Below are 123,209 nucleotides of genomic sequence, written 5' to 3' on the forward strand. Positions count from 1 at the left end.
AAAAAAGAAGAGTGAAACTAAAAAAAAGATGAGAATCAAGAGAGAAAAATACAGAGCTTGTTCATGAGAGAAAAAGAGGTGAAGAGAGTGCTACTAGCTAGGAAACCTATATATTTACTAATGTCTCATGATTATTATTTGTCTTCTATTGCTAGTTCTTTTCCTCTAGGTGTGGAAGAATTACTAAAGAAGTTTGGGGACGTCTTCCCTAAAGACCCCCCTCATGGGTTGCCTCCTTTGAGAGGGATAGAACACCAAATTGATCTCATGCCAAAAGTTTCCATACCAAATAGCTCATCATATAGAAGTAATCTAGAAGGAAGAAAAGAAAGCCAAAGACAAGTGGAGAGCTTGATGGAAAAAGGATGGGTTAGAAAAAGTTTGAGTCCATGTGATATGCTCATTGTTATGGTAAATCGAACTTTATCTCAACTTCTAAGGTGCTTGTTAGGCAAGAATTTGAAAGCTTGGGAGCAATGCCTACCCTATGCTAAATTTTCTTATAATAAGGTAGTAAACTCTACTACTTATTCTCCTTTTGAGGTAGTTTACGATTCTAGTCCATTGTCACCACTTAATTTGTTACATTTGCCTAACACTTCTACTATAATGAATAGGGATGGGCTTTGTAAAGCCAATTTTGTTAAGAGTTTGTATGAGAAGAGGAAAGCACAAATTAAGAAAAACATTGAACAATATGCTAGATATTCCAATAAGGGGAGAAAGAAAATGATTATCAAACCGGGTGGTTGGGTTTGGATTAATTAGAGGAAGAATAGGTTTACTTCCAAAAGGAAATCTAGACTTCAAGAAAAAAGGAGATGGTTTTTTTCACGTTTTAAAGCACATCAACTATAATGCATATAAAATTGCTTTACCACTAGACTATGGTGTGAGCAACACTTTTAATGTTACTGACTTGACTCTTTGTGATGTAGGTACCTTAGACATCAATTCGAGGGTGAATTCTTCCCAAGAAGGAGGGTATGACAAAGAACTATTCAATGATGAAGAGTTTGACTTAGGTGGACTCAACATGGATGGACTAATCACTTGAGATTCAAGAAGAGCTTAACAAGAGACTAAATTCTCTCATGGAGGAAAGTAAAGAAGAAGTGAAGTTCATTGATTTTAGCCAATTTTTAGAATAAGATTTATTTTTGTTTTTAATTATATTTTTGGACTTGTAATGGACTGTTACATTTTTTATTGTTCTTTTTAAGTCTTTTAATTATTAGATTAGTTATTGGGCCTTGGACCCTAATTTAGGGTTACTAGTAGGAGTTATAAATAGACTCCTTAAACATTTTGTTACCGTTTTGATGAAATTTTCAGATTAGAAACAATTAAGAAAATGTTTCTCTTGGTTCTTGTGTGAAACCTTAGATTCTTATAAAAAAATTTATTCTTTATGGCGAATCATCCTCAACTTATCAATCTCCCAAGATTGTGACGTTGTTCTTTACATCTCCTTTTTTAATTCCACTTTTTTCCTTTTTATTTTCTGCAATTTCAGAGAGTCTCAAATAGTTTCCTCAGTTTGTTGATGCTAAAAATTGGATCCACAAATCAGGGTTTCATCAGGTATAACACATGTTGAAAATGGTCATCCACTTGTCAATGGATGTTGTTGGACCAAACCTAACATACAAAGAGCCTAATAAGTTAACTAGTCTATCTTGTATACCAAACAACTCAATATACAAAGAAGGGAGAAGTGAGAGAAAGGATTGGGGTATAAGAAAATCATAGAAGGGTAAAATGGGCTTTTGATATGGCTTGGTAGTGCTAATAGAAATTCTGGTAGTGGCAATAGCAAGCCCTTGGAATATTTAAGCCTAGAGTTCATTTAGTTGGGACAAAAATTTAAAGGTCAGCGAATCATGACTCTTGCAAAATACACCTCCTTAAGTCCCCCTTTCTTCTCATTAAAATTGTTATTACCCATTATACCCTTTTATCCTATTTCTACATCCCCACAGTTGTTATTTTTTAAACCTATTTTACACCCTAGCTTTATATTATATTTAAACCCTATCTTTATTATTCTTTAAACATTCTTAACGTAATACCCCATTTCCCATCAAACATATTTATAATATTGTGGGCATTTTCTTCCACAAGGTATGTTCATGGTTGAATCAAATGTATTCAGAAAGCCAGTAACCACAATTGAATCAAATGTATTCACAAACTTAGGTGGCATGAATATTAAAAAACATAGATTTAATATACTAATATAGTAAGTACGTACCCACTGAAACCAAAATTCGGCCTAACCAAATTAGCCACACAAGAAAGCCAATCACATAAATATAAACACCTCCCTTCTCTAGCCATACCAAATTCAAATACAAGCCTTTGACCAGATTACCCGAGAATTGCATCATTGGTTGACTTGCTTTGTATTTTGTCCTTTTATCCAAACATTTTGAGGTAAAATGACTGGTTAGTTTTAGAAACTAATTCCCTAAATAGGTCTGTTTTGTAACTATTTTTTAAGGGGGTCTTTTTTTTACGTGTGCATGGTGGACCCATATCGCCATTGATGGTGGCGAAATACTCGTAGGACGACATGTCATGCAGGTATCGCCAAAGAAACTGGCGAAACATACCCATATATTTTGCTTTGCCTTAGTTTCTGAAAACTTTCTCTCAATATCCATATTTTTACGGTAGGTGTGTCAGCCTTTTATTTTACACGTTCATGCTTTTTTCTTTTTGTTTAAAATTTCTCATACCCCAAGTTTTTGAAACTCTTTCAATAATATATTTTTATTTCAATTAATTATTTTTAATTAAGTTTTAATGTGTAGTATTTTTTGCAGTTAAATTTGTTTATTTTTTATAGTTAAATTTGTTTGAAGCCAAACTGGTTTATTTTAATTACGTATAATAGGGACTTTAAATTTGTTTATTTAAAGTTAAATTTTTTTATTTTAATTAATTATAATAGGGACTTTAAAAGATACTTTTTTGTTGAATTTTTCTGCCTTTAAAATTAGCTCCTGAAAGTAAGCGTTGAAATTCTTTAAGTTTTTGGCACTATTTGTATTTGAAGTAATTTTTTTTTGTTAGAATGAATTTTTTTTTTGTTACAAATTTAAAGACAGAAAAATTCATAAAAAAGTAGCTTTTAAAGTCCCTATTATAATTAATTAAAATAAAAAAATTTAACTTTAAATAAACAAATTTAAAGTCCCTATTATACGTAATTAAAATAAACCAGTTTGACTCCAAACAAATTTAACTATAAAAAATAAACAAATTTAACTAAAAAAAATACTACACATTAAAACTTAATTAAAAATAATTAATTGAAATAAAAATATATTATTGACAGAGTTTCAAAAACTTGGGGTATGAGAAATTTTAAACAAAAAGAAAAAAGCAAGAATGTGCAAAATAAAAGGCTGACACACCTACCGTAAAATATGGGTATTGAGAGAAAGTTTTCAGAAACTAAGGCAAAGCAAAAAACATGGGTATGTTTCGCTATCAATGGCGATATGGGTCCATGTAGACGTAGAAAAAAGATCCCCTTCAGAAAAAGTTACAAAACACACCTATTTAAAGAATTAGTTTCTAAAACTAACCCCTTTGGATCATTTTGCCACATTTTGATCCTCCAAGGTCGTATGTGATGTATTAATTATCTCCAATTTATACAGAAAGTACTTAATAACCAGTTAGCCAATCACAATTTTTGTGAATCATTGTATCGATCACAGTGGATATATAGAGATATCTTAAACCTAGATCTTCCCATTTGATCAACCGCTTTGAGGAGGCATCTTAAACCGACACAAGGAGCAAGAATTTCCTATTTGCAACCACTCACCGATGCACTTTTCATAAAACATGTGCAAACAAGGCATGCGACACCAACAAGAAAATCCTCTAGACAAATCGCACACCTTTTACACCCTCAACGTGTTGTGACTTTGTCGCGGCCCGCACCAACCCATGATCTTCATCCTCCTCTTCTTCTCGATTAAACTTCCATTTACTAGCAGCTTTTTCATTCATCCAAAATCGAAACCCCCAAAACCGAAAACGCGACTTCCACGCCGATTAGGTGATCGGTTTCAAAGAAGCAGAGGCAGAGGGTGCCGAGAGGAAGAAGAATGGTTGCTCGCGTCGTGCCGTCACCGAGTAAAAACCCACATCGCAACAAATAAAAACCAGATCTGACTAAAACTTGGATCTAACAAAATAACTCGTGACAGTGGTGGTTCGGTTCGACAGATTCCGGTGAGAGTTATGGCTTTTGTGGTAGTGCATCGAAGGAAAAGAGAGCAGAAGGGAGTTAGAAATAGGGTCAAAATGGTATAATGGATAATAACAATTTTAATACAAAGAAAGGGAAGCTTCCTTAACAAACTGGGAGGTGTGTTTAGCAAGAGCCTTACATTTAACTTTTAACTTTGTTTGGAGATTGGAACAAGGTTCCTAACCAACTCATAGGGTCATGTTTCATTCAACTTCTACTAATTTATATTTTAGATGGAATTTAATTTTGATTACTGTCATTCCGGATTTTATTGAGAAGAGACACCAATACTCTTCAAATTTGCAAGACTTATTTACACATATTTTTTTTACTGGACATATATTCATTTTTTTTTCTGATATTGGACATATATTCATTGCAACCAAGATATAATTTATTTATAAAAAAAAATTAGAATCAAACAGTAATAAAAATATGTTTAGTTCGATATGCCTTGGCTTGGATCTAAATGCACTAGAAAGAGATTCAAGATTACTACTTTTCTTTTTTAAAAAAACTAACAAAATCAAAGTCTCAAAACTTTTTATGAGAAATCATCCCAATGCTATTTCTTTTTATCAAAGACAAGTACTAAGATTTTTATAACAATTCATGCATGCCTCAACGAACAGAGTAAAATTCCCTTGGTTATTCCCATGCTACTACCACTAATAAAGAGTGTGCGTTCATTGTTTTTTTCTTTAGAAAAACAAAGGAAAAAAAAAATTAAGGTCAATACTCAATACACGCCACATGGTATCATCTTCAATTTAAGGTTACAAGTGAAGACAAACCCCTTCTCTGTGGTCACTTTATCTCATTTCTCAACCATACAACTCACAACATTCATCGCCCCGCTTAATTTTTGTCACGAACTTCTACTACTCACAATATTTTCTATTGAAAAAAAAAAAAAAAACCATGGATCTCATTCTTCAATAAGCTCTCACATTTTGTGACCAAAATAATACTTAGGAAAAAAAGAAAAAACAATGTCATCCACTGCTAGCTTGGGTTATGGGGGTCCAACCTGCTTCAACAATGTTGTTCATCAGACAATGAGGAACAGTTTCATAGCCACAAAACAGCATAACAGTGTGATGAGAGTGGTGAAGGGTTGGAGAGGAAGACATGGTAATAATTGCAACACATCCAAAAGGGTGGTAGGAGTTGTGCAGTGTAGAGGGCTAGGGGACTTCATAGGTGGAGACTTGATAAAGTTTGATCTTGGACGTTGGCTTTCAGATGTTGAAGAGCACAAAGCACTTGCAATATACCCTCCTCATGAAGGAGGCTATGAGGGTCGCTACTTGTCACGCCTCAAACGTCAGGGATACTATTTTCTTGATCTTACAGCTCGTGGCCTTGGTGATCCTGAAACCACCCTCACTAAGATTCACCCTGTTTGCCCTGTGAGTTTTTTTTTTCTTTTGCTTAGAAGACTCTTATAGTGCTTGTAGTGTTGTTCTTTGATCAGAATCGGAGTTTTATATTTGTAGTTTGTAATAAAGGATTCCGTTAAATGTCAATGCGGATTACTGAGGTGAAACTTCAATTTTGATTAGAGAATAGTACTAGAAGCACCTGTTGAACTGCATCTAAGTTTTGTCTTTTAACATTTTTTTGGTTGTTCTTGATGGATGTCACTAAAACTCTGTCATGAATGTCAGCCTCATTGTGAGTGTTTTTGTTTTTTTTTTTTTTTTTTTTGCTTAGAAGACTATTTAGTTGCTTAATTTTTGGACAAAACTTACATGCGGTTCTATAGGTACTTTTAGTGTTGTTTTCCGATCAGAATTGGAATTTTATATAGGTAGTTTGCATTAAAGAATTCCATTGAATGTCAATGCGGATTATTGAGGTGAAACTCCAATTCTGATTAAACCACCATCTAAGTTTTGTCTTTTAACATTTTTTGGTTGTTCTTGATGGATGTTATGTCACTCAAGTTAGTTTACACTAAGATTTTGTCATGAATTTCAGCCTCATGTTGGGAAGCAGCCAATAGCAAGGTGGTATTTCCCACCAGAAGTTGATTACAGATTAGAAGCATTGCCACCAAATGCCAAAGGACTGGTGGTGTGGATAATTGAAGCCAAGGTGTGAGGATTATAACATTATTTATTTAATTGTATTTCAATGAGAATTTATAATTAGAAAACACTTACAGGATAAAAGTTGATTTCTAATTGGTTGAGGGTATAAAATTCTTCTGTTAAAGTACCAATATATCCTTAAATAGAGGGGCAGAAAATTGCTATGTTTTCCCATAACTAATGTACTGGTTTAAATATTGTTTTGGCATACACAGGTTCTCTCTAAGGCAGAACTGCAGTTCCTAGCTTTGCTGCCAACACTTAGGCCTAATGTGAGGGTCATTGCTGAATGTGGAAACTGGTAGGAAGCCTACTTTTTTTTAACCTTTTATGTTATTGTTGTTAGTATTTTGTTATAGATATTATAGTTTTTTTTTTTTTTTGCTGCTTGTTTCTAGAAATTGTCAGTGCTTTCTTCTGTGAAACTTGTGCATTGTCTTCATGTTTATATACCTCTCAAATTGTGTCTAACCAAATAATGTGGAACTTTCTTCTCTAATACTGTTGTTTGATATCATTCTCATGTCAATGATCAGGAGAAAGTTTATGTGGAAACCACTAAAAGAAATTGCGGGACTAACAACCAGTGAGGAAGCTTGATGGTGCTACATAGCTACTTATCATCTCTTGTTTCCAATCATCAACAATCAAGTACAAATATTCATTTTATTTTCTCCAATTTAAAGGCTTCAAATAGCTGCAGACAACTGAGACAATAAAGGAAGACAAAGAGATATAGGAAAAATCAAGTTCCTTGTAAATAATTAGATCTGCCACAGTCATCAGTGACACATTGTCAAGGTTTAATTCTGTCGAAGGACAAACATTTCCTACCAAACATGATATTCCAGAAATTCGATTTCAACAAAATTTTGCAATAGGCCAATGAAGTTACAGAATAATGGTGTGGTTTTCCAGCAATTTTTATCCGTATAAAACCATATGCCATAAACAGATGAATCAATTAGTGGAAATCCTTCCATGTCTGCCTTGTACAACCTGTGATGATTATTATTAGTAGCAGAATTTTACTATATATTTTTATGAAAATGGACTACAAAATTTATGTTACAACTTGAACATTGTTACAGTAACTTCAACCGCGATGCACGTGATGATCAGAACTGAGTATAAATTCCGAAACATCAGGTGTTCATATAATGGAGATTATAAAGAATTTAATTGTTGGATATTACAATGATTTCAAATCATGTAATAATTTCTCATCGTGCAATTACATGTAATTGATGCACAGCATAGCGGATGCAGGCGTTCAACCAGGTGATAAAAAGTAAAAAATAATGTTTCTTTTAATGCATAAGGATAATTTGGGCCCGCATAGCTGGTTTGACACTTGTTTTAATCAATATTTAGGATTTGATTTTCAGCTTTAGCATGAAAGCGTCATTAAATGTATGATTTTACTCTCAAATGGGTCAAGGCAATGAGAGGAAGATTAGTTTGAATGTAAAATAAAAAATCTCAAATATCTCCTAGTTGTATAAAAAAAAATTATCAAATTTTTAGTAGATTTGTTAAATAATAAGTAAGACTCACAAAAGTATTTGTGAGTAACTACTCCAATTAGACAGATATTGTTCTTGTCATTAATATTTCTTTTGTTCTTCTAATTGTTTGCTAGTATAATTAATTAATTAAGGATATTTTAGTTTTAAAATAATTAATGCAAATGACATTTTAAATTGATCTTATAAAAAGAAATAAACATCACTTCTAATTTAGATATTATAAATAGGAACAAAAATAATAATATTATCTTAATTTAGCACATAATAACTTTGTTCCAAGTTATTATCTATTTTTACAAACGCACATTATGAATTGTATAATTAGACTATGAGTAGTGTTTAAATACAATCACTACTTAAATTGTTTATTTTTATGAGTGTTTTTTTAAATAAATTTAATTTATGATATTACCATTAATTAAAATTAATTAATATAACTACTTTTTTATTAGTGTTGTTGAGTCAAGTACAGAGTTAGTATTCTAAAAGAGTTGAATGTACTTTTCCTTCTACTTGTTAATTTAGTTCTAGTCTCATGCAATTTTATAACAAAAGGAATTAATTGGAGGTAGAAATTTTCCATTACATTTAATGCCTATAAATAGGAAGACACTTTGCTCATCTGATCATCCATCCCACTACAAAAGTAGCATCCCATTGTGAGAGAGAGTGAAATACTTAGAAGTTCTTTTCTATTATAAAAGAGATGTGTAATTATTCTCTCCTTATATTTAAAGAGATTGTAATTTCTCTTTCAATTAGTAAAAATATTTATCAAATCTTGTCTGTGATTTTTTTTTATATTCGTTGAGTGTTTTCCAAGTTAAAATATTACGTCTCAATTCTTATTTTTTCCATCTCTTGTTTTCGCTGCAATATATTATTTTGTTACTATGTTACCCAACATTAACTTCTTCAAATTGATAATTATTAGTTTATGCTTAGTTTGTATGGAAGTTAGTTAGACAGTAAGAATTTTTGCATGCCATTATGCCAAGCATGCCAATCCCTCTCCCCTCATTTTTTTTCTTTCTTTCTTTTGTTTATTTTAGCTGAGCTGGTTCCAATCCAACAACTTCCACGGACTACTACTATTATTATATACTATAATATAATTAATGTTCCCTAAGATTGGAGAATGCTATATACATTTCTTTTTCAAACCCAACTCAGTAGAGAGGTTGCATGTGATTTGAGTCTAAAGAGAAGGTAGAGTTCTTTTGGCCATGCAGCTCCAATTTGATTCCCTGTTTTTTTTTTTTTAATGTCCATTGTGTTTCTTGGCTTTAATTGTTGGATTGTTGTGTCGTTTGTACACTTCCTTGGTGAAGAAGCCAAATAGGCTTCGCTCTAAGCTAATGAAGCAAGGTATCAGTGGTCCACCTCCAACTATACTGCTAGGAAATATTGTGGACGTAAAAGAAATATTGGTCTACCAATTCAAATTCTCCTTCTTTTGAAACCCCTGCCTCTCACTCTCACAACTGTTCTTCTGTTCTCCTTCCATTGTTTGATAAATGGAGGGAACAGTATGGTATGTTTCAATCTCATTATATAAAGTTATTAACTGCTGCATCACATATGATTACACAATTTGAGTATCATGACCAGAAACAACCACAAGCATTCTGTCAAAATATCAAGAGACCAAAATATATTTTATAGTATGATAAGAGCTTTTGCTTTTGGAAAAACATCTGTCTTCTACAGCCTTTCTTACTTAAATAGACAGCAAAATATATGCTTTTCAAGGAGGAGAGAGATTATCAGAGATTTCCTAACAGATATAAACCTATTAAAACAGGTAATAAATTAAATTAATATACATTAACATCCCTCCTCAAATTGATGCTAGTAAGTCAACCAACAACAATTTGTCAACAAGGAACTAATGGTGTTGTCTAGTCATAGCTTTGGTAAAGATATCAGCCACTTGAAGATCTGTGGAGATGTAAGGAAGTGAGATAACTTCCTTGATATAATGACAATCAACCTCAATATGCTTGGTTCATTCGTGAAACATGGGATTTGCAGCAATCTGAATAACACTTGCATTATTAGCATAAAGAGGGGTAGAGTTAGGCTGTGAAAATCCAAGCTCCTCCAAAATACTACGTAACCACACAATTTCAGAACAAGCAGAAGACATTGAACGATATTCAGCCTCAGTAGAAGATTTAGAAACACGATCCTGCTTCTTACATTTCCAAGAAATGAGGGTACAACTGAGAAACATACACCAACCTGTAGTAGACCGACGGGTATCCGGACACCTTACTCAATCAACATCGGTATATGCCATAAGCTGTAAAGGTGAGCCTCGAGGAAAGAATAACCCACGTGTAGGGGACCCTATAAGATAGCGGATAATGTGACAAACAACAACAAAATGAAGATGTCTAGGAGAAGACATAAACTGGTTGACTTAGTGAACAACATACGATATGTCAGGTTGAGTTGTCGTTAGGTAGATAAGACTTCCTACCAAACACTGATAGAGAGTTGGATCAGCCAAAAGATCCCCTTCATCTTTCTTGTATTTGACGTTTACTTCCATAGGAGTATCAATTGAAGTAGTGCCTTCCAAACTAGCCAAAGTTATCAAATCTTGAATATACTTATGTTGGTTTTAAAATATGCCATTGGATCGATGATGTACCTCCAATCCTAAAAAATATGTGAGTTGGCCAAGATCTTTCATGCGGAATGTTGCATGTAGCACAACTTGAAGCTTAGCAATCAACCCATTATCAGTTCCCGTAATGATTAGATCATCCACATAAACCAAGATGAGAACTATACCCGAGGGAGACTTGTGGAAGAAGAGAGAATAATCATATTGACTTTGTGTGAAGGAGAAATTAAGAAGAGTAGTACGAAACTTCTCAAACCAAGCCCGAGGAGCCTGTTTAAGCTCATACAGAGAACGTCGTAGTTTACAAATGTGACACCCTCTACCCTCACAAATAACGAATAAAAGGAAATAAAATCATACGGAATTTTTTTTAAACACATTGACTTTAAATTAATTTCAAAAGATAAAGGGTTCACACTCACTTAATGAAAACATTGTAGAAATTGTTCGAATAAAAACAAAGTTATTCCGGCTCAAAACAAAGTCGTCCATGCTGAATAAAAAAAACTCAAACAGAAAACATAACACAATTATATCGTTTACGGAAATTATAACATGCGAAGTAAAATTCTATGCCCCAATGTCACACTTATCAGAGCATGTCTCTATCAAAGACTAAGTCTCTCCGCCGTATTCGATTAGCCGTTTATGAATTAATATTTCCAAATATTACATGTGTTACTGCACCTTAAAAAAAAGATTACATGTTGTAACCGTTTATCAATTTAATATGAAGAAAAATATTAAGGTATTAAGTATATTCTCTGCACCTTAAATTAAATGTATACGTGTTGTAATTCGTTATTAATTTAATATGCAGAAAAAAAAATTATCATTTTAATATGCAGAAAAACATTAACATGTGCTTCACTTTAACGTATCAATTTTTTTAAAATTGTTGCAGTTTTGTTATACTATTAAAACATTCGAAAAAAAGCAATTATGTCCTTAGTAATAATGCTTACATGGCACAAAATAGTCTAATTTAAATCAAATATATTATTTTCAATTAAAAAGAACCTCTACAACAATTTATTTGAGATGTAGCAAAAATAATTATTATTGTGAAATAATTTTACACAGTATTTAATTTATTATTATACATATATAACTGAAAAGAAATAAAATAATAATTTCACTACAGTATTCAATTTATTTTATATATATATATATATATATATATATATATATATATATATATATAGTATTTTCAACAAAGTCATACCGTACCCATGGTTCATATAATTTGATTACAAACAAAAGGGAACACAATTATTTGAATCAAATTTTTCATTCCAATGATAACAATTTAATGACACATTCCAAAAAAAAAAAAAAATCACAAGCGCAAAACAACGGAAATCATACGCGTTAATATACAACAAGAAATCAAGTAATAACAATTGAATATTTAAAAAAAAATGATATACACCAAGAAAATATCATATCAATATACACTAACAAGATCATAGAATTTCATAATAATATATACTACACTCAATTTAGCATAAGAATTATTCAATTTGAAAGGATCATGAATTAACATTTTATAAAAACAACCCAAAATATCCCAAAATTAATCCTCTAGAGATCCTTATACATGTTCCTTCCAATCCCCAAGCGTGAGTAATTCATCCCTTACCTCGATGTAGTCGCTCAAACATTTTCCGTTAGCAATTGTGGTGTTTCTGGTGCTCTATAGAGCTCCTCCTCCGGTTGCTCTGTTAGGATTCTTGTGCGTCAAAAAAAGAAAAAGGAACAGAAGTGTTTTGTAAAAACTACTCTAGGTTAACATTTGGCTTATATAATGGGAAATTATGACCTATTTACTTTTATTTATTTATTTATTTATTAATTTTATTTATTAAAAAAAGTTTCGCCCCCGAAACTTACCGATATCGAATAAGGTAGGATATGCATCACACATCTGACCCTCTAGTTCCCAAGTGGCATCCTCGCCCGAAGCACTTCCCCTACTACTTTGACCAAGGAAATCTCTTTCCCCCTTAGCTGCTTGACCATACGATCGTCGATCCTTAGTGGTTGTGTTTCATATGTCAAGTTCTCTTTCACTTGGGCATTGTCCAACTAGATCACATGCGACGGATCATGGACATATTTTCTGAGCTGAGAGGTATGGAAGACACTGTGGAGATTTGAGACTGATGATGGCAAACCCACCTGATACGCAACTGGGCCGACACACTTTAGGATTTCAAAGGGACCAATTAATCTAGGTGTGAGCTTACGGGACTTCAACGCCTTGCCAACCCCAGTCCACGGAGTGACTCTCAGAAATACATGATCACCTACAACAAATTCAAGATCCTTTCTTCTCTTATCATAGTAGCTCTTCTGCCTACTTTGGGCTACTCTCATCCTTTCTTGGATCAACTTGACCTTTATAGTGGTATGCTGAACCACCTCAGGTCCTAAGGAAATGCTCTCACCGGGGTCTATTGTTCGCTTCCGGCAAGTGCACCGGATCGCACAAGTAGTATAAAACGGTAAGAATCGAGTATCGAACTCTCGGGGAACTTGTGTTACTTAGTAAGCTATTTTAGTGAATAGGTGTCTGGTGTGAAAATCTAAGTGTGAATATGAACAGGTATGTAAACTATCTACACAAAAAGGAAAATCACGCGAGAGAAATGATGTGTAAAAATAATTAGAAAACACGTTGGTCTTCCTAATAGGTGCCTAATGCTAAAAGGATATTCTCTATCTAACAATGCTCGTGTGTTCCTATGGTGTCACCTGAGATGCTAAACCCCGATTCCTCATGATAGTTTAGCCTAATCCTGATCAAGCATCGTCCTCAGATTCCTCTTGTTGGACTAAACTCAACCAGGACCGCATTAAGACAAACATACTACTACTAAATTATCGCACCCCGATTCCTCATGATAGTACGACAACTTAGCCCTGTCCTATCAAGGTCATCAGAATCAGACCAATTTCCACTGTTGAAAAACAACACTTTTCAAAGCTTGCCTAATTAACCTGAAATTGAGAGAAAATGATTATTAAACACACAAAATGGAAGTACTAAGTATTTATTACCTATTCTTAACAGAAAATACTTATAACACTACAAAATAACCATAAATTGGAAGAGTTTGATACAATTTACACAAGTTTTATACACAAAAGTTAGTCGTATTCACCGACTAACAACTCCCCCAAATTTACAGTTTTGCTTGTCCTCAAGCAAAAAGAGAACATCTCACTTGTCCTCAAGTGATAATAACATGCAGTGATCATGTACAAAGGTGTATGTAGCAAAAATTATTGATTGCATGATAAGAGAATGAAGTAAAATGCCCTTATCATTTGTCTTTCACAAGGTATGCAGTTATCCAAAGAGAAGAATAAAATGTAACCTGAACAATTAGATGGAGTTAGGCATAAGACAGATATCAAGGAAAGTAGCTTAAACCACAGTCTCACGGCTATTGTTTCACTCAAGCACAAGTGTTTAAGCTATTCACTAATAACAAGAGATCCAATCTTTGCACTTCATTTCATGCCATAAAGTCAAAAATGTATAAACAGAATAAGAAGGACTTTCCTAGGCTTGTAGTGAGGCTTGGCTACAAAAATTCATTGGTTTTTTCTAGGATTCAAAGGCTTAGATTCTAAGAGAGCACAAATCCTAGACTTATCCCAATGGTCTTTTTGATATAATTGGATTGCTCACTAGCTTTTCACTTTCATTTGCTTTTGACCTTGTTACATCAGCACACTTTTCCTTCTCTTTTTTTTAACACACAACTTATGTGTTGTGTGTGCCGATGCTTTATCTTTTTCTTTGCATCCCAATTAGTTCCACTCCCCCAAATTTGGGGTAAATTTTCCTTGAACCATATGCTCTCCTAGAATCTAAACAAGGTATCTTGAGATAATTATTTAAGTTCAGGGTTCAAATTTTTGACAATATCATTCAGCTCAAAAAGGGTGCAAAGGATATAATTATCATTCAAGGTAAGCTTTTTGGTCAAAAGGCTTGTGTATGTGCAATCATGGCCTTCATCATGTCCTCATTTATACATTTCATTCTAAAATTCAGAGATTCATGCAAAGATTATTACTCACAGCTAGTCGTTCACTCACAATTTAAGTTCACACTCTCATTGGTTTTGGTTCAAGCTTTTCTTTCACAATCAATCTGTCTACTGACAAACAATTCTAAATGCAAGTTCACATTCTTGTTCTTTCTTTGTCTAACATACACACTTGTTCAAACTCATGAAAAAGGACACAAATTCCATCAAAATCATGCATTCAATTCAAAATAAAAGCATACAACCATTTTCATAAGTCAATAAAAGTGCTTCACTGCTATATCATTAAAAACCAAGTTAAACTTTTCAAAATGCTTCAGAATAAGAAAACCAACTATCCATAAATAAAACTAGCAGTGTATATAAATATAAAAGAAATATTGTACTGAAACTATAATCATAATAATAATAAACCAAAAAGAAAAAAGTGTCCTCAGGAATCAACAATGTCAACAATGTCTAAACTGGGGAATCAGTGAGAGCAACAGCTTCTCTAGATGACGAGTCAAAAAGATCGGCAATTCCTCCAACTGGGGAAGTAGGAGGGTCAGCTGTTTCTCCAGTTGATGAATCAGGAGGGGCAGCCACTTCATCTGATGATGCATCAGAGATGACAATAAGAGGTGGAGATGGGGGTACTACTTTACGCTCAGGAGAAGACGATGGATTCACCACTGGAGATTGTGGGTCAGCTGGCTCTGGATCAACCTGCACAGGTGTGGGCTTAGGTGGAGTAGCCTCGTTGGGTCTCACCAATGGAAGTTGAGCTTCAGGCCAGGCTACTTGCTCAAGAAAATGCTCCATAGGTATGATGGGCCTGTTATGAGCCAACTCTTGCAGGTTGTGCATGATAATAAACTACCCTCGGAATAAGCTTTGTAGCATAGGGACTAAAGTTTATGAGCTTTGGACATCCTGTCCTACGGTTACTGACGGAGGAGCTGAAGTGGATGATGAACGGATGTCCTCCATTCTAGCTCTTTTTCTCGATGTCATCTGTAACTAAAAAGAACTCAAAATTATCTTAGACCAAAATTGCTCAAGTTTAGCAACAGAAATAAAGGCTGGAATTAACAATAGGCGCTTAGCGGGATACAGCTCGCTCAGCGCGCCCTAAAAAACATAACATATCGGCTTAGTTGGAGCCAAGCTCGCTTAGCCCCATAGTTGTCGTGACGAAATGCGTTTAGCTCAGGTAGACTCAGCTTAGCGCGAGGCTTTTAACACAAAATTTTCTAAGATATCTTGGCTTAGCGATTCAACCTCGCTTAGCAACAAGTATCTCAACAGGAGGATGAGTGTTCATCCTCACAAGATGAACTAGCTTAGCGTGGTATGCGCACTTAGCGAGTTCGTTTGGAAACGCATATCTTCAATGAATATTGATGAACTCGCTTAGCACAGCATGCTCACTTAGCGAGTTCATCGCATTTTCCAGAAAAAATACAGAAAATGCATTTTGTTTCCTTGTCTTTTTAAGCATTTAAAAGGCGTTATCAAACATGCAAGACAGTTGAAAATATCTACACAACACAATCATATAAAAAGTCCTACTTTTTACCTAATCTAAAATTATGAAAACTCTAAAAATTGAAAACTAAAATCTATGGTTTTCTACCCTAAGGTTCAACAACAAAAAAGAATGAAGGGAGTAAGGAACAGAAGAAGGCAAAAATGAAGGAAAATGAGGGCGACAGAGAAGATGCAGGCAGTTCAGCAGTTTCCAACAAATGTGAGTGTAATTGCCATTACACTCACATAAGTCATTTTGCTTTCTCGAAGTGATGTTTGGTTTTTCGAAGATGCTCGCTTAGCGGCACCGTGCGCTTAGCCCAACTTTGAAATTCAATTTTTTTTAACACACAAACTTGGCTTAGCGCGCGGATAAGTCCGCTTAACGAGGTCTGTAGATCAGAAAGCTGTAACTCTCGCTAAGCCTGGCTCTAGGCCAGCTTAGCTAAAATGATGCATCTTGAGTACAGAGAAGTATGCGCTTAGCTGATAAGGACTCGCTTAGCGCTCACAATGCCGCAAGGAATTCAGCTTAGCTGCCATGATTGGCGCTTAGCTTCATGAACCTCAATTCTGGCCGTAAGGATTTGAGCTTGGCGAAAATAGGTCGCACTTAGCCAAGGATAAGCTGTCGCTTAGCGGTAGGCTTTCTCTTAGCCAAATCTAGATCGAATTGGATTTGGCTCAACTCAGCCTTGGCTAGCTTAGCAGAATGAATCAGCTTAAGATGCAAGGGTTGAGCACTAAGCACTTGAGACTCGCAGCTTAGCGCATGAACAGTTATGAGCTTAGCGAGGGGCCTGTGCTTAGCAAAAAGATTGTTTTTCAAAAAATGTTTTCTGAGTTATATTTCAGTCCCTTCCTCAACAAATTGAAACCCTTATATCTAACATTCAAGGATAAGCTGATATACTCCAATGTACAGATTAAAAAGCAAGTTCCACATGATATATGCATGAAAAACAAAGATAGCAAAAATTAAAACTGGGTTGCCTCCCAGGAAGTGCTTCTTTAACGTCATTAGCTTGACGCCTAGCTTAATGTCTTCAAGGTGGCATGAAAGTCACATAGAACACATCTTCCTTGCAGTTTCGCCTTTTAGCTAGAAATTCCATGAACTTCATGTAGTCTGGAAGTACATTCCAAATCATTTCAGGAAAGGTATTAGTGATTAAAGAAAGAATGGCACTTAAGGTTTCCTCATGCTCTCCTTGCCTTTTTTTCTTGTCAATCCGTTGATGAGGAAGGTTATTGATTTGGAGAATACTTTCTTGAATGTTTTCTACTGATGAGTACTTCTCCCATTGTTTTTGTGCTTGTTCCTCATCTTTTTCCCTTGACTCATGCTCTTTTACAGGGCTTTCCTCTTGAGCTTCAACCTCTATAAAGTATTTTTCTCGTCTGGACATAAATTGAGTCATTTCTTTTGCCAGCTCACCAACCTGGATTTCTACCCTTTGGAGTGGTTGTTGAGTTGATTTAGTTGTTTCCTTGAATTGCATCAACAATTTATCCAGATTGGAACCTCTTTCTGCTTCATTTTGATAGTAAGGTTGTAACTCTGGTCCCCCTTGAAAGTTTTCTATTGAGTAGCTCTTGCCAAAATGAATTTCATGATTTTTCATTGAATCTTGATTGGCTTTTGAGCTAGCATGATATGCCATGAATTCTTCAAACACACTTTCAAGATTAGGAATTCTTTCTTCTTCATATTGATTGTAAGGACTTAACTCCTATTCCCACCCTTGATCGTGTGTTGTCAAGATATTCATTTCACCCCTTAAAAAACTCCAAATCTCATGGAACTAAATCATCTGCGGAAGATTTACTATGCATACAAAGCACTAACAAGAGTAGCAAAGACAAGAGGAAAAGAAACATAAACAAAAACAAGTATTCTCAAGTAATAAAAGGATATAGAATAGATACCTAAAAATGATATAACTTTCCAAATAAAATGAAGTTCTTCGGCAACGGCGCCAAAAACTTGTTCGCTTCCGGCAAGTGCATCGAATCGCACAAGTAGTATAAAATGGTAAGAACCGAGTATCGAACTCTCGGGAAACTTGTGTTACTTGGTAAGCTATTTTAGTGAATAGGTGTCTGGTGTGAAAATCTAAGTGTGAATATGAACAGGTATGTAAACTATCTACGCAAAAAGCAAAATCACGCGAGAGAAATGATGTGTAAAAATAATTAGAAAACATGTTGGTCTTCCTAATAGGTGCCTAATGCTAAAAGGATATTCTCTATCTAACAATGCTCATGTGTTCCTATGGTGTCTCTTGAGATGCTAAACCCCGATTCCTCATGATAGTTTAGCCTAATCCTGATCAAGCATCGTCCTCAGATTCCTCTTGTTGGACTAAACTCAACCAGGACCGCATTAAGACATGCATACTACTACTAAATTATCGCACCCTGATTCCTCGTGATAGTACGACAACTTAGCCCTGTCCTATCAAGGTCATCAGAATCAGACCAATTTCCACTGTTGAATGACCCTAACAAAGCATGCATCTACATGATCAAGGTAAAGGCATACTAGAATGAAAAGCTGATAACACAGAGAACACACAAAACATCATTAAATAGATAAAAAGATATTTACATCAAGTACCTACAGGGAAGATCCAACAGAGGATTTTAACTTTCCATAACCAGGAAGCCTCCTTTACAACAAAGAGAAGAACAAGATGAAAGATTGCAAAAATACAAGTGGTGAGGATGTCTCCTTCACCTCTAGGATCTCACAACCACTCACAAACTCATCTCAAGCTCTCAGAACATCTTTCTCTTCAAGCTCTGGTCTCTACAGATCTTCAAGGACACAAAATGGAAGTACTAAGTGTTTATTACCTATACTTAACAGAAAATACTTACAACACTACAAAATAACCATAAATTGGAAGAGTTTGATATAATTTACACAAGTTTTATACACAAAAGTTAGTCGTATTCACCGATTAACATCTACCCAACATAGAGGTGTCCTAGATCTCCTACCATACAATGCCTCGTAAGGCGCCATACTTATACTGGAGTGAAAACTATTGTTGTATGTAAATTCTATCAAGGGCAAGAAACTATCCCAACTACCCATCTGCTCTAACACACAAGCTCTCAAGAGGTCCTTTAAGGATTGGATGGTGCGCTCGGTTTGACCGTCAGTCTGTGGGTGGTAAACAGAACTTAACCTAAGCTTTGTCCCCAAGGCTTTATGAAGACTCTCCCAAAATCTAGAGGTAAATCTGGGATTTCTATCAAAGACTATGCTAGAAGGAACACCGTGTAGTCTAACTATCCCACTGACATACAAGCTAATCAACCTTTCTAAGGAATATATGATGTTAATTGGGATGAAGTGAGTAGATTTGGTACACCTGTCTACAATAACCCAAATGGAATCTAAACCTTTGGGGGTCCTAGGTAACCCCACCACGAAATCCATGGAGATGTTATCCCATTTCCACTCAGGTATCTCTAAAGGTTGCAACTTCCCTGAAGGCTTCTGGTGTTCTATCTTAGCTTTCTGGCACACTAGGCACGCAAGGACGAACTCATTAACTTCTTTCTTCATACCCGGCCACCAAAACATCTGCCTAAGGTCCTGGTACATCTTAGTCGCTCCCGGGTGGATACTTAGACTACTTCTATGGTCCTCTTCCAAGATCGTTCTCCTAAGCTTGGGTAAACTAGGAACACAAACCCTATCCTGAAATCTCAAGTCTCCATCAGGCCCCACTCTAAAACTACTCTCTCTGCCTATGACTATGGACTCTAACTGGGCTGACAATTATGGGTCAGACTTCTGACCCTGACGGATCTCGCTCAAGAGTTCATTGGTGACTCTCTACATACCCAACTTAATGCTACTAGAGGTGATCTCACATGCCAAACTCATGTCTCTAAACTATTCTAAGAGATCTAACTCTCTAACCATCAAAGTAGACATTTGAAGGGATTTCCTACTCAAGGCATCAGCTACTACATTGGCTTTACCTATGTGATAGCTAAGCTCAAAATCGTAATCCTTAAGGAACTCTAACCATCTCCTCTGCCTCATGTTAAGCTCTTTTTTATCAAACAAATATCTAAGGCTCTTATGGTCACTGAACACCTCAAATTTAGATCCATAAAGGTAATGCCTCCAAAGCTTAAGAGCGAAAACTACGGTTGCTAACTTAAGATCGTGTATGGAATAATTCCTTTCATGTATCTTGAGCTGTTGAGAAGCATAGGCCACTACTTGTCCCCACTGCATAAGCACTCCACCCAAACCCATCTTAGATGCATCACAGTACACCACAAAGGGTTCACTCGGGTCAGGTAACACTAAAACTGGTGCAGTGGTCAACCTTTCCTTAAGGGTACGAAAACTACTCTCACACTGGGCATCCCACACAAAAGCTTGACCCTTACGAGTAAGCTTAGTCAAAGGTAAGGCTAGCTTAGAAAAACCCTCTATGAATCTACGGTAGTATCCTGCTAAACCAAGGAAACTCCTAATCTCAAACACTGACTTAGGACTCTCCCAACTCATCACCGCCTCTACCTTGGAAGGATCTATTGCTATCCCTCCCCTGGATATAACGTGCCCTAAGAATCTCACCTCCTCTAGCCAAAAATCACACTTAGACAACTTAGCATACAGTCTATTGTCTTTGAGGGTTTGCAACACAACTCTCAGATGCTCCTAATGTTCCTCTTTAGTCTTATAATACACCAAGATATCATCTATGAAGACCACTACAAAACTATCTAGGTAGGGGTGAAAGATCATATTCATATAATCCATGAACACACCAGGGGCGTTGGTCACACCAAAAGGCATAACCATGTACTCATAATGGTCGTAATGGGTCCTAAAGGAAGTCTTCGAAACATCTTCTGACTTCACTCTAATCTGGTGGTAACCTGACCTAAGATCTATCTTACTGAATACACAAGCCCCTACTAATTGATCCATTAGTTCATCTATCCTAGGCAAAGGGTACCTATTCTTAATCGTTACCTTATTCAACTAACAATAATCTACACATAGCCTCGTAGTCCCATCCTTCTTCTTAACTAACAACACCGGTGCTCCCCAAGGTGACACACTAGGCCTCACAAACTGTTTCTCTAAGAGTTCCTCTAACTATTTCTTAAGCTCACTCAACTCTACAGGGGACATCCTATAAGGTGCTATGGATATGGGTCCAGTACCGGGCACTAGGTCTATAGAGAACTCGACCTCTCTCTCAGGTGATAATCCTGAAACCTCCTCAAACACCTCTAAAAACTCTCTCACCAATGGTATATCATTCACAAGGGTTTTGGTCTCAACACTCATGCTAGCTAAGATCATGTATACATGTGCATCCTCCCTTAAAGATGCCTCAACTTGGTTAGCAGACGAAAACATATCACCTTCACTCACACTAGACTCAGGAAAGACAACAGATTTCTCAAAACAATTTAATAAGATATGATTGGAAGATAACCAGTCCATACCAAGAATAACATCAATCTGACTCAAAGGTAAAACAACTAAGTCAATAAAAAATTGACTATTAGAAATTAAGACAGGACATTGCAAGCACACATCAAAAGTTAAAACAGATCCACTAGCAGGTGTACTCACAATCAAATCAAATTTCAAGGAAGACACAAGTAAGGCAAGTTTTTTTGTAGAAGCAAGTTTCATGATAATGAACCAAGCAATTTTGATGATGCCAAAAGCCCAAGTGATTGATTCAAGACTTCAAGATTAAGCATCAAAAATCTAATCCAAGATTCAAGATTCAAGAGAAGAAATCACGAAGCAACAAGTCAAGACTTCATATAGGATAAGTATTAAAAGATTTTTTCAAAAACCAAATAGCATAGTTTTGTTTTACAAAAGAATTTTCTCAAATTTTCTAAGTTACCAGAGTGATTACTCTCTGGTAATCGATTACTAGTTATCAGTAATCGATTACCAGTGACCAGTTTGGTTTTCAAAATGTTTTCAAATGATTTGTAACGTTCCAAAATGTTTTTTAAATAGTGTAATCGATTACACTATATTAGAAATCAATTACAAGTAAATCTGAACATTGGAATTCAAATCCAATTGTGAAGAGTCACAACTTTTCATAAAATGCATTGTGTAATCGATTACACCATTATGGTAATCGATTACCAGTGAACAGTTTTGAAGAAAAAGTTAAGAGTTATAACTCTTAACATGGTTTTCTCAAAAGTCATTACTCTTCATTTGACCAGACATGAAGAGTCTATGAAAGCATGACTTTGGCACACATTCAATATATATATATATGATATTATTTTTCACAATCTTTCTCTAACCATTTCCCATTGCTTTTTCTTTGCCAAAAAGCTTTCTAAACTTTGTTTCAAAACTTTGTTTTTCTGCAAGTGGAAAGTTTGCAGAAAACAAAAGTGTGCTATCTTTTCTTCCTTCTCCCTCTTGCCAAAAGATTCAAAGGACTAACCGCCTGAGAATTCTTTTGATTCTCCCTTCCCCTTCTTGACAAAAGATTCAAAGGACTAACTGCCTGAGAATTCTTTCGATTCTTCCCTTTCCCTTTAAACAAAAGATTTCAAAGACTAACCGCCTGAGATATCTTTTGTTTTCCCTTACAAAGATTCAAGGGACTAACCGCCTAAGAATTCTTTGTCTTAACACATTGGAGCGTACATCCTTTGTGGTACAAGTAGAGTGTACATCTACTTGGGTTGTGATACTGAGAACAAAAGAGGGTACATCTCTTGTGGATCAGTTCAAGTGGAGTGTACATCCACTTGGTTGTTCAAAGAGAACAATGGAGGGTACATCCCTTGTGGATCTTTGCTTGTAAAGGATTTTACAAGGTTATTGGAAATCTCAAGAACCGGTGGTTGCTTGGGGACTGGATGTAGGCACGGGTTGTTGCCGAACCAATATAAATCTTGTGTTTGTCTTCTTCTTCCCTACACTCTTTAATTTCTGTTGTGTACTTTTCATTTTCGTTTTACTTTTTGTCTAAGTTATTGTTTCTGTTCTTTACTTTTTCATAACTTAGTAGTAAAGCCTAAATGAATCTAGTAATATTAAGAAGGATAAATTTTTAGTTAGTCAAAACACGTTCATAATTAATTCAACCCCCCTTCTTAATTATTCCGAGGCCACTTGATCCAACATTTTCAACACAGACACGAGAAATAAATGAATGTGTCGCACCTGAATCATACAATACAACCAAGGGAACTTGACTTATGAAACACATACCTTGGATGGATCATCAGATTGTGCGGCATCAGCACCACTAAGAGCAAACACTCTCCCTGTAGTCCTTGGTCATCCGCTCTGGTTATTCAGACTTCCACTCATCTTCTTCCTCCTCAGATGTGGGCAACTGGTATTGAGGTGGCCCTTACCTCGACATTTGAAACAAGTCACGTCACTATCTGGGCACTCACGAGCAAAATGCCCATTTTACCACACTTAGCACACTAGGTGTAGCAGGAGAACCACCACCACCTCTACCAGCAGGCTGAGACACTCTGTTAACTGGCTGAGAACTCCCACTAGCTAGGTGATGTCCTCCACTGGTCCTTTGTCCTCCAGAATGGTTTCCATATTTCCTGGGAGGGGTAGAATATGGCTTAGCACGACTGTGAGTCATAGGCTTCTTCTCTTTCCCATGACTAGCATTGGCATTCCTGTAAAATGCAACCTTCTCCCGCTGATCTTCGTCAAAGATCCTACACATGTTGGTCAACTATGCAAAGTTGTGAATACTGTGATAATTCACCATCATCTTTACCTCTGGTCAGAGGCCATTGACAAATTTCACACACTTGGACCTCTCCCCAGCTTCCCCCTGATAATGAGGAAAATACCTTCCAAGGTTCTCAAACTTCATTGCATACTCTGCCACTGTCATACTCCCTTGTTTTAGCTCAAGGAACTCCATCTCTTTCCTATTCTTCACATCTTCTGGAAAATACTTCTCTAGAAAAGTCTGTCTGAAGGTCCCCCATGGGACAACAACACCACCTGCTCCTTCTAAACGTGGCCGAGTGTTCTCCCACCAATGCTCTACCTCGTCTGCTAGCATGTGAGTAGCAAACAACACCTTATAATGGTCCTGACACTCCGTCACCCAGAAGATCTTCTCAATCTCCCTCAACCAAGCCTCAGCATCATCAGGATCATAACCTCCTTTGAAGGTAGGTGGGTTGTTCCTCTGAAAGTGATCTAAACCATGGTACATAGTTGCTCCTCCACTGCCTCCCTGATTGGCCATAACTTGCGCCAAGTTGTTCAAGGCCTCGTTAAGGAGTCGTTCTTGCTCATTTCTCCTAGCCATTACTTCCTATGTCACGCAAGAAATAAAAATATTGAAAAGAGAAAAAAAATACCAACACAATAGAGTACACCTCTAATCAAACAAAACAACACAACACATCAGAGTACACAAGGAAACACAGAAAGCTCATAACACACATGGCCGAAAGGTCTGACCTGCTCTGATACCACTAAATGTGACACCCTCTACCCTCACAAATAACGAATAAAAGGAAATAAAATCATGTGGAATTTTTTTAAACACATTGACTTTGAATTAATTTCAAAAGATAAAGGGTTCACACTCACTTAATGAAAACATTGTAGAAATTGTTCGAATAAAAACAAAGTTATCCCAGCTCAAAACAAGGTCATCCACACTGAATAAAGAAAACTAAAACAGAAAACATAACACAATTATATCGTTTACGGAAATTATAACATGCAAAGTAAAATCCTATGCCCCAATGTCACACTTATCAGAGCATGTCTCTATCACAGACTAAGTCTCTCCGGATCTATCATGGAACTCATCATATGATGGCTCACCTGAAACAAAATGGCAATCAGCCCAAACACAAACACACACCGGGAGTGAGTTATCACATTCGTATATAATAAAACAGTAGAGGATGTAAAACATATAATACTTAAAGCTGAATTTATATAAATAACATCACTTCACAAAATCACACATGTTATTCACACCCATTCGAGTTCACACACTCCAGAAAATAATAGCAAACCACAATTGTTAACTCAATGAAAGTCAAACACAAGCGTTATGCGACAAGTACACTAGACTCAAGCCTACATGCAATGTGGTACCATTTTTCAATGAAAAACCTCATCGGGCACCTAGGAGTACACGACAGGACATGCCTCACAGTGGGTAAGTCAAGTCACTTTCACTAAGTGAAATCATAGAAAGACCAGTCAAGGTCACGCTATTTTGCGAGAATGCTCCAACCATGTGGGATCGGCACAGGCTTAAAGGAGCACTCAAACTAGATGACCCCCAAGGCCTACACTCTGAAGAGTCTGTTAGGGTCTCTCCCTCCTGATTCAGGTCCAACCCAAAAAAAACATTTGAACACACAGACTCTACCTATGAATTATGCAATGCACACAACTACTTAATTGTTTCCAAAATCTTAATTATATTATTATTCTTTTTAAAAAAAATTGAACTCATCGGGCATTAAATCATCGCCCTTAAAGGGTCTTACAGTTGTGTGATTACATAATTCATGGCTCACAACTCAAAACATACAACATCTCAACAATCATGTGATTCACAATCCATTACGTACCAAATGATTATCACTTACACATAATCCCAATCACAATCTCATAATAAAATAATTTATCGCATCCCATGCATCCTACACACATTATTCAATAGTAACATTTACTTGACACAACAAAAATATAAATTAAATTGAAATATATTAATTCAACAAAATAAAATAAAAAAAACTTCTACAACAATTAATTTATAAAGTAACAAAAATAATCACTATGAAATAATAATTTCTATAACAACCTTATTTTATTTATTCTTCTTCTTCTTCTTCTTATTATTATTATTATTACACATCACAATGAAGATGCATACTTGAAATACTCTAAGACAAAATAATCACATTACCAACCCATTTTGTATACTTCCAAATGTTTCTTAATGCTCCAATATATATATTAAACTGCTATAGGAAATCACAACAACAAAAACAATGCCACGAGGAAACACGTACAGGGCATTTTCACCAACAAGCTTGATATCTACTTTATATATATATATATATATATATATATATGTGTGTGTGTGTGTGTGTGTGTGTGTGTGTGTGTGTGTGTGTGTGTGTGTGTGTGTGTGTGTGTGTGTGTGTGTGTGTGTGTGTGTGTGTGTGTGTGTGTGTGTGTGTGTGTGTGTAATTCAAATCAGAAACCACCATATTCGGTTAGCCGTTTATGAATTAATATTTCCAAATATTACATGTGTAACTACTCCTTTAAAAAAGATTACATGTTGTAACCATTTATCAATTTAATATGAAGAAAAACATTAAGGTATTAAGTATATTCTCTGCACCTTAAATTAAATGTATACCTGCTGTAATCCGTTATTAATTTAATATGCAGAAAAAAAATTAACATTTCAATATGCAGAAAAACATTAACATGTGCTTCACTTTAACGTATCAATTTTATTTTTATTTTTTTTAATTGCTGCAGTTTGTTATACTATTAAAACATTTGAAAGAAAGCAATTATGTCCTTAGTAATAATGCTTACATGGCACAAAATAGTGTAATTTAAATCAAATATATTATTTTCAATTAAAAAGAACCTCTACAACAATTAATTTGAGATGTAGCAAAAATAATTATTAGTATGGAATAATTTTACATAGTATTTAATTTATTATATATATATATAGTATTTTCAACAAAGTCATACAGTACCCGTGGTTCATAAAATTTGATTACAAACAAAAGGGAACACAATTATTTGGATCAAATTTTTCATTCCAATGATAACAATTCATTGACACATTCCAAAAAAAATAAATCACAAGCGTAAAACAACGGAAATCATACGCGTTAATATACAACAAGAAATCAAGTAATAACAATTGAAAATTTTAAAAAAAAATCTGATATACACCAAGAAAATATCATATCAATATACACAACAGGATCATAGAATTTCATAATAATAGATATTACACTCAATTTAGCGTAAGAATTATTCAATTTGAAAGGATCATGAATTAACATTTTATAAAAACAACCCAAAATACCCCAAAATTGATACTCTAGAGATCCCTATACATGTTCATTCTAATCCCCAAGCGTGAGTATCTCATCCCTTATCTCGATGTAGTCGTTCAAATGTTCTCCGTTAGCAATTGTGGCGTTTCTGGTGCTCTCTAGAGCTCCTCCTCCGATTGCTCTGTTAGGGTTCTTGTGTGTCAGAAAAAGAAAAAGGAACAAAAGTATTTTGTAAAAGCTGCTCTAGGTTAACATTTGGCTTATATAGTGGGAAATTATGACCTATTTACTTATACTTATTTATTTATTTATTAATTTATTAATTTTATTTATTTATTAAAAGTTATGGTTGTTACAATAAACATCATTGGGAGAGGAAGTAGTCATTCCAGATGGAAGCTTCATGTAGATTTCTTCTTTGAGATCACCGTGAAGAAAGACATTCTTCACATCCATTTGATGTAGCGGCCAAGATTTAGAAGCAACAATGGCGAGGATGGTCCGAACGGTAGTCATCTTGGCAACAGGAGCAAATGTCTCCTCATAATCAACCCTACATTCATGTTTATTACCAAGGGCTACTAATCGAGCTTTGTAGTGGTCCAAAGAGCCATTGAAAAGAAACTTGATAGAGAAAACCCATTTACTTCCAATAGGTTTGACCGTGGGAGGGCAAGGAACAATATCCCAAGTGTGATTCTCTTGAAGTGCTTGTAGTTCTTCTTGCATTGTTTGTTTCCAACATTCATGTTCCATAGCCTGTGTGTAACAAGAAGGAATGCAAATAGAAGACAAGGTAGCTGATAGAGATACAGGTGTATAAAAACCATACCAATCAGGGGGTTTAGACGGTCGAGTGGACCGACGAAGAGGTATGGCAGGAGTGACAGGATCTAGTGCCGAGGCAGAATCATGAAGGGAACTTGGATCAGCCGGGCGACATCTTTCATACACAAAACCAGGCTTCAACCGTTCCACAATTGTGGAAGAATCTGAAAAGTGTGGCATAGGAGATAAAGAGGAAGATGGTGGGTCAATAAACGATGGAAAGAAATATTGATTTTCAAAGAAAACCACATTCCTGGAGATTCTAATATGACAAGACTGTGGATCATAACAAACATACCCTTTTTGAGTAATAGCATATCCTAGAAAAGCACACTTAATAGAAATTTGTTACGTTCATGAGCAGGAAGATGCACAAAACAAACACAACCAAAAGTACGAAGATCAGAGTATGAAGGAGAATGCCCAAACAACTTAAAAAAAAGGAGAAACATTTTGTAATGTAGGAGAAGGTAACCGATTTATTAAATGAACAGCAGTAGAAAGTGCTTCACACAAAAAATGAGGAGGAACAAATTATTCAAGCAAAAGTGTTCTTACTATGTCAAGAAGGTGACAATTTTTTCTTTCAGCAACACCATTTTGTTGCAGTGTGGATAGACAAGAACGCTGAGATATGATCCCTTGATTTTGAAGAAAACTTTGAAATTCATGAGACATATATTCTCCTCCAGAATCAAATCTTAAAATTTTTATGTGAGCAAAGAATTGAGTCTCAATAAGTCTGACAAAATGTTGAAAAACAGAGAAAACTTATGCCTTAGATCGAAGAAAGTATACCCAAGTAAATCGACTATAGTCATATATGAAACTAACAAAATACTTATAACATGCATGAGAAACAACAGGTGAAATACCCCAAACATCACTATGAATAATGTCAAGACATTGGGTTGCACGACATGCATTATTTGGAAATGGTAAAACTTTACTTTTGCCAAGTTTACATGTAGTACAATCAAAAGGAACAAAAAAAATTTTTATTACCCAATGAACCAGATTTTAACAAGGTACTAAGTACATAAGAATTTGGATGCCCTAAATGATTATGCCACATTTTATTTATTTGTCTATCATCAATACAGACTAGAGAAAGTAAAGGAAAAGTGGGACAAATTGTGGAAGAAGATAAGTGTAGCGGAAAAAGTCGCCCCGCTTTAGGTCCCTTCAGGATTATCTTCCCGGACACTTGATCTTGCACAATACAACCATAACAAGAAAATTGGACATTATAATCATGATCAACCAATTGGCCAATAGAAATAAGATTTGTGGAAAGATTGGGAGACACAAGAACATTAGTCAAGGAATGGGAAATATCACCAATAGCATTGATAGGCAAAGAGTTTCCATCAGCTGTGTGAATTTTCTGATTTCCAATCAAATTTGGCACATTGGAAAGAGACACAAAATAATTGGTCATATGGTTAGAAGCTCCAGAATCAAGGTACCAAGGTTTAGAAGAAAAATTAGGATTAACTGTGAGCCCAAATGCAGAAAATGCAAAAAGAATCATCTGTTGTACCATTTCAGGAGTAAGTGTGTTTGCAGGTGGTGTAGGAATAGAAGTTGAAACAGACAATGTAGTAGAGCTGGAGGCACCAACAGAGGCATGATAAGCAGTTCCTTGCTTCCTTTCAGGTCGAATCGGGCAAGTTGTGATGATATGCCCTCGCTGCTTGTAGTAGTTACATAATTTTTGTGGGCAATCCTTTGCAATATGACCAAATCCTTTACAGTTGTAGCATTGGACAAAATGCATATCTCTGCTCTTATTCCTTCTTTGTGCTGCATATGCCACATTAACCGGAGCACTAGTATTAGTTTTGTGTTCCATAGCTACTTAAGTTGCTATACGTTGTTCCTCTTGAAGGATTTCACTCAAGCATGCATCCAAAGCTGGTACTAGATCACGGTTCATCAAATTAGAATGAGTGACTTCAAAGTCATATCACAACTTTATCAAGAATTGGTCTCTCTTGCTGGTTTCGTGCACTTTTTAGACAGCAGAGAAGGCTTCATCAAAGATTCCAGCAAAAATAATGTTTGAATATTCAGTCTAAAGATTTTGAAAACCAGAAAAATATTCCTCAATTGAGAGACTCCCTTGTGTAAAATTAGTCGTCTCATATTCCAATTGAAATCTCCTAGTTGTGTTCTCTTGATTATAAACCTTTTTTAAATAATCCCACATTTCCTTAGCAGTTTTATAAGGCCTCAGATTAAAGATAAAGTAAGCCTCAACTGAGCTAAGTTTCCAGGTCATGATTTGAGCATCTTTGATTTCCCATTAGTAGGTGCTGGTTTTTTTTTCCATCAATATGACCCCATAAATCTTTCCCTTTGACAAATAATTTGAATTGAAACTCCCGAGCAGAATAATTTTTTCCATTGAACCGAACAAGAAAGGAATCGGACTTTTCATAAGACATGATGGAGTAATAAGGTTCAATAGTTGAAGTAATGACAAAACACAACAACAAAATCAGAAACCTATGAAAATGCACAAACAGAAGGCATAAGACTTTGAAACAAAACTTGATTGCAAACCACTTTGCTTGCTCCCTATCTCCCAGGAAGATAAATCACAAAGACACCCACAAGATCACAAGACAAGAATAACATTTTCTATGGACCAGAACACAAGAGTTGACCACGGTTCAGAGTTATGACTCTGATACCATGTCAAAGTATCAAGAGACTAGAAAATATATTACAGTATGATAAGAGCTTTTGTTTTTGGAAAAACATCTTTGCCTTCTATGACCTTTCTTTCTTAAATAAACAGCAAAATATATGTTTTTCAAGGAGATGATAGATTACAAGAGTTATACTAGGAAGGGAGGGATTATAGGAGATTTCCTATTATCGAAGATATACACGGAAGGGAGAGATTATCGGAGATTTCCTAACAGCTATAAACCTATTAAAACAGGTAATAAATTACATTAATATACATTAACACATTCACCTTCTGTAGTGTCAGAATTAGATTTTCAAATTGATGAGGTACTAAGTTAGATATGGATGCATTATTTAACTACTCTCCAATTAAAGGGGTAATTGCATAAATTTTAAGGAGTATATGATATCTAATGCTACCCCTGCTCTTATATAGCTACATATACACACACCTACTAATATCATAGGGATGTTGTTATTGATAATTTGTACCTGTTATATGTAGAAAAGTGCTAACAATACACTTTTTCTACTCTTTATTATTAATTAAGATTTATTAAAAAACTACGAAATTATGAAAAAGATTCATTAAATAAGATGGGAGACCAAAATAAGATTTTGTGAATTTTAATAAATTTCAACCAATAAAAAAATGTGTTCAAAAGAGTGTATGTACATGTTTGTTTTAATGTTTGAGGGGTCTTAAATAGCCATTCGGTCAAAAGTAACAAATTGTTACTTATCATAAAATGACACTTTGGAATCCATGTCAACTAATCGTAATGCAAATACAAACATGCATTGCGTTGCTTATAGTTTTCTTGGATGTATATATTTAGTTCACAAGCACGTAATATATGACCAGAGAACTTTGTATTAGTGTATTTACTTCCCTGCCTGCAAAATTATGTTCATCGAGCCTATAAAGTAGCATGTGTTTCTTTAATTTCCCAAATTATAGTCTTGAACTGTTTGATTTCTTACCTTCTGCTTGCAAGTGGACTAATTTGTACACTGATGTTGCAAATACATGGATTGATTTTGAGAATCAACATGCTTCTAATATCTTGTGTAAGCAGGTCAAGTGTTCATGTTTTCTCTTGGAAACAAACAAATATTGTGTGTGAGCCAATCTGACATAGTGAGAGATATCACCACATGCATATCCTTGGACTTTGGGAAGCCTTCATATCAACAGAAACAACTAGGGCCTTTGCTGGGTCAGGGTGTTTTAACTTCAAATGGAACTACATGGGTCCATCATAGAAAGATTCTAGCTCCAAAACTATTGAGATATTGTGCGTTCCATTTTTCAACTTATAATTAATTCATTTGTACATGTTGATGTTACATATACCTGGAAACAATGACCAATAGAGAAGCATGGAAATTAGAAAAGGAGGTGAAAAAATTGATACTCCAGGGGGTGAAAGAAAGAAAGGAAACTAGTTTTGAGAAGGACTTGCTGCAAATGGTTCTTGAAGGTGCTAGGAATAGTAATCTAAGTCAAGAGGCCACTAACCGTTTTATTGTTGATAGTTGCAAGAATATATACTTGGCAGGCTATGAGACAACTGTAGTTGCAACTGCATGGTACCTGATGTTGTTGGCCTCAAATCAAAATTGGCATGATCGCGTTCGCGCCGAGGTGCTAGAAATTTGCAGGGATAGTATCCCAAATTTTACTATGCTTTGTAAGATGAAGCAGGTAAGTATCATTAAGCATCATATACTAATAGTTTCACATTGAATTTGCCAACACATTGATATTGCATTTGTGCAACAGAAATTAAAGTGTCAGTGTACACTTGGTTTATACTAAGAGTATGATATATCATATTAATAGACAATATCTGTTAGTAGAAAAAAATTGATACATTTTAATTAAATCAAATACCAATATAATTCCTAATATTATAAGTATCAACTCACAATGTCGGGACATATAAAGTGGGTTTAATGATTAAGGGGATAGTAAGAGAAAAAAGATCACAGGTTTGATCTCTTCTGCTAACAAAATTAACATTCTAATAAACTAACATTTGGTGATAAAAAAAACTCATAATGTCTGTATTAACAATTTGATTCCCAATAGATAAAGCAATAGATTCTATACTAATGGAGGCAATTCTAATGCCTAACATTTTTTTATATAGTGATATTTTCCGAAGATATTAAGATTTTCAAAATACCACCAACCATAACTAGCATTTTTTGTGGCAGCTAACAATGGTTATTCATGAATCATTGCGCCTTTATTCCTGTAACCCCCAATTTTTTGTAAAATAAATAAAAAGATTTTTATTTAAAAGTAATAGTTTTTAGAAATTAAATAAATGAGAGGAAAGGATTTTTGTTAATTAAAATAAGGGTTTTATAGTATTAGAAAATAAATAGAGTAAAATAATATTTTAGAAAATAAATGAATTTTTTAATTGGTTATTTATTCAATGAAAGAGTAAAATAGAGTTCATTTTATAAAATAATAAAACAAAGAAAAATAGAGTAAATAATAGACTTAGATTATCCTAGATATAAATAGAAACATATTAGGTCAGTTTTTATATTTAGATATATGTTTGTTCTCCTTTCTTCCTCTCTTAAAATCTTTTCTTTTTATCGCATACACCCAAATTTGTCCTAATAAACTTACGATTTTAGACTCGTTAGCCATTGGATTATTCTGAAATTTGGACGCCACCTTGGGAAATCATTTTCATATATTTCCACCGTTGGGGTTTATGAAATAATGTTTCTAGAGAGAAAAATGTCTCTCACATAGAGACTAAAATGGAGGCTCTAATCCCTTCTGTTTCTCTCTAACTTGGAAACCCTAGCAGAGTAACCAAGGAAAAGCTCTAACCCCATGTTGTGAGAAGTGTTTATGTATAATTTGTTTGTGTTTTGGACAAGAATTACTAGATTAGCGTGAGAATTAGATTGTTAGAAACATTCTTTGTCATGTTTTGGTCTCAAGCTTATTACGTGTTGATGATTATGACACACACACACACACACATAATAGTTAAAATAAATTAGGAATTGTCAAAATAAATTAGGAATTAATAGTTTGAATAATAAAATTAAATTGAAGGAAATTAACATATTAAGATTCAACGATAAATACTTTCAATGCATTTTTAGTTTAATTATTTATTAACTCTTTTTAATTGAAAATAATATAGTTCGATTTAATATATACATGTTTGGTGTAATGTAAATATTAGTATTGTGTGATGTTTATATGATTCATGAGGTGTGATAGCATGTTGTATTGGGATTGTGACATTCTAATTGAGATTGGGTGTATGTGATAAATTGAGTAGTGTTGAATTATAAGATACATGTGTATTGAGATTTTATACGCATTGAGTTGTGACCTATGAATTATACAATCACACAACTGTAAGACCCTTTAAGGACGACGAGTTAATGCGCAACAAGTATTGTGATGAGATCTACTGTGGGAATCCAACGAATTGAATCACTTTGAGGCGTGATGAGTTAAAATGATTTTGAAAACAATTCAGTAGTTGTGTGTATTGCATAGTTCAAATTCCAGTGGTACATATATGATTTTAAATGCTTGTTTTAATGAGATGATTAGACATATGAACATAACATATTAATATTCACTACTGCAAAAAGATGTTTTTACATTTGTTCTATGACACATTCAAAGACGGTTTACGGTCTTGAACTGTCTTTGTAGCCAACGCCATAGAAAGTCATAACTTTCTATGAAGGTTCTTAAAAAACCATCTTAGAAAAACTGCACATTCTAAGGCAGTTCTCAGGAAAATATCCATCTTAAAAGGATTACATTCTAAGACGGTTATAAAAATAAAATAAATTTAGGATTCTAAGACGGTTTTTCAAATAACCGTCTTAGAATATTTTTTTAAACAAAAAAAATTAATTATATATTATATTATTATTTGAATAAAATATATTTTTAATTTTTGTATTTTCAGTAAAAATTGATATTACTTCTCATACTTTAATTTTCTTCAATTTAATTCCTAAATTTTAGAAAAGTAATGATTTTTGTTTCTTATCAAAGACGATTTTCATCATGAAGAATGGCGAAAATCATTACTTTTTATAAAATTTAAGTACTAAATTGATTAAATTTTAAATTCAGGAAAAAAATAAAATTCCACTGAAAGTACAAACCGAAAACATATTTGGCATTTATTAATTAATATTACGGGTTTACTCGAGTTAAGAAGTTGTGATAAAAATTTATTGGAAATTAGTACATTGCTAACATTAAATGTTACACTTTTTTTATAAAAAAAATGACTTATAAATCTTTAATTATCATGACTATGTTATCTTTTGGTATTATTACTATTATTATATGGAAAGTGGATTAATTGAAAATTTAAAGTTGTAAGGTTATGTACCTGTAATGACATATTATGGAGTTGCGTAGCCGTGTGTACCCACAACTAATGTTGAAACGTGGGTGTCATCTCCTTCGGGACCAAATAAGAGCAATCCTTGAAGAATATTAAAAACAAGACTGATATTTGGCATTTCTAATTATTATTTTTAATTCTTCTATTGCTTTCTCTTTCAAGTTTCAATTAGTATGTGACCTTCAAAAAAAAGTTTCAAATTGTATACATGAGTTGTCAAGGTATCCTTATTTAAATAAGAATATCTTATATCTATTTCACATTATTTTTTAAAATCCCTTTACACTCCTTACAAAATGTTAAATCAAATGAACACATATAGAAAGGTGTTATGAACTTCTTTATACAATGGAATAGAAGTAAAAGTGACACTTACAAAGTCTAACAAGACGTTGGAAGCTTTGAAATAAATTTATTTCAATAAATTTTACCTTCAAGTACCTAAAAACAAAGCAGATGGTCTCGCTGGCCGTGATTTGAATTCTGGATGGAATTGTGCACCTACATAAAATGGATGACTTGGAAGCTCTAAGATCCGCACAAGAAGAATTTCTAAACATACAAAAAATAAATGCAGTGTCCATGCAGGAAACAAGTGATAAAAGAAATGAATTATGTGTAACAATAATATAAAGAAAGTAGAAACACAAAAGCAGGATAACAAATGCAACCACATCCAATTGAAACTGAGATTCTCAACCTTGGTTTCCACTAAGTTAATATTGCTTTGCATCGCAACATTACCCAAGCTAAAAACTTACCTCCATTCATTTTCCACTTTCATCCTTCCCAACAAACTTTAGTCCATCTTCTTCTAAAGTTCCAATAACATCTGGATTTACCTACATAATGTCAATGTCAAATTACAGAACCACCAATCTCCAAAACAGATCATGCAGTCACCAAAAAGGATGTTCATAGGCAAACCTCGTATCTATGCCAATGTCGTTAATCCACATACTTTGAATTGTCGTACCTGGCAATTAGGAACATGAAATTAGGGGACATGTTAGAAGTGTATTAAAATTTTCCACAACATAGTTTGTTCATTTATTAGTTAACATAACATAATTGTTTCATTTATTAATTATTGTCACCTTCAGCATATCATTCACTCATATTACTCGGGTTTTAGGGATAAGTCCAATAATACTTTTGGAAGTGCAAGATGTTGCTGCAGCAAGAGGAATAAACATAGAAAATCTGACACACAAGAGATGGTTAAGTCATATCTTCTTAATTCTCACCTCACTTTAAAGCTTCAACAAAAACAAAAGCAATCAAGCCTTATACTAGATGATCTGTTTATATAGCAGAAAAAATACTACAAATTATCTAGTTTGTGACCTTAGCAGACGCATTTCATAATTCAATAGATAAAGACTTCATGATAAACTTGACAACCACAAAGAAAATATGGAACACATTTCATTCACTAGATCATGACATTCAAGATCCAACATCACACCACATGATCTATATTTCGCGAGAGTCTCCAATATGAAAACTCTCCGGCCAAAGGATGAACCATTGGTATCACTTAGACCACGAAAAGAACCAACAATCAACTGGAAGATATCCTACAAGGAGGTCTACCAAAGATCAGGACAAAGGATAATAGTAAATTATGTTCCCAAGAGCAAAATGATTGTATTTTTAATCAGTAAAAAAGAACATGAATTATAATTACATAATCTGAGTAAATGAAAAGAACCTTTAGACTTTCATCATTGTAGGGAGCTTCAGGTGCACTGATTCGAGTTATCTCACAAGCACACATTGCAACTAGAAGCTTGACAATTGTATTAAAAAAATGGCTTCATAGACTTTAATGTTGATGTCAAAGGTGGCTGGTCCAACTTTGCAAGGCACATGGTTGCTTGCTGCATATGAAAAAAATATTAAGGGGTGGGGTGGATTAGTAATTACCAAACTAAAAATATTGAGAGGTGCCTTACAAGATATCAGAAATGCAAGTAGATATATTAATAGAGATTCAAAATTGCATAACAACAAGCAAGGTTTCAAAGCAGAGTGTTCTTTTCTTCCAGTTTTCTTTCTCATGTTATTTAAATACCAAATAGCATGGTTAAGACGCTTCTTGAGTATCTTCAAAGCATCCTCTGCTTGCCTGCAAATTTAATAGGTAACACAGAATATCAGGAACAATATAATTAAGGAATACCCAAGAGAAATCAACATAAGGATGAATTGAATCAATTACATACTTGAGATCCAAAACTAAAATGCAAGATCAAATTCAAAAGCAACTTACTTTCACTTCTGGTCCTCCTATTTTCATCAAAAGCAACATAATGAGCATCAAAACTGAGTAATTGATAGAAGAGAAGCTCAATCGACTAACTGATCGAAATCCATAAGCTCTTCGATGGGGATGACTTATCCTTACCCTTCTATTTCTCTTCCACTTCGTCTTCCTCTTTTTCTTCTTCGTCTTCGACGTTGTCTTTTTCTCAAACATTCTCCTTCCAAGTCCAAACCCTAAATACCCCCCTCCAGAACAAATGCCACCACCCCTAGATCCCACCATCACCGTCTCCGCCACTCCAAAACCACCCATCCCAATCCCCAAATACCCCTTTCCCCGCAAAAAAACCCCCAACCACATAACCCCGCATTCAAACACCACCGTCGCTTTAAGTATCACAGGCTAGCTCCCCATGGTGGCAACGTCATCACCTCCAATGGCGTAGACCCACGCCATTCTCCGCCAGAAAGAAAAAGTGAGAGAGAGAGAGAGAGAGAAAGAGAAAAATGAGAGAGAGAGAGAAAAAAAAAAGAGAAAAGCGAGAGAGAGAGAGAGAGAGAGAGAGAAAGAGAGAGAAATAAAGGGCCTGTATGTGCTACCCGATAAGATAAGAGAGAGAGAGAGAGAGAAACGAGAAAAAGTATAGCCATTCAAAGACGGTCGGGTAAAATCGTCTTTGTACAGAGTTTTCTAGTATTGTGATAGGATTATGATACTGCCATCTCATTATCTTCAAAGACGGGTTCTACCAATCGATGTTATTGGCATGTCGTAGTAATCAGGTTTTCTAATAGTGATTATTATTGTGTGATATGTATATGATGCATAAGGCATGATAACGTGATGTCTTGGGATTATGAAAGTGTGATGAACTATGTGTAAGTGACAAGTTAAGTATGTGTTAAATTGTGAGATCACACGTATATTGAGATGTTATGTGTATTGAGTTATGAGCTATGAATTGTACAATCACGTGACTGTAAGACACTTTAAGGGCGACGAGTTAATGCGCGATGAGTATTGTGATAGGATCCATTGTGGGAACCCAAAGATTTGAATCACTTTGAGGCGCGATGAGTTAAAATTATTTTGAGAACAATCGAGGAGTCGTGTGTTTTGTATAGTTCATAGATAAAGTCTACGTGTTAAAATGTTTTCTAGGTTGGACCTGAATCAGGAGGGAGAAGTCCAGACAAACTCTTTAGAGTTTAGGCCTTGGGGGTAAATACACCCGGTTTGAGTGCTCCTTTAAGCATGTGTCGATCCCACATGGTTGAAGCATTTTCACAAAACAATGTGACCCTGACTAGTATCCCTATGATTTTACCTAGTGAGAGTAATCTGACTTACCAGTGTGTGGTTTGTCTTGTCATGTACTCCTAGGCACTCGACGAGGTTTTTTCACTAACATGGTACCACATTACATATAGGATTGAGTCTTAGTGTATATGTTGCATAACGTCTGTGTAATGATCAATGTGACTTGTTACGTGATGATGGATAATGAATTGTGTGAGTGTGAAACGTTGTGTTGTACTTGAGATGTGTTGTTTTGAGCACACGATTAATGTGAAGGTGTGAAATGTAATTTTGTGATTAAATCCTTGGGACAAGTGATGTTACGCAATGAGTGGTAAAATAATGCGAATTGTGCTAAATTGAGCTAGTTATACTTATATTATATATATGTGCTTTCGTTTATCTCTACTTGTTTAGAAATATGATAAATCACTCACTGTGTATTGTTTATGTTTGGATCTTGTGATGATCTTGAACCTTGTGTTCGTGGGAGCAGATAGTTAAGTGAGTGACTTTAAAGAACCTCGTGCTAAAGGACGCTGGACCACAATGCTCTGATATGATGTGACATTAGGACATGAGTTTCTATATTAATTGCATTAAGTTTTGGACATGTAGTTTTTATCATTTTTGTTTCACATGTTGAGTCTTTAGTTCATTCTCTGAAGTTTCAGAAGGCCTTGTTTTGAGCCAAAAATATTTTCATACTCTTAATTGATAAATTTTTAATTTGGTGATTAACGCGAATGTGAATATTTTATCCACGTGAACTCCTTTATGTTTATTGAATAAAATCATTTTATGTAATTTCATATTTTCATGTATTTTATTATATAAATATGTATATCAGAGTAGAGGCCATGATTATCAAACTCTCGAGTTATCTCGCCAACTCTTACAAGTTTACGAGTCCACTTGTCCTCTGCGATTTGACTCTTGAGTAAACTTTTTTTTAGTAGACTATGGGCAAACTCTACAAACTCTAAGTAAACTCAGTAAACTCTCGAGTTTACCACCGAGTCAACGAGTTAGCAAGTTAAAAAAAATTAGACCAAAATGTAAGTCATTTTTTATTGTTTTCTCTTTGTATAGCATTCAACATACCTTCATTTAGTGTATTATTCTCAAATACAAAATTCATACCTTTAATAATATCAAACATTTGTTCTCTAATAACATCAAACCCTCGATGAGAATGATCTACAACTACTATAACCTCTGCAAGTTATTATCTAGTAGCGATGTATTATTACTAGACTTGGTTAATTAAATATTCTAAACTTTATGATTTACTATTTTGCTTTATTATATTGTTGAAATGTTTAATTAGTATGTTATTTATAAATATTTTGTTATTATTTTTATATGAAGTAAACTCTTACAAGTCTACGAGTTGAATTACGAGTCGAGTTTATGAAACTCCCACGAGTTTGCATAAACTCTCGAGTTTGCATAAACTCTCGAGTTTGATAACCTTGGTAGAGGGTATCACAATTCCCTTGTAGTTGTGGCGTCAAGGAAAGCCTTCAAGGACTTGAAATTTGGGAACATTGATGTCCCCAAGGGATTAAGCATTTGGGTAATGGTAGTAACTTTGCATACTAATCTAGATATCTAGGGAGATGATGCCTACAAATTCAACCCAGAAAGATTTTCCAATGGAACCATAGGTGCTTGTAAGTTGCCACACATGTACATGCCCTTTGGGGTAGGTCCACGAGTGTGTCTTGGACAGAACTTGGCTATGGTTGAACTTAAGATGCTGATAGCTCTCATCTTGTCCAAATTCATTTTCTCCCTCTCTATGCGATACGTTCAGTCGCCTACTCTTAGGTTGCTCATGGAGCCTGAGCATGGAGTCCATCTCTTGGTGAAAAAACTATGAGTTGTTCCTTGATAGTAGTAGTTCTATGAAGAGATAAATGATATAGTGTTTGTTATGATGTATGAAATTTTATGTAGCAAAGCTAAGGCTTCCTTAAGGTTTGGGCATGCACTCACACCCCAATGAATTGTATATTGTTTCACCAGTTTCCTATTATCATATGTAAAAAAAAAGCAATGAAAGAACTCAACACTCATCATTGTGCTTCTAGCAATTTGCCCCTGTTTATAATATGATGCAGTTTTTTTTTTGTTGCACATATGATTATAATATGATGCAGTTTTTTTTTTTGTTGCACATATGATTATAATATGATGCAGTTTCTATCTTGGATGAGAAAGAAAAAAATTATAACTGTATGATCTACCTAGAATGTTGTCTCCCGTTATTTATATTTTATATAGAGAAAGTCCTTGAAAATTAAGTTAGAATTACAGGGAAAGATTGTACAAGAAAATTGGGGAAGAAAGGTTTGATTATCCTAATCCTTTGTTTGATTTAGAAGAAAGAAAATGAGGAGAGTAAGAAAGTTTTAAAATTTGAATTAAAGAGAAAATTAAAACAAAAAAATTAAATTTTTATTTCTAAAAGTAAAGCTTTCTCTCTTTTTTTTTTTACTTTTACTTCAACTAAACAAAAAAATATATATTAAATAATATTTATTTATCATAAATTTTAATTATATAAATAAATATTTATCTTGTACAATACATATACTAAAATACTAGTTATAAAAAAATTTATTATAGATAAATCCATCAGTTGAAATCCTACTTCAACTAGAGTCTAGAGTATATTTTTTCTACTGAAGGAAACATGTGATTATTAAAAAAAAATTGCATAAAAATTTCAATTAAAAAATAAGATAATTAAAATTTGAAAATATAATAAAAACAAAAAAATAGTATTAATTTATTTTAACTCGTGATTGCTTTCATGCGAACATTGAGGGGTCGATTTCGTTGCATAGGCTCCCTGAGATTTGTAACAGATTGCATAGGCAGAAACCAGAGTTTCTCTAAAACGAATCCATATATTCTTGAAATGAAGTAAGCTCTACAGGGATAAACCCTCCACTGGTTATTGATCCATGATAGTAAGAAACTATGTATTATTTCATCTTTTAGACTTGTAAATGTGTGTGCGTATATGCAAATTCTCTAACCTTCATACTAACAAATTTATCCATGCATGCATACAAACAATGACATTTGATCATGCAATGAACATATTTGTAACATTTATTTTGTTAATGCATGCCATTGTTTTTCTTTGGAAATGCCATTGTTTACAGGTCCATACTATATTTATAACAACATTAGGGAAAAGATCTAACAAATACTATTGAAGAAGGAGGAGGATAAATAATGACTCGACCAACAGAATTCATGGATGTTGCAGATTCTGATTTTCTCGGTAACAAAGAATTTGATGAGGAAGACTCAGAATTTGAGACTGATTTTGAGAAATACTTTGTCTACTCCACTGCCAAGAACCGCTTCTTTGGCCGGAAAAGGCCTCTTCGTGTGATCCTAGGCTCTGGACTGAGTATGCTCTTCTGCTTCTTTTATACTCCTTCATACATGACATGCTTTGAAAGTTTCATTTGTGTTTCAAAAATTACATTGAACATGTTAACTTGGGGCATGTTTGGGTAAGCTTCTCTGAAAGTACTCCTAGGACAAGAAAATAAGAAGAAAAATTCATTTTCTTTTTCTCTTATTTTTTTCCTCTTAGAAGTGCTTTTAGAAAAATGCATCCAAATAGACCCTAAATAAGTTTTTCTATAATCACTTATAGAAAAAGAAAATAAGCAGATAAGTGGCATAAGTTTATCCCACACACTAAATTAGCTTAGGGAAAAAGTTTATTTCATTTTTTCTTCTATAAGTGCTTAAGGAAAAGCTTGGTTGTGATAAAATTTATGGTAAAACTTGGTTTCTTTCTGCATAGTCGCTGATATTATACTCTGGAGGAACAGGAAGATCTCTGCAAGTGTCCTTGTTGGTGTAACTTTCATATGGTTGTTTTTTAAGAGGATGGATTGCACCCTGATTAGTTTCATTTGTGACTCTCTCATACTCCTATTGGCAATGTTGTTTCTGTGGAGCCATTTAACATCCTTTATTGACACGTAAGTTTCATGCACTCTATCAATCAGTTGTTAAAGCATTTTTTTCCTATGTTGAGGTAATCTAATACTTGAAACTCCCAATCCAGCTAATGTAACTTGCTATTTGAAAATGAATATTAATTTTCAAGAAATATTAATATCAGTGTTGCGGCTACTAAATTATCTTGTCTTACATTTTTTTCTTTAATGAAAGAGTTCTGTAACCATTTGCAACATCTCATCATGTTATATTCATATTTGGAGTAACAATCAGCAATGGCACAACTCAAGTACTATGCCAATTCTAGATTTATCACTACATCCGGGGTGCTGTTACTTGTCTTTGGTAGATATCATAATGGAATAACTGATTGAAATTAAATAATTATTGTTTTGTTTTCATTTTGCTTGTCCTTATTTTCATCTCTTCCATACACAAATCAAATTGCATGGTTGAGAGCACTCTGATACTTGTTTTACAGAAGATCAAATTGAGTCCCAAACAGTTTTGTATTTAATAAGTTTTCTGCAAGCAGCTGCTTGAGTTAGTTTACTAGTTTCCTTATTCTCTGTGATGTCATTACTTGACACTAATTTCAAATCATTCCCATGTTAAGCTCACCAAATCAGTGACTTGCAATGGAACATATATTATATATTTTCTGTTTTTTCTTTTCAAAGAACAAAATGTCTATAACTTAGTGTGAATGAACCACCTAGTCCCAGCCCAAAAGCCCACCCCCCCCCCCCCCCCCCCCCCCCCCCTCCATCTCTTCTCATCGTGCTGCCTGTTCTCTTGATTTTTCATTGAATGAGTTTGTCCACACACCTTGTTGGACTATTGTTTTACACCAAGGAATGATACTATTTTCTTGTTAATACAGATCACCACCCCCTGAATTATCAGCATTCATCTTGCCCAAAGGGTTGCTTGTCAGTACAGCTATTTCAGTAACACGTATACTTAACCATCTACTCATAACATTTGGGATCGTAGCTTCCGGACAAGATTTGAAGAAATTTCTCTTGGTGCTTTTCAGCATCCTCCTAAGCTTGCTTACTCATGTTGTCAACAGTGCCATGTGGTTTTCTCTGACAAGAAATTAATCTGCAGGTTACAGTGACATTGGGAGCTGTCTCAGTTCTTGACTGTTGGATCACTGCAGCAACTCTAATCTACATAGGTCAGCTACCTAAAGTCAAATTACAAAACCCCTACAATTTGAAATAGCCTAATTCCATGCCGTTATGTCATACAATGACATTCCACCTATGAAGCACCGACTCACATATCAGACATGACACGGACATGGATACAAAAACAATTAATGTCCAAAATATAGGACGCTTGGATATGACATATATAGGACACTAAGACACTGCATATATTCACATTCTCAAAACAAAGTTGTTAAGCTTTACAATAGTATTTTTAGATGATTTCAAACTATGTTTGGGAGGTGTGTGAATTGAGGAAAAAAATATTTTTTAATTGTGACACGGTAGAAGGGTGTCTGACACGTGTCCAATGCATGTCCATGAAGTGTCATTGCTCAATTAGTGTCTGCCATTTTTAAGGGATGTTCCTGTTTTATAGCATTACACACATGCAAAGATACGTGTATGTTAAAACTGGTTCTACTGAAGTGCAAGTTAGTGCTAATCTGCTTTCTCCTTTGCTCTGATGATGCAGTGTCCGTGATATTGCTGATAGTGCCAGCGATATATGAAAAGCATGGGGACATTATTGACATCCTTGGTGAGAAGGCATTGTTTGAATTAAATAATCTATATGCAGATTTGATGAAAAAGTTTTTCGGGAAATCGCAACACTTGCAAGAGTGCTTTCTGGATTAGAGGTGATGCAATTCCTTTTGCATGTCATCAGGGTTCTGTTTCGGATTAATACTTCATGGTGCTTTTAGCTTCTGTTAGTTTCTCTATAACAAGATGTGCAAAAAACGTTGTTGCTACATAATTGTATTAGTAGTAGCCACTAGTATTCTTACAAATAGTGCAAGTCTTACCCGTCAGGTTCAGTAATTTTGAACTAGTCGTTACACCAATTTTTGTAATCCGGTTTGCCGTTGATTAATTATGCATAGGTCCAATTTAGTGTTCTTCACTTGCCTCACGTTTGATTTATTTAAAAATTCATCAGAAACTGTACAGTCCTGGATTTCAAAAAAAAAATGTACCAAAAGATTTTATATATTGAGGTTTCAGAGAATATTATACATTTGATATAATTTTCAGCATTTGATTGGCTCATAAGATACTGTTTGGAAGGGAGGATAATGACCATTTGATTGTCATCCAGGGCACAGGGTTAGATGTTGGCAAGTGTCATAACTAGCAAAGCCAATATTCGTTAGCAGAAAGAAGCATGATCCATCAGCAGAATCTAGTCTAAGGTTGGGGAAGGTGACTAGCAATGTCTGCAAGTAGACCATAACTGAGGGAAGATCATAGTTGATGTATGGCACAGACTCATGGAAGGAAGGAATCAAGGGAGCGATTTTACAACCTTCAAGAAATGCAGAACATGTTCCACTTACGTGAACTAGAAAGAAACTTAGTGGTCCTTCTTTCTTTAAAGCATAACTTCATTGAACTAAAGAAATATATCTGGTCATTTTTCTTTCTGTAATGAAACGGCATCCACGTTAGGCAAATGGTTTATAGACATATAACACATGAAAAGTAAATAGCCCTTTCTATACAATTGGATTTACTTGTGGATATGTGCAAGTTCATATAAACTTTTTTTGCACATCTCTAAATGAAATCAAATAGCCCTGAACTTAGTTGGCTTTCTTGTCTAGTATTCTTTGTATCAAAGAGGATCTTGTAAGACAATATAAATAGGAGCATCCCACAGATAAACTACCGTTAGTCATATAGGAGATGCATAAATGTCTCATAGCTAAAACAAGGCTAACAAAATAACCCAATGTGGAGGGGAAGATTCTAATGGGAACCTGCCTTTTATGGCAAGAGGTATTACAATCTGTCAAGCCATTGTGGGGTTTGTTTTACCACATCCCAGTTCAATATGTGCAGTTACACTTTTAAAGACATAATTAAGAATCTACGAAAGTTGGATACAGTTACTGGAGGATTTAGCAAATTAGAAGTTGGCTATAGGTGGATCTCTAGGCAAAGACAATGGCTAAAGCAAATGGATAAAAAGTGTAAGTGAGTACATTTGAGGTAACTTCATTTGATGAACTGTAATTTCAAGCCCTACACACACGCTTTATGTAATCTAAATTTGAGTACCTTAGAAGTCAGTTATTCAAAAGACAAAAAATCTAATAAGTTGCGGGCCTTCACAGTTCACATACATTTCTAGAAACCGAGAACATCAATCTCATAACAATTATCTATTATACTTAACTCATTTGTGAGACATAAAATACAACTCCTACAACTTAGATCCTAAGGACAACACCTCAACTTTAAATAATCATACTAACTCCCAAAAAAACAAAACTGGATGCAAATTTAGCCAACTTTAACTACCATCCAGTTGCACTTGAACAAGAACCATTGGAAAAAGAAGATTTAAGAATACCAAGCACTGAAACAGTGTGGATAAATAATATCTTAAGGCTTCACCTCTGTCTGAACAGGGGGCAAGAAGGGTTTCCACCATCCAGATTCATATTTAGGATAGGGTGCCACCCATTTTTCAGGCTTCTCAAACTTCAGATCAGTAGGATTGAAAGCTAATGCTTCTTCTAGACTCTCAGCTTCAAAACAGTCAGATAAAACTCGGTCCAGTCTCAACTTCATGAATCTGCCAAAAGTCCAAACATTATAAACTGGCATTTGATGCTATGTTGATGATTTTCATTGCAGCAATTTTGTTGATCATACACTAGTTTTTGACACCATTGTTTCATATTATATCATTTGAAAGGGTGGAGCACCCATCAGCAGAGCCCAAACACTAAAAGTAAAGGGAGGAAAATATGCGGAAACGGAGAAACCCTTTTACCACATTTAACAACTGAAAGCTTCAAGATTGCCAAATAAAAAAAAGAAGCAAATGATCAATTCTTGCATGAGAAGTGAGAATCACCAGGATGCAAGCACATAAAAAGACATTTATTTTAGCCACATAGGCTTAGATTAGGTACTCAACCATAAGTGGCTAGGGATTTGTCTAGAGATTATTCTACATAGAATGGCTACCAATGTATGAAAGCATCCACAGACACACATAATTTGGATATGACATGAAAGAAATTTTCCTCCTTTTATAGTTAATGAAAGCAAATCCAAGCATCAATGTAGCATCATACTTTTCAAGTATACTCCACAGTTAAAAGCAATTGTAGAATCAATCACTGAAAAATGAAGAATTGACGTTCTTACGTGATCCAGGGACCATTGGTTGACACAAGAGCAACAGCAGGTCTCTTTAATCTCTTGGTAATGTTAGAAAACTTATCCAAGAACTTAGGCTCAATGACAAGCCAGAAATCCTGTTCTTGATTACGCTCTCCAAAGAGACGAAGCCGCTCGAACAATTGCTCTTGGAAATGCTCCTCCTCGTCCAACATAAACTTTGCATTTGCAACAAGAAAATAATACTTGGTGGCTTCATTCTGCAAAGACAAGCCAAAATAAATAATAAATAAATAAGAGGAATAAACTAATTAGTAATTACCATCAAAACCAATTAAAGAATCACATCATCTACCGTTTTCTCTCATGACAAGGATAACACCACTCAGGCACTCACTAGAGAACAACTTAGGATTTTTTTTTTTTTTTATCCCTGGAAATCAAAGAAAGTGTCAGGGGTTTACAATTATTCACACACCCTGCTGAACCAACTGAGCTAGACCCCCTTCACAGATAACAACTTAGGATAACATAACGTAGAACCAACACCAAAATGGAAAAAATAAGAATAAAAAACTAAAATTGAACACAAATTCAATGTGGGGTTGGAGTTTAAGAGAGGAACAAACCTTGGTGGGAGGATCAGATGAATCAAGCTGGTCAGAATCAACAGATGCAACAGCAGTGGTGAAGGGGCGTGCATGTGTTGGTTCTTTAAAGGAAGAGAGAAAGGTGAAACTTTGGTTGGTGGGAGACACCAAACTCATAGGCAAGGAGTGAGTCCTGTTGGAAACACTGTGCCTTCTGTTTCCATTGGCTGAGGCAAGAGTGGTGGCATGTTGTTGAGCATGGTTCTGAGCCACCATTGTGGTGGATGAACCCAAAGTAAGAGTGGCCACACCCAGCATATTGGTCTTTTCTTCCCTCAAAACTTTTTTTTTTTCCAAACTTTGATTGTTACTCTCAGAATCTCAACTCAAATTGGGAGAAGATAGAAGAAAGAGTGTGTGTGTTTGAGTTTGTGTTTGTGTTGAGGCTTAGGACAAGAAGTGAAGACTGCAAATGGCGCATGTACAATGGCTTATGGGACAAATTGGGAGATATCAACGACAACCTTATCTAGTTATCTAAATCTACCTAGGTTACTTCCCTTCCTAGTTACTTTCCCAATATTTAATTACCTTAGTGTCTACATAATTTATAGTAGTATTAAAATAACATATTAAAACAAGAGTTTAATACTCATCCATTGACCGTGTAAAAGAGTTTTTATTAAAAAAACAGTGAACAAACTTATTATAAATTATCATTAATATATATTTTTAAGATAGTTTTATGAAAATTAATATATAATTATTTGTGATTAAATAACAGTATAAAATAATAAATATCTTTTTTTTCTTAAAACAATTATTTTGGTACATAATAAATAAAAATAATTTTTGTATAAATAAAAAATTGTGACGTGTATAAATGGATATTTAAATATATTGTTGGATAAATTTTTTTTTGCCTTAATTTAATTTAAATTTTGATTTGTGTTTCATGTTTTCAAAAGTGAATATTTTTACATTTAATATATTAATACTTAATGATCTATGATATTGGCAAAAAAAAACTAAACGTGTTATTTAATTACTTTTTTTTACAAAACACAAACTAAAACTAAAAATTCACTGCATTTAAAATAAAATTTATATTATTTGTGAGGAACAAAACTATGTTTTAACTACGTTTTATTATTATTATTATCATGCGGATGAATTAATTGATCTCTTCTCAATGACTTAATTTTCACATTTGCAATTGCCTTATAATAATCATTTCCTAAACAGCTTAAATTAAACCTAAACTTATTAGGATTGAGCATGTTAAAAATAAGGGTGTGTTTGTTGAAAAAATAGCTTGATTACATATTTATTACTATTTTCTTACTATATGAAGCTTTATATTATAAATTTGATTATAAATTAATTTTTAAAAGACTTGTAAAATATCAAAAATCATTTTAAAAAATTCAAAAGAAATTTACATGAGCTTTTTAGACACCCACTAAATTCAATTGTCATAGCCTCATAGGTGTTATAAAAAAATTATAATTTATTAATGATAATTAAGTCAAAATTTATTATAACTTATGAACATATAAAAATAAATTTGATTATAAGTTTCTTAAATATATTTAAAAGGACATATAAAAATCATAAACCCTTTTCAAAAGTTCAGTTGAAATTTACATGAGCTTTTTAAACACCCTCCAAATTCAATTGTCATAGATCTGGTAGACATAAAATGTTACTATAGTTTATTAATGATAATTAAGTCATAAATTACTATAACTTATGTAAATTGCCAAAATTATAAATTAATATCAATAAGCTATTTTTTTCATTGAAGTGATGATATTTCCTATTTATGATATTGATTCTTATGAATAAAAATAAAATAATGAGAAGATCGTTGTATTGACTATTCCTTTTTTCTTTTTTGTGTAATGATCGCATTGAAATTTAAATTTAATATTTTATATATATTATTCCAAACTTTCTATTACTAATCTGACCCTAATCGTTTCTTTATGAGTCTATATAATTTATCTCGATTTAATCAAAATAGTTTCAGTGATGTAAAAATAAGAGTAAGTAGTCACTTTTGTTGTTAAATGTATAATTTGTTAACAAAAGATAAAAATACAAAATTTAGTCCCCGAAAGTATAAAAAGTGCGACAAATATATTTAGTTGTTAATTTTCATCTGTCACCGTTAATAAAATAACATAAGGTCATCTCTAATTGTCAGCATATGAGCATATTTATTATATAATATTTTTTGACTTTTCATTTTCTTACTCCGCTGACAAATACGTCCCTAAAAGATAAGAATATAAAATTTAGTCTTCAAAAGTGTAAAAAGTGCGACAAATATATCAAAACGTTAATAGTTAATTGTAACTAGTTATTATAATTTGAAAAAAATTATAATGATTGTGACAAATTTTTTTAACAAAGTCGTAAATTAAATTGAGTCTAGAAGAAAAAAACATACTCGTTTTATAAACTATAAATAATTTTTTTACACTCTCATGCTTGATGAAAGGTTAAGTAAAAAAAATACTTATTGTAAAGTATTATAGTTAAATTAGGTCCGTGAATAATTTTTAGGAAAAATTGCAATTGTAATGACATTTTTAATTTGTGAAAAACACTAGCCTCCTCTGGAATGATTTTTTTTAAGGTTATGATTTTTTAAATAATGAGTCAATAAAAAATAATTGTGTATGATTTAAAAAAAAAATAAAAATCAACAAACTTTTATTATAATTTGTAATTTGATGTCATTGCATATACTAATAGACATTCATATTTTATTATGAAAAATTTATATAAAAAAATAATTAAATAAACTGTGTTTGATTAAACAAAAATAATAATTTTCTTATTGTTTTAAAGTAAATTTTTTTTTTCTTTTTTTTTTCTATGTTGATAGCATTTATTCAAGAGTTGACAACCAAATGATTGATTTTTTTGTAGTTGAAAAAAAGTAAGAAGAATTCGCCAAAGCAATAAAAATTCACTTCTATTGGTAATATTTTATGCATGTCTCAACTGTTGATGAATCTTAAAAATTATATATGAAAAAAGACATTTACCGATGTGATGTAGCTCTCCCGAAATTTTGTCGGAGTCATTATAAATTTTTCAAAATTATAATAATTAGTCACTATCTATTATTAATGTTTGAATATATTTGTTTCACTTTTTATACTTTCAGGACTAAATCTTGCATTTTCATCTTTCAGAGACGCGTTTGTCAGCGGGGTAGGAAGATGAAAAGTCAAAAAAATATTATGACAAATATGTCTTATGCTAACAATTAGAGATGACCACGTTGACAATCATTTTAGTGATAAATTTGTCTCTCTGTGCCATGTAGGCTATTTTAGTAACGGTGAGAGGCGAAAGTTAACAGTCAAATATATTTTTCGCACTTTTTATACTTCTAGGGACTAAATTTTGCATTTTCATCTTTCAGGGATGCGTTTGTCAGCAGGGTAGGAAAATGAAAAGTTAAAAAAATATTATGACAAATATGTCTTATGCTAACAATTAGAGATGATGACGAAAGTTAACAGTCAGATATATTTTTCGCACTTTTTATACTTCTAAGGACTAAATTTTGTATTTTTATATTTCAGGCACGCATTTATTAACAAATTACACATTCACAGACAAAAATAACTATTTATCAAAAATTAAAGAACGATTTAAATGATTGATTCGGTTTGACAAGGGACACATTAAACCGAATTAGACCCATGGAAACCAACAACTTCATTCATACTAGTCTTAAAACGGATCAAACCTGACCATGCGGAACCATAGCTAACCACTGAACCATGTCGGTATTTTTTAATATACTAGTACAACGAACAATTCAGCAACTATGAGTACTGCCAAAGTTAACAAAGGTAACAATTTAAACATTTCAAGTACAAATAATTTAAACTTCAACATTGTTTAGATAATATTCATCATAAAAATTTGCATTCATCACACATTCAAAATGATAGGCCAGCACAACAAAAATCTAAGATAATAAAACACTTAATCAAATTTCCCAATGACACGTTCAAAGAGGTTCTTGAGCTCTTTCATATAATCCTCAAACATCTATTTCATCATTTTTTATTATCACCATCAATCAACTTTGTGGCCTTTGTAATTGCAGAACTTATCTTCTCCTTGTCTTCTGAGCAGAGTTTTGAACTTAAATTTTCATTTTCCAACCCATTGTTCATCTTGTTAACATAATCATTCAATTTATTCATTGCAGTGGCCTTCCTAAGGAATTTCTTATCTTCAGCTTGGTATTCCTCTGCTTCTTGAATCATTCTATTAATTTCTTCCCTTGACAGTCTTCACTCAGCAAAGCAGCATGCACAGCTGCACCATAAGCAACAGCTTCATCAGGGTTGATGCTCTTTCACAGATCCTTTCCGTTGGAAAAGTCCTGCAATAGCTCTTGCACTTTGGGAATCCTTGAAGAACCACAACAAGGATAACATCATGTACACTGCTCTTGTTCATCTTAGAATCAGTAAGACACTTATCCACTGTCTCCATACACTCCTTAAAGAGCTCCATATTGATTTCCTCAAACTTTGCACGAGTGATCGAAGAACAGAAGTCAATGGCATCAGATAAAGCATCTACTTCAATGTTGGTAGTAACAGCATGTGAGAGTGTTCTTTTTGCCCTCTCGCACGTGGTTTTTAACCTCCTCAGCACCTTCAGGTTCCCACTAATGTCCACTTTTTTTTTTCTTTTGATCTCCTTTACAAAATGGTCCAGCATTCTATTATCAATGTCCTCTCCCCCAAGGTGACCATTTCCAGCTGTGGCCTTAACTTTAAAGATCTTACCCTTAAGAGTAAGGAGAGACGCATCAAAAGTACCACCACCAAGGTCAAAGATGAAAATGTTTCGCTCTCCAACACAATTATTAGTCCTCATGTCAAGACCATGCATGATTGCCGCAGCAACGGGTTCATTGATTATCCGCAGAATATTTAGGCCTGCAATTTTTCCAGCATCTATGGTAGCTTTATACTGAGAATCATTGAAATAGGCAGGCACAGTAACCACTTCATTCTTTGCATGTTTCTCCAAAAACGCTTCTGCAATCTGCCACATCTTCGCAAGAACCATTGATGATAGACATTTTTTTCCTCAGCACAAAAGTGCTTCTCCTCACCCTTGTAGTTAAGGATGATCATAGGTTTGTCATTAGTACCGGCAACAACCTTGAATGCCATAACAGCTTGTCCTTTTGAACCACAGGATCACTATATTTCCTACCAATCAATCTCTTAGAATCTGCAAACTTAAAAGAATTCTGATCATTCTGATTAATAATGTGTTCGGATAACAAGTACGAATTGATTCTAGTCCATAAATTCATGGTGACACCGTGAAAAAGCTGAAGCAACCAACAGTTGCTTCACTCCTAGTGTTGCCCTGATCATTGTGGATTATCTCCACTCGACGGTGATGCTCCCGCCATACTGCAACACATGAGTAAGTTGTTCCCAGATTGATTCCTATGGCAATTCTATGACCTTCTTTAGCCATTGAGTTTGAAGTGAATGAATACTGAGATACACAGAACAGAATGACAGAAGTATTTCTGAAATACTAGTACTATGAAAATTACCTGAAACGCTTAAAACTATACTTATATACATGTGTGCGTGTTGATTCCACAAAGTGAAGTTGCACATGCTTAGTCATCGGAAATCAAGACTTATAATCTCATTTACAGCGTCTCCTCGTGCACAGTACACTGCAGTATGAACATTGGAAAACTAAAAGACTGAGGCTGAAAGCCTTCATTCATTAATTTTCGTTCTTTAAGGATAGTATAAGTAATCTTTTATTAGATCGACTTGGGAAATGATGACCCAGTAAAATGATAACTTAATTATATCCTTTAATGGACCAATTATGCAAGTTTTGCCCTCAAATTAAATTATAACTTAAAGAATCCAATTAATCATACTTTAATAAATTATTTTCCTAAAACTATATAAAACTTCGTACCCCATTGCCCAGAGGCTCTTCGCTATGCGAAGGTATGGGGGAAGGATATTGTACGCAGCCTTGCCCTTGCATATGCAAAGAGGCTGTTTCCGGATTCGAACTCATGACCAACAAGTCACCAAGGCACAACTTTACCGCTGCACCACGGCTCGCCCTCATTTTCCTAAAACTATATACCAAACAAAATCTTTTACAAAAACATACTATTAAAACAAATTGTCGTAGCCTTAAACCATATTTAAATTAGTGATCATATTGTTAGGAAGTCTCACATTTGTGAGGGGTTAGAAAGTCCTACATCATCTGTCTCAATTCTAGAGATGCAGCTTATATATTTGTTGGACAATTTTACTTAGTGACTAAAATCTGACACATGACCCACTAATTTTTAATTTTGATCATCCTTGTATAATTACATAACCTAGATTTATAGTTATCATTTCTCACACTCCTCCACACTAAGAAGAGACTCAAAATTTCTATGCTCAGTTGCAGAATTCAAATATTAATTTATATGCTCGGGTCTTTTCCGAAATCATTAAACAAATATCTAGCCTTTGAAATCAATTCTCCAGAGAAAATGATATTGATTTATATTGAATGATGTTTTTGTTACTGCAAATTGCTAGTGTGTTTTTTCCTAAAAAATGTAGCAGAATCAGAATAAGAATATGCCTTTGTGCAGAGGTTACTAATCACTTGGAAGCAAAGATTAGTTTGTCCATTAAGTATAGAAAGAGGATGCAAACTAAGAACTGTAAAAAAAACACTTAAACATTTGTACTCTTAAAAATAAGTGAATGTGTGACCTGCAGATGATCACTTTAGATCAAAGATGATTGCTTGTCAATAATTATTACAGCAAGAGCCGCAAACAGAGTAGTCAAAGAGGCATATTACAAATACACACTTAAAACATCTTAATCTTAAAATATAAGTGATTCTATGAACTTCTGCAGATGATCATTTAAGATCAAAGATGATTGCTTTTCCATAGGTACAAAAAGAGATGAAAACTGAAAACTAGTCAAAAAGGCATAATACAAATACAACTAAATATAGGAAAAACTGTAGAATCATTGTTACCACTGGATACATAGCCAAGCTCAACATTGCAGTGAGACTACTAATAAATGCACCCAAATAAAGGCGATGGCTACACAAGTTCAATGTACGCCATAGGTGCATTATCACCCCGCCTTGGTAGGGTTCTTATAATTCTTGTGTAACCCCCATTCCTTTCGCCATAGCGTTCTGGAACCTCCGCAAACAAAGCATGGACAATCTGCTTCTCATAGATGAACCCAAGGGCTTGTCTTCTTTTATGAAGAGAACCATCCTTTGCCAAAGTGATCATTTTATCAACAAACTTCCTAATTGCACTGGCCCTTGCTCTGGTGGTCTTTATGCGACCATATTTAAGGAGCTGAGTTGTAAGGCCTCGGATGAGTGCGCGGCGCTGATCAGGGGGTCTGTTGAGTTTGGGCACTTTCCTCCCATGTCTCATGGCAGAGACTCGACCACCATTGTCAATAATGGTAAAAGAGTGATCAGAGCCGGCATATTCTGTAACATGAAGAAGTCCAGAAGTGAAGTCAATTTGACTACTATATTTCAAAGGATAATGGGTACAATTAGGAAACAGATTTCATTCACATACAACAACCTCAAAGGCAATGTTAGAATATGATTTGATTTCCGCACTTGATCTAACAAGAGGCTTATCAGATTAAAGACTACGATTTATTTTCTATGGCTAAAATTACACATATCACCAATGGAAAACAATCTTATTTGAGCTGAAATCCACAACACAGTCTGAAAACACAAATAAGACTTAAATTAGAGACCTTACTTAAAAGAGAACCAAGCATTTTTTTTTATCCCTAGGAATCAAAGACAGTGTCAGGATGTTTCCAACAACTCGCGTACCACAATGGTTTGAAAACATATTTCGTATTTTCACAAATAATTACAAAAATACTGCATTATTTTCACTTTATTTCCAACTTCTGAAGTCATGTAATTGTTTTTGCCAACTCTTGTATAAGTCCTTAAAAACACAAAACAACGTGAATACGAGATGATTGGTGGACAGTGTAAAAACTGAGTAACTGACAGTACATGGTTAATAAACTCTTGTCTAAATTAGTAAAAATAAAATCAGAAGACACTTTCCCGAATCAAGCCTTAGAATTCTTCAATCATATTTTGCATATAAAAAAGGTAAATAGATTTTGAATATCCCGAAAGTTCCTTTCATAGTTGTAATCAATAAATCCTAACACCAAATGAGAAAGGAAGGCGCAAAGGCAGAATTTTATGATATCTAAGAACCTACGAAGCCTAGATACAGGAAACAACACGACACAGGAATAATACGACAATTTTTTTGAAATTAAGGATACTGACACGTCCTGGATACATTAATAAAAGAAAATTATAAGAATGAGCAAATAAAAAGGGGAATTGGAGGGAGTGAGTACCTGAAGAAGGAGAGGAGAGGAAGAGGGGGTTAAGAGGAACCAGACCGGTGAAAGGGGTGAGAAGGGATTTGGGTTTGGTTCGAGAAATTCGGAGCTTGGATGAAGAGGAAGATGGCAATACAGGGAAGCGCAATGAAGAGGAAACAGAAGGAGAATGAGAGGGCAAAGCAGAGCGCAAGGAAGCCATGGACCACCTGTTGTTGCTGGTCGTAGCCATTACTGAAACCGACGCCATTGTTGTCTGTGTTGAGCAACACGAGAAGTGCCACCACACTCACTAGATAACTACTGTGGATAGAGAACACAAACAGAAGAAGAAGAGAGAGAGAGAGAGAGAGAGAGAGAGATTGGACTTAGAGTGGGCTTTTTGTCCAGTAATTTTTATTTTTGGTTTTTTTAATGTCAGACATCTTCTTTGGACCGGGCTTCTCATTTTCTTCAAACGATTAAAAAAATGTTAGTAAAACTTTAAAGGTGATTGAGAGAGGGAAGATTGCGACTAAAAGTGGTGATTCTCTAAACGAAAATTAATCATCAAAAATGGATAATTCTGTAATAATAATATGATTAAAAAAATAGTAAAAATAGCATCGTTTTAAATGACCAATTTTATTCTTAAAAATGTAAAATGTCATTTAGTTTCTCAAAATGATCAAATGAAAAAAAAAATTCAGAAGTATAATTTGTCATTTATTTTAGTTTTAATTCCTATTGGAATTAAAAAAAATTAAATTAAATTAAAAATTTTATAATAATTCATATATATATATATATATATATATATATATATATATATATATATATATATATATATATATATATATATTGTAGTCAATCGAGTGAATCCCTTATTACATTGACTTGAGAGATAAAAAAAAAGTAAAATAAATATTTTGTTACGCACAACATGGTTGTTAAACTTGCGATTCTATGTAGAATCGTAGAGATTCCGTAAACTCGACTCGTAGAATCGAATCGTAAACTCGTAAGAGTTTACTCAAAAGGCAGCAACAAAACCCACTACCTAAAAGGCAGCAACAAAACCCACTACCCACCCTTGATGAAGCCAAAATTTCAATTAACAGATAATTTGTCCATGTTCGGGGGACCACCTTAGCGTTGCCAGAATTCAACACTAAGCATCGTTTCAAACTTTCAATTAACAGAGATTTCAATTAACAGATACTCCCTTAATTTAGCAACAGAACCCAAAACTCAACACTATAATGAAGCTAACAATAGCATTGCCAGAATTTCAATTAATAGATACTCCCTTAATAAGCATCGTTTCTAACTTTCAATTAACAGAGATGAATTAACAAAGAAGCTTTGAGAAAGAAAACACCTTAGCGTCATGGAGCAAAGCTTGGAGCTAGGTCAGGAAATGAGGGCTTTCGACGAGTGAGGGCTTTCAAGTTTCAAACAATGACGAGGACCACCACGACGCGATTAGCTCAGCAGTCCAGCACGACAGCACGACAACGATGACGACAACCACAACGACGCGAGTAGCTCAATGAGAGTCATTTTGGGGGGTTAGTAGCTTGAACAAGGTAGAGTGAGTGAGCAGAGAGAGTCAGAGTCATTTTCGGGAGTTGTTGTACGACGTCGTTTCCGGTTTTCATAAACTCGTGGACTCAGAGCAGACTTGCGAATCTACCCAAACTCGTTCAAGTCTACGCAAAATCGGACGAGTCTACTCCGGTTTTGATTCTACTTCCGATTTAACTCGCCAACCCTCAATAGAATCGTAAAATCGTAAGATTTTATGATTTAAATCGAGAGTTTAACAACCATGACGCACAACGCCAAAACAAATTTTAATAAAAAAAGGTAAAGAATAAAAATATATTTTAACCTTCATTTTATTACTCATTTATATTTTTCTCTCTTATATATTGATTTCTCTTTAATTTACTGATAATCCAAATATATAACACAAATTCCCAGACCCCAACAACTCTAAATTATTTTAAATTTACATTTTATTTTAAGATAAATACACACGTACGTTAAATAAATACTCGTCGAAGTAATTTGAAGATGCAAACAGTGTTGCTTCCCTGCATTGGCAAGAAGATTCCCTATTGGTTTCTGCCACAGTCTTCAACACAGCTACGAATTCGATCAATCTGGGCCTCCCTCCATTAAGGTGAACATCGATCAACCTTTTTTTCTCTTTGCAACTTGTCATTTTCCATCTCTAACAACCATTTTTTCCCTTCTCTTCACGCAGATGGCTGCAGAAGACTACACTTTTGGGCCTTACAAGATACACCACACTGAAGTGTTCTACTCCACCAATCTCTCTTACGCCATGGTTAACCTGCGTCCTCTTCTCCCTGGTAACAATAAGTAACACTGCCCATCATGCCTAATTCTTCAAACAATCATGGTTCAGTTCATTTTGCCTTTCCCTTTTGCTTTCTAATTGATTTGGTCAGAAAATAGTAAAGGCAACAAAACATAATTGTGTTTTTTACTGTGTTGTTTACCAAGTTGGTGTCTTTTTTTAGATTAAAAAATACCCGTTTTGATAATTTGCTCGTTTTTGTCCCTTTGCAGGTCATATCCTTTACATGGGTTTCATGTTTCAATAACACAGTGATGGGGTGGGATGGTTGATGTTTTTTTTGTTAGTTCTAGACTGAATGAAACTTTTAATTGGGTGAATTTCATAGTCATGTTTTTTTTTTAAAACAACATTCCACGACCGCGATTTCAGCTATAATGTCAAGGATTTTGGGCTCACGCGATTGCTGTTGCAGCCGCATTTACCTGCAATTTTCCATGCAATTTAAAACCTTGTTCATAGTTTGTCGCTCACTGTTTTGGTTGGAAAATCAATTACAAGCAGAAACATAGTTGTGTTGAGTTTTGTTGCATACTGATACTGCATTACATTACATACATCTACAAAGGCCATGTAGTCCAGCACAATATGTTTTGGGGTTTCCTGTCCTTCACTGCAATGGACTTCTTAGTGAGTATATTTATAGAGCTTCTTTGTATTATCAGTGTCAATTTTGATTTATGGTTTCATCATGGTCACTCAAATGCATTAAACTATTGATAGATTATCCATGTGGTTAGTTGTTTGATATACCGTATATAGGCATAGGGAAAATTCATTTGTGTCTGCATGTGCTTGTTTGAAAGTATTGGAAGTACAGCTAGACTTGGGTGTTTATAAGTGTTTCATACTTTCATAGTTAATTACTAAAGATAATTTTAGTTTTGGGCACAAGATTCTTTTATCCTGTGCAATGTAAAGTTGTAAGCTTGATTGCGTATGGCAATGTAAATGTTTGGCTTTACAGTTTTTACATGTGCTCATCTGTTCGAAGCGCGAAGTTAAGCGTTTCGTTGATCTCACTGCTGATGAGACTTCTGATTTATGGCTCACTGCACAAAAAGTTGGTAAGCAGCTTGAGAGCTACCATAAGGCTTCATCACTTACTCTTGCTATCCAAGTAAGACTCATTTGAAGTATGCTCAGCTCGTTTAGTCATTTATTTTTTAACTGCTTTGGATTGAATTCTTTCTTCTTTTACATTTGAATTTACTTTGTACTTTAACACATTTTATTTCTGAAAGATAATTTGTTGTTCATATTTCTTGTTCAGTTCTAGTTGTGCACTTTGTTGCTAACTTGCAACCATGTCATTAGGAATTAGATGGATGCTGACTTTTTTTTGTTTTTGCTCTTCCCTTCTAGTTATTTACCTTTACTTGTCTCTCCTTTTTATGCACATGCCATTATGTGAACAAGATAGAGCCTTCGTTCGTTAGCATTATGGTAGTATAAAAGATGAAATGCTTAAGAAATCATTGTCCAATATTTGTATGGAATGTATGAATGTTAAATTATTGCTTCAGTTCTTTTCTAGGAAGATTCGTGGTAGATATAATTGTTTTAACAATTAGTTTCCTCCTGGCTCTCGTTTGCCAAGTTATTAAGCATGTAAGGCAACCAGATGATGAGCTTTATTGGTGCATTATACTTTTTTACTGGACAACTGTTTCCAGGTTACAGCTTGTCTAATATTTTGTAATTGCTCTTAGGTGAAACGTGAAAATATCTGTGACCATGATTTGATATTAGGAAAATTCCCTATTGATTAGATGAACAAATACTAAAGGGGGAGTTCAATTTTTATTTATTTATTTTAGCCTGTATTTAGTATTCAAAATTGTACAAAACTGACACAGTACCTTGGGTCGTGTTGGTGCTGTTCTCCAGTCAATTTTTTTCTCACTAACCACTGCCACTTTTAGCTTCCAAGATAAAAGCAGTGGTCACCAAAATGAAATGCTAATTTTGATTGGAAAACTTTATCTAAGTTATGTTCTTAAATATTTTCCCTACTTTTACAGACTGTGCTGTCTGGATGATATGCTACTTGTGTCTTACAAAAATAACCGAGTTATCTTTCTGTACCTTAGGATGGGCCCCAAGCAGGACAGATGGTACCGCATGTTCACATTCATCTTATCCCTCGGAAAAGTGGTGATTTTGAGAAGAATGACGAGATATATGATGCAGTAGGATGGATTTTTTCTTGTGGCTATGCTGTTGATTTTAATAATTTGTTTCATTTGAATTTGATATGTGATCGTTCTCTGCTGTTTGTCATTGGTTCAGATAGATGAGAAGGAGAAGGAATTGAAACAAAAACTTGACTTGGACAAGGAGAGGAAAGACAGAAGCCTTGAAGATATGAGTCAAGAGGCCGATGAATACAGAAAGCTTTTCTTATAAGTTATAACATGTTTGCTAACAGTAGAAAGTAAATTCTGTGTGCATCCTGTGACCAGATTTTCTGAGTCTAGACAATCTTAATGCACTTCCTTGTAGCCACAGAAAAGTTTATTCCTCTGCTTTAGACTTTATAAATTTTGAGATGCACTGGATCATACAAGTCACACAAATTATAGTCTTCTGGGGAACTTATTATTATTAATTATTGTTACATTGTACTAAAGTTTCAAGGAACAATGACAATTTGGTTGAACTAACGGCTCTTGGGTATCTCTGTTTATTTTAGCCTCAGCTTTGCTTGTTAGTGTTGGATTAGTATAAATTTTCAACTCAAGTTATGCTTGTTTCCATTCAGAGAGCAAGTAATCTTCTCCTTTTTCCTAAAATTTTAGTACCAAAAAGAGATTTAAATACAATTCATTTCAAAATTTCAATTTATTAGTAGATTTTGGATAAAATGATTGTTTAATTTTTTTTAAAAAGGAAAAACTGAATTTATTCTATTAGTTTTGTAGGACCACTGAGGTATGACAAAAAAAATATTAATGTTGTTCAAGTTTGACTCATTTATTTAATAAGTTCAATTTTTAGTTCAAATTTAGTTCATTTGATTCATGAACTTCAAGAAGCTGATTATTGAATCTTGTTTCGAACTATTTTAGAGTTGATTCAGTTTATTGTAATCCCTATGTACAATCTTAGCTAGCTTGATAGTGATGTAATGAAGTTTTAGTAAGGGAACCATGCAATATTATAACAAAAACGTTAATGTAATTACAAAAATAAATGTCAATTATAATCATACTCTACATAATTAATTTTTTTGGTTCTACATTTCTCGTCTTTCTCTGCACATAATCAGAGAAATGCTTTGTCATTTTGTGTACAAATCTTTCTATGAACCTATGTATTCTTGCTCAGCCATTTGTCTATTTATACACAATTTTAGTTTCTTTTGAGAATATATTGTAATTTATAGTCACCAGTCAACATCTTTGGATATCGAAGCTAAACTAGTTACCAATTCTGTATACTCTGATTTAAGTGCATTCCAATTCTTTTTAGTTGCAAAACCAATTTCAAACCTATGCTTAATCCTTCAAAATGCAACACTGTTAGCAATAGCATAACTAACAGCCCCAAGGAAAATGACAGCAACCACGAAGGGAGGCCCAAAAGGAATATATCGAGACCCACCTACCTGAATGACTATAGCACTTAGCACTAGGAACAGAATTTGTTAGAGATGATTATGTTAAGAGCAACTCTGTTAGAGGTTGTTAGTGCTTTATGATTTCCTTTTCCACTACCAGACAACTATTAAACTTGTATATATAAGTAATGAACGGAAATGAAAAGGCAAGAAAGAACTTCATTAGAATTCAGTAGTGTATGGAGGTCACCTTGTCCTCCAAATCAAGGGCCCCTGCCCTCTGCTCCTAACAAACACATAGTTACATAAAATACCTACTCGAATTTTCTGACTGCAAATGACAAAATAAAATGTCAAGTGTCGTAGTTTAAAGTTATAAACATTTTTTTTGGGAGAGACTAGCTGTCACATAATTAACAATTATTGAATGTTGACATAATCAACTACTCATATAATTAATCATTCACACATTTTAAAACATTTTTGCGAAGACTTCTTAATTGGTAAGTTTCCCGTTATTTTTTTCCTAAAGGAAATGACAAAAGGGGTAAGTAAGAATAATTTAAAAAAAATGATGAAGAAAACTAGTACATAGAATTTCTAAACCTACAAATTGAAAGCAAAATTCTAATTGAATAGCATCTGTTGCTCCTAGTTGCTGCATATTTCTAATACATTCATCAAGTTGATTGTTTTCTCCGTTGCCCCCTGCATCAAGGTAAATAGACAACTAACCAAAATCATCAAAAATATTATCATTGTTATTTTCTTTATGCATATTGAGAAAGAATAACAAATTTTGTTAGATGGCTGTTGAATACTATGATTTTGGGCCTCACAAGATCCACCATAGTTCAGTGTTCTATACAAGTAATCTTTCTTTTGCCTTTGTCAACCTGCGTCCTGCTGTGACAGGTATGCTGCTCCCTTATCTCTGTTTTCTCACTTCTCTTATGATCATATATGCTTTATTATCTCCAATATTCAAACTGGCATAATCTTTTCTTCTTTTTTTTTCCATTTTCTTTTTGAGATAAATTAAGTTTTCTTAACAATTTGTTTGGCAGTGTTGTGAAATTAACAAAAGAAGTTTTTGACTCAAAATGAATGCTTTGAGTGTATGCATGTATGGCGAAGAAAATATTAGGCTTGTTTAGTTTGAGACAATGTTTTTATAAGCTTTAATTTCCACTTTTTCTCAAATAGTTGTAAAACTGCAACTTTATTTTCATTTATTTTTTTGTTTATGATGATTATCATAAGAAATAATGAAAAACAATAAAACCTTAACATGTAGAGTTATGAAAAGAATATCAATTCATCCCTGCATGACATAAATCTAATGATTAAAAAATTGTGTATAATTTCTCTCTGTGTCGTTTTACAATTGTAATTAGTGCACTGTGTTTTATATTGATTTATTAGATTAATAATAAATTTAAATTTAAATTTAAAATTTATAAATAGTAAATTATTACTTTTGAATCATTTCTACTACCACAGATATAACTTGCTAATTGGCTTTTCTTTTTCATTTGCAGGTCATATCCTTTTTAATATGATGTTAATTAATTGTTAACAATATATGCTGTGATGAGATGATCAATCCATTTTCATAATTGGGTAAAATTCAAGTAGAGGCATTGCTTGAACCAGCTAAAAGAAGGCATTGCATATGTGATGAGTCTTACATATCAGCATATGTAGCTTCATAATATAATTACAATGGTTACTATTGACTACTTTGAAGATCCGTGTGATTAGTTAATTACTAATATAGCAATATTCAATATGAGTGAACATGTTATAGAGCATTAGAGCTAACTTGTTTCATCAGAGAATCAACATGACATGGCCTGCATATGCCCACATACCACAGAATTCATAAGAAGAGGGCCAAAGGACAGCCACACTTGATTTAAAATTGGTTTCTCATTGTTGCTTGCTTAAGAGTCTTAAGAATTATTTGGCTCATTATTAATTTTCATAACCTAAATCTCACTCCAGTTAGCTATTTGAAGCTGAACTTGGTTAACTTAACAGTATCTACATGTGCTTGTCTGTTCAAAGCGCGAAGTGAAGCGTGTTGCTGATCTCACAGATGATGAGACAGTAGATTTATGGCTCATAGCAAAGAAACTTGGTAGGCAGCTAGAGAGCTACCATAAGGCTTCATCACTTACATTTTGTATCCAAGTAAGACAATTGAAGGAGACTTTAACCATGTGTTTTTTCATTTCTGCTAATTTCTATAGTCTCATTCTTTTAATTAAATATAATTGTCTAAGACTTACATGCTATCATGCTACTACAATTTTTTAACCTAACCAAATCATCTTTATGAACCATAGGATGGACCTCAAGCAGGGCAATCAGTGCCTCATGTTCATATCCATATCCTTCCCCGGAAAAGTGGTGATTATGAGAACAATGATGACATTTATGATGATGTAGGATGAAAGCTTTTATTTTACTCTATTAAATAATTTCTCTGTTTTATGTAGTTAGATCTATTATCGTGACTTTGTTATGACATTTGTTCTTTATTGAATGATGCAGATAAATGAAAAAGAGAAAGAGTTGAATCGAGCACTTAAGGTGGATATAGAAAGGAAAGACAGGAGCATTCAAGAAATGGCTCTTGAGGCTGATGAATACAGAAAATTTGTCTTTTGACATTTTTAAGTGGCACTTTAAATAAAATAGGAAGGTTACAAAAAGAAAATCTAGATAAAAAGGTTGATAATAAGGGAACAGAATTTGATGATTCTGTGTTTCATAACATTTTCATTGTATCAGGAGTTCTCAAGAAAACGCTGTCTGTTTGGAGTTTCCCCTTTTGTTCTTCTGCCTATTTGGACATTTCATGTACTTCGCCGTGATCAATCAAGAACTTATCTTTTGCTTTGGAAATTTGTGTTGCACACTTGCACTGAACCTTAAAGAAGTTGTTGGATAATTTGATTCAAGTAATTTGGAAACTAGTATATTTAATATTTACCTGTTTGCTATTGTGTGACAGACTCGAGCTTAAGGAACCGAAATTTTTGTGTATATCTTGTGTTAGCCTAGGCATTTTCCTACTAGAGATGAAATAAAAATGAATATAGAAGAGCCGAATGCAAATAGTAATTATGCTTTCGGTTGAGAAACATGGCAGAGTTCAAATTAGATAGAAAGTTAAGAAGATTTAAGAGAATTCAGAACTTGTATTGTTAATTGAAACGAGAAGTTAGCACAAAATGAGCTACTCTTTGATTTATATACCTGGATGAAAGACTAAGGGTGTGTTTTGATTGGTAGTTGGTTTTGTTTTTATTAAGAGAAAAATAGACGAAATAAACATCTCATATTTTTTCTGTACTAAAAGAAGTCGACTGTTTCTATTTTTGTCTACTGTCAAAACTCTTTTATAAAATTTATTAAAACTACACAATTACTAGTAACACTCAAAAAGTAAAACTTACAAATTTTGGTAATTTACATCGGTCAATAATAAAGAGTTTGTTTAGAAGAGTATGTAATTATTAATTATTATTTCTCCAATTTTCTAATAAACTAGAGTAATTGATTATAAATATTTAATTTTATAAAATAAATGACGATAAATATCTAATTTTAATTGGCTAATGCTACTTTCACTCTCCTTTAGATTTATTTGTGTTTCCTAAATTACCCAATAAAATACACTCCCCTTCCCCTTATTTCTTAGCATAAAGTCCATGAAAACTTCACCACGGAAGCAACTCACACTGATGAAGGGATGGTTTTGCCAATGTGGAATTAGTTTTCTATTTTTTTTTTCCCTTTCTTGTGCGTTTGTGCCTTTCACTGTGAAGCAAAGAGAGGATGTCAAAGTCATGTTCTGAAATTTTTAAAATTTTCTTACCTTTGTGAGAGAATTTGTGATGATGGTATGCACAAAAAAGTTATGGTAGGTGGTATTGCCGTATTGGGACAAATACAAACGAAAGTCACATTGGGAATTCATATTTGAATCTAATTTCTGGAATGCACATGGAAACACTTTTCTAGAAGCAAACTCACATGAGTCTGTGGCTTCAATGGTTTTCTTGATTTGGGGCAAGCAAATTCACTAGATCACCATTCGAATATAAAAGTTAAAATACATTGTTTGAAATTGTAATACATGATAGACAAATTTAAATATTGCGTACCATTGAATTGAAAGTTTGTTGCAGCTATGCAACTGATGACAGTTCTAAAATGCATACTCGAGCGGCCAACAAAGGTTGGTCTAAGGAACAAATTCATATCCCAAAAAAAAAAATGTAAATTTGATTCTTATTTTTTATGTGAAAATTTTATTGGTGGATAATCTATAAATATATTTATTAGCGTCATTGAGTTGTAAGACTTGTCTTGGGTGAGCCCTGAGACCCACTCATCTAAAAAATTTCTGATAAAAAAAATGCATATTAGAGCAATAAACAATTTTCTGAAGAGTGCATAGGAAAGGGGAGTGTATTTTCAAGGGTAATTTTGAGAAAAATAAATAAATAAAAGGGAAGTATATTAGTAACAAGGGGGTTGAAAATAGCAAAAATGTTCAGTTAAATAGTTCATTTGTATGACAAGGGTGTTGCTAGCACCTAGTATTATTGCTGGTGCACCCAACATTTTAAGTGAATGGATGAAAATGTTCTTCACTTAAAATTTAAAAAGCCTCCCTCTCCTGTGTGAACAGTACTGCTCATTCGTACGCGCTACGCCATTCTGCTATCTGCTCACGCTACGCCTTCTTCTTCTTCGTTTTGTGGTTGCTTCCGTCGTGTCGTTGTCGTTGAGTGCTTCCGTTGTTGGCATTGAGGACATCTTCAGTGATCTCCGTTGTTTCCACCGTCGAGGTAAGATCGATGCTCTTCATTAATGGCTATTGTTGGTGTTTCGTGTGGTCTGGTTTCATACAGATCATATGATCCGTATGCGTTATATGATCCGTGTAACGCATACGGATCAACTGATCCATATGTTATTTTTTTAATTAATTAAAAAAATGAAATTATTTTGTTTTTGTTTTTAAATATGTTTTTTATGAAATATAAATATATTTTTTTTGTTGTAAATAGTTATTGTTATTTTTTGAAATAATAAATAGTTTATTGTGAATTATGTGTTTAAAAAGTTAGTTTATTTGTAATTGTAAATATAAAAATTTAATTTAGTTTTAAAAATTGGTATTGTTTGAAAAATTATGTTTTTAAATAGTTAGTTTATTTGTTAGTTTTGTTTTAAAAATAGGTAATTTTTGTGTTTTAAATAAAAATAGTTTATATTGAATTATGTTATGAAATAGTTATTAATTTTAATTGTAAAAATATTAATTTTTTATTTTTTTATAAATATGTTATTTGTATGAAATGTAAATATATTATTTTATTATTTGTTTGTAAATAGTTATTGTTTATTAGATAAATAAATAAATAGTTTATTTTGTATTATGTTTTTAAATAGTTATTTATTTTAATTCTAAATATAATGATTTTTTTTTCTTTTAACTAAAAAATATTTTTTTATTTAGGAATGATTGTATTGTAATTGATTTAAGTATTGTTTGAATTTTCACCAAAAATTGTATGTATGTGAAAATTTGCATATTATGGTTAGAACTAGAAGTTTAGGGTGTGCCTTAGGCAAAGTTATAGGAAGAGCCCTAGGGAGAGGGAATAATCGTGATTCAGATGATATTCCTCAGCGACGAAGGTCCACAGCATCCGCACATAGACAACGGGAAGTTGTTGTTGTTTATGAGGATGCTCCTCACGTGGATGACGCAGCTGAAGAGCTATTCCAACATGCTGAAGAAGTTGTTGATGATGCCGAGGGTTTTCCAGGCGGACCTCGTGACACATTAGTGTTGACTGCCTATGCTGATCATGTTGTAGTCATTATTTGGAATTGAGAGGTATTTATAGTTTTTAATAAATATTATTTTAACAAGTATTTGTTATTATTGCTAAAATTGTTAAAATTATTTAATTATTTTTAGGAACATCCTGAATTGAAGTTATCGTCCCATGGAAGGAAAGTTCAGAAATTCGGGAGGCCTGCTGTTGAGATTGAAGGGTTGGTTGCTGCCACAGGATTAAGTTCTTTGATCACATGTTCATTGGACACTGGCGATCGAGGACTTATATCCGCTTTTGTTGAGAGGTGGTTTAAGGAAACGAGCAGTTTTCATCTTCCAGTAGGAGAGGTCACCATCACCCTAAATGATGTGGCCTCTTTGCTCCATCTGCCCATCATAGGAGCATTCCACAGCTTTGACACTCTTCATGTTGACGAATCGGTGTTGATGTTAGTGGAGTTACTTGAAGTTACTGGAGATGAAGCTAGAGTTGAAACAGTGCAGTGTCATGGGGCATTGGACTGCAGCAGCTAGAGCTTATTTATTGCACTTGTTGGATTGCACTATTTTTGCTAATAAGAGTGCAATACATGTGCATATCGTGTTCTTAGACGCCTTTCGAGACCTCAGTCAGAGTGGAAGCTACGCATGGGGAGCTACCGCCCTAGTGCACATGTGCACATGTATGATAATTTGAATGATGCTTGTAAGAACGGCGATAGACAACTTGTTGGATATATCACACTGTTACAGATAATTGTGAATGATTGTTATTTAATTCTTGTTTTTGATCATTTTTTAATATGTTCATGTGTAATTTTTTTTGTTCTTATCAAATTTGTGTAGTGTTGGATTTATGAGCATTTTTCATCTGTTATTGAGGCTTTTACGAACTCAAACTATGATGAAAGGTCACCACGTGCCTGCTGCTGGACATCTAGGAAGGCCTCTACAAAGGCATTACCAACATCGACGTACAAAAAGCGTCTTGATCGACTAACAATTGTTGATGTTTGTTGGATGCCTTACGGTGACCACCGTGCAGTTCGGGAGTTTGACCTCATTTCATGCTTTTCAGGACATATCCGATGGGGTCCCATTGTCGTTATACACCGACCAGAGAGGGTGGTGTGACAATTTGGGTATGTTCAGACGATTCCTCCACACTGTGCGGGTCCAAGATTGTGCTTCGAAGACATTGACGATAGATGGATGCATTTCTCTGACTACCTAGCACCGGTGGGCCAGATTTGTGTTGTACCTGGACAATGTGCACATAACTACATGGAAGACCGTGTGTGGTTCTCATCACACACCCATAACGAGAAGGATTCTTGCCAACATAATGTACACGCTCATACTTAGTAGCAATCTGATTTAAAACATACCTTGAAACCATGCCAAGAAGCTTCTTGTATAAGGTAATTTTAAAAACATATCTAACCACATGTGTACTTGTTTCAAAGGATGCTTTAATTTTAGTGTGTTGCGGCATGATCATGTTATTCATGGCATTCCAAACACTACATAGGTCTCCAAGGTTAGTCTATAATAGTCTTTTTAAAGCCCAATGAGCAGATTCAGCCCTACATTTGAAATATACAAAAAACATTAAACAAATACAATAATTAAAAACCATCAATTCCTCAACCCTAACACAAAAACATTAAGGGTGTGTTTGGTTTGCATTTTCATTTTTTGTTTTCATTTCCTGTTTTCATTTTCTGAAAACAGTTTTCATTTTCAAAAGATTTGAATTCTAAAAACATGTTTGATTTGACTTCTTGTTTTTTGCTTTCAGGAAATAAAAACACTGAAAATGCGTTTGATTTGAACTATTTTCATAACTGATGTATATTATTCTATATAAATACCAAAAAAATAAACAAGTGGAGAATTAATAAAATGAACTTGCAATTTAACTTGAAATAAAAATCATGTTGCAATTTAACTCTAAATAATAAATAAGATAATACATGTAATTAAATATAAATGAAAGTTCTTAAATCTGAATGCTAACAAAAGCTTAACATTAAATATAAATTCTTTTAAGATCTACGGTAATTTTCCCACATTTCATTTGTTATGGTTTGTCGAACTTGTGCCATTTCAGCTGCTTGATTTTCGTTGACGCCTTGTTGCTCTACACTTAACCATTTTTCATCCATATCCACGAGTTGTTGAGCATATTGGTTAAAGAGTGTATCCGCATCATTTTGCATTCTTATAAAATTATGTATAGTGCAACAAGCAATGGGAATTAATCTTTGTCTTCTAATGGGATAACTTGGCATCAATTTCAAAATTGGAAACCTTGCTTTGAAAACTCCAAAGCATCTTTCAATGACATTTCTTAATGAAGAGTGTCTTTAATTGAATAATTCTTCTTTTCCACGTGGACGTCCACATCCTTCACGAAAATCGCGCAAATGATATTTGTTCCTTCTGAAAGGGGCAAGATAGCTTGGCATGTTAGGAAATCCAGAGTCGACCAAATAGAATTGATCTGCAACAAGAACAATTCATCTATTCAATAAGAATGTATGCTCTAGACTATAACAATCATTACATTAAACTAATAAGTAAATAAATAAATAAATAAATAAATAAAAGATAAACATACCTCCATTAGGCTTTGGGAAATTATTTTCGGGAGATAAAGCATCCAAGAATACCTTTGAATCGTTTGTCGTCCCTTCCCAACCAGAATAAACAAATGTGAAAAGCATATCAAAATCACACACAGTTAATACATTTTGTGTCACCAACACTTTTCTTCCATGAAAAGCAGTTTGTTTAGAAGCACGAGCCCAAGAAGATACATGTGTTCCATCAATGGCACCAATGCAATCCTACATTTATAATGATTTTAACATGATACTTACTTCACTAGAAAAATATAAATAAACAAAATTATTAATAAAGAAATACCTTGAAGTATAGGTAGTATTTTGGATTGCCCCTAATATGAGGATGCGTACTTGTTTGATTTATTTGATGGATTATGCCCGTGCCTAGCTTGCAAACTGCTTTTAGGATAATCCAGAACCACTTGTTCACCGTGTGCAATGAATGTTGAAACCGTTCAGTAACTACCCAATGACGCAAGTTATGACATATTCTAATCAAGAACATTGCAACGGCTTCCTCTATGCTGACTTTCTTACCATCACATAAATTACCAACTTCCTTTAAACTTTCACAAAATTTCATAAATACATCTTTCTTCATCCGAAAGTTCTCATAACATCTTGTTTCATGACCTACTAAGAATTCTCTGGTATACACTTTTCCGGTCAACATAGATGTCCTACATGGAGTTTTATCAATAAAACTCTGTTCACATTCCATGATGGTCATAACTAACACTAAATTCATTAAATCGTCATAATCATCCAATTCAGAATCTATGCTACTTGAGCTATCGTCAGATGAATTCAAAGACATATCAACCTGCATATATAAATAATGTAAAGCATTAATTAAAAACATTGTCCCATAATATAACCTACCATTATACCAAGCATAATGTACACAATGACGTCCTAATTATAAAAACATAAAGTTTAGACACATGACATAAACACTTTGAATAATATAACCTAACATTGTCCCATAACAAGTGCACACACACCACAATAAAATTAAACAAGTTTAGACACATGACATAAACACTTTGAATAAACATTTGCCTCCAATGCTCAACAAGAGATTCTACTTAGTAAGAGATTCTATCAATTGCTTCCTTCGCTTTGCATCCATCACTATGAACATTTGCCTCCAATGCTGACTTGTAAACTTCTCCATCAACTTAAAGTAAGCTGAAGTGGGAACATCTTGCATGTTGTACAACAGTTCCACACATGCCTTTGCTGAATAAGGATCACTTATTGGATTAGTAGCTTGAGAAGCTTGAGAAGTCTTTCCCTTATATCGCTCTTCTCTAGCTCTTGAAGTTGTTGTCCTTTGGCTCATTGAATCACTCCATATGCTTACAATTTTGTCTAACATCTCTTTGTTAGAAGTTTTTCCCTCTTTACGATGACGTTCACCCGAAGAAAATATTTCCTTCATTTTGTGCCTAAGCCCTTTGATATCATCCTTCTCATCATCGGAAACATTAATATGAATCCCATTTGTAAGGAAATCAACTTCCATGGCTCTCTCCTCATCAGAATTTGGTGGCTCTTAAGTAGAAGCATGACTTAGTTTCCCAGTTGTTGTGCTTGAATTGAATATGTCACCGAGGATATCATAGTCGTACTCAAAACCATGTTTCTTGAAATTCTTGTAATGTATTCCTTTCTATAAAAGATAAAGTGTTCAATGTCAATACTAAGCAATGACAACATACAACAATAACAATAATTTTAGAATCAAGTTATACCTTAATCAATTCGTCCCATACTTCATCAGGGGCATTCACTTCGTTGGATTCCATTTCCCAAGTGACTCTGGTACGGGCTAGCAAAGTTGAAAAATCACGATGCATTTGTCTCAAACGATTAAACTTAGACTTTAGCTTGTCCACACCATAATTAGTTTGGATCATCTCAAACAAGTCCTTGTTAATTTCTTCCCATGTGGTAGTTTTGAAGATTGACCCTTGTAATTGCCCATTTTTCACTCTCTCATAAAATTTTTCAATGAAAGTCTTTGTGTTTACAACTGACCACTCCATAACTTCACCCTTCTCATTTTTTCCTCCCATCTTAGGCCAAGAACACCATGTCAACAATGCATATAACAATGATTATATTTATGCCATCTTAGACAAACCACAATAGCAATGAAGAGAAGAAGAAGAAACCACAATCACAATTTAAAACCTTGCTCACAATCAATAAAAACAAGACGCTAACAAGCCCAAAGGACTGGATCAAATGAATGTTAATAAAAGCCAAAATGAACCCTGCATAACTTGAGTTGATGAATTAAATAAAAGAAGAACTTATCAGCCCTAAGCTCTCATCATTATTATTTAAGCATTACCAACCAAGGTGACGTGAACAATGACAATAGCTTAAGAACTTAGTTGAATTCAAGCATACATTACTATTGGCCTATAAAACTATTTGTTTGGTATTTAACTTAACATATTTTCCCCTTCTTTTTCCTCCAATAATTTTGAGTTAATTCTTGTCCATCTCCCATAGAAGTTATGAAACAATATATTTACAAAACCTCATGTGGAATTGCACAAAATCCCTCAAAACAACACACACATATAAAGGGGAAAATTTAGCAAGTTCAAGAAACAAGTTATTTATAAATTAACCACAATATTTAACAAAAAGCAAGTAATTCTCCGTATGCACAACTAGTATATTATTCAGGAAGTTCTTATTGCAGTATGTGTTAGGAACCCATGAATGAGATATCTGAGAGATAGTATGGAAGAGGAAAGATTCAATAGAGTCTGTCAATGATAGTTGAATCTTTACAGACAAAAGGAGAATTCTTCTTCCAAGATTTTCCCCTTTGACAACAGAGCAACAACTTGGTTCCTTAACGTTAACATTCGGAAAGGATCCCCCTCCTACTATTTAAGATAAGCCTTTGACTTGCTCCTACAACTATAACTACCTAACAAATTCCATAAATACTCTTTCCCACTCAACATATGCAATTACTTTTATTCTGCAGCTAAACCAAGTTTGTATATCATTATGTCCTCAAGGGTCCTATCAGTATGTTATTGAGTTTTGAACCTAGGAAGTTATCTAAAGTTCTCCTCTACTGACTGAAGCAATAAGTCAAGCTGATGCAATCCTAACCCCCAAGGGCATTGGATAGAAGACTCCAAGAAGATTGGGCCAAAGATGCAAGAGAAGGCCCTAGGGTTCTCATGAGCCTTAGGTAGATTTCGGGCCCATGAGCTAAGTATGAGCCCACTTATCTTTGTACATATTAGATTAAGGTTTCATTAATTTTGGGCCTTGTATTTAGGGCTCCATAATGTAGGTAGGGTATCCTAGAAATATAGGATTTTTTAGCCCTTGTATTATAGGGCACCTAGACTAGTTTTTTTGTATTAGGGGTAGTTTTGTAATTTCACATGCACTAAGTGAATATTTGATGTGTGTGTTGGGAAATAAATTTAATTGAATTGGTAGAAGCCCAATCCAATTAAATTTTAGAGGGGAGGTGAGCATTTACTTACTACACCTCATTGCCACATCATATAGTCACGTTTTGTGCATGTCCTTCATGTTTTTCATGCCTCATGACACCTAAGCACACTTAGTGGAAAATCTTGGAATTGATCTTGGATTAGTGGGCTGAACTATAACTAAAATTCACTGATCATAATTAGTGAAATTTTGGCTCCAAAGTTTGGCTCCATAAATTCAATTTCAAATTCAAGTGAAATTTGATTTTCCCTCCAATTTTGTGTGACACTTAGGCTATAAATAGAGGTCATGTGTGTGCATTTTTTGGAACTTTGATCATTTAAATATTAAACTTCATATTTCAAAGCTCATTTAGAGCACAAAATTTCGTGCTCTTCTCTTCCTCTCCCTTCATCCATCTCCTTCTTCCTCCAAGCTCTTATCCATGGCCTCCTATGGTGGTGAGCTTCTTCTAGACTCATCTTCTCCTTGAAGTGGCGTCTCCTCTCTCTCTTCCTTTCTTCATTCCGCTACCATTCATCTTCCAAGAAGCAAAGGAATCCATTGATGAAGAAGATCCTAGGCCTACAAGCTCCAATGGAGCTTACATCACAAGCTGTTAAAGGTAGTCAACAAGTTCTAGACTACTTCATCAAGGTAAGAAAGTACAATTATGCAGAATAAACATAAAATTAGGATGATACTATTAAGGGAAAGGTCACCTTTCTGGACCAGCATCAAATAGCTTATCAACTTCAGCAGGTCGTAGGGATCGATCCTGGAAAAGCATCAAGTTTCTTATGCAGAATAAACATAAAAAAAACTATGCGGGAAAAAAGAAACTTGAATAAACAAATGCCATGACAAGCTGCGAAGAGTCTTTTTCCAATTCAATTATTACAAAAGTGCAAAATATTATTAGCTAGTGCACAACACAAGCAATGTATTTGTAATTTATGGAACACGTATGCCATGCTCACCAAACCAAACCTATACAACTTCTACCCTCATTTCAAGCCTTGTATTAAGCTCGGTCACACATTGCTAATCGATGAATACGACTAACTTTTGTGTATAAAACCTATGTAAATTGTATCAAACTTTCCCAGTTTATGGTTATTTTGTAGTGTTATAAGTACTTTCTGTTAAGTATAGGTAATAAATACTTAGTACTTCCATTTTGTGTGTTTAATAATCATTTTTTCTCAATTTCAGGTTAATTAGGCGACTTTGAAAAATGTTGTTTTTCACCTTCTTGCTAAACCAATCTGTTGGCTTAGCAAGCGTCCGCTAAGCACAACACTCATTGGCTAAGTGCGAGGAAGAATCTGGAAGAAGATGAGCTGTACAGGTTCGCTGAGCGCACTGCTTCATCTTACTAAGCGCACGGCTTCAGTCCATCCGCTGAGCGAGAAAAGCACGTGCTAAGCCGAAATTCACTAATGTGCGTTAAGCGGTTCAGAATTGCGCTAAGCGCACGAGCACGAACAAGACCACCTATTTAAGCATGAAATCAGATTTTGTGAAAGGAGTTTGGGCTGAGAGATGAAGCTTTGCATGTCTAGTGATTCTAAAGAGAGAAAGGTCCAAGTTCCAGAGAGTTTTGAGAGATTTTGTTGTGTGAAGATCTGCAGAGACCATAGCTTGAAGAGGAAGCCGTCTGAGAACTTGAGATGAGTTTGTGAGATCCTAGAGGTGAAGGAGACATCTTCACCACTTGTATTTTTGCAATCTTTCATCTTGTTCTTCTCTTTGTTGTAAAGGAGGCTTCCTGGTTATGGAAAGCAAAAATCCTCTATTGGATCTTCCTTGTAGGTACTTGATGTAAATATCTTTCTATCTATTTAATGATGTTTTGTGTGTTCTCTGTGCTATCAGCTTTTCATTCTAGTATGCCTTTACCTTGATCGCGTAGATGCATGCTTTGTTAGGGTCATTCAATAGTGGAAACTGGTCTGATTCTGATGACCTTGATAGGATAGGGCTAAGTTGTCATACTATCACGAGGAATCGGGGTGCGATAATTTAGTTGTAGTATGTTTGTCTTAATGCAGTCCTCATTGAGTTTAGTCCAACAAGAGGAATCTAAGGATGATGCTTGATTAGGATTAGGCTAAACTATCATAAGGAATCGGGGTTTAGCATCTCAGGAGACACCATAGAAACACATGAGCATTGTTAGATAGAAAATATCTTTTTAGCATCAGGCACCTATTAGGAAGACCAACGCGTTTTCTACTTGTTTTTACACATCATTTCTCTCGCGTGATTTTCCTTTTTGCATAGATAGTTTACATACCTATTCATATTCACACTTAGATTTTCATACTAGACACCTATTCACTGAAATAGCTTACCAAGTAACATAAGTTCCCCGAGAGTTCGATACTTGGTTCTTACCGCTTTATACTACTTGTGCGATTTAGTGCACTTGCCGGAAGCGAACACACACATTATGCATTGCTTGCCTAACATCGTGAAGTATCCATTTGCAAATGGCATTTCTTGGTAAAGGAAAAACCATGGTTGATAAGGATTAAGGATTTTATTACACATAATCTTATTTTATCTAAACAAAAGAAATCCAAAATAATCTTATTTTATCTAAACAAAAGAATACCCAAGTTAATCTTGGAAATTTTCCTAGCAAAAATACCAGTCAACCATCAAAGTTAGACAAAAAAGAGAAATTTGAGAAGAAAAAAAAAAGAAAGGGGAAAAATAGAAAAAAATGATGAAACCCTAAAATGAAGAATCATCATCCCCATTAAAAAAATCAGTAGAACATAAAAGACCCATGGACTCATGAAGCAAAAAAAGGAGACATGAAGCAAATCTCACCAAGAGATTGTAAACCAGAAATGGTGTTGTGGTGGTAGTGGTGCGACGGAGCAGGATCGATGGAGAGAGGTGTGAGGGAATGGTTTCATGTGAGAGAAAAGAAAAGCAGAGACAAAAAATGGAGAGACTGAGGGTTTGCTATCTGTGGAAGGAAGAAAAAAAGAAAGAGAGAGAAAAGTATGGGAAAAATGACTGCGTTTTCATTTTTTCGTGTTTTCAACTGAAAATGTTGAAAACGGAAAAATATTGTTTTCATTTTTTGGTTAGTTTGGGAAAATATTTGTTCTAAAAATGTTTCCAGTGAAAATGAAAACAGAAAACAACCAAACCAAACACCCCTTAACATTTTCATACTTGTTTGTTGTTTTGTTTCCTAAGTGCATCACCTTATTCTTCCAGGTTGTAACAAATTTTTCCTTGTGAAGAATTATCCATGTTTCATTAACATAGTCAACAAACATCAACCAAAATTCTTAAGGCAAACTTCTTAAGGCAATCATCAAACTGATGCTCGGAACAAAAATCTTAAGGCAATTTCAAACTTCTTAAGGCAATCATCAAACTGATGCTCGGAACAAAAATCAACCAAACTTCCTCAGTCATCCATGACATACTCCCATGCATTTTTTTGACCAATTAGGGATTTACATTCTTATCGATGTGATACTTGCACAACAAGTTAGTACACTCAGGGAATACAGTTTTTACTGCATTCATTAATGCTAGGTCTCTGTCGGTCACAATAACTCCAAGAAGGGCATCACATCTTAGAAAAGACCTCAAAACCATTCTAGAGCCCATACCACATTATTAACACGTTCACCCTCCAAATATGCAAAATCAGCAGAGAATGTCATCCCCGTTGGTGTCACATCAACAAAGTCAAGTAATGGGAGTCTGTATCTGTTTGTTTTGTAGGTACTATCTATCAAAAACACCAAATTACATGCATTGCATAACTTCATTGCATCAGGGTGACACCAAAAGATATCATGTACCACATCTTCATCCTTTAATCTATGCCAACGAATATACTAATCTCGTTCAAGAAACTTCATTAGATGTGGCATTTCACTATCACTTCTTCTAATGGAAGAACGATATGCATTTCTTGCATTGTATATTTGTTTGATTGTTGTACAACTATTGGCATTGTGCTCCTTCAACGTTAGTAGAATGTTTCTTGGTTTCATCATTGACTTTGTCATATCAGCAATAATTTTCTTCTCATCCTTAGTCAATCGCCCAACGTATGGATGTCCAACTAATAACTTGGTCAATTCATGATTATGACTCTCACACATCAACTTCAACATCCAACCTTGCCCTCTAACCATTGGTTTCCCATGAACCCTGAAGGGACACCCACATTTCCTACTCCCAATATCTCTTCTAACAAAATCTTTCTTCCTAGACCTATACTAGCCACTCCTCTCACAACCAATTAACACAAATGAAGTCCTTCCTCTCATACCAGTGTGTGTTTGACCTCATAATCACCGCCACAAATCTGTTTTCATCTGCCCACGGTAAAACATCATCTCGGGTAGTAAACACCTACAACGCAACCCACACAATTTTAGTCTTCAAAGGGACATTCATTTTATCAATTTAATAACAATAATGAAGATTATTACCTGAGAAGTATTGAACGCATCTAAACAATCAACATGTTGTTCTTCATTCACACTAGATTCGTGTTCATTTTCATCATCCATATCAACTTCTTTAGACATTATACTATCATACATCCATTGACCTTTGTCCATCTTAATAACAGATTCAAAATTTTCCACATCACAAACATACAACACCTAACCACACTATACATATACTATCATACAAAACTCAACGTAATTTTTTACCGCATACCATTTTATAAACACTAGAATTCATAACCATATATATTAAAAACCAAAAACCCTATATCAATCTACATACAAATTATTTCAAATACACATATAAACAAATTATTTAAAAATTTACATACTAACATATTTATAATTAAAACGAATTAAAACTTTGAACAATTTTTACAAATTTATAAATTTGTATAAAACATACGGATCATGTGATCTGTATGATTTATACGGATCATGTGATCCATATGATTTATACGGATCACTTCATCCGTATAAACTATACGGATCAATTGATTCGTATGTTTAAATTAAGCATACGAATTACATGATCCGTATAAAACATACAAATCATGTAAACTGTATAAAATATACGAATTACATAATCCATATAAACATACGGATCAACTGATCTGTATGGAACGAAAACCAACAATAGCAACCCGCGTACCTCCGACGACGTTGCTATCGAACCAACCACCGTAACAATCTCCACCGGTCAGTAACACTTTCACCTCCACCCAAGCGGCACCTCACTCAATGGGAAAAACCAACAGAGCAGAAAGCGAAGCACGCGCAAATGGAAGAAACAGTAAATGCAAGTTATTAAATGAAGAAGAAAAGAAAGGTGAAGCTCGGGCCCACACCAAGAATCGTGTGTTTTGGGAGTTGCTATGTGCACCCAGCATTATTGCTGGGGCACCCAACAAACAGTGAAGTGGACAAAATGCCCTTCTGCGAAAACCACTTCCGGAAGAACCTTCTTCCAGAATCATTCCGGAAGAGTCTTTTTCCGGAAACTTTCCGGAAGGACCTTCTTCCGAAAGAAGAATTCGTGATTCCGGAAGTACTTAGAAACTCTTTCCGGAAGAACGTCATCCGGAATGTTTCCGGAAGAAGCTTCTTCCGGAAGATATCCTTTTACTTCCGGAAGAAGGGTCTTCTGAAATTTTTTTTTTTAAATTATTTTTTTGTAATAATTTAATTTTAATGAATAAACTAAATTATAAAATAATTAATATTATTATACATAAATAATTAAATAATTAGTGAACATAATTCTGACTAATATTTATAATTTCTTTTTTACACGCATGTAATTGTAAATATTAATTTGTGTGACAATTTAGTATAATTTAAACCATAAAAATTAATTAATTTGTATATTTTATTAAAAATATAAAATATTTATTATGATAACATTTAATTTCTATTACAAAAGTTAATATATAATAAAAAAAATGATTATTATTTTATAACAATGTCAAGAAAAACTAATTTTCATTTTATAATAATAAGTAAAAATAAAATAATATTTAATGCATATGTAATGACGATTTTGCCCCTGTGTAATTTTCTTTAAATTTACTGCTTCACGCTTCCATTTCTTACTGCGCCTTCTTCCTTCTTTGCTTTCTTTCGTTTTCTTGCTGTTGCTTTCCATCGGTGGTCCCGTGAAGTATTTGAAGATTTGGTGGTCCCCGTGAAGCAGGTGTTCCATATTTGAAGTTTTGTTAGTCGTTGTTTTTCCTATTTCGTTGGAGGTACGCATTTATGGGTATTTTTTGCGTTTTCCGACTAGTTTTTAGAGAAGAAAAACAGTAAAAAGATGTATCCGGAAGAAATTTTAGGCACAGCAGGAAGAAGTTCCGGAAGGAGAATGTTAGTAACTTCCGGAAGCACTTCTTCCAGAATGTTACATTATTAACAAATTTTTTTTTGTTTTAAAAAAAAAAAAAATATATATATATATATATATATATATATATATATATATATATATATATATATATATATATATATATATATATTGTGGATTATTGGTTTAATTAGGTATAATGATTTTGTATAATATTAAATGATTTAGGTAACTTAATTGTATTTTGTTGTAGTAGAAAAATGTTTTATTAGTTGTTTATTATAGTGATAAGTTTAGCTTAAGTAAATAATGTAGTTATAAATTTAGAATATATTTGTATTAGTTGTTAGTATGTTTGTTAGTTAATAAGTAGTCAATTTATGGATGTGGTTATATGATAATTTGAATATACTTGTGTATGATGCATATGTCCTATTAATATGTTTGTTATTTAATGTGTAGTAAATTTTTGGATGTGGTTATATGATAATTTGAATGTACTTGTGTATGATGCATATGTCCTTAAGAAGATAAAGCAAATTTACAATGCAAGAAGTGTATATCGTTCTTCAATAAGAGGAGCTGATACCGAAATGCAGCATCTGATGAAGCTTCTCGAACGTGATCAATACATTCATTGGCATAGATTGAAGTATGAAGTTGTGGTGCGTGATCTATTTTGGTGTCACCCAAATGCAGTAAAGTTATGCAATGCATGTTATCTGGTGTTTTTTTATAGACAGTACCTACAAAATAAACAGGTACAAACTCCCACTACTTGACTTTGTTGGAGTGACACCAACGGCAATGACATTCTCTGCTGGGTTTCAATATCTGGAGGTTGAGCGTGTTAATAATATTGTATGAGCTTTGGAACGATTTCGAGGCCTATTTTTAAGAAACGATCGCCTCCCTCTTGTTATTGTCACTGACAGAGACCTAGCACTGATGAATGCAATGAAAACTGTGTTCCCCGAGTCTACTAATTTGTTGTGCAGGTTTCATATCGATAAGAATGTGAAGATGAAGTGCAAATCTTTAATCAGTGAAAAAAATGCGTGAGACTATATAATGGATAACTGGGGTACTTTGGTTGATTGTCCGTCCGAACACCAGTTCCATGAGTCACATCAGAAGTTTCAAGTTGCTTGTTCGCCTTGGCCGATGTTCATTGACTATGTTAACGACACATGGATTATCCCCCACAAGGAAAATTTTATTACAGCATGGACGAATAAGGTCATGCACCTAGGCAACACAACAACAAACAGGTATTAAGAACTGATTTTATTTGTTAGTAAGGATTAATAATAAATGGTATTTAATTGTTGTATATTTTCATGTTTGTTGTGTATTTTAAATGTAGGGTTGAATCAGCTCATTGGGCTCTCAAAAGAGTACTACAAAATAGTGTTGGAGACCTATGTAGTGTTTGGGATGCCATGAACAACATGATCACACTGCAACACGTCGAAATTAAAGCATCCTTTGAAACCAGTACGCATGTGGTTGGGCATGTATATAAAAAAAACCTTATACAAGAGGCTTCTTGGGATGGTTTCAAGGGATGCTTTAAATCAGATTGCTTCTGAGGTTGACCGTCTACGTTATCTCGACAACAATCTCTCTTCTTGTGGTTGTGTGATGAGAAGCACGCACGGTCTTCCTTGTGCATGTGAGCTTTCTAGGTATACTGCTGGCAGCATCCCATTGGAGTTAGTCCATCTTTTCTGGAGGAGACTTTGCTTTTCAGACCAAGGGTTATGTGAGACGGAAGTCAGCATCAAGGAAGAGATAGAGATCATATCTAAAAGGTTTGATGAACTTGATGTGTCTGGCAAAGTAACTCTGAAGAGTAAACTTCGAGAAATTGCATACCGTGATCATAACTCTATGTGCCCTCCTCCATCAAAGGTCAACACTATTACTGGGAGTATGTTGATGCTTTTCTTCTGTTCAAAGCAGCAACTCTCCAGTCAAACGAAGTGCATCATGTTCTGAACCGCCTCAGCCAACAAGGATCATCCCGATGTTGGATCAATTTGCGCCATTCATTCAAGGTTTCATTCGTGATGTTGTGGATGTGAAAGCGGACGGTAACTGTGGATATCGGTCCATTGCCGCTTTATTAGGCATGGGGGAAGATTCATGGTCGTTAGTGCGTAATGAATTGATTAAAGAACTTGGCAGGTGGTCGCATGAGTACATGAACCTCTTCGGTGGCACAAAGAGATTTGAACAATTAAAGTTGTCCCTACTTGTTGATGGGTTTTCAAATGTATGTTTTTAGGTTAATTTTTTTAATAACAATCTTTAAATTACTTACATGTGGATGGATATAACGGAGTTGGGATATGTGATTGCTTCACGGTATAACGTAATCCTTGTATCGTTGTCCCGACAACAAAGCATGACATTTTTTCCTCTTAGAAGTCAACCACCACCTGATTCTTCTGGGCACCGCATGATATGTGTCGGTCACGTGTTTGGGAATCATTTTGTTCAGGTACATTGAATATAGTTAGTATAACAATTATGCAATGACTTCGCTGGTTCGTTTGACACGGTCACCGCATGATATAATCTTTGTTCATGTACAACAGGTTTATTTGAAAGACCATTGTCCCTTATCGCCTCCAGCATTGTTGTGGTCAAGCAATTGTTATTCTTAGGCAAAGCAGTGGACAATTCCATATATTAGTAGAATGCAGCAATGCACAAGCTTGATGTCATTCAAAACAGACTATGTCGACCTAAATGAAGACTAAACATGCATTGTTTATGTAATTGTATACATTATGCGAAATAATTTGTTGTAGCCCGTTACTAACCAATTAATATTATTAAGTACTCGTTTGGTTAAGCAAGAAAATTGTTGGTCCAACAAAAATCATTTACGCGTGCAGCATACATCATTGTCATAATTGACAACACATAATGACATGCATGCGTATTATAGTTTGAGCGCGACAACACATTGGCTGACTTGACTACACATTCTGAAGGAAACATAATCACGAAACATGTTCGCGCGAGTCTATTTTTTTGTAAACAAAGTTAAGCAATCGCTCGGTCACAACCATCTATATATATGACAGACACGGCTAATAAATCACACATTATCTTGCTTTCAAATAGTCTCCCAATTGATACACAAAGTACGGCATTTTTAGGAGAAACTAGCAGTCAGACGATTGTCAACTCAAGGTTGGCTTTCATTTTTCTAAATGGATCAATTATTCACAATGATACTGACGTTTACTTCCAAACTTCAACTCCGGTGCCCATTCGAGTACCAAATAGCTGTGATTTTGCAAGCCTAAAAACCAGAATACACAATACCCTTCATCTATCCGACAAACAATTTTTGGATGAAATTCACTACCTGAAGCCATTCACCGATACAGGTAACCAAATTCGCTTTCAATGTATGAAATTGATAAATGATGACGATGTCAACACAATGTTAATGTGTAATGATCAATTTTCTTGTGTTGGTCCGATTGAGTTATTATGCACCGTTGGAAGAACACCAGATGGAATAATAAACTTACTTGAACGCACTATGCCCCGTACTCATGACGCGATCCTGTATTACAACGGGAAATGGAACATGCCACCACAGAACAAATTTGTTGGATGCGCGTTCACAGGAAAAAATCCTAAGAAATTTCAAATTCCTTCAACATGTACCATCGATGAACTGAAGAATTTAATAAAGCAAGTTGCACCTAAAGGGATTCCCCCTCTTGGAATTCACGAATCACAAACGGTAAGACGATTGTTTTTCCGCCAACCAGCTCGCTTTGAGTATTCAGATACGCTTATAAAATATGAAATAAATGAGCTGATGACCAACGAAGAACTGTTGAAGGTGTTAGTACAATTTAACTACTGGAAAAAATATGGACCAATAGAAATTTTAGTTGTCTTTACTAAATATGTTGTGAAAATCGAAGACGAGGTCACTAGGACGTCGCTAAACAACTGAATGTGATGTTTATTTTTTTTCTTTTTCATTGATGTAACCTTTATCTGTTTACGGCGTGTTTAATTCCCATAATAAAGTTGAATGTGTTGTTTCAATGGTCCAAAAAATTAATTGTTAGAAGGGTCGGATTACTATTTTTTTGGATTTTCAGGCTTTGTTTTTAGGTGCTATTTGACGGAACCGGGGAACGGGACTAATTTTTTTGGGTTCTTTGACGTTCAAACATGAGAAATGGCCGCCCTCCATTGTCTCACGACACTGGCACACTCACGCCAAAAAATCCCAAACATGGGTACTTGAACATGAAAAAGGGTCAATTTCCTATTTTTTTTTTTTCTGGCTTTGCTTTTAGGTGTTATTTGATGGAACCGGGGAACAAGACTAATTTTTTGGGTTCTTTGTCGTCCAAACATGAGAAATGGCCGCCCTCCATTGTCTCACGGCACTGGCACACCCACGCAAAAAAATCTCAAACATGGGTACTTGAACATGAAAAAGGGTCGATTTCCTATTTTTTTGAATTTTCAGGCTTTTTTTTAGGTGTTATTTGACGAAACCGGGGAATGGGACTATTTTTTTTGGGTTCTTTGACATCCAAACATGAGAAATGGCTGCCCTCCATTGTCTCACGGCACTGGCACACCCACGCAAAAAAACCCCAAACATGGGTACTTGAACATGAAAAAGGGTCGATTTTCTATTTTTTTGGATTTTCTGGCTTTGTTTTTAGGTGTTATTTGACGGAATCGGGGAACGGAACTATTTTTTTTGGGTTTTTTGACGTCCAAACATGAGAAATGACCGCCCTCCATTGTCTCACGGCACTGGCACACCCACGCAAAAAAACCCCAAACATGGGTACTTAAACATGAATTTTTTTTAAAGTCATCTTTGTAGTATCTTATATGGCAATTTCATTGTCATGTAATTTTTTTTAATATTTTGTTTTTGGTACGACCTTATATATTAATAGTGTAAATTATGATCGAATCATAATTTATTATATATGATAATTACTTTAAAAATATTACTAACACATAATTATGAATTATGAATTATGAATGATTTTAAAAACATTTATTTTTTATGTAATTCTTACAAACAAAACTCATGATTCTAGGTTCACTTTTTTTAAAAATAAATTTAAAACACTCGTAAACTTCTCTTAAGGACCACAATCGGAATAATAAACTATATTATAAAATAATAAACTATGCAAAACACGTCAACTATATTAAACAAAAAACTGTAATAATTACAAATATTCATGTCAACTACAACACAAAAAATAAATACAATGATCAATGGTCCGTGCGGCGTCTCTGACGAGCCCTGACAGTCCCATCAGCACTGGGTCCCCCTCTCGCGATCGTCAGACTGTCCTGCATAATGTCATATAACTCTGTGCCTGCAGTGACTATCCTAAGGTTGAGCACACGCTCCAACCTCTGTGCAATCGCCTCATATCCGTCGTAATCATCCCGTCAAAGTCATTAAAAACATTTATTATGAAATTTAAAATAAATAACAAATCATAAAACATTAAACACGCAAAGAATCTTACCACATGTGGAGGGGGGTCAAATGCTACTGGAACCTGGGGGCTGGGCGGCTGTATGTAGTCCTCAGGGTCTGTAGCTGGTGCATCTCTCGGCTAGTCACCTGCCTGGGTCGGTATCATGAATGGGTGAGATATGCGGAAAAACCACTCCATGTAATCCACATATACCTGCCCAGGCACTAGACAAAGCTGACTCGCAGGTAGTAAGTGCTCCGCAAACTGCATCCACCTGTCATCTATCTGATCGTGTGACGATCGTGCACTAATAGGCGGCGGAGGAATGCTCTGGATGTAACCAAACTGGCGTACCACCCTCTCCGGTCAAGCTGTGACCACCATAGGACCACATCTCAACTGACCCTGGAAAGATGAAATCTCCTGAAAGGCCCTAACCCCCCCATGCTTCGTGTACGGCAACCAGGACACATCTGTGACGGTCAAACCATCACAACGTGCCCTGTAAGGTGCTCCTGTGATTCCCTTCATGTGCGCCTTCGACGTCAACCACCGAGAAGCACGTGGGGACGTCTCCTAGTATGTATCGTCTGTCACGCACTGGTGCACACTAGGGAAGTGCTCATAGATCCAGCACTACACAATAATTGAGGTTAACATAACATAAAAACATGCTTAAATCATAACCGAACGTAACATATTAAAAAACACAAAATTTACCTGAAGTAGCGTCAAGTACCCCGCAAGCTGTCGGGTGGTGGTCCTACAAGCCTCATCTAACTGGTCATACATATGAACCAATGCGGCAACTCCCCAAGCGTAACCACCACTCTGAGCAAGGTCCCGGAAAGCGTCAAGGTGAACCACATGCACGTATGTTGCACTCTTATTAGCAAAAAGAGTGCAACCGACAAGGTGCAACAGATAAGTGCGAGTTGCAACAATCCACCACCGGGCCTGACATCTCGTCTCATAAATGTCTCAAACCCATCCTAGTCGTACATATGCCCCACGTGTGAGTGTTGTCTCGGCTCTGGCCTCCTCGGCAGACACCTCGAGCAACTCTGTCAGCAAAAATCTGGCCTCCTCCGTAGAAAGAGCATGGAAACTATGCAAGGCGCCAGTGATGGGCAAATGAAGGAGTGACGACACATCATCCAATGTGATCGTCAGCTCTCCTATCGGAAGGTGGAAGGTGCTAGTCTCACCGTGCCACCTCTCCACGAATGCGGATATCAGTCCAGGATCGCCAGTAATAACTGAACAATCGATCAGTGGACTTAATCCTGTGGCAGCCACCAGGCCTTCAATCTCAGGCACTGGCCTCCCAATCAGTGTCACCTTCCTCCCATGTGACACTAACTTCAAATCAGGACGTTCCTGATTTGAAATACAAATTATACAATTATTAAAAAAAATTAATGACAAACAAATAAATCAACAATGATAAATAATTAACAAATTAAAATACATGTCCACTCCAAACAGCATGTGCAACATGCTCGGCAAATGATGTGAGCACTGACGGGTTACGTGGCCCACCAGGGAATCCCTCAGCAGCATCATCAGCATCTGACCCCTCACCACCATCAGCACCCTGTACGTCCGCACGCATCTTAGGTGCCTCTGCAGCCAACTCAGGGACATCGTCAGTCATGTCAGCAACGTCCTTAGCCATATCACGTCCCTCCATAGTCATCTGATGAACCCGTAGCCTACGGGCTGAGGCAGTAGGCCTACGCCTCTCGGGAACATCAACATCATCCTGATCATCAGGTCTATCTCTGCCTACAAGTCTACCTATGGCATGACCTAAACCTCGTGTTCTGGCCATGATCTGCAAATCATGTCGAACACGTATTTTTTTCGGTCAAAATATACACAACTTTCTTTATAAAAATAAAACAAGTTTATTTATAAACAAATAAAACTAATTTAAATCAAATTATTTGAAAACATACACAACATAATTTAAAAAAAATAAACAACTTCATTTATAAAAAAAACACAACTAATGTAAAAAAAATTAATTAGTAAACATCCACAACTTAATTTTAAAAAAAATAAGAAATTTCATTTCTAAAAAAACACAACTAAATTATTTAGTAAACATCCACAACTTAATTTAAAAAAAATAAACAACTTCATTTATAAAAAAAACGCAACTAATATAAAAATAATTCATAACTAAACATCCACAAATTAATTAAAAAAAAAACTTCATTTATAAAAAACCACAACTAATGTAAAAACAAATTCATTAGTAAACATCCACAACTTAATTTAAATAAAAATTTCAAAAACTTCATTTGTAAAAAAAACACAACTAAATTATTTAGTAAGCATCCATAACTTAATTTTTTAAAAAATAAACAACTTCATTTATAAAAAAAACACAACTAATATAAAAATAATTAATTACTAAACATCCACAACTTAATTTAAAAAAAAACTTCATTTATAAAAAACCCCAAATAATGTAAAAAAAATTAATTAGTAAACATCCACAACTTAATTTAAAAATATTAATTTATAAAGAAAACACAACTCAATTATTTAGTAAACATCCACAACTTAATTTTAAAAAAAATTAAACAACTTCATTTATAAAAAAAAATACTTCATTTATAATAAAATAAACAACTTTATTTATAATAAAATAAAAAAGTTTATTTATAGACAAAAAAAACACAACTACTTTCAAAATATATAATTAGTAAACATACACAACTAAAATTATATATAAAAATAAAACAATAATGGGAAAAAAAATTTCCAAACATACACAACTTTATTTATAAAAATAAAGTACTTCATTTATAAAATAATACATAAGTAATTTAAAATTAAATAATTAGTAAAATATTCAACTAAAATGATATAAAAAATAAACTAAAATAATTAACAAAAATAACCAACTAAATTAACAAAAACAATATTAAAAAAAAAAAACTTCCGGAAGAAGTAGTTCTTCCGGAAACATTCCGGAAGAAAGGGTCTTCCGGGAAGTGCTTCCAGAACCACTGGAAAGGTCATCCGGAAGAGGTGTTTCGGGAGCTTTCCGGAAAATCTGTTCTTCCGGAATACGTTTTATTACTTTCGGAAGAACCCTTCTTCCGGAAGGCGCCATCGTCACCAAGCTTTTGCCATTTTTTCCGGCGTCCGCTACCCTAAGGTTCAACTAACCTACCCTAAATGCTACAAATACAGTGCATAACAAAATCAAAGCTAAGAAGAAGGCCACCTACCTCGAATGCAAATGGGTTCAAGGGCTGGCGGAGAAGCCTCGTGGAGAAGAAGACCACCAAGGAAGCTTTCGCAGAAGAGAGAAGAGGAAGGAAGCTTTCGCGGAAGAGAGAAAATGAAGAAGACAGAATGCTTCCGAAAGAGGGAAAAAGCTTTTTAAGTTTTTAAATGAAGGGCAAAATTGACCTTTCAATAAATTGCTGGGTTTATCTAACATATCGCGTGTGTTTTCCTGATTGAATTGGCGGGAGTGTACTTCACTATTAATATCAGTACGTTAGTGGCTTCGAACTTCGAACTTCGAACTTTGGGAGCTTACGCTTCTCTTCTTCTTCCTCCTCTCGCCGCCATGTCTATGGAGACCATGCGCTCCGTTCTCAAGGTAAACCCTAATCAACCTCCTTTTTCTCTCAACTTCGTTACTTTTTTTTTCGTTTATACAAATGATGAAGATGATTGGTTGAGCAATGCCCTCGTTTCCTTTTATTTGTTGTAACAAAACTTCAATCCCTCGTTGCAGTTTTCAATTCTGTTGTGTCGATTGAAAAGAAGTTTTGTTTTTGTTGCTGCTTTCTCAGAATATATATATATATATATATATATAGACAGAGAAATTCTAACAACACACCCTTCATTACTGTCTTCAAGTTATTAGAAATCACAAAATTTTTTTAGTCTCATTTCTTATCTAATGAGTCTTTACTAATGGTATTGTGAATGATGTGTTAGCGGTTTTGAGTGTTTATGATTGTTTGATGCTGATATATTTGTTACTATTATTTCAGAAATACTTTAGGTTTTCGGATTTTCGGCCTTATCAGAGAGAAGTTATTGAGAAAATTATCGAGAAAAGGGATTGTTTGGTAGTCATGGCTACTGGTAGTGGAAAGTCCTTGTGGTAAAAAGACATTATCTTCCCCTTTCTCTTACTCAATCTATCTGTTTTTTTTTTTTTTTTTTGCCTCTTTCTGAAGTTAATTCCTTAAATTGGAGAGTTCAAAGTGATTTTTTTATTAAAAAAAACAGCTATCAGGTACCTCCTTTGGTTGTTAAAAAGACTGGGATAGTTGTGAGCCCTCTGATATCTTTGATGCGAGACCAGGTGAATTGATCAATGCTTCCAAGTGTGTCTTCTTGTTTTACATTTCTATGCTCTCAATGCCCTTTCTTCTGTATAATGATTATCTAATATGGAAGAAATGGGAAAATAGGTGATGGCTTTGAAACAACGGGGCATCAAAGCTGAATATCTTGGGAGTGCTCAGAAGGATTTCACTGTGCACTCTAAAGCTGAACATGGTCAATTTGACATTCTGTTCATGACTCCTGAGAAGGCATGCACAGTTCCTAGCAGGTAATGGATTAGACATACCTTCGGCTGGTAGATCATGACCTTATTTTGAGTGCATTAGTAATATTTTATAGCTTATTAATAAATTGAAGGGTCGTGGAACTATTCTAGAAGTTATATAACTAGTGCACTCTATTAGTTAATTATCTTTTTAATATCTTGGATTAGATTGCCAGTCTTAGCCCATACTATGTCTTGTCTAGTTATGATCTGCTGTTAACTTTCATCATATTTTTGTAGTTTCTGGTCCAATTTACTAAAGGCTGGAATTAGTCTTTTTGCTGTTGATGAAGCCCATTGCATATCAGAATGGGGACATGATTTTAGGGTGGAATACAAGCATTTAGACAAGTTACGTGAGGTTTTGCTAGATGTTCCTTTTGTTGGTCTAACTGCAACTGCTACTGAAAAGTACTCATCTTTTGCTTTGGCTGTTAGTGAAGCATATCATTGCTGTAATTTATTATGATTTTTCTGATACACATGCCTCCTTTATCTTGTATATATTTTGCTCTCCAACTGTTCATTGACAAATTTGTTTTTAGTTGCAAGTCAGTGTCATAATTATGTTTTTTGTACTTTTACATGAACTTTATCACATGCTTTGCTAGCATTGGATTAAAATTTCAGTCCATTTTGGCATTCTATTCACCTGTCTATCTCTCCATTTCTCTTTCCACAAATAACAGCTTGGAGAATGATATAATTACAAAATGAAGATAGTTCGACCTATGAATACTGACCATAAACTCAATATTTGTATTTTATTATGTCATCAAATAAACATAAACTGATAAACATGACCCCCATTGTTTCATGCATGTTCTTGCTTGGAAGTTTCTGATTATTTCTTCATCAGCTAACAAAGCTACTCTTGTCTCCCACATTTTTTTTATGGTTCTGTTTAGAATAATGTCTTCTATTGTACACCCCATTTATGAATGAGATTATGAGCGATGGACAAATATTGAAGCTGTTGGTGCACACCAAATTTAACAGATTTATATTAGAAGGAATGGGGGAAGAGTAGGAGATTAAAACCCAAGTCTTTTACCAACTGTGAATAATTGTCTAGCAGACAATCAAGACAGGCGTGATCATGGAATTCGGAACAAAGAAGGATAATTTTTTTTTGGTGAACCCAGGGCACCCCTTGAGGGAGCCAAAAACTAGTCCCTCAAAGTATTGAAATCCATTCAAGTAGTTGATTAGGGGCAATATGGGAGGGAAGGCGAGCCAGGACTTGAATGTATTGGGGTTGGAGAGTAGTTCTTCTGTTATACAGCACTGATTTGCATCTTCTGCTCTGATCTGGTATTCTGTTATGCAATGATAGATTTCCAGAGGTAGAGGACTTCTGTTAATAAACATTTCATATTGTTCAACATTCTGAATTCTGATCCTGTTCTATTAAAAGCCTATTAGGTTACTTAAGTTTTAAAATGATTCTGTTTGTGGCAAAAACAAATTACAAGGTTCTGGACTTATTGAACCACCTCTACAGAATCCTAACTTATTTCTGATGAACAAAGTTTTGAAGATAGGGGAGGGCTGCTCTTGGTCTTGTTGTAAGATACTTTTTATTTGATTTAAATCTTTACTGGTACAACAATTCCCGTCGTACTTCCTATACTGTGTACTTCAGGTAGTTGCTTTCTCTCTTTCTATTTTACAACATCTTCTCATTAAGAGGAAAGGATTTTGCTACTTGTGTATTGTAAGAATGGATTAGAATTTATTGACATTTCTGCCTTGTAAATTTAATTAATGTATTTTTGTAATGCTTCTTTTTGTTACACCGCTGTACTTCATGGTTCTTTTAATTAATAGTATACTCCAACTTAATTTAGTTAAATGAGATATGCATACAATCTTGTTAATTTCTGTGCTTTATTGCCAGGGTTCAATATGACATCATCGGTTCCCTAAAGCTGAATTATCCTTTTGTTACGATTGGTTCAGTTGATCGCACAAATCTTTTCTATGGTGTCAAACTATTGAACCGTGGACAATCTTTTATTGACGAGCTTGTGCGAGAAATTTCAAAAGAAGTCACTAATGGTGGTTCCACTATAATTTATTGCACAACAATCAAGGATGTAGAGCAGGTAATGTGCTAGAAATGTTACAAATGAATCCCAAAATAGTTTTCTATCTTGTTCTCATGTTGAAGGATAATTGAAGACTTTCGTGAGATGAGATCCACAGCACATTTTGTAAGCTATGCTGAAGGAACAAATTGCTTGAGGACTCATCAAGACTTTTTAGTTTTTAGGCACAATAATTTAAAGCGGTGATGTATGGCTCTAAATGAGATATTTATTCATGATTCAAGACAAATGAGAACTTTCAACCTATTATGTAATAGGAAAAAATTGTAAAACTGCTAGCACTAAGTGTGCCTTCTTAGATATCATATGGCAAAAAAAAAAAAAAAAAGAAATAGTTGTTGCATTTAACATCCACTGAGTATAATTTGTTCCTGACCTTTCATTACATCTTGTTCAATTTCTCTTCAGTTGATTACTTATGGGTTTCTTGTCATCATGTTTTGTCAAAAGCTGATGATCTATCTGTTCTTGTTTGCATTTTTCGTTGTCTAAATTCTGTCTGTCTGCATCAACTGCCTCCTTTTCTTTTGTTTTATTTTTTCTTGATATTGTTTTAAATAGATATTCAAGTCATTTGCAGAAGCAGGCATTGAGGCAGGGATGTACCATGGCCAGATGAATGGAAAAGCTCGAGAGGAGTCTCATAGGTGAATATTTTTGCTTATTTTAGAACATGAAATGAATAAAATTCACCTATGATCATTGTGAAGGTGGAGGAGCATGCTCCTCCCCTTCCTCCTGTCCCTCTGTCTGTAATGTTGAAGATGCTTCAATGCTTTCTAAACCTAACTGAACTATCTGTTTATTTATTCAGATTATTTGTTAGAGATGAACTGCAAGTCATGGTGGCCACCATTGCCTTTGGCATGGGCATAGATAAACCTAACATAAGACAAGTGATTCACTATGGTTGCCCTAAGAGTCTAGAGTCCTACTACCAGGAAAGTGGACGATGTGGTAGAGATGGTATAGCTTCTGTTTGTTGGCTTTACTACACAAGAAGTGACTTTGCCAAGGGTGACTTTTATTGTGGAGAAGTGAAATCAGTATGTGTATTAGTATTTATCATAAAAAGTTTGGCTAATGATTTTTTTGTGGTTAAATGGGCATTTAAGTTGCATACTTGCATATTTTCCCGAGACAATTTATCCCTGTTCTCTTAGTAACATGTGAGTCTCCAATGTACCAGGAAAAACAAAGAAAAGCTATTATGGAGTCATTGCTGGCTGCTGAACGCTATTGTGTGCTGACAACCTGCAGAAGAAAGTTCTTGCTTGAATACTTTGGGGAAAAATTCCCAGCTGATAGATGTGGTTTGCCTTTCACTTAGATGCTTCAATACAATTGTCCAGTTGTAAAGTTAGAGCTTAACCTTAATAACCTGTCATTGTTATTTCGTTGACTTTATAGAATTAGGGAGGTAGTATGTGTTTAATCCTAATACTCACCCTCAAGGTGGATCATGTATGTCATATGCACCCAAGCTTGTTACAAATAAAGTCAAATGTAGGCTCTTTAAGGGACTTACTATATCAGCTAACTGGACAAGTTGACAAAACCAATAATAATCTTGCCTGAAGCTAACCTTTATGTATTTAGTTTACTCCAATTTCTGTTTCTTTTGTATGTGCTTTGTAGGGAACTGTGATAATTGCAAAATCTCAAGGAAGGAGCGTGACATGTCCAGAGAAGCATTTCTTTTAATGGCTTGCATTCATTCATGCAGGGGTGGATGGGGCCTTAATATGCCCATTGATGTCCTGCGTGGGTCTCGAGTAAGCTGTTCAAATTATAACTAGGAAATGTTTTAGTTTCATTTATAGGGAATTCATTCACTTTTTGAGTTCTTGTTTGGTAGCATTAGTTTCTTTATTTATTTAATCTTGTACTCCCCATTTTATCTATTGTTATGATTATCCTTGTGTCTCTACCAACAAATATATTTTTCAGTGGTTGCCGTCACTTGTTGTTTACAATAAGTTGGTTTTTTTACTGTTGGTTGTTTACCTTTTTCAGCCTTACTTGATAATTGTGGTTTATTTTCTTTAGTCCTTTTCAAGTATGCTCATGTCTAATTGTCTATCCATTTTCATCTAGTTCTGCAACAATAGGTGTTTTAGAAAAATAATTGAACTTCTACAAAGAGATCAAAGTTGGGTGTAAAATTTTAATAAAGCACAGAAGTCATTTTGAAGCCTTAATGGAGAACTGATTGATGAGATAAAATTTGAGTTTTTTTTGTCATGATAGGTCTAAGGATGGGAACTTAACTAGGTCTGCACTGCACAATGCAGAATTGAAAGAGTATTCAAGTGATGATCCTGACAGAATGATTGACAACCATAAACTTTGCAGTTGCACAAAGAAAAGAAAGAGAAAGCACCAATGCATCTTCCATCCTCTGATGAAAGTTTAGTTTGAGATATGCTAAATTTAGATACTTTAAACTAACAATAGACGTTACTTAATTTAGAATATGGTCCTAAAACTAAAAGTGTTCAAATATAATGAAGATTACAGTTATTTGACTGCACAAAAAGCACTCTTTGCTCGTAATCACAAGGTGGCATGTAATAAATTATAAACTCTGCATTTCCTCTTATTCATAGTGACAAGCATTGAATCCTTAGTGCATGCTGATTTAGTTGTGACATGGTAGATGAGCATATTCAAATCCTTGTGTACCCAAACAGATTTTTAATCTAGCAATCTGGCACCTTCTTTTTGCTTCCCGTAGTTACTGCACTGCTTTAAGAATACCTTCTAATTTGTATGCTCTAAAATTATAAGTGTCATTTGGTTTTCGTTCATCCTTAACCTTTATTGTTGCCTTTAAATTTTATTATGTTCTTCCAATTGCTGATTGTTGTATTTGCTTGTAACTTGTAGTCCAAGAAAATTCTTGATGTTCAGTTTGACAAGCTTCCACTTCATGGACTGGGGAAAAATTATCCAGCAAATTGGTGGAAAGCACTTGGATATCAATTGATTTCTCAAGGTACTTTTAGTGGAAATAATTTACCCAGTTATAGTCTGATAAGAACAGATCATAATGGAACAGATTTGAAAAGATGAAACAGAAATTTTTATAGATAATTAGAGATATTGTATTACACAGGTTTTCGAGAGTCTGTCTCTCCACAATTCAGATTCTTCCTAATTCCAGAGTGTCTTTCCCATTCTGGTTTACTTCTATTTATACTACATCTAATGGACACAATTATTCTGAATGGTTGTGACTGTTTCCAAGGGTCATGCCCCCTTGATTCGCATGTTCTGACCTTGCACCCTTTGGGTGAAATCGTAACTATTGGGTGGTTTACACCCTTTGGGTGGGTCGTATCTGTTGGGTGGTTTGCACCCCTTGGGTGTTGTGTGCCCTGCTACTGGTGGTCCATGGTTATTGCGCTTCTCTTGCTCTCTGTTTGCGGGTGTACACCTTGGTGATGTGTAGCTTATGCTTATCATAGTCATGACTTGTGGTCAAACAGTTCTGCCAATGCTTCAGGGAAGTTTGAATTATGCAGAGCAATTGCATTTACTGTTGCTATGTCTTAAACGAATCTCAGAGAGAGAGAGAGAAAATTCACAACAGAATTTTAGGTGAAAGGTGATAAGATTCAACCCAAATGAGAATTAGTTACACCTCAGTTATATAGGCAGTTACAGTTGTAACTGTCAATTGACTCTAGTCAGATAGCTAACTAACTACAAGAGTGCAGAAAAATATAGTTAAGCCTATACACAGACTTAAGAAAAGTCTTAGAATGTGGGTTTAGGCCTAACTCAATGGCTAGAACATGGACCACTTGAAGTTGCTTGGCCATAACCTTTTCTCTGTCAAAGAAAAGATCCAGTTCCATATGCTTCGTGCAAGAGTGCATAACCAGATTGTGAGCAAGAGCAACTGTACTTAAGTTATCACAGAAAATAACTGGAGAGCAGAATATGCAGTTCAGATAGAAGGGATTTAATCCATGTGACCTCTGCTGTGGCCGGAGCTAAACTGTGATATTCGACCTCTGTGCTGGATCGGGCAACTATAGACTGTTTCTTTGACCACCAAGACACCAAGTTGGACCCAAATAAGATGGCTGCACCAGAGGTGGACCTCCTGTCATCTGGATCAGACACCCAGTTAGCATCACAGTAGGCGTGTAATTCAAATGGAGGTCCAGTGGACGGAGGAAGAAACTTCAACCCAAAGTTGATGGTGCCTGCCTGATATTCAAGAATCCTTTTCACTGGTTCCCAATGTTGCTCTGAAGGGTCTGACATACACTAACAGGCTATATTTATTGAAAAACTGATTTGAAGATGAGTGATAGTTGCATATTCCAAGGCTCCCACAATAAACCTGTAGAGTGTGGGATCAGGGAAAGGCTCATACCCTGATCTAGTCAACTTGCAGCCTCCAACCATTGGGGAAGAGATAGGATTTGCCTCATCCATGTTGGTTTTCCCCAGCAAATCCCTAATATACTTTGACTGAGTTAAAATGATAGCACCATTGGGCTGAGGTCTGACTTCAATTCCTAGAAAGTAATCAAGACTCCCTAGGTCTTTAAGAGAGAACTCAGAATTGAGCTTAGTAACTAAGGACTTGATGAAGGCTGAATTGTTCCCAGTAACAATAATATCATCCACATACACAAGCATATAGATGACAGTATTTTTGGAATCAGTGTAAACAATCAAGGAGGGGTCACACTTGCTTGACCTGAACTGAAACCTAAGAAGAGTAGCCTTTAACTTGTCAAACCAAGCTCTAGGAGCTTGTTTGAGACCATAAATTGCCTTATTCAATTTGCACACCAGCTACTTGTTGGAATTTTCAAAACTAGGGGGTTGACTCATGTAAATGTCTTACTTGAAAGATAATAATCTGAATATTATTGTAATTTTGTCTTTCAAAGAGTGAATACAAGACTTATTTATAAGCTTCCAACGACCTAATTAAGGAAAGAAATAAAATGGAATAAAACTTGTACAAATAAAAAAAAAAGCAAATTTGTACTAATTACAGAATAAAATTTGTGTTAATTATGGAATGTATCACAACACTCCCCCTCAAGTTGGTGAATGTATATCTATCATTCCCAGCTTGCAAGTAAGGTCTTGAAGCCGTTCCATGGGAAGTCCCTTGGTGAACATATCTGCCAACTGAAGCTTTGAAGGGATGTATTCGGTGGCTATAAGACCACTGTCCAATTTCTCCTTAATGAAACGTCGATCAATCTCTATGTGCTTTGTTCAATCATGTTGAACTGGATTGTGTGCAATGCTAATGGCGGACTTATTATCACAAACCAGTCCCATAGGAGCTTCATGTTTTATTTTGAGGTCATCAAGTATGATCTTCATCCATAACAACTCATAAACACCTTGAGCCATAGCTCTGAATTTTGCTTCTGCACTTGATCTTGCGACCACATTTTGCTTCTTACTCTTCCACGTTACTAAATTTCCACCCAAGAACATACAATATCCTGTTGTAGATCTCCTATCAACAATTGATTCTGCATAGTTAGCATCAGTATATAATTTCATGGATAAATTTTTCTCCTTTTTAAACAACAACCCCTTTCCTGGAGAAGACTTCAAGTACTGAATGATCCTATTTACTGCCTGCAAATGTCTCTCTCTTGGGTCATGCATGAATTGACTAACCACACTAACTACATAGGCTATATCAAGCATGGTGTGGGATAAGTAGATAAGTTTTCCCACAAGTCTCTGGTATTGTGTCTTCTCTACCTTTGGGCATTCTTCATCATTTCCAATCCTGTGATTTTGCTCTATGGACGCTCCAGTGGTTTTATAGCCCAACTAGCCAATTCTTTGAGGAGATCAAGTATATATTTTCTCTGAGAAATGAAGATACCCTACCTAGAGTATGCAACCTCTATCCCGAGGAAGTACTTTAGCTTCCCGAGATCCTTCATCTCAAATTGGGCAGCTAACCTCTCCCTTAAGGTTTGTTTTTCAAGCTCATCATTGCCTGTGATAATTATATCATTGACATAGACCAAGAGCAAAGTAAGTTTACCATCTTGGGAGTGTTTTATAAAGAGTATGGTCACTTTGGCTTTGCTTGTGCCCCAAAGATACCATAGCTTGAGTGAACCTACCAAACCAAGTCCGAGGAGACTGCTTTAGACTATATAGGGCCTTCTTTAGTCTGCAAACTTTATTTCCTCCATTAGTGGCACCATATCAAGGTGGAATCTCCATGTACACTTCTTCTTCCAAGCTTCCATGTAAGAAGGCATTTTTAACATCAAATTAATGCATCTCCCAACCATAGTGCGCTGCTAAGGAGATGATGATCCTAATTGTATTCATTTTTTCCACTGGAGCAAATGTCTCCTAATAATCGATCTCATAGGTTTGGGTGTATCCCTTTGCAACCAACCTCACCTCAGCCTGATATTTAACTGTATATATCCACCTACAACCCACTACCTTTTTGTCTTTCGGTCTCTCTACAATCTCCCAAGTCTCATTCCTTTCCAATGCACCCATTTCTCCATTCATGGCTCGAACCCAGTTCTCATCCTTTAAGGCTTCTTGTACTGATGTAAGGATTTTGATAGAATCAATAGCTGAAATAAAACTCTGGTGTTGTAGAGAAAGATCTTTAGTAAACACAAACTGGGATATAGGATATTTGGCACAAGATCTTTTTCCTTTTCCTAAGGCAATTGGCAAATCATCTAGGTTAGATTCACAAGAGGCATCTAAGGTGTCCTCAAGAGTATGGGTTCTTACCTCCGGTTCGGATGATTGAAGTTGCTGCTGGACCAAGTCGCATTTTTTTCTTCGCTGGTACTCGTTCTCAAAGCGTCTGTCCTCTTTATGTTGAACTGGTGATGATGTTGGTTCAGGGTCATTGTCATCCTTTGTAGGAGTGAAATCCTGTAACATGGGAAAACATGACAACTCGGAGATCTCAGTTTCTAGACTATTCTCCCCCTGAAGCGGAGGACTAGTGAAGAAAGACTCTGTTTCATGAAAAGTAACATCTTTGGAAACATAGACACGACGACTTTGATAGTGGTAACACTTGTATCCCTTTTTGTTTGAGGCATAACCTATGAAAACACATTTGATAGCCCGAGGATCTAATTTTCCCTGATGGGGACCATGAACATGAACAAAGACAGAACATCCAAAGACACGACTCTGAAGACTGGTCATAATGGGAACAGACCGATATAATGTGGTCATGAGTTGAGTAGGACTAACACCATTTAAAACATAAGAAGGTAACCTATTTATCAAGTAAGTAGCGATTAGAACAGTTTCCCCCCAAGTTAACTCATGAACAACACCATTATCTTTGAGGAAATTGGAAAGGTTTTGATTCACATACTCTCTCCCATTATCAAAACGCAATCTTTTAATCAGGCTCCCTAATTGTGTTTGAATTATACGGTAAAAGTTTACAAACAATTGGAAAACTTTAGATTTGTCTTTCATGATAAATATCCAAGTAACCCGAGTCCAGTCATCGATAAAAGAAACAAACCACTTTGCACCAGAAATATTACTGATAGGTGCAGGTCCCTACACATCCGAATGAACAAGATCAAAAGGTTTAGAACTTTTATTAGTACTGGGAAGAAAAGTTGTTCGATGGTGTTTAGTAAACTCACAAACATCATAGTGAAAAGACTTGATTGACCTTTTTGTAAACAAAAAAGAAAATAAAGACTTAAGGACACTAAACGGAGGATGACCCAAACGCCTATGCTGAAGCCATATTTGGGAGGATGACCAAGGTTCTGAACTTGTCCGATGATTGGAAGTGAGAGCCTTCTGTCTGGTACACTCTTTATTGTCCTCATGTTACAAGTAGTATAACCCGCCCTGCTCTTTAGCAATTCCAATCGTCCTCCCTGTGGCAAGATCCTAGAAAACACACTGGGAGTGGAAAAATGTCACAGCACAGTTTAAGTCCTGGGTGATTTTATGAATAGACAAAAGGTTATTAGATAGTGTGGGAATATGGAGCACATTGTTCAAATGAAGGGAAGATTGAAGTTGAATGTTACCACAACCAGTAATGGGGGTATGAGAACCATTAGCAACAGTGATGTGTTGGTTACCAGTTAAAAAGGTGTAGGATGAAAAATAAGAAAAGTGAGGTGTCATATGATCAGTAGCACCAGAGTCTATAATCCAGATATTTTCAGTACCAGAAGCATTAAAGGATAGGAAGCTAGAACTCTTACCAGCCATGGTTAGGGAACAAGAGCTAGATGTCTTATTGAAAGGGTTCATAAAGGCTCGTAGATGTTCCAATGACGACGACGAAAGGTGGTTGACAGTGGAGGACGGCATCGAACAGCGACCAATGGTATACGTAGTGACTGGGCACTGAAACAGTATCAACTGCAGCAATGAAGGCTGCCTGGAAGAATGCAGAAGTAGAGCCCCTTGGCTCGGAGGCTCTGATACCAACTTGAAAGATAATAATTTGAATATTATTGTATTGTTGTCTTTCAAAGAGTGAATACAAGACTTATTTATAAGCTGCCAGCGACCTAATTAAGGAAAGAAATAAAGTGGAACAAAATCTGTACAAATAAAAAAAAATCAAATCTGTACTAATTACAGAATAAAATATGTGCTAATTATGGAATGTATCACAATAGTCTTCTTCAAGGATGCCATTGAGAAAGACATTTTTAACATCAAGCTGTTGAAGACTCCACTTGTGAGTGACAGCAAGAGAAAGGAGGATTCTGACAGTGACAGGTTTAATTACAGGAGAAAAATTCTCATTGTAATCATAACCTAATTGTTGGTGAAAGTCTTTGGCCACAAGTCTAGCTTTTTACTTGCTGATAATACCATCAGGATTTTCTTTTACTCAAAAGACCCATTTGCAACCCACAGGTGAACGGTTAGAAGGAAGATCAGTGAGAGACCAAGTTCCATTATTCATCAAGGCCTCATATTCAGCTTTCTTAGCTGCTAACCATGTTGGACTAGAGAGAGCAGACTTTGTGGCCCTGGGTTCAGCATGAGCTAAGAGAAGTGTGGGCTGCAACCTAGGCTTAACAACACCAGCCTTGGCCCTAGAACACATAGGATGGATATTTTCAGGTCTAACAAGAGCTGCTGCTTGAGAGGAGGCAACATCAGTGGGTAATGGCTCTTGATGTTGCTGAGAGTCTGGGAAATCAGAGACAGGATCAACACTCACTGAGGTGGAAGTCACTGGTGACTGCTGAACAAGAGCAGCTGCTTGTGATGCAGAAGTATCACTGGCTGTAGTAGCAGAAGTAGTTGCTGTTGGGGGAACAGACAGAACAGTCAATGTATGCTGAGAAGAAGTAGAAGCAGTAGCTGCTGAACCTGAGGCTGCATCACCAAACAACCTAGGAAAAGGAAAGCTCAACTCATCAAAGATCACATCCTTGGAGATGTAAATTCGTCCATCTGCAGCCATGCACTTGTAGCCCTTGTGAGAAAGTGAATACCCTAGAAAGAGACATTCTTGAGACTGTGGTTCGAGTTTATGCTGGTTGTAGGGCCTTAACAGAGGATAGCAAGCACAGCCAAAGACCTTTAAGAACTTGTAATCTGGAAGTTTCTTAAACAATCTTTGATAAGGTACCTCTTGATGGATAGATGATGATGGAAGGCAATTGATGAGATATACAGCAGAAGTAACAGCATGATCCCAGTATTCAAGAGACATGGAAGCTTGAGACATCATAGTTAGGGCAGTGTCCAATATGTGTCTGTGTTTCCTTTCCACCACTCCATTCTAATGATGGGTGTGTGGACAGATCAATCTATGTTGCACACCAAGTTCTGCAAGAAATTTGGTAAATGGCCTGTACTCTCCCCCCCCCCCCCCCCCCCATTCAGACTGTACAGCTTTAATAGGTAGATTAAACTGAGTTTTAACTAAAGTAAGAAAATGTTTGAACAGAGTAAGAGTTTCAGATTTAATTTTCAACAAATAAAAGCCAAGTAAAACGAGTGTGGGCATCAACAAAGGTTACATAATATCTGTAACTTGTGTTGGACATGATGGGAAGCCCCCAAATCAGGATATTAATCTAGAGAAGGAACTAAAGGAGCACTAGCTAGATTGGCATGTGGAGGACGCTGATTCTGATTTTGATACTGACCGGAATTGGTGGAGGTCTGAGACTGATTCTGATCAGGATATTCCATTGGCTAAGAAGGGAGATAGTCATCATTGTGCCTTTGGTAACGGTAGGTAGCTTCATGAGTCATGACCATACTTATGGCAAATCTGACATTGAACATCAGCATAGCAACCTTTGCTGTGTCCACCATTGCGACCACCACGAGAGAAGTTTCAGCCACCGCCACCACAGCTGGTGCACTAGAGTTGACATATCAATTGCCTCCATGGTAGCTGTTGGAGCTCGCCAGAGTGACCATGAACGACATACGCTTGCAGATTAGAAGAGGCAGAAGAACCAGAAAGCTCATGTGTAGAATTGGGGCTAAAATTAGGTTTAGCTCCTTCAATAAGATTAATTGAAGCCATAGACGAGGCAAGATTTTTCTTGCGATTCATGAGCAAAAAGTAGAGTCGCAACCTCATCAATAGATAGTGATTCAAACTTTCCACTCACAAAGGTAATAAGTGACTCAAACTCATTTGGCAATCCATCAAGAATGATGTCAGCATGATTAGATTCCAAAACATGTTCTCCAATCCATGAGAGCAAATCAATGATAGTTTGAATCCGAAACAAATAATCAGAGATAGAACTATTGTTGAGAAAGATATTGTGCAAATCATTGCGGAGTTGTCGCTTTTTCGCACAAACCATCAAGTGGAAGTTTGTCCCAAAGATGCCAAGCTGTTTTGCATCTAACGAGTTGCAGAAGAACCTCGCCAAAGATGGTTGATTGAAGCCACGACAAAAGGAGTTGATCTTGTTGCTACTAAAGTAAGAACGCTGAAGAAGTATGAGGTATTGTGATGGAATTTGCAGTTTAGTGAGAAGATGAAAGAGACGATGGTCTTTGAGCACCGGTTCAACTTGTTAACACCATAGAAGATAGTTGGAATTGTTTAATTTCTGCGAAATGGAATGCAAAAATTCCTTGGCAATGATAACTGCCGAAGAACCAAGTGAAGTAGCACCATTCCCTGGCGGAGGAGGGGGAGGAGGAGGAATGGAAGCATAAGCCATGAGAGAAGAATCAACAATGAAAAACGAAGCTCTATGATACCATAAACGAATCTCAGAGAGAGAATTCACAACAGAATTTTAGGTGAAAGGTGATAAGATTCAACCCAAATGAGAATCAATTACACCTCAGCTTATACAAGCAGTTATAGTTGTAATTGTCAATTGACTCTAGTCAGATAGCTAACTAACTACAAGAGTGCAGAAACCTATAGTTAAGCCTATACACAAAGACTTAAGAAAAGAAAGAACTCTATCAAGTAAGTATACTCCTATATGTCTAAGTTTTTGTTTTATCAACAAAATTAATTTGTATTATATTAATAAGATTAGTACAAGTGGTAATGATATATATACATTGTTTCGATACTATGTGAAGAGCTATGGAGTCCTAATACAGGTTGTATTGCAAGAATTAAGCATCCATAGGTCTTTAGTCATGTAGACATCCCTCCACAAAAAGTAACTTATAGAACAACCCCCCCCAGATTACAAAACCCAACCCTTATATTGCTAGCCCATGATTGAAAAGGGATATCAAATCCTTTTTCCATATTTTTGAGCCATATCCACCAGAAAATTATGGTGTCATCCATCATCTTTTGACCGTTGACCCTTTCATATGAGAAAACAATCATGTTCCTATGATACCATATACACCAAGTAATCCACCATGTTCGCCATCGCTGAATTCTAATACCCTTGAGGTATCTGTGAGAATGCTAAAGAAAGTGGTCTTTAGGCAATTCCAAGGAAGCACCAGCTATGTTTAACCAAGACAATGCTTCCCATAAAGGCAATAATTTATCACAGCTGAATAACAAATGGGATGCATCCTCTTCAATAGGTCTACAGAAAGGGCAAAGATATATCATTCAGATCTACATTCCTCCTCCTCAAATTGGCCTTTGTTGGTAGCCTATCCCGAATTAACCTCCAAGCAAAGGGTGACACTTTACTTGGAACTTTGAGCTTCCATAATTCCTTAAACACTTCGTTATCATTTTCCTTTGATAAGTGCCTATTGAGCGCTTTGTAAGCACTACCCACTGAGTATATCCCACTGGGATCCACCCCCCAGCCCCAACTATCTTGCTGATTAGCCTGCACTACCACACCCTCGATGTCCTTCATGAATTTTGCAGCTATGTCTATCTCCGCTTCCCTAAGTAACCTCCTCCACTGCAGTTGCCAATCCCATCCTCCTAGTGATGCAACCCCCAACTGCTGGACAAAGTGATGTTGTTGTTGAGATATGCTATACATACGTGGATATTTCTCCAACAGCAAGATCCCTCCATCTAGCCATCCATCTTCCCAAAACTTCACCTTTGACCCACATCCAATTTTCCATTTTATCCCACTTCTGAACCAACTCCCCTCCTCAAATGCATTGCAGACGTTACTTAAATCCCGCCACCAAATTGAATCTCTACTATTTCTTCTTGATTCATCCAGACTTCTCCAACTTCCATATTTGGAATCCAATACTTTCGCCCACAATTCTCCCTGACGGTGGAAGAGGCATCACCATTTTCTGAGTAGAGCACGGTTGAATTTTACTAAATCCAAATATGGGCAATTTGAATTATTGGAAGGAAATTTTAACTTTGTACATTGTGTGTTGTATAAATGATTTCATTGGTTGAGAAAATCAAATCACATTTGCCACTTTCCGTTAATCTATTACCTTCGATACCTTGCTGGCTTGTTCGCTGCTCCTTGTAGTAATTTTCAGAGTCTTGAGCATGATTGGATTGCAAGCACAAGGTTACAATGGTGAGAGGCCATGGATGAAAGTCTACCTCTTTTTCTGTCTGATTACCTGAGTGAATTTTTTATATAGAAGAATGGCAAGAGATCCCTTGTTTTCATCTTTCCTACTTTCATTTTCATTCAACTCACAGAGGGTGTGGGTTCCCTTCTTGCTTCAACCAGAGCTTTTGACTTAGTGGCAGTGTCTAATGTAGCTCCATGTGGAGCTTGTAGGTCTTGAATCTTCTTCATCAATGGAGTCCTTTGCTTCTTGAAGTTCAATGGCAACGGAATGGAGAAGGAAGAAAGATGATTGAAAACATCACTTCAAGGAGAAGATGAGTCAAGCACAAGCCCATCACCATAGGAAGCCATGGATAAGAGCTTAAAGAGGAGAAGATGAGGGGAGGGAGAAGGAGAGAAGGAGCACAAAATTTTGTGCCTTAAATGAGGTCTGAACTTTGAAGTGTAATTTTTAAATGATCAAAGTTGAAAAAATGCACACACATGACCTCTATTTATAGTCTAAGTGTCACACAAAATTGGAGAAAAATTTGAATTTTTATTCAAATTTCACTTGAATTTGCAATTGAATTTGTGGAGTCAAATTTTGGAGCCAAAATTTCACTAATTATGATTAGTGAATTTTAACTATGGTTTAGTCCACTAATCCAAGATCAAGTCTAAGATTCTCCACTAAATGTGCTTAGATGTCATGAGACATGTAAAGCATAAAGGGCATGCACAAAGTGTGACTATATAATGTGACAATGGGGTGTAGCAAGCAAAAACTCACTTCCCCCTCTAAAATTTAATTGAATTGGGTTTCTCCCAATTCAATTAAATTTATTTCCCAACACACATCAAATATTCACTTAATGCATATGAAATTACAAAACTACCCCTAATACAAAAACTAGTCTAGGTGTCCTAAAATACAAGGGCTGAAAAATCCTACATTTTCTAGGGTGTCCTACCTACATTATGGAGCCCTAAATACAAGGCCCAAAAATAATGAAATCCTAATCTAACATGTACAAAGATAAGTGGGCTCATACTTAGCCCATGAGCCCAAAATCTACCCTAAGGCTCATGAGAACCCAAGGGCCTTCTCCTGCATCTCTGGCTCAATCTTCTTGGAGTCTTCTATCCAATGCCCTTGAGGGGTAGGATTACATCACTATCGACTAAATCTATACTAAGGAAAAAACAAACAGTTGAAAAATAATTGGCATTTTCTTTTGTTTTCAAGCATAATCAATTGTTTGTGCATTTCTTGTTTATTTTTTATTTGGTAACTTAAGTTTATTTCTTGCTGCTGTATATTTTACATATGACATACTTCACAATTTACATAAAAAATGTTAGTCTTTTATTTTATACAATATTTCAATTAGAAGAAAATATCTTGATGCAATTTATAATTGACTCCTATTGTTCTACAGGTTACTTGAAGGAGATTCTTAGTGGCATATACAGAACTATAAGGTAGATTCTTCAAGTTATTTGGTAGATTGCTGCAGTTATTTGAAGTCTATGTATGTTACAAATCTGTTACCACTTACCAGAAGATAGAATGAAAATAACATTTATTGCATGAAAATCTTCTTGGAACAATGAGTCCTCAAGAAGGAAATAATTAAAGAGAATTATCACAGGGATCCTGCCCCTCCTACATGATTCTAACAACTTCCCAAAAATCTCCCTATCCCCTTCCAACTCCCTGTTTATTCTCACCCTAATTAGTACTAATTTTCTGTTTCCCTCTTCCATCTCATCACCCAGTCTATTAAAGAGCTGGACTTCTCTCATTGGCCTCCTACTTCTATTATAAGCTTTCATAAACTTGAGTTTCTTAATATTTTAGTGTTTCACAACTGAAGTTATAATTAGAGGTAAACTTTGTTATTTTATGAATCAGTGTCAGCTCAAAAGGAGAGCAGTTTTTGGCCTCTTCTAGACCAGATTATAAACCTCCTTTGGTTTTGACATTGACTGCTGAAATGCTTGGTGTAGAAGATAATGGAAACACAAAAGAAGAATTCAAAACTTTATCTACTTCAGAGTCAGAAGGGTTTTCAGAGGTTGGTAATTAAGTGGTCTTATCTTTATTCAAGTTCTTTTCTCTCTTTGCTTCTAATCATCAATGAATCTTCTTGAATAGGTGGTTGATATATGTTGATGTAAGATAAATAAGTCGTTTATCCAAAAACAGTTAAAATAAAATAAACTGCAATCTTATTGTTTTCAATTTGTTTTGTTTATAAGAGACATTCGTCATATGTATTTGTTTTCTAATTACATTTCATATCTGTTAATTTTAAATTGGTGTTGTACTTCTCTACTCAGGCTGAGGGGCAGCTCTACCAAATGCTTTTGGAAGAAAGATTAAAGCTTGCAAGAAGTGTTGGAACAGCTCCGTATGATTTTATCTTTTAACAGTTTGAAGTCTATCAATTCTTTTAGTTTCTTTTATCCTTAGTTTCTTTACAAAGCTATTATACTTTCTTTGTAGATATGCTATATGTGGTGATCAAACGATCAAGAAAATTGCTTTGCCAAGACCTTCTACAAAAGCAAGACTAGCAAACATTGATGGTGTGAATCAGGTACACTTTTAATGTTTTGAAGATGTCTGCAAACTGTACTTGCCCTACTTTTCAAGAAGAATAAGCAGGAACCAGTTGAATGGAAGTAGAGTTTAATTTAATAAATTGGGAAACTCATCAAAATGTATTTAGTAAACATAAATTATTTATTAATTTCCTAATTTCAATTTTATTTTTTATTTAATTTCTTTCATGATTCACGTTTTCCTTTTTTTTTCTGAATGTTCTTGATTTACTCAATTTTTGATCCTGATGTATTCCTTAACTCATTTGCTTTCTAATTTTCAATAAGTAAATCTATAATTTGGCAGACTTTCCTTCCCTGATGCATTTTAATATCTTTTATTTTTTCTAATAAAAGCCAGATCTATTCTATTTTACGAAAAGTACTTATTTAGCATACTATCTGATTAAGGGTTTATGACTTATTTTCTGAACCACATTATAATTTGTTTTCTAATCCATTTCAGACAATCCATTTCAGATGTCTGATAAATGGTATTTGCTGTTGCTTAATCACAATTAACTTTTGTAAGAGTTCTGTGAATGTCTAAGACCATTGCTAGGTTCGCAGTGTTTGTATAAATTGTTTGATAGAACACCAATTGATTAAAGTAACAAAGTCATAACTGCCCCTACTCTCGGTTTCCATAATTGTTTTTCTCTAATAAAAGTTCTTATCCCTGCACCAAAATCCTGTATGTGCTAAATACTAGAATTCTTAGCAGCAATTACATGCATGAAGAAATCGCCCAATTATGAAGGTTAATTGCAATATTATGAAATGCCTCTCTAGATTACATAAATGGGGAAGAAATTATAGTAGCATGCAGTGTGAACATGAGTTAAACCTCTGAAAAGACAGTCTCTTGGCAATAGTTTACATTCCAATGATCACTAATCACATCTCATACCATGCTCCTTTGTCAAATATGTTTGGCCTGTAAACATGTCTTTAGATAACTGAAGCCGTTTTTCCTCCTACCTTTCTGTCATTTGAGATACTAACTTCAAACAACTTTGTACAGCACCTAGTAACGAAATATGGAGATCATTTTCTTCAAGTTATTCAGAAACTGTCACAAGGATTAAACCTATCATTGGATGGGGAAGCAAGGGTCGCAACAGCAAGTTTGCAAACTAATGAAGTAAGGAAAGTATCTCTAGTAACCAACAAATCCAACAAGTTGACACCGGCAAAGTTTGAAGCTTGGAAAATGTGGCATGAAGATGGTTGTTCTATTCATGAGATTGCTGTATGTCATCCGAGTCTGTTGTTACTAATAAAGATCTATGCTTCACATGTTTCTCTGTATAACTTCTTTCTCTACTGACTCCTTTATCTGTAATCTCAGAACTTTCCAGGTAGATCGGCTCCTATAAAAGAACAAATTGTTGCTGAATATCTGCTGGAAGCTGCTCAAGAAGGATTACCTTTTGATTGGGCTAGGTTCAGCGAGATGATAGGACTAACACAAGAGATCATATCAGAAATTCAGGGTGCTATTTCAAAAGTTGGATCTACAGATAAGCTGAAACCTATAAAAAATGAATTGCCAAAAGAGGTGAGTTAGAATTTCCTACCTTCTTGATATAAGTACATCTTGGTAATGATGGAAATATATGGCCCAATATATTTCAATCTACAGTCTATCTTCCTTGTCAACAAATTATCATTTTCAGATTTTAGATTTATTATATGTATTTATTTCTTCAAAATGATGCTAACTTGTACATATCTGGTTCTTTGGTTTTTGAGATCATTGTCTCTTAATTATATGGTTATCCATTGATCAATCAGAGTAGATAACAGTCAATGGACAAGGGCAGAAACAGGTAAGGAAGTGTAGAAAGAATTTGTAATTAATGGCTAGAGTTGTGTAGCCAGGTTTCAAATTTTTACCATTGAGATGCTATTTTTTCTGTCACGTGAAGCTCTTGCTACGTTGTAGTTTGTAAATAATACTCAACCACTGAAATGGGAGTGTCCCAAAACCCTGACAATATTGGAAGGTAATTTTCCACAAAACAAATGGAGCTCAAGTCATTAACCTAAAAAAGTGGATCTTAAGTATCATATGTAACTTCTAGCTGGTGAGCTGCTCATCACTTCCATGAGCTTGAGATTGAATAAATTTTTATGGTGCAGATAACTTATCAGCACATCAAGACTTATTTGACAATGCGAAACTGTGGAATATCCTTAGAAGCAATTCAATCTGGAAGTATCCAGACTGAGAAAGATGGTGAACCTGCACACAATGCTTCAAATTTGTCAGGTCCTACTTTAGAAACATGCCACGTGGAAAGGCATTGTGAAGACGGCATTTCTGCCATAAGTTCAACTGAAAAATGCAACTTAGAAATTAACGAGGTACCTACTCTACCCGTCAATGGTTCCGAGGTACAGAAGCTTTCATTGACCAGTGAGGGGGGATTCACAAACAAACGACACAAAGTCAGTGAAACAAAGGAAGTAAATTCAACTAAATTGAAGGCTACAGAGAGTTCTGTTGTAGAGTAGTTGAAGAACTTTGATGAAGGGGTTAGTGGAGACTTAAGCTTTCTGATGTATATATATATATGCCTTGCTTTGTGATTATAATTATAAGAAAATGTGTTGTTTATTTGTTTCAGGCTACATTGAGCGATGTTTTGGAACACTTCAACGGATCCAGTGAAGATTCCGTGGTTGAACTGCTAAATTGCCTTGACTGTAACTTTTCAATATATAGGAAAGGTGGCATCTATAGGATTATGTAAAAAAGTTGATGCATCAGGTTTTTTATGGATCATGCTTGTAAAAAATAGTTTGTTTCAATGGCTTGTTTACCACTCTATTGCCTTTTTATTTTGTACACAAGTGATCGTCGTGACACCTTCTATCCCGACATATGTATAAATAAATAAAACATATAAAAATACATATAAATGAATTCGCGTTGTCCATATTCACTTCACTATTATCAAATTAAACTTATTAAAAATATATCCGGCTTAGAACAAGGCCGTCAAAGTTTACAAAAGAAATTTTGTAAAATCAAAGGTAAAATAAAATAACATCATGCAATTAAAATAAAAATGTATCCCCAATGTTACATCCTATCAGAACATTGTGTTCTAGCATCTTCTACCTAATCATCTGTTTTCACGAATACAAGGTTCGAAATCATCACAGGATTCAAATACAAATAGCACAAGAGTAAGTTATCACATTTCTAAAAAAACACAAATAAACAAAGACATGATCAAAATAAATTATAGCAGTATTTATAACATAGCTCAACTTAATACAATCAACGTCACTTCACCACTTTATCATTTAAAATTCATTTTTCAATTACCATTCACATTACACATGAATCACACACTCGGGTCAAGACATAATAACACTCATCAATTTCATAATAAACAATTAGTAGGCGTTATACAACAATTATACTAAGACTCAAACCTATATGTAATGTAGTCCAGTGAAAAATCACACTGAGACGCTTAGGAATACATAACAAGACACACCACACAATAGGTATGTCAGGTCACTCTCACTAAGAAAAATCATAAGGTGACCAATTAGGGTCACTCTGTTTTGCGAGAATGCCCCAAGCATATGGGATCAACATAGGCTTAAAGGAACACTCAAATCGAGTGTCTTTACCTCAAGGCCTAGACTCCGAAGAATCCATTAGGGCATCACCTTCCTAATTCAGATCAAACCTGAGACACTCTCTACCCCTCACATATATACTAACAAAGGAATAAAAATCCAAATATTAATTAATAGTATTTTTTTTTTTTACATTTGTAAATACAAGTCTTTCAAAGGGATAAAAGGCTCACATTCACTTTCTTCTACATCATATTCAAACTTGTCCAAATAAATAATAAAGTTATCTCGGTTTAAGCAAGACTGTCTAAGACTTCATACAATTAATATAAAACCATATACCCCAATGTCATATCCTATCAGAGCGTTGTGTCTCGACGTCCTTCAGCACCAGGTTCCTTAAATCAATTCACCTAGTCGTCTGCTCCCTCGAACACAAAGTTCAAGATCATCACAGGATCCAAATACAAACAACACATGGGGAGTGAATTATCACATTCCTAACTAATAGAGAAACAAGACAACTAGATATACATATCATATAAACCAAATAAAATTTACTTACACGTAATTCCACCACTTTGTCATTCAAAGTTCACTTTTCATCCATCAATCACACTTTTCAATCATCAATCACATTACACAAAAATCACATGCTCTGTTCAAGACATAATAACACATCAATTTCATAATAAACAATTAGCAAGCGCATGAGACAGTTATGCTAAGACTTAAGCCTATATGCAATATGGTACCATGTCAGTGAAAACCACCCTGGGGCGCTTAGGAGTACATAACAAGACACACCACACAATGGGTTTGTCAGGTCACTCTTACTAAGTAAAATCATAGGGAGACTAGTCAGGGTCACAATGTTTTGCGAGAATACTACAAACATATGGGATCAGCATAGGCTTAAAGGAGCACTCAAATCCGGTGACCCCCAAGGCCTACACTCCGAAGAGTCCGTCAGGGCCTCTCCCTCCTGATTCAAGTCCAACCCCTAAAATCATTTTAGCACACAGACACTGCTCGTGAATTATACAATACTCACGATCTTATACTCGTGTTTTAAACACGTACAACATATTGCGCTACAATTTAACACTGGTTTCTAAATAGGAAACCTACATTTTCTCTTTAACACTGCGCGTTTACACTTTTCTCAAGATAACACTGGTCGGGTTATTGTACAATTCACAGTTTACAACACAAATAATGTCACATCAAGAGTTAATCACACATTTATTCACAACCAAAACTCATTCACAATTTCACATCTCATAATGTCATAATCTATCTTCACATGTTTACTCGTATATCACAAATTAACACATGTTCAACTTTACACTTATACTCAATCTCAATAACAATATTATAATCTCAAAGCAGCATGTTATTCCACAATTCATCACATATTCCATTTATAAACACTGCTCATGAATTACACAATACCACGACCTCACACTCATGTTTCAAACACGTTTAACACATTGCGCTACAATTTAACACTGGTTCCTAACTAGGAACCTACATTTTCTCTTTAACACTGCGCATAAACATTGGTCGGGTTATTGTATAATTCATAGCTCACAATATAATTAATGTAACATCAAGTGTTAACACATCCACTTATTCACAATCGAATATCATGTCCACACTTTAACATCTCATAACATCACATCAACCATCTCATAACACTTCCAATGATATTCATAAGGTACAACATACACATGTTCATGAAATTTAACCATAATATTCTCAAACTCCAACACTTAATAATTTTTGGAATCATACTATAACACTCTACAATATTATTTACATAAATTATTAATATAAATAACTACCTCTATATCTTTAAACTAGCATACATCATATTGAATCACAAATTTCAAAGTAAGCTTTCAATGCACAAATTCTAAATAATTATATGAACACTTTGGTCAGTTTCAATTATGATATTAATTTTTTAAAATTATATATAAAAACATAAATAGCAAGAAAAAGAGAAAATACAAAATCGATATCTCTCTCTAAATTTATCCTTACTTTATTTCACTAATTGATATTAATTAGTAAAAATACTTGATTTATAGGGTTCATGCTCAACACAATAGCATATCAATTTCACAAAAATTAGTCTGTCAAACATATATAATTCACTGTAATAATTATAAAGATAAAATGAAAATTGCAAAAACACCCTAAAACTCATTCCAATTGATATCTCTAAGGATCCCTACACATGTTCTCACTAATTCCCAATTGTGAATAACTCATCCCTTACCTCTAAGCGGACTCACGTGTCTTCTGACAGCGATAACAGCATCTCTAATGGTTCCCTGAGATTCTTTCAGTTATTCCTCCAACTGCTCCGATAGAATTCCCAAACGTCAGAGAGACGGAGAAGAGAATGAAACCTCCACTGGAACTGTCTTCATGCGATTCCTTTTTCTCCCTCCACGAATATTATCTCGCAAATCCAAACGGTGGAAGTGTGTACAATTGAACGTCGAACAACATATCCAAATTTCATGAAAATCCAACGGTTAACGAAATCGGGATTATAATTTTACTGAGACCATTTTGGGTTTCTACAGGAAAGGAAAAGGCTACAATGTGAAAGGTATTTCTCTCAGCTCAAACATGATATCAAAATTCCCAACGGTGAGAATGCTCGGAATTGGGCTGCAAACGTAGTGCTCAAATTTCACAACAATCCAACGGTGAACAAGTCCGAGATCGTCGTTTTTCTGAGACAGTTGCTGGAAAAAAAGAGGGTTTTGGGAGAAGAGAGAAGAAATGAAATTGTGAGGCAGATGAGGCTGAGAAGTCGGTCTGAAAACTGACCTAGCATGTTACTATTTATAGCTAGGGGCATTTACGACCTATTATTTACTCTATTTATTTATTTATTTATTTATTATTTTATAAAAACAAACTTTATTTTATTCTCTATCAAACAAATAAATAAAATACCCTTTTTATTTTCTCTCAAATCATTATTTTAATTAATAATTATATCTCCTTATTTATTTATTTATAAAATCTCATCATTTTTTTTAAACTCTATTTATTTATAAATAGCAATCCTTTTTAATCTAGTGTACGAAAATTGGGATGTTACACAACCCCTAAAACAATTTTTGCAATGAATTATACTATACACACAACCTCACACTCGTGTTTCAAACGGGTTTGATACATTGCGCTATAATTTAACACTTTAAATAGGAATCCTACACTTTTCCTTTAACATTGTGCATAAACATTTTTCTCAAGGTAAACACTAGTCGGATTTGTGTATAATTCACAGCTCACAACATAAGTATTGTCACATCAAGTGTTAACCACACACTTATTCACAACCAAATCTCATGTCCACAATTTAACATCTCATAATGTCACAATCCACCATCACATGTTTACGTGTATCTCACAAATTAACACATGTTCAACTTTACACTTATACTCAATCTCAATAACAATATTATGATCTCAATGCATTGAATGCAACATGTTATCTTACAATTATCACGTATTCAATTTATCAGTTACACACAATTTCAATTACAATTTCATGATCTCAATATAACAATCTCGCAATTATAATCATACATGAAGAATTATAATACAATAAACATCCCAAAGTAAACCCCAATTTGATCCCTAAGGATCCCTGCACATGTTCTTTCTAACCCCGATTACGATAAATTCATCCCTTACCTCTAAGTGGACTCACGTGTGTAGTCCGACAGTGATAGCGACGTCTCTAGCAGTTCCCTAAATTTTTTAAGTTTTTCCTCTATCTGCTTTGTTAGGATTTCTAAGCGTTAGAATGTACGAAAATGGGTTCTGAAGGTGGTGTCCCAATTTCACGACAATTCAACGGTTGACGAGTTCGAGATCGTAGTTTTACAGGGATAGGTTTTTGGTATATGCGGGAAAAGTGAAAGCTCAGTGCGAGGGACATTTCTTCTACCACAGACATTATCTCGAAAATCTCAACGGTGGATGACTGAGACAATAAGTTCCAAATCAAGTGTTCAAATTTCACAATGATCCAATGGTTAATGAATTCGGGATTATCGTTTTAGTGAGAAAGGTTTGAGTGCATGCGAAAAAAAAAAAGAGAATTTTGAGAAATGAAGAAGGAAAAACGGATTTATGTCTCGATTTATCGTCTCTATTTATAACTAAGGTACACTTGACCTTTTATTTACTCTATTTTTCTTTCTTTCTTTATTTTATAAAAAGAAATTCTATTTTATTTCCTAAAATAAATAAATTTTTTTTATTTTCCTTCAAATCATTATTTTAATTAATAATGTTATTTCTCCTTATTTATTTAATTATAAAAATCTCATTTTTTTTCTAAAACTATTTATTTTTAAATAAAAAAACCTTTTTAATTTATTTATGAAAAATTGGGTGTTACAATTGCGAAACACTTCTAAGCCACATTAGAGCATCTAAAATGCATAGTTATTTTGTTTATCATAATTTTTTGACCTTATAATTCCATATAAATTTAAGCATTTTAAACAAAAATGTATTTCAATGCTAAGATTGTTAAAGTGAATGTTTAATGTTATTTATAATATAATCTTGTTAACCAAAGATTGTTTATATAAGCAATTTCACATGATATTCTCCAATAAAAAAAACTAAATTAATGTGATTTAAAGTTAAATAACTCATAAGCATTTCCATCGGAGATGTTCTTAGGGTAAATACATTTTTTTTGCTTAATTACACGTTTCATTTTTATATTTTATCTTATAGGTAACTTTGATATCCTCTTGTTTTAATTATTTGCATTTAGTTCTAATAATTTTTAAATTATTCAAATAAGTCTCTTCAAAATTCTATCTAATAGAAATGTAATATAAATTTGTTGTATCATTTATATAAATTTGTAATTTGAAAAGAGAAAAATATAAGGATTAAAAGTATAATTGAAGCATAATTTTCAAAATTTTATTTAATACACGTTTATTATGAGAACCAACGATGAAACAAAAATCTAATAAATTTCCCTCAATAGAAAAACTTATTAAAATAAGTTTGAAATACTTATAAAAGTTGTAATCCACTTAAAAAATTTAAGGTTTAAATGCAATTTTAGTCTTTTTATTTTTTGAAATTTATAATTTTGATTTTTTTATTTTAAATAGAGACATTTAGTTCTTATTTATCAAAATCTATAATTTTGGTTTTCTTATTATAAAAGAGATGTTTAGTCCTCTAATTTTGTAAAATCTATGATTTTGGTTCTTCTAAAATATTTAACAATAAAATACTAACCCAATATGATCTCAATTTAACGATGTCAGACGAAATTATTTGTTTAATTCATGTCATAGTAAATCTTTTAATTCATGTCATAGTAAATCTTTTATAATAACACTTTGATTTTGAAAGGACCAAAATCACAAATTATATAAAATTGAAGATTAAATGTCTCTATTTTAAAATAGAATAACTAAAATTACAAATTTTAAAAAATATAGAAATTAAATGTTTCAATTTTAAAGTAAAGATCAAAATTATGAATTTTAAAAAATAAGGTGACTAAAATTACTTTAATCCAAAAATTTAAATTAACTTGGTAAAAACTAAAGGACTTTAGTGTTGCTCACGTGGCTTGTCCAAGTACATCCTTTTACAACGAATTTTCAATTAGTGAGTCTTTACTTGAGACCAGTTGAGATATATTTATACCAACAGTTGCAACAGATGTGTGGAAACAAAATGCTTTGATAAGGTGCAAAGAAAACGCACCAGCTAGAATCTGAAGTGAAAGGTCACTCGAAATGGCTTCTCTTAAAAAACTTCTGATATATTCCAATCTGTTGACCATCATACATTCTAACCCTTACGCATGACTTAGAATAATAACGTGAAATCAACAAATGGAAAACATAATCTTCATGCATTGTTAAGAAAATGAAGCAAATGTGTGTATCCAAGAAGCCAAAACTATAGTTAGTTTAATCTTCTCCCCATTAGCACTAAAACAAGGGGAACAAGGTTAACTATTAACATATTTTGAAAAAATAAAATTGTAAATCCACCTGAAAATGTTAATGATCTCTATGTAAAGCATCTTCAAGATCCAGTTCCACCCCTATGCGATTTTTTAAAACGGTACTAGCATGTAAGGGTGTTTTGCACTTGCACTGGAGCTCCTTGAATCTCTCAATGTCAAAATTTTGCCTCTTGAAAAGCTTCCTCTGCCTTGAAAGAAAGAGCCTCTTCATGAAGTCTTGGTATGTAGGGTCTCTTGAAGTGAATAAGAAGTAGGCGTAGCCTATGACCAACCCAGTGGTTGTGGTAAAAAACGCAATCGGTTCCATTACATCCCATGAAAATTCCCAGAATGTTAGCCGGAAGAAGAAGCCGACAGTGATTACACCAAATCCTAGTCCAGACCAGAGGATGCGCCGCGCCTGCGTATGTGCCAACACATCAATTTCCTCCTTCTTGTCCTGCAGTTTCTTCAACTCCTCCCTCATAGGATCGTTGTCAGCAGTCAGCACCAGTGGAACAGCTCTTCGAACCAGATCCACCACCTAAAGCACAGAACATTACCAGACAACAAACAGAATCAGCAAATTTAGAAGTTTAGAACACTAAAACAAACAATTGAATTGCATATTAATTTCTCTAACTCTAGAAGGCATCTTTTTCAAAATTGTTTCCTAGAGAGGTTCATAATCGCAACAAAATGTTGGTTAAGCAGATAAGATTTATCCAAACAAATAAACCATAGAGAATTGAATAACTAAGTTCTGCTGTGGTTTGAGTTTAAAGCATAGTAGCCAGTTCAAACAAAAAGAATAGTCCCGCATCAAAACAGGTTGAGGCATGATAAGCCATGTTAAACAGTGCACTTGAAATATAACTAATTGACTATACTTAACGACATTGGAAGTTTTCATGAACACTGCTCTGAAATGTCTCATTAGCACATACTTCAGCTTCAAACCAGTAAAGGTGTTCAAATGAATAATTTAGAGATTCTAGACAGAATATTGGCTAATAATCTTTGGAATTTTTAATGAAGGGAAAGAAAAGAACGGACTTCGATATAAGTGTCTTGAAATCTTCTGCACAACTAGTACATGAAGACTAAACTAAAATATTGCACACTTGTACTTTCAGAATCCATTATAAGGTCTCCACAGAGGCAAAAAGTATGTGGTAATATATAATAGCTAACAAACTTACAGGCAAGAAAAAAAACAAAATTACAGTGAAGTTAATATTCAGCAACCAAAATAAGATTCTGGAATCTGGTAACATATTTGGTTAATAGATAGAAAAGCTGAGGTTAAGGAAAGAAAGTAAACATGGAGGAATAACACACAGAAAGTTTGTACATATCATTTTTCATTCTTGAGAAGACAAACAGATATATTTACCATGACAAGCATGTCAATGAAAAGAGAGAACGAGTCTAAAATGGTGAGCTAGAGGGTTTGAAACTTAAAGTTTCTAAATTCACTTTGTTCTCCTCTCTAGTTCAGAAAAAAAGCTATATCTGTATCAAGACTTGATCAGTTCTACTACCTACAGTTACCATGAAAGAGAAAGGGGCACAACACATGAAAGTAAGAAAATTCATATATGAATCATTAATTGATTGATGAATTTTATTTTTACTCCCATCCACCAAGGTGTTCAGCCAAAAGGATGATTTATAAAACTATTTAAGGTTGAATATGTAGTGTGCTAAAGAGTATGCAGGATAAACTGGAACACCAAGCAAACATCACAAGAGTCACCTACAGGCTACAGGACTAAAACTCAAAAGGGTGATGCGACAAAAGTCACAACCCATCCATACCTTTTCTCTACAAATCCATATACAATCCTACCAAATAATATTTCCCTGTGAAATGAGATGTGTAACACACTAACACATGGGTCAGGGAGGACCCTCACACTAAAAAGCAGGAAAAGAGGCAATAATTGACATCTCTTGCAACTATGGTTTATTCACATGGTTTTAAATAGGGATCCGAAACGTTTAAGGTATTTTGACTCTCCGCAACCGCAACTGTGGCCGCATCAGCCACATTTTCCCACAATATAAAGGTTTTCTAACTAAGGCAACGCAACTACGACCGCAATTTAAAACCATTATTGGTAAGTAATATACTGTAATATACTTAGATCCGATCACGCTTTTCGTGAGCCCCACAAGCACAAGCTATGTTCTTATGCCAACATAAACATAAACAATTCAAATATAAAAACATCACCTTATCAGGATGCAAATACACTTTGTCCCGGAAGAGGAGAACAACCCCAGCCTCATCAAGAACCCTGGCAAATGCTGCAGCCTCCTCAGGACTCCTTGCAATCCCCACACTCTCACAGGCCTCAAGAAGCTCAGAATAGCAAATGACTTCCTTCCCTTCCATACCAAGCTTCATCTTCAATGACTCCACATTCACCAACCTCATAAGCTTCTTGGCTTCAGAGAATGATATAGAATCTTCTGTTGTTCCATTATTGCCATTGCTGACACCACCATTCCCAGTGGAAGTTGATACACCCCTCTTGATTTGGTTCAACACAACAGATAAAGGTGTCCTTCTTCCACCACACATCACTTCAACAACGCCCCTCAAACCCAACAAAGGAGGGTCCAAAGGATGAAGCTTTTCCCCATAACCATGGCTAACACTACCAATTGAAGATACCCTTTGCCTCAGAAAACCGCCACCAGCACGCCACCACCACCTACCCCACATTTTTTCAGAAACCAAAAAAATAAAAATTGAAGCTTTAGGAGAAAAGCACTGGTATCACCAAAAAATCAACACTGCCCAGTAATTTTATCACCGCAAAAGTTAAAACCCGTCTTCTTCCTTTCTCATCTGAAACATTCAAAACATATTGGTCACTGAAAATGATGCTCAAAAGTAGCAACTTCCGCCAAAGGAATGGGAAACATTTTGGAATAGTTTAATAGTGAAAGATAATAGTAGAAAGAGAAAAAGAATCTATGTGAGTGCATTTCTGTGTGTGGATTTGGTTTCATCACAAAAAAAAAAAAAAAGAAACATTTACCTTAAAATGAAGACACAGAGAGAGAAAATGAGGATAAAGAGAGAGAAACTAGTAAGGGGAGAATGTAAGAGAAAGAACATAGGAGAAGGTGGAGGTTGACGGAGTTGCCGCCCCACAAGTACTCCGTTACTTTTTTGGTGTGAATCTACGCTGTTGCCAACGACGGTAGTAACGGTTTCTTAACAGCGATAGATGTTGTGTGGGTCCCAGGAATTAGGATGGACACCTACGCACCATGTACTCGGTTGTTACTCGTGGACTTCAGTGTTGAATGTGTCTGACCATTCTAAATAGATGGCGTTACATTTTCTTGTACGGGACACGTCCTAAGAGAAGACCGTGGAATTTGAAAGTTATTTCTGTTGAGTTAATTTTTTTTTAAGATGAAAAATGTAATTATTGTTAAAAATTAAAATAATAGTGAAATATTGTGTTTTTTTTTTCATCCAGAGGTATTTGTTTATTTGGAAAAATTTTATTTGATGCTCAACTAATTACTTCCTACTGAGTTAAATCATTTAGAGATAAAATAATAATTATATTTACAATTTTATATTCAAATTAATCAAACTCACACCTAGAATTCCAAGTGTCAAATTACTTATATCAATAACTTTTGATATAATGAATTAAGAAAAAACAATTAACCTTCATGTTTTTTATGTAATAGACTTCTTAGTAAAAACTTTTCATTTTCATTTCTTTCATATAAAGTTCTGAGCAATTCATTTGTTCTTGCTTATAATTTTTTTTTAAAACATCATTTTCTAATTTTTAGATACATTAACTTTTTTTGTGCATATCCTTGATTAATTAATCTTTTCTGAAATATTAATGAAAACAATTAAATGGATAAAGAGATAAGAAAAAAATAATTTTGAAATGATAATACAAATAATTAAAATATTTAATGTGATTAACCAATTTTCTCAAATAACATAAAATGGTCTTATAATTAGAGATAAAAGAAGTATTAATAAAATCTTTATAATAATATATCAATGTATGGTTAAGCACTTGAAAGAATTTGATCAGGAATATTTTAATTTAACTATTATTTTTATGTTTAAATTTTTTATGTAACTATGTTAAATATTTAAAGATAAAATTTTATTAATTATGATAATCTAGTGACTCAAATAAGATTGACATACTTGTAATTTCTAAAAAATAATATCAATATATTTAAGATTTTTTGGGGTAATATATTTAGGATTAAAATGCACATGACACAACTTGATAAAAGTTGAAAAATAATACATGAATATCATAAAAAGTGTAAAAATAATAAATGATAGTTTGATGAAATACTAAAGGAAAAATAAAAACAGAATCATAAATATTAATAGTGTTAGTGATGTTGATGTGGGTATATAATTATTCATAAAAAGTATAGAATGTCAGGAATTAAAATATGGGAGGTGTCAGGTGATGCAACCACACAATTTAATGTTATTTTACGGAAATAGTATTATGAAATTTTTTATAATACTTTTTCATTAATTTTTTAATATTTCATAAAGAAACACTTAGATAAAAAAAAAAAATAGTAGCAGAGAAGAATATTAATTGGGTCAAGGAACCTCATTAATGTTGGAGGATGGGAATCACTTTTCATTTTTTCCCCTATCAATTAATTATTCAGATTTGAATTTTATACTAGTATTAGTAATATGTTGATCTTCCCTTTTAGATGTTGTATTGCTCCATCTATTTATCCCCTTTTGCAACAGTTTTTCAAACTCATTAAAACTTCATTGAAATTGTATGGGCAGAGCCAGACATTTTTAGGAGAGGGCTGAAGGTAATGATGGATTGTATTCCACAAATTACTTCTGGCTAAGGGGTCTTGAGTCTTGACATTCGTAGACAAATATGCAAGAGATTCAATTATGTATAATGCAGTGTGGACCTATCTTTTAGGGAAGGAATGGTCCAAAATGGGTCAGCTGTCCACTTTTTTATTTGAGAATTTTAAAGGTTCTTAAAACTAAAAAAAAAAGGAGTCTCTAAACCAATAAAGTAGATATCTTGATATTAGTTTATGATGATTTGAAATCTTAAAAAAAAAATGATAACTTTCGGTGTGTTTTTTTTTCATATAAAAAAAGTTACATGATAAAGTACCCAATTTTTTTTAATTTTTTTGATTTTGGCACTTACTTAAAAAGTTTCAAATAGTTTAGAAACAGACTAAGTAATTCAACCTTTTCACCATTACGCATACAATCTCAAGAGTTGTATTCTTTTATCTTACCCCCAAACCTTAGAGATCGATCCCCATTGCTCCTCTGGGTCTTGGAAGAACAATCTCAAAAGTTTCGATGTAAGTGATTTATAATTTCTTAC

The 123,209-nt window shown here is 34.6% G+C and overlaps 9 protein-coding genes, 1 long non-coding RNA gene and 2 pseudogenes across 17 annotated transcripts; 6 read left to right on the forward strand and 6 right to left on the reverse strand.

Moving 5' to 3' along the window:
- The first annotated feature begins 5,070 nt into the window (after positions 1–5,070).
- On the forward strand, positions 5,071–7,419 carry LOC100777422 (NAD(P)H-quinone oxidoreductase subunit N-like). Its single transcript, NM_001255785.3, has 4 exons — positions 5,071–5,685; positions 6,257–6,373; positions 6,585–6,670; positions 6,906–7,419. The coding sequence occupies exons 1-4, from the start codon at positions 5,266–5,268 to the stop codon at positions 6,967–6,969; spliced, it is 687 nt and encodes a 228-aa protein (NP_001242714.2). The 5' UTR covers positions 5,071–5,265; the 3' UTR covers positions 6,970–7,419.
- A 16,489-nt stretch (positions 7,420–23,908) lies between these two features.
- On the reverse strand, positions 23,909–24,448 carry LOC106795084 (uncharacterized). The gene has a single exon (XM_014763624.1). The coding sequence runs from the start codon at positions 24,446–24,448 to the stop codon at positions 23,909–23,911; it is 540 nt and encodes a 179-aa protein (XP_014619110.1).
- A 6,922-nt stretch (positions 24,449–31,370) lies between these two features.
- LOC106795140 (uncharacterized) lies at positions 31,371–38,014 on the reverse strand. 7 transcript variants are annotated; one of them, XR_001383382.3, is made up of 8 exons: positions 37,431–38,014; positions 37,233–37,286; positions 36,870–37,038; positions 36,083–36,131; positions 35,917–35,997; positions 35,141–35,656; positions 32,254–32,421; positions 31,371–32,088 (listed from the first exon to the last, which is right to left on the reverse strand). It is a non-coding gene; the product is annotated as an uncharacterized lncRNA (long non-coding RNA). The 7 variants fall into 7 exon arrangements; XR_003263463.2 differs by having other exon boundaries at positions 37,114–37,286; XR_005887176.1 differs by having other exon boundaries at positions 32,254–32,416; positions 36,870–37,286.
- A 3,961-nt stretch (positions 38,015–41,975) lies between these two features.
- LOC112998391 (uncharacterized) lies at positions 41,976–44,578 on the forward strand. The gene is made up of 4 exons (XM_041006848.1): positions 41,976–42,262; positions 43,606–43,672; positions 43,836–43,905; positions 44,415–44,578. The coding sequence occupies exons 1-4, from the start codon at positions 41,976–41,978 to the stop codon at positions 44,576–44,578; spliced, it is 588 nt and encodes a 195-aa protein (XP_040862782.1).
- Positions 44,579–46,015: 1,437 nt separating this feature from the next.
- LOC100778483 (uncharacterized) lies at positions 46,016–48,248 on the reverse strand. The gene is made up of 3 exons (XM_003538299.5): positions 47,707–48,248; positions 47,105–47,337; positions 46,016–46,523 (listed from the first exon to the last, which is right to left on the reverse strand). The coding sequence occupies exons 1-3, from the start codon at positions 47,983–47,985 to the stop codon at positions 46,331–46,333; spliced, it is 705 nt and encodes a 234-aa protein (XP_003538347.1). The 5' UTR covers positions 47,986–48,248; the 3' UTR covers positions 46,016–46,330.
- A 3,288-nt stretch (positions 48,249–51,536) lies between these two features.
- LOC100804142 (heat shock 70 kDa protein 4-like) lies at positions 51,537–54,382 on the reverse strand (annotated as a pseudogene).
- Positions 54,383–54,512: 130 nt separating this feature from the next.
- LOC100779016 (50S ribosomal protein L17, chloroplastic) lies at positions 54,513–56,536 on the reverse strand. Its single transcript, XM_003538300.5, has 2 exons — positions 56,163–56,536; positions 54,513–55,242 (listed from the first exon to the last, which is right to left on the reverse strand). The coding sequence occupies exons 1-2, from the start codon at positions 56,395–56,397 to the stop codon at positions 54,833–54,835; spliced, it is 645 nt and encodes a 214-aa protein (XP_003538348.1). The 5' UTR covers positions 56,398–56,536; the 3' UTR covers positions 54,513–54,832.
- A 1,654-nt stretch (positions 56,537–58,190) lies between these two features.
- On the forward strand, positions 58,191–61,181 carry LOC100779544 (bifunctional bis(5'-adenosyl)-triphosphatase/adenylylsulfatase FHIT-like; annotated as a pseudogene).
- A 1,476-nt stretch (positions 61,182–62,657) lies between these two features.
- Positions 62,658–64,987, forward strand: LOC100527670 (HIT-like superfamily protein). Its single transcript, NM_001248806.3, has 5 exons — positions 62,658–62,795; positions 62,884–62,994; positions 64,127–64,273; positions 64,429–64,527; positions 64,637–64,987. The coding sequence occupies exons 2-5, from the start codon at positions 62,884–62,886 to the stop codon at positions 64,751–64,753; spliced, it is 474 nt and encodes a 157-aa protein (NP_001235735.2). The 5' UTR covers positions 62,658–62,795; the 3' UTR covers positions 64,754–64,987.
- A 2,710-nt stretch (positions 64,988–67,697) lies between these two features.
- On the forward strand, positions 67,698–68,480 carry LOC102668689 (uncharacterized). The gene is made up of 2 exons (XM_006591685.1): positions 67,698–67,976; positions 68,088–68,480. The coding sequence occupies exons 1-2, from the start codon at positions 67,698–67,700 to the stop codon at positions 68,478–68,480; spliced, it is 672 nt and encodes a 223-aa protein (XP_006591748.1).
- Positions 68,481–89,242: 20,762 nt separating this feature from the next.
- Positions 89,243–111,001, forward strand: LOC100804673 (probable ATP-dependent DNA helicase RecQ). 2 transcript variants are annotated; one of them, XM_014764174.3, is made up of 19 exons: positions 89,245–89,533; positions 89,937–90,049; positions 90,178–90,253; positions 90,363–90,505; positions 90,743–90,913; positions 92,403–92,610; positions 93,175–93,260; positions 93,428–93,659; positions 93,803–93,926; positions 94,252–94,388; positions 95,503–95,611; positions 107,006–107,048; positions 107,482–107,644; positions 107,910–107,980; positions 108,076–108,169; positions 109,198–109,425; positions 109,525–109,734; positions 110,319–110,714; positions 110,807–111,001. In XM_014764174.3, exons 1-18 carry the CDS (start codon positions 89,501–89,503, stop codon positions 110,691–110,693), a joined length of 2,616 nt encoding a protein of 871 aa, XP_014619660.1. In that variant the 5' UTR covers positions 89,245–89,500; the 3' UTR covers positions 110,694–110,714; positions 110,807–111,001. The 2 variants fall into 2 exon arrangements, 1 of the variants encoding a protein (XP_014619660.1); XR_001383588.3 differs by lacking the exon at positions 110,807–111,001 and having other exon boundaries at positions 89,243–89,533; positions 109,525–110,182; positions 110,319–110,445.
- A 6,691-nt stretch (positions 111,002–117,692) lies between these two features.
- On the reverse strand, positions 117,693–121,119 carry LOC100780083 (calcium uniporter protein 6, mitochondrial). The gene is made up of 3 exons (XM_006591213.3): positions 120,861–121,119; positions 120,047–120,667; positions 117,693–118,351 (listed from the first exon to the last, which is right to left on the reverse strand). The coding sequence occupies exons 2-3, from the start codon at positions 120,539–120,541 to the stop codon at positions 117,863–117,865; spliced, it is 984 nt and encodes a 327-aa protein (XP_006591276.1). The 5' UTR covers positions 120,542–120,667; positions 120,861–121,119; the 3' UTR covers positions 117,693–117,862.
- Positions 121,120–123,209: the final 2,090 nt, after the last annotated feature.

Source organism: Glycine max, chromosome 11 (genome assembly GCF_000004515.6).
Source record: "Glycine max cultivar Williams 82 chromosome 11, Glycine_max_v4.0, whole genome shotgun sequence".
Lineage (NCBI taxonomy): Eukaryota > Viridiplantae > Streptophyta > Magnoliopsida > Fabales > Fabaceae > Glycine > Glycine max.

Excerpts from the sequence above, each read along its gene's own strand:
- LOC100527670 (NM_001248806.3), top strand. The coding sequence starts at position 62,884 with ATGGCTGTTGAATACTATGATTTTGGGCCTCACAAGATCCACCATAGT. Across the intron at positions 64,274-64,428 it reads CACTTACATTTTGTATCCAA|GATGGACCTCAAGCAGGGCA; the intron begins GTAAGACAATTG and ends TATGAACCATAG. Across the intron at positions 64,528-64,636 it reads ATGATGACATTTATGATGAT|ATAAATGAAAAAGAGAAAGA; the intron begins GTAGGATGAAAG and ends TGAATGATGCAG.
- LOC112998391 (XM_041006848.1), top strand. The coding sequence starts at position 41,976 with ATGACTCGACCAACAGAATTCATGGATGTTGCAGATTCTGATTTTCTC. Across the intron at positions 42,263-43,605 it reads TTAACTTGGGGCATGTTTGG|ATCACCACCCCCTGAATTAT; the intron begins GTAAGCTTCTCT and ends TTGTTAATACAG. Across the intron at positions 43,906-44,414 it reads AGCAACTCTAATCTACATAG|TGTCCGTGATATTGCTGATA; the intron begins GTCAGCTACCTA and ends CTGATGATGCAG.
- LOC102668689 (XM_006591685.1), top strand. The coding sequence starts at position 67,698 with ATGGTTAGAACTAGAAGTTTAGGGTGTGCCTTAGGCAAAGTTATAGGA. Across the intron at positions 67,977-68,087 it reads TGACTGCCTATGCTGATCAT|GAACATCCTGAATTGAAGTT; the intron begins GTTGTAGTCATT and ends AATTATTTTTAG.
- LOC100779016 (XM_003538300.5), bottom strand. The coding sequence starts at position 56,397 with ATGGCGTCGGTTTCAGTAATGGCTACGACCAGCAACAACAGGTGGTCC. Across the intron at positions 55,243-56,162 it reads CCTCTCCTCTCCTTCTTCAG|AATATGCCGGCTCTGATCAC; the intron begins GTACTCACTCCC and ends TTCATGTTACAG.
- LOC100804673 (XM_014764174.3), top strand. The coding sequence starts at position 89,501 with ATGTCTATGGAGACCATGCGCTCCGTTCTCAAG. Across the intron at positions 90,506-90,742 it reads GCATGCACAGTTCCTAGCAG|TTTCTGGTCCAATTTACTAA; the intron begins GTAATGGATTAG and ends ATATTTTTGTAG. Across the intron at positions 90,914-92,402 it reads ACTGCAACTGCTACTGAAAA|GGTTCAATATGACATCATCG; the intron begins GTACTCATCTTT and ends CTTTATTGCCAG.
- LOC100778483 (XM_003538299.5), bottom strand. The coding sequence starts at position 47,985 with ATGCTGGGTGTGGCCACTCTTACTTTGGGTTCATCCACCACAATGGTG. Across the intron at positions 47,338-47,706 it reads CATCTGATCCTCCCACCAAG|AATGAAGCCACCAAGTATTA; the intron begins GTTTGTTCCTCT and ends TTGTCTTTGCAG. Across the intron at positions 46,524-47,104 it reads ACCAATGGTCCCTGGATCAC|ATTCATGAAGTTGAGACTGG; the intron begins GTAAGAACGTCA and ends GACTTTTGGCAG.
- LOC106795084 (XM_014763624.1), bottom strand. The coding sequence starts at position 24,448 with ATGGCTAGGAGAAATGAGCAAGAACGACTCCTTAACGAGGCCTTGAAC.
- LOC100777422 (NM_001255785.3), top strand. The coding sequence starts at position 5,266 with ATGTCATCCACTGCTAGCTTGGGTTATGGGGGTCCAACCTGCTTCAAC. Across the intron at positions 5,686-6,256 it reads AGATTCACCCTGTTTGCCCT|CCTCATGTTGGGAAGCAGCC; the intron begins GTGAGTTTTTTT and ends CATGAATTTCAG. Across the intron at positions 6,374-6,584 it reads TGTGGATAATTGAAGCCAAG|GTTCTCTCTAAGGCAGAACT; the intron begins GTGTGAGGATTA and ends TGGCATACACAG.
- LOC100780083 (XM_006591213.3), bottom strand. The coding sequence starts at position 120,541 with ATGTGGGGTAGGTGGTGGTGGCGTGCTGGTGGCGGTTTTCTGAGGCAA. Across the intron at positions 118,352-120,046 it reads TGTATTTGCATCCTGATAAG|GTGGTGGATCTGGTTCGAAG; the intron begins GTGATGTTTTTA and ends TCTGTGCTTTAG.